The 144,179-nt window shown below is 42.0% G+C and overlaps 1 protein-coding gene and 1 long non-coding RNA gene across 11 annotated transcripts; one reads left to right on the top strand and one right to left on the bottom strand.

Annotated features, from left to right (window-relative positions):
- Positions 1-45,896: 45,896 nt before the first annotated feature.
- LOC133386184 (uncharacterized) lies at positions 45,897-66,172 on the top strand. The gene is made up of 3 exons (XR_009763073.1): positions 45,897-46,130; positions 65,664-65,875; positions 65,956-66,172. It is a non-coding gene; the product is annotated as an uncharacterized LOC133386184 (long non-coding RNA).
- Positions 61,871-124,362, bottom strand: CTBP1 (C-terminal binding protein 1). 10 transcript variants are annotated; one of them, XM_061629840.1, is made up of 11 exons: positions 124,297-124,362; positions 90,587-90,676; positions 88,031-88,248; positions 81,445-81,599; positions 72,002-72,146; positions 70,630-70,836; positions 68,550-68,764; positions 66,144-66,274; positions 64,710-64,837; positions 63,192-63,309; positions 61,871-62,932 (listed from the first exon to the last, which is right to left on the bottom strand). In XM_061629840.1, exons 3-11 carry the CDS (start codon positions 88,035-88,037, stop codon positions 62,746-62,748), a joined length of 1,293 nt encoding a protein of 430 aa, XP_061485824.1. In that variant the 5' UTR covers positions 88,038-88,248; positions 90,587-90,676; positions 124,297-124,362; the 3' UTR covers positions 61,871-62,745. The 10 variants fall into 10 exon arrangements, with proteins under 10 accessions (XP_061485824.1, XP_061485822.1, XP_061485821.1 ...); XM_061629838.1 differs by lacking the exon at positions 124,297-124,362 and adding an exon at positions 123,858-123,946; XM_061629837.1 differs by lacking the exon at positions 124,297-124,362 and adding an exon at positions 123,544-123,658.
- Positions 124,363-144,179: the final 19,817 nt, after the last annotated feature.

The raw sequence follows: 144,179 nt of genomic DNA, 5'->3' as shown, positions 1-144,179 counted from the left end.
TTTTAGTCCTCTCAGTTTCTCATTTTTCCAATCTTTAATTAAATTCTCCATGTTTCTGCAGCAGTTTGTGATTTTTTTTAAAAAAAAACCTCATGAAAATTCTCCAGCATTTTAATGTGACTTTATCCCAATAAACACATTTTTGTAGGCAGTTTTGACTCATGTACACATTTTTGCAAGCACTTTCTTGTCATGTGTTTTTGCATGTTATTTTCACTCATATATTCATTTTTATGCACACTTTCCCGTAATATGCATTTTGTAAACATTGTTTGGCAGATGAACTGCATCACAAAATTTGAATAAGTGTGAATTTTGAAGAATGGCTGTGTTTTGGGTCTCATATTGTTTTGGAAAGAGTGAATTTGATAGATTCAGCTTGAAATGAGAACTGAATCAAAATGCTTAACCATCCCTAATCTGTGAGTAATTTATTTGCCCAGAGGAGTAACAAGAGAAAGAAAAGAGTACTCCAGGTTGCCAAACTAATGAGGGGAGAAGAAATAAATCTCCAGAAATCTTCAGCCAGACCCAGAGAGCAGGGGCACGTGCAAGGATTTGACACAGGAATCTGTGGGTTGGGGTTTTTTCTTCTGATTTTTCATGGCATCCCTAATTTGGATGAATGACCATCACAATTCAAAAACTGATTAGTGAAGCATTTATATTATAAATTTTATAAGAAGCTTTTGAAAAAAAGGAACAGTAATGAACAGAATAAGTTCAAACACATTAGGAGAAAAGGTTGTGTCAGGAAAATGTTTGTAACCATGATATAAAAATTCTGGCTAGTCAACTCATTTAATCACATTGATTAAACACATATCCTGCCCTATTACCTCACCTAGGACAGACTACACACACACACAAAAAAGATAGCACCTTACAATTTAAAAGAAAAAAGACCACAGACTAACAAGATAGGTAACACAGAGATCTGGGCTTACTGCCCAAAGGTAGTCCTAAAATGGAAAGGTCTTACCAGCCTTCTGACCTCACCAGGAAATTAATTTTGGTACAAAAGGAGTTCCATAGCTGTCACTGCAAAGGTGGTGATCCATGTCACCGTCCATATTTTCAACTGGTGTTCAGAGCAGAGCTTCCCCTGGTAGCCATAGGAAACTGGGGAGTTCACCCTATCATTAAGTAACAGAGGTAAATCCAGAATTACCCCCCCCCGAGCTTTTAACATTATCAGATATTGTGACTTCCTTAACAACAGGGTATTCACCTATTCCTCCCCCCATCATATCCACTTAATCTACATTAGATAAACAAAATACATAGGAAAAGGTCTGACATTTTTCTATACTCTTTGTGAGATTATTAACTGTTCCTCAGGGGTGACAGACGTGGAAATCTCATTAGGATCAACTGCTTTCAGCAACAGAAGAACTGCTAAAAATATATCAAAATAATAGGTAGTAGCTCCTTAACCCACCCTGCAGCAGATCAGTGAGGACAGGGGGATTCCTCTTTTTAGTACTTTAATGTGTTTTAAAGTCTTATCCAAATAGGAACGATCACCAAGATGGCTGGTGCACATTCTCCACAACTTGATGTTACCTCTGTGATCCCTTAAAATTCTGCAGACCAAGACAAATCTTTCCAAAGACAAACCGTTCTTCCAAGGACTCATTCAATGCGAACAGTTATATAGATGACAATGATATAGTTGACGTCACCACGCCCAGTGGTACTGTCAGGTTTGAGGGGGCCCTGGACAAGATGCCCTCTAGGCGGCTCACACACCACTTTGCCCCCCCTCCACTGCCCTAGTTGTTCACTTACCCCTCACCCCACTTCCCAGACCCCAATTTCTTCCTTTAGTTTTGTGAAGAAATAAAGACCCATTTGTTACCTTTCCACCACCTAGATAGTATACAAAAGGAAAGAAAAAGAATCTTGTGCTCTGTCCCCACCTCCCAACCACCCATCCCCACCCTGGCAGCAGGGACAAGAATGAACAGGTCCCTTTCACTAACTGTGTTTAAAAAAAAAAGAGGATGTCAGTCAACTCGCTCCAATACACCCAACAACCATTGTAAACAGTTCATGATGGGGGATGTAAAAAAGGGACTTGTTTATTATTTTTCCACCATTTGGATAGTAAATGAGGGGAATAGGTCCCTTTTTATCCCCCCTCAAACCCACCAAAATAAAAGAAAAGAAACCTGTTCTCTCCCCCTCCCTTCTTACAATGTGGTACAGAACTTGAGAAGGTTTTCTGGGGGAGAAATAGATTTGTTTGCTTCCCTGTCTGCCTGATCACTTGCTGGCTCTCCCTTCCTCCCTTTGCTTCAGGTTGTCCTGCCCAGAGCCGAAGGATTCAGACTGAGGCGAGGTGATGTCTTTTTCTCTTTTTATTAAAGTTATGATTACATCCAAGCGGTGCACTTCATATACCTGTCTACTCTGACTCACTGCTTTTCCTAGCTATCCTAACTAAGCAATCTTTGCAGCATTTGGGGAGAGTTGACTCAGCACTTGTGCCTTGCAAGATACCGGCTTAAGTAGAGAAGTTTTTTGTTCGTAAGTGGTGGCTCTGCCTGAGTGTCACCCTTTGAAAGTCTCTCTTCTCATGCCTCCTCGTGCAGGGTGAGGGGGGACGAGTCTCAGACAGCCCATCCGACAGCGGGGCTTCTCTAGGTGACAGCACAGCCTCTGGAATCTGGATGCTGATTGGCTGGGAAGCGTTGAAGTGTCTGGCAGGGATTCCTGCACGGGTGCGTATGGCACAATCGGAGAGTTGCTTCCCAACTGCTTCTGGCGTTGGACTCGCAGGAGGGCAGGAACTGCCTCTGTGGAAGTGCTGGGCATGGGAGTTTGAGGTCTGCCAGAACCCTCCCTGCTAAAATGATGAAACTGAGGCTATCATACTTTGGACATATCATAAGAAGACATGATTCACTAGAAAAGACAATAATGCTGGGAAAAACAGAAGGAGGTAGAAAAAGAGGAAGGCCGAACGAGAGATGGATTGATTCCATAAAGGAAGCCACAGACCTGAACTTACAAGATCTGAACAGGGTGGTTCATGACAGATGCTGTTGGAGGTCACTGATTCATAAGGTCACCATAAGTCATAGTCAACTTGAAGGCACATAACAACCATTTGGCTGCCCTGACACTTTTGCAGGTGCAAACAGTATTGGAAGTGTGTATAAGTGCAGAATTGTGTATAACTGCCCTGATACCATAATGAGCACAAACCATGAACGCACAATAAAAAGGATGTCTGGAGAGTCCCTGACACTATAGGCTCACTTAAATGTAAATGTGCTGCCTTCAAGTTGATTGCGACTGATGGCGACCCTGTGAAGAGGGTTTTCATGAGGCCGAGAGGCAGCAACTGGCCCAAGGTCACCCAGTGAGCTTCATGGCTGTGTGGGGATTCAAACCCTGGTCTCCCAGGTCCTAGTCCAGCACCTTAACCACTACACCACACTGGCTCTATTTTCTACTTCTTCAAATAGTAGTGACTGATTTGTGGGCTGTTCATTGTTCTGCTGCTGCAGAATTTGCTTTAGCATAGTGGTCCTTTGACACAAACATTAAGTCTACTTAATTCCAGCTTGATACTGTTGGTCAGTGAAGCATGCTGTGAGACTCACAGACAGGGTTTTTAGCAGAGAGAGTGCAACCTGAAGCAGAAGGGTTAAGCTGTGAGAACAGAGCGCCAGTTTGCCAAGGTCAGTAGCTGGCTGGGAAGCCTGATAAGGTGGGATGCTTGGAAAAACTCAGTGTGGGGGAAAAGCTGTCTGTGAAGAGAACTGTGTCTAATGTCTTTGCCTAGTAAAGACTCTTACAAGAAACTTGCCTGGCCTGGCTTATTCCTGTTCTATGCGACTCTTGGATTCCATCCTTGTATGATCTATACACGCACACGCAACAGGGGTTATGACCTATACACGCACACGCAACAGGGGTTATGGGCCCAGCTTATCATACAAGGTAACGGGTTCGAGAGAGCCGTTGACGTGACGTTGGTGCAGAGAGAAACCAAAGTGCAAGAAAGAGGCAAGTAAGAGTGGGCAACATGGCTGTAAACCTGTTATCCGGGATGCCGATGGAGAGACTGAATGCTGTAAACTACTCCAGCTGGAAATGGAGAATGAGAGCAGTTCTGATTAAAGAAGATTTGAATGATGTTGTAGAAAAACCCCCTCCGGCAGCTCCTTCAGCAGCGTGGTTGAAGAAAGATGAGAAAGCGAAGGCTTTTATTACTCTGGGGCTGTCTGATTCTCAACTGTTGCTGGTGAGTAATGAGCCAACAGCTAATCAGATGTGGGAGAAGCTAAGAGCCGCTCATGTGCAGCAAACTGCTGGGAGCAGGCTGTGTTTAGCACGGAAACTTTATCAGATGCGTTTTACAGATGAAGTGACTATGACAGAGCATCTGGCTGAATTTCGTAGATTAAATGCTGAGCTGCAAGATAGAGGAGTGCATCATAGTGACATTCAGATGGTCTATATACTGTTATCTTTATTTGATCAAAAATGGGATGTCATGGTCTCTAGTCTGGAAACTTTACCCGACGGACATCTGAATTTGGACTTTGTAGAACAGAACCTTCAACAAGAGTGGAATAGAAGACAAGAGAATAAGAAAACAGAGTTAAAAGAGACTGTGGCTGTACAACAACAACAAAATCAAAGAAGCAGGCAAGAGAATAAAATATGTTACTTTTGTGGGTCCCGTGGACATATACAGAGACATTGTTTAAAGAAGAGGAATAACAGGGACTTTGGAAGTCAGAGAACAAGCGTGAACTTTGTTACTAAGGAGGACAATAAACTCATTAACTCTAAGTGGCTTCTCGACAGCTGAGCGTCTAATTGCATAATCACAGACTCTAGTTTATTTTACACTTCAAAGCCGACGCAGGAGAAGCTTTATCTGGCTGACGGATCGACTCAGGACGCGATTGCAAAAGGCACGCTCAGGTTGAGTAATTTGAGAACTATATTAACAGATGTGTTATTGGTTTCTGGTTTAAAATATAACATTCTATCAGTAAGAAAATTGGCTCAAATAGGTTGTAAAGTTACATTTGAAGGGGATAGATGTTTTGTGAGAAAGGATGGTGAAATATGCATGCAAGGGAAATTACAGAACCAAATGTTTATGGTTGAGTGCAATCTTGATAAACCCACGTGTGCTTGGATAGGAGTTAATAAAAATAAACATGATAATTGTTTACATGAATGGCACAGAAAATTAGCACACACACATTTCGAAAAGGTACAAAACACCCCAAAGCATAGTCAAGATTTGAAATTAACACATTGTGAGCATGTGGATGAGTGTGAGGTATGCTATAAAACAAAAATGACAGTGACTCCGGTAAATAAGAGCTGTGAAAGCACGACCACTGAACCCTATCAGCTCATACATGTGGATTTGGCTGGACCTTTCCAGTGCTCAAAAGGTGGAGCAAGGTTTTATTTAGTGATTGTGGATGATTTCTCCAGATTTACACATGTGTTCTTATTGAAAAAGAAAAGTGAAGCAGAAGAGAAATTGAAGGCATTTATACAGAGGACAGAGACACAATATGGGGTTGTTATCAAAAATATCAAATCAGATCAAGGTGGGGAATTTACCAGTAATTCATTTAAAACATATTTGGAAAAGAAGGGAATAATACAGAGTCTCACTGCTCCCTTCAGCCCATCCTCCAACGGAACTGCAGAGAGGAGGAACCGGTCATTGCAGGATTCAATGAGAGCCATGCTAGCAGATGCAGATATGAATAACACTTATTGGGGTGAATGTATTCTGTACACTGTTTATATTCAGAACCACCTTATGCACAGAACAATAGGCATGTCTCCCTATGAGAAATTGACTGGAAGAAAGCCCAGGGTGAAACACATAGAACGTTTTGGGGCAAAATGCTGGGTACATGTTGCAAAACAGAAAAGGCATGGTAAATTAGGCTCAAGAGCTCAGGCAGGACGCATTTTGGGATTTCAGAATTCATACTATAGAGTTTGGTTGCCTGAGAAACAACAATTGGTGTTAAGCAGAAGCATAAAGGTGATAGATAAACCTTGGAGAGACAGTCAAACAGTGATCCTAGATAGTGCAAGCAAGCAGGAAGCAGCAGATGTTCCTTTTGGGCAGCCAATTCCATTAAGAACTGCATTGACTGATCTAATACACGGTGGCAAACGTACTGTAAAAAGACTGAGAAGTGAAGACATGGCAATGCAAGATACAGAAATGCCAAGTACCAGTGCAGGAACAGGTGCAGGTCCAAGTAAAATTGAAAGTGAGGAAGAAATGGAAATAGATAATGTTAGGAGATCAGAAAGAAAAACGAAAGGTCAACCACCTCAGAGATTCACATTTAATGTTACACAACAGAATAATGAGACAGGTGAACATCCAGTAGAATGGGAAAAAGAAGGACCAATAGATAAAGAAACACATGGATCTCATGTGGAAGTTTTGTGTTGAGGAATGAAATATAAATGTATTATCAAATAAAAGTGAACAAAAATGATTCTGTAAAACTTGTGTGAATAAAGAAATAAAGAAACCTGAACTGAACTGAAAATGTAAATAGAAACTGTAAGAAAACAAACTGATATGTATTGTAATGAAAAATTAATGTTGTAGAAATGTAATGATGAACAATGAAGTTTTGTAATCTGTGAGTCTCAGGTGGGGGCTGTTGGTCAGTGAAGCATGCTGTGAGACTCACAGACAGGGTTTTTAGCAGAGAGAGTGAAACCTGAAGCAGAAGGGTTAAGCTGTGAGAACAGAGCGCCAGTTTGCCAAGGTCAGTAGCTGGCTGGGAAGCCTGATAAGGTGGGATGCTTGGAAAAACTCAGTGTGGAAGAAATGCTGTCTGTGAAGAGAACTGTGTCTAATGTCTTTGCCTAGTAAAGACTCTTACAAGAAACTTGCCTGGCCTGGCTTATTCCTGTTCTATGCGACTCTTGGATTCCATCCTTGTATGATCTATACACGCACACGCAACAGATACTGCATTCCTGCAACACTTGCCTGGAAGTAAGCCCCGTTAGGGCTTACTTCTGAGTAGATGTACATAGGATTGTAGTATTAGCCTACAATCCCAAGCATAGTTATTTGCAAGTAAATCTCACTGAAATCGTTACTACTAATTCCCAAGAAAACATTTTAAGTACCTACAAATGGACCTTGAGCTTTTTGGGGGTTCTAGCAGAGGAGCACAGTATTGTATATCCTTGACTGAAGAACGGTAAATTCCTTCTATCTGGGATGATTGCCCTTTTCAGCTGCGCACGTAGCTTCGGGAGGGATGCACATGGAGTGGTGAGGGAGGAAAGGGACACCCTTTTTAGTGACTAGTCTGTGGTTGTGTCTTGTTTTTTTGTATGTTCATGTTGTGTTGGATACTGTTAATTTATGCTGATTTTAGTATTCTGTACTGTTTGAAATATAATGCTAAAAAAGCCTTTGCAGACAAGAAGGCATCTTTCAAAACATGAAAGTCTTGTCCAAATGAAGAGTACAACAGGGAACACAAAGTTTGGCAAAATACATGTAAGCAGACAATCAGGGCTACAAACAAAAATTGAGAAGCATATCACTAAAACCTTAAAACTGACCTTAATGAAAAAATAAAAATGAATAAATTACTGGGCCCAGATGGCAACGCCAAACAATTAAAGAACTCAAATGAAATTTGTCCCTAAGATTGGTTCCACACCTTTGGATGGGAAAATGGCTAATATCACACTAGCTTAAAAAAAAATTGCTACCACAGGATATAGCTATAGAGCTCAATGCTACTGGTATTTATGCCAGTCCAATGGAATTCAAGATGGGGTGGATCTCCAGCAGAGGAAGAAGTGTAGTCAGACTGCACTGGCAGAATTCCCCCCCCTCAACACAGCCATGACACAGCCAGGGAAAACCAGTGGCCCCCCAGAATAGCTAGGGCTCGGGTGGTGCAGCCAATAACAGCACAATGAAGCTGGGGAAAGCCCCCCCCAAGGGACACTCTGGAGGTGTGTTGAGGGTGAGACTGAAGGGAAGGAGAGTTACGTTGCATCCTACACATGTTCAGCTTGCTAATGCCATCCCCAGTCCTGGCGGAAGATATACTGGCAAAAGGAGTAGTTTAAGTAAAAATACACAATGGAAGGCCATGCAACGGGCCCAGTCCTCAAGGATTTCACCCAGGCTCACCTGCCAAACATGCCCTCACCTCTCCAAACAAGCTTGCTGCATCTGGCATAACATGTGGCCAATCATGCAGCAGCAGGAGCAAGATATAGATTGTACCCTTCCAAGACTACCTCACTCCACCCCCTGACACCCGTGGCATGGCATGCTGCCAACCTGCCCTCTCCCATGATGGGACGTTGTGATCAGTAGAGTGGCACAGGGCACTTGGGGAAAAGGCATTGTGCACTCAAGGGAGCACATTCCACAAACACTAGGTGTTTTGAGCCCTGTTCACATAAAGTCTATTCCTCAGCAAGAGGGAACAAACAATGCCATCATGCTAACACTTCTCTCTCAAGCATCTTCCCACAACAGATATCCAGTAGCAACAGGCCTCTGGTGAACAGGCGACAGCAGCCAACACCCACAAGGGAAAACAGCAAAGGAGCTTGGCAACAAGGTCAGTCGCGCACACACAGCCAACTGGAAGGGGGGGACTGAAAGGGAAAGGGGGACTGGCAATTGGAAACCACTTCCCATGCAGGCAAACGGAGGCAGCAGATGGGGGAGTGAGCTGCAAGTCCACCTGTGGGGATCCAGAAGAGTAAGGGGAGGCATGTGGCCCCAGGCAGCTGAGGGACAGCCAGATCACAGCCCAAATAACCCCTTGGCAACACAGTTCTGAGCATCTGCTCTGAAGGGATCCTGGCTATGGTGGGATGAGGCCTCAACCTTCTCCCTGTCCCAGCCTCCCTCCCTCTGTGGCCAGGGGCTCCTGCATGGTCGATTTCACATCCAGGGGCAGATGCAGCATGGCATACACCAGAACCACTTTATTTATGAATATTGCTATTTAGCTTAAGAATCTATATATCTATCTAAGAATCTTAATTAATCTATAGCTCATGTAAATCGAAAATTATTGTATAACACAGCAGTCTTAATGCAGCAAGGAAAACCCTTCTTCATGCAGAACATCTTTTCCACAATAAGGCCCTGATCCCAGAGACCATCTGCATGTTATCTTGCTCAGATTAGTGACTGTAGCCAAACACCACAATGCAAATGGAATTCTAACCTTGTAATATATTCTGGCCCATACTTTTACCAGTATATTGGCATTACTTAAAGAGTTTTTAGGGTTCAACTCACACAACAGGTTACTTGAACCCATTGATACAATTCATTTAAGCCCCATAAATTAGTGAAGACATTTATTTCATTTTCTGTTTTCCCCTGTTTGCTTTTTTCACCAAGACAATGAAATTAACACATGTGGGGCTCCGTCTTCATGAGGCTTTGTTGTTGTTTTTGACACTTGTGAATCCAAGTAATAAACTATATTTGTTTGTCTCCACAACTGCTATATGTCGTCATCTCCAGACAACACCACACTATGAAAACAGATTAATTTTCTTTGGTTTGACATTACTACAATCTCCCTTTCCAGCTGGCTAGAAATATCAGGTTGTTTTACACCAGCCAGAGGAGGGTTTAATGCTCGATTCCTCCAGCTTCCATAAATCTGTCTACATTGTACCACTGGTAAAATTCTTTGTAGTTTGTGTCATAGCTTGTACAATCTGTTAAGCTTTTCCTGAAGAACATAGGCTCTCTAAAAAGAACATTATTATCTGTTAATGCAGGAAGTTGCAAAGGGAATTTCTGATGGGAATTCTAGTCCAGTGTTGTCTTGATTAATCTGGGATCAGAAATGTATCATTACAAAAATCAAGGAAGATATATATCTGTCTCCTATAGTTCTTTCTCATAATAAAAACTGACAGAAATGAATGAGAAGTTTGACTGCATAACAGAGACACAAAGATAAGGGAACCTGTGATCAAGAAACAAAAAGCAATCATACCCACACCCCTTAGGCCCTAGGGTATGTACAAGAGCACAGGAGATCTTTTGACTGTTTAATTTTCAGATTCCTAGTTCCCACAATTCCTAGTTCTTCTCTGTTCCCTACTTTCGCATTCCAGTCCCCCATGATTATCACCACATCCTGTTTTGGTGTGTGATCAGTTTCTTCCTGTAATTCTGCTTAAAATCTCTCCAATTCCTCTTCTTCTACATTTGCTGTTGGAGCATTGACTTGGGTGATGGTTGTGTTAATAGGTTTCCCATTTAGTCTCATTGATATCACTCGCTCAGATCTTGCGTTGTAGCTCCTAATTGCTTTTGCTACATCACTTCTCACTATTAAAGCAACCCCATTTCTTCTTAATTTCTCATTCCCGGCATAAAATATTTTGTAGTTGCCTGATTGAAAATGTCCCATTCCTATCATTTCAATTCACTCACGCCAAGTATTGTAATGTTGATATGTTCCATTTCTTGCTTGACAATTTCTAACTTTCCCTGGTTCATGCTTCTCACATTCCATGTTCCTATTGTGTGTGTTGTACAACTCCGGACTCTCCTTTCGCATCTGTGCGCATCAGCCTCTGGGCTTCCTTTTGGCTTTGACCGAGCTGCATCATTAGTCGCAGCTCTACTCATACTTGTCCTTTGTTCTTCCCCAGTTGCTTTCTGACCTGGGGGTCTCATCTTCCAGCACTATCTCGTGTTGCAATACAAATTGTATTTTTGCCAATATGTGCATGTCTCATAGCTTACCACTGAAATCCTGTAACTTTTCCATACCACAAATGTTCCAGGTTTGTTTGTTTGGTCCCACTTTTGTTATGCTACACTGCAACAGTGCCCCTCGAGAGAGCAATAATGCAATAACATTGGGGAATCATCGCAGAACAATTAATAAAGCAGAATGAAGCATGAATGGTTCCGTATAAATCCACCACTAATGCACTATTATTGCATCAATGACATGCTGAAGAATACAACTGCAAAAAACACCAGTCTGGAGAGGGCCCCAGTGGCTAGAATAGAAAATGATCACAGTGTAGCAGAGCTCCCCATGCAGTTGGTATATTGATGGTGTGGGACTAGGAACAGGGGACAAAGATTTTTTGGTAGAAGTTGAACAGAATTTGAAAACATTGACAAAAAGTAGAGGAGCACTCCTACAAAATTCATTGGCCAAAGGGGGTGTAAGATGAATGATTGAATAAATACAGGCCTGGTGCCAGAGGGAGGCCAGATTGGGCCCTGGCGAAGGGCCCCTGTGACTCAGAGGGGTCCCTGAAGGGCTCCTCCGTAGGGTAGGAGGGTACCACTTCTGTTCCACAATCCATGGTAGATTCGACTCCTGAGTCTGCTGCACATCACAGAGAGGGAGCGCCCAGCCCCCCCCAGACTGTGCGGGCACATGCCCCATTAGGATTAGGTAAGTACCTTGATTTCCAGGATGTCTTCAGTCCTGTGGAAGCTGAGACTTTACCACTACACTGGCCATATTATTGTTGTTATTTATTAAATTTATATCTCATCCTTCCACTAGGAGCCCAGGGTGGCAAACAAAAGCACTAAAAACACTCTGAAACATCATAAAAACAGACTTTAAAATATATTAAAACAAAACATCTTTAAAATATCTTTTTTAAAAAAGCTTTAAAAACATCTTTTTAAAAAAAGCTTTAAAAACATCTTTAAAAGCAATTCCAACATAGACCAGACTAGGATAAGCACTTAAAAGGCTTGTTGAAAGAGGAAGGGCTTCAGCAGGCATCAAAAGACAGAGATGGCACCTGTCTAATATTTAAGGGGAGGGAATTCCAAAGGGTAATCTTCTTAACACTAAAGGTCCACTTCCTATGTTGTGTGGAATGGACCTCCTGAAAAGATCTGAAGGAGGCCCTCACCCTGCAGAGTGTGATCAACTGGGTATATAAAGGGTAAGATCTTTCAGGTATCCTGGTCCCAAGCTATACACCAAAATCAGAACCTTGAACTTAGCCCGGTAGCCAGTGCAATTCTTTCAGAAGCAGGGTAACATTGGTGATATGCTACCCCAGTGAGCAGTCATGCTGCTGCATTTTGCACCAGCTGCAGCTTCCAGACCAACCTGAAGGACAGCCCCACATAGAGCTCATTACAGTAATCCAGCTTGGAAGTTACCAGTGCATGGACAACAGTGGTCAGGCTATCCCTGTCCAGAAACAGCTGCAGCTGTCTTCCCTGCTGAAGCTGGTAAAAGGCACTCCTAGCCATTGAGATCACCTGGGCCTCTAGCAACAAAGATGGATCCAAGAGCACCCCTTGACAATGAACCTGCTCTTTCAAAGGGAGTACAACTCCATCCAAAGTAGGCAATCGACCAATTATCCAAAATTGGGAACCACCAACCCACAGTACCTCTGTCTTGCTAGGATCCAGACTGAGTATATTGGCCCTCATCCAGCCCACCACCAAGTCCAGGCACCGGACCAGGGATTGCACAGTCTCTCCTAATTCAGATGTTACAGAGAAATGGAGCTTGGTATCATCAGCGTACTGCTGAACCTCTCCCCAAATCTCCTGATGACCACTCCCAAGGGCTTCATCTAGATGTTAAATAGCATTGGGGACAAGATGGTACTCTGCAGCACTCCACAGCACAACTGCCAGAGAACCGAAAGGTAATTGTCCAATGCTATCCTCTGAAAAAAAAAACCTGGAGATAGGATTGGAACCATTGTAAAACAGTGCCTCCAATACCCATCTTACCAAGTCAGCCCAGAAGGATGCCATGGTCAATGGTATCAAAAGCCGCCAAAAGATCAGTAAGAACATAAGAACATAAGAAGAGCCTGCTGGATCAGGCCAGTGGCCCATCTAGTCCAGCATCCTGTTCTCACAGTGGCCAACCAGGTGTCTGGGGGAAGCCCGCAAGCAGGACCCGAGTGCAAGAACACTCTCCCCTCCTGAGGCTTCCGGCAACTGGTTTTCAGAAGCATGCTGCCTCTGACTAGGGTGGCAGAGCACAGCCATCACGGCTAGTAGCCATTGATAGCCCTGTCCTCCATGAATTTGTCTAATCTTCTTTTAAAGCCGTCCAAACTGGTGGCCATTACTGCATCTTGTGGGATGCACTCTCCCTGTCCTCCTCTGATAAAGATCACCCATCAGGGTGACCAAGGCCAATTCAGTCCCATAATCAGGCCTGAACCCAGATTGGAATGGGTCAAGATAATATCTTTCATCCAAGAGTACTTGCAATTGCTGCGCCACAACTCTCTCAATCGCCTTCCCTTAAAAGGGGTATCTGCAACCAGGTGGTAGTTGTCACTAACCAATGGGTCCAGGATGGGCTTTTTCAGGGATGGTCAGATCACTGCCTCTATATGACTATATGATCAACCTGATTACTGGAGCAAAGTACCTTTATTCCCTGTCCAAGCCAGAACTTAACTGCCCTCTGGGATAAAAATCTCAGGTTGGGTTTATCTAGCCTGCCACCTCCCTAGCTGTGGCCCCCATGTGCTTTGTGAAGAAAAATTCTGGTGAGTTGCACTTATGTAACGATTGAGCCCTGAATGTTATTAATGTCTGGAATTGCTATCTACTGCCTCAAATCCCTGAGCTCTTTAAGTACCTGTGGGCAGCCACAATATTAACAAATTAGATGTGTGGGGGACATATAATTCAGTACATATCAAAGAAGGAGATGAATGGAAGGTGGCCTGCCAAATATGGTATGGGCACATTGGTTATACAGTTATGCCTAGTTGGATGACATTAGGGTTGCCAGGTCAGAAGCATCCCAAACCCTGAGATTTCACCCTGATAGTGACATCACAGGCCAGGTCTTAGCCCTAGTGATGTCACAGGCCAGGCCCTAACCCTAGTGATGTCATGGGGTGTGCCCTAGCATGATGTGTTGAGCATCATCCACAGTTGCTTGGAGCATACCACTCAAACAAAAAAAATTCCCTGATTGGAAATTAAGATACAAATCTTAGCTAAATAAAGGTGTTCCCAGATCCAGCCGAGGTGACGGGATCATTCCTTCTCACCTGCTTAGGGAGCATTTAATCTAGCCTACTTGTTTCTGGCAAGAAGGGTTTAAGTGCCCTCAGGCCAGGCCAGTCACCAGAAGGCCATTGTAGGAAGAGATGGTAGATGGGAGTACTCAGGAGTAAAGATGGATGTCCCTGAAGGCTGCAACTCTAAACACACTTACTAAGGGACTAAGCCCCATAGAACTCAACAGGGCCTACTTCTGGGTAGATATGGTTACATTAGGATTGTGCTATTGGTAAGGCTTGACTAGAGATCCTCTGCAAAGATATCCATATAAAGCAGGGTTGGCAACCCCCTGCTTGGAATGCCCTGCCCCTGCCTTTTAATGTGGCTGCTCTGAACTTCTTTACAGATTTGACCCTTCACAGCAGAGAGAGAATTTAAAGCACATTCAGCATACATTTAGCACATGAATCCCACACAGAATCTTGGGAAAGGTAGTTTGTTAAGGGTGGTGGGAACTATTTTTAATAGTTTTTTTAAAAAATATATTATTATTTAAGATTTAACACAACAACCAAAATAGTGGAGTACAAAAACAGGAAATTAAAAATATATTGACTGCATATTGAGAGTCCACAAACTATATATCTATGTCTGTCTGTCTGTCTGTCTGTCTGTCTGTCTGTCTGTCTGTCTATCTATCTTAAAAAAAACAATTTTTTCTGCACCTAGATACAAAGATATAAAGAAAGAGGATATAGTACCAAAAAAACTATTCACTTTTACAAAATCCATAGATTGCAGAAAACCTTGGGAACATTTATATTGCTATCTGCCTCATTAGTATAGGAAATAAAACTCCACCATTCTGCAACAAATGTGTCCTTTTGTTTTCTGCCTTTTGCAATCTTTATCTTTTTGTGTAAGTTCTTCTATTAATGCTAACTGTCAAATGTTTTTGTACCTCAAGAGGATGGAGATGCCCTTCAAGTCCTTCCAAAATCAAGCAACAAGAGACCTGGCTGCCACTAACATAAAACTAATTAACTGCTTATCCTTTAGGGCCAAAAGTTCATTTAGAAACAAATTTAGCAGAACCAATTTGGGAGTTCTATATATATTTTTTATTTGTGATCTTTTCCATTTCTGAAAGCACTACATCCTGGAACTTCATAACTTCACTTCAGTTATGGGTGAAAGAGCCTTTCTCTGTGCAACTGCTCCATCAAAGAGGGGAAGCAATCGTAGAGATATAGGATAATTTTACAGGGGTTAAATACCATTCTTTCTCACTGTACCTTTGTCGCTGCAGATATAGTTTTATATGGAAATTTAGTTCACATAGATATCCACTCTGCCTCCTCATTTTCCACTTTCTGCTCCCTATCCCTCTGTAAAAGGAGGGCATATATTCGGGACACTAAACCACTATCCAAGTCTTCCACATTAAATAGCAATACTTCACACAGAGTGAGATCTCTCAGGGCTTGACTCTTGACAAGCTTGTCACAATTAAAACTCTAGCAATAAATACTGGAATTTTCATATGTTTATTTAACCCTAGCCTCATCCTTCATCCTAGGGAATTATTTCTGTTAAGGTAACAGGGATCTCCTAAAAACACTCAGCACTAGGATTCCTGATCTCCAGTTTTCGCCTGGAGACTCCAGTTTCTAGGAGTCCTCTCCAGGTGAGTCACCTTAATCTCAGGACTTTTTACTTTCATTTTTTTACAAAATTAAGTTTCTAGGTTGTCTGGTTCAAAAGATATAAATAAAAATGTCAGCGCCCCCTGCAACTTCTGTTAGTAGTGGTTGCTCTAATCCCTGCTCTTTCAGGTTTTTAGTCAATAAGTGAAGTCAGAGTTGTGATTGACAAGATTTGTTGACCCCCCAGGCAGTACCTAAAGTCCATTTCACGTTCTAAGAATAGTTTCCTTTTCCTGCTTGTATCACATCAGAAATTCAGTAAATATATAGCTTTCAGCAACATAAAGAGTACTTTGTAGAGGATTGGGACTTGATTCTCAGTAAACATGCATAGGATTGCACTACAACAGAAGATCACAGCAGGATCTTAGTGGGCATACACAGTAAACAATTTTAGTTATAATAAAAGTGTACATGCAGGGTTTTTTAATTACTTGCAAAAATGACATATTATACAGTAGGGCCCCACTCATATGGCGGGTTACATTCCAGACCCCCACCTAAAAGTGAAACCTGCCGAAAAGCAGAACTCTGTCAATAAAATGGTGCCCGATGCCCAAAAAATGCCATAAAAGTAGAACAAGTGCCGTATGAGTGGGGCCTTACTCTAATTGAAAACCACTGTATTAGTGGAACGCCAAAAAGGTGCTCTTGAGATCCCCTAGACTTTTGGTACTGGGGGATTTCAACGTCCATGCCGAGGCTGTCTTATCTGGCGCAGCTCAGGACTTCATTGCCTCCATGACAACAATGGGGCTGTCTCAATTTTCTACTGGCCCAACGCATGTGTCGGGACATACTCTTGATCTGATCTTCGCCACTGGACATGGAGATGGTGATCTGGTGGTGGGGTGTTTTTCATCTACCCCATTGTCATGGACAGATCACCGCTTGTTGAGATTTAGACTCACAGCGGCTCTTTCCCTCTGCAAAGGTGGAGGATCTATTAAGTTGATCCGCTCCCAGAGCCGGATGGATCCCGTAGGTTTTCAGAGGGCTCTGGGAGATTTTCCGGCTGATAGGACTGGTGCTCCTGTTGAGGCCTTGGTCGCACTGTGGAATACGGAATTGACCCGGGCTATTGACACGATCGCTCCCGCGTGCCCCCTCCGCTGTAGAGCTCATACAGCTCCGTGGTATACTCCGGAGCTAAGAGCGATGAAACAAGAGAGGAGGAGGCTGGAGTGCAGATGGAGGAAAACTCCCAGTGGATACAACTATGCTTTGGTAAGTGCCACCAATAAGTTGTATACAAAAGCGGTAAGCACAGCAAAGAAGCTCTATTTTGCTGCCTCTATTAGATCATCTTTATGCCGCCCAGTGGAGCTTTTTAAAGTTGTGCGTGGGCTCTTACACTCTGGCCCCCACGATACTATGGAAACATCTGAGACCCGCTGCAACGAAATTGCTGGACACTTTCAAGATAAGATCGCATGTATCCGCAGGGACCTTGACTCTGATGTTGTGACAGATGAATCCATTGAAGTGTCCGGAGCACGGCCTTGTCCTTCTTTATTGGATGAGTTTCAGTTGGTGCAGCTCGAGGAAGTGGACAAGGTGCTTGGAATGGTTCGGGCAACCACGTCTGTTCTGGATCCTTGCCCATCTTGGCTAGTGAAAGCTAGCAGGGCTGGGACCACCGGTTGGGCCAAGGAAGTGGTTAACGCCTCCTTGAGGGAGGGAGTAGTCCCTGGTAGCCTCAAGGAGGCAGTAGTGAGACCTCTTTTAAAGAAACCCTCCTTGGACCCAGATAATTTGAATAACTATAGACCGGTGGCAAATGTCCCTTTTTTGGGCAAGGTTTTGGAGCGGGTGGTTGCCAGCCAACTCCAGGCGCTCTTGGATGAAACCGATTATCTAGATCCATTTCAATCTGGTTTCAGGCCCGGTTTTGGCACCGAAACAGCCTTGGTCGCCCTGTATGATGACCTTTGTCGGGAGAGGGACAGGGGGAGTGTGACTCTGTTGATTCTCCTTGATCTCTCAGCGGCATTTGATACCATCGACCATGGTATCCTCCTGGGGAGACTCGCGGAGTTGGGTGTCGGGGGCACTGCTTGGCAGTGGTTCCGCTCCTACTTCGCGGATCGTCACCAGAAGGTAGTGCTTGGGGAACATCACTCGACACCATGGACTCTCCATTGTGGAGTCCCCCAGGGATCGGTCTTGTCCCCCATGCTTTTCAACATCTACATGCAGCCGCTGGGTGCGGTCATCAGGAGTTTTGGAGTGCGTTGCCATCAGTACGCTGATGACACGCAGCTCTATTTCTCCTTTTCATCTTCCTCAGGTGAGTCTGTTGATGTGCTGAACCGTTGCCTGACCGCGATAATGGACTGGATGAGAGCTAATAAATTGAGACTCAATCCAGACAAGACCGAGACATTGTTGGTGAACGCCTTCCCTGCTCAGATGGTGGATGCTTACCCTGTTCTGGATGGGGTTACACTCCCCCTGAAAGAACAGGTACGTAGTTTGGGGTTTTTTCTCGATTCTTCCTTGTCTCTCGAGGCCCAAGTGGCCTCGGTGGCACGGAATGCGTTTTACCATCTTTGTCTGGTAGCCCAACTACGCCCCTATCTGGACAGGGACGACCTCGCCTCCGTTGTCCACGCTCTGGTAACTTCAAGATTGGATTACTGTAATGCGCTCTATGGAAGGCTGCCCTTGAAGACAGTTCAGAAGCTTCAGCTGGTGCAGAACGCAGCTGCCAGATTATTGACGAGGACCAGTCGGTCTTCGCATATAACACCTGTCCTGGCGCGTCTGCACTGGCTTCCTATTTGCTTCTGGGCGAGATTCAAGGTGCTGGTTTTGACCTATAAAGCCTTACACAGCATGGGACCTCAATACCTTGTGGAACGCCTCTCTCGCTATGAACCTACCCGCTCACTTCGTTCAGAATCTAAGGCCCTCCTCCGGGTACCAACCCATCGGGAAGTCCGGAGGGTGGTTACTAGATCTAGGGCCTTTTCTGTGGTGGCCCCTGAGTTGTGGAACAGCCTCCCCGAAGAGGTATGCCTGGCGCCTACACTTCCATCTTTTCGGCGCCAGGTAAAGACCTTTTTATGCTCCCAGGCATTTTAATCTTCTTAATCTTTTTTAATATTTTAATCTGTATTTTTAATTTTTGTAGTATTTATTTTGTTTCTGCTGTGCTTTTTGTTGTTTATTTGTATATGTTTTTGTATTTTTATTATGATATAGTGTATTTTATCTTGTTTGTTCACCGCCCTGAGAGCTATTTTGCTAAGGGCGGTATATAAATTGAAATAATAAATAAATAAATAAATAAAAGCAGGGCCCTACTGTACATTTAATATTTCAAATAATTTTTGAACAGAAGTTTTAAAAAATATACATGCTACAGTGTTATACTCAGAGCTTGGAAGATTACTTTTAAAAAGTAATAAATTACAGTTACAATTACATGGCCCAAAAAAGTAGTAATTACTGTTACAATTACAATTGCGCTGACAGTAACTGATTACTTTACTTTTTCTCAGAAGTAATCACTACAGTTACATTTCAGTTACTTTAAAAAAATGCCTACAAGGTGCTGGCCTTGGCTGCTGCACATTTAGATAGCCTAAAACAACATTAAAAATAAGCATGTACACACAGAGGGTAGTAGAATTTTTTTTTATCTGTAAGATTAACAGAATGGCATAACAGCATCTCACATTCCCCCATACCCCCAGCAACGATGATACCCCAACACTTGAAATCAAATTTACACTTGAAATGCTGCTTTTACAATACATTTCTGTTATGTCTCAAAACAACAAGATGCTCAAAGAGCATGTCAGACAAGGAATGTCTTTTTACAGTCATTACGTTGCCACCGGTACTGAACAGGCATTCTACTGAATCTTGCTTCCAGTACTTGCTAAAGGACATCATCCTCCATCACAACTCACTGCTGGCTGAGGGGACACAGAGCAGGCCACGTGGCATGCATTGCTCTGTCCTCCAGCACCTTGCCATCCCTCCTTCTGCCTAATGGTAGCACCGTTCCTGTATATCATAGCTCTAAGATTTCAGGTCTTACCTGAGACTATAAAAGGTGGGAGGGTTAAAGATACATGCAAGAACCAAGGGTGATTTGAGGTTTTGGTGACTCCCTTCACCTTCTGTCTAGTGGGATTCAGTGTGTTAGGACTGCTAGCGAATCTTTACCTGCCAGGCATATGTGGCATTTCTAAAAGAGCATTTGAACCAGAATTTGAGTACATTTAATTATTTTGAATCATTGCAAGGAGATGCACGTATGTTGAAAACAGATCTTCACATCATAAAAGCAGACAATATCCAAAGGGACCTGGATAGACTAGAAAATTGGGCTGAAATTAATAAAATGACATTCAATAAAGACAAATGCAGGATTCTGCATTTAGGCCACAAAAACAAAATGCACGGGTACAGGATGGGAAATACCCGGCTTAGCAGTAGTGCGTGTGGGAAGGACCTTGGAATTGTAGTGGATCGCAAGTTGAACATGACCCAGCAGTGTGATGCTGCGGCAAAAAAGGCAAATGCGGTTTTGGGATGCATAAACAGAGCTATAGTTTCCAGGTCGAGGGAAGTAATAGTCCCACTATATTCTGCATTAGTCAGGCCTCATCTGGAATACTGCGTTCAGTTCTGGGCGCCTCATTTTAAGAAAGATATAGACAAGTTAGAGCGGGTTCAGAAGAGGGCGACAAGGATGATAGCCGGTATGGAGAACAAGTCTTATGAGGCAAGGTTGAAGGAACTTGGCATGTTCAGTCTGGAGAAGAGAAGGCTGAGGGGCGACATGATTACACTCTTTAAGTACCTGAAGGGCTGTCACATAGAGGAGGGTACAGATTTGTTCTCTGCTGCCCCAGAGGGTAGGACTAGGTCTAACGGTTTTAAGTTGCAGGAGCGTAGATTCAGATTGGACATTAGAAGGAACTTCTTGACAGTAAGGGCAGTTCGGCAATGGAACCGACTGCCTAGGGAGGTGGTGGGATCCCCTTCGCTGGATGTCTTCAAGCAGAGGCTGGACAGCTATCTGCGGGAGATGCTCTAGCTGTGGATTTCCTGCTGTGAGCAGGGGGTTGGACTCAATGGCCTACAAGGCCCCTTCCAACTCTATGATTCTATGATTCTAATAGGATGAGCTTTTCAAATTACCTAAGTAATGGAAACCTATTACCGTGGTAGATAGAGAATTAAGGTTATGAATTAAACAATATTTTTGAGAGCAGCAAGGGGAGTGTTACTGAGAAAACTGGCCTTGTGGGAGGCCTAACTCTTTTAGATAACTTAGGGAAAAGGTTGCATAGACAGACTACCACCGTGGACATTTGAAAATAGCCTCTCATGCATTCTGCATTTAGAAGCTGCCCCTCACAGGCTTGAGGGCAGGGGCTTTCCAAATCAACAGACATGACATCCAGGCAGGCCTGAGCCCTGCTGTTTCCCTTCATAAATCAATAGCTGAACTGAGCTGTGCTTCATTTATGCTGTGGTTTATCATCGGAAACATCCAGCATCCAACCAGCACCTTTCTCCATACCCCAATCTCACATATTTAAGGTGTGTGGTACATTTCTGATTAAGGAAGGCCTGCTCTGCATGACATCTAGGAAGGCTGACAGCACAATCTTAACCATGCCTACTTAGAAGTAAGTCCTATTGCATTCAATGGGACTTACTCCCAAACAAACGGAGTTAGAATTTGCAGCCTTAAATGCCTGCCTTTAGGACAACTGCAGGGAACCTTTGGCCCTCCAAATGTTGCGGAGCTACAATTCCCATCATCCCTGGCCATTGGCTGAGGCTGATGAGAACTGTAGTTGAGCAACATCTGGAGGGCCAAAAGTTGCCAACACCTGCTTCAGAATGTAAGCATTGTAGCTTGAGCCCATCTAGGAACTGACATTTCTGACCGAGAAGCCCTCAGCTTTGCTTAGTCACATCTATGTCACTTGAAGTACATATAGAACAAATACAATTTCTACCTTTTGGGGGTGGGAAGGGAAAGGGGACTTGTGTTTTTTTTAAAAAAAAAATCCATGACAAGCAGATATTATCTATGACAAGATTTGGAATCAGCAAGATTCATGGACTCAAACATTCCAAGGATCTGTTCACCCAGTATGGCCTTCAGAGTGAATAGTGAATTATACCACAAGTGCCTATATGCCTTATTTCAATGAATTTGTTCTTTGAAGTTCTCCCACTTACATTATTAATTGTTAATTGTTCTGGCATGACAGTTGGCTCTGTGTAGGATACTACTGTAAACGTTCTACAGTGATCGCAATTTGTTTCTAGCATTTATCCATTTTTTAAACAAATTTAATTAGGATGATGCTTTTACTCTTTATGGGCCCTTTAATTATTGTCAAGATTAATCTAGAAAATAGAAGCAATGTTTATCCTAGATGAAATTTCAGGAGTAGTTCATTATACTTTTTGAAATTAAAAAATAGGAACACAATTAAAAGATTAAACCAAAAATAATAATTATTAAACATCAGAAAAGGAGCTGGGACTTTCTCCCACTGGGCTCTTCCCAGGAAAACAGGAGGTTGCCTTGTAGTGAGACCAACTAGGTATTGTCAACACTGATTGGTAGCAGCTTTCCTGGAAGTAGGAGAGACCCACGGAGACACCCAGGGAATCGAACCTTTGTGTGTTTCTGCATTGCAAAGCAATTGCAAAGCCTGTGCTTTACCACCAAGCTGCTCTGGTCCTTTGCTGCTGCTGCCGCCGCCAGCCTTTCACAGCCCCTCCTCACTTCAATTTCCCTTCCATTCCAGGCAAGGTAAGGGCAAGAGGCTTGGCTGGCACGGCTCAGGACACATGCATCCCACGCAGAGCTGGACCCCTCCTGGGCACATGCAGGCTTGCACAAGGAGTACCCCCTCCCCCCTCTCTCTACCTCCCTTGTAACTTGGGCACTCCTCTCCCCGACCTTGTTGTTTAAAGCGCCCAGGAAACGAGCGCAGCAGCAGGAGCAGGAGGCGCCACCTGGAAGGCAGTGGAGCCAAGGCAGTCAGCTGCAAGAGCCCCGGAAGCAGGCTGGTGGGATTAAGAGCCACAGGGGAGGAGTGCGCCGGCTCCGTCCGCTTCTGCAGCCTGGGGCTAGAGGACATGTCAAGCAAGGCTCTTGCAAGCTGCCTGCTCTCACCTTTCCCCGACAGCCTTTTGCAGCTCCCTGGCTTGCAGAGACCATACCGAAAAAGGAGTCCATGCCGATCTAGATGAATCCAGTGCCTGACGGCTCTGTCATCACCTCGGCCGAGTGACTCTGGTGCCAGAGGGGAGGAGAGAAGGAAGCTGCAGCCCTGGGACAGTGCGGCCAACACTAGATGTCCTCACTGATTGGCCCAAGTTGCTCCTTCATCTCCTCGGAGAGTCTTGGAGGGTTTCTTTACCTGCACGTTTGTGTTGTGGGAAGTTGGAGCTGTACAAACCGCACACCCAAGACCAAGACTTTCCCCGCTCCCTCCCAAGTAACGTCCAAAAGTAATGGTGCAAACGTTAAAGTTGCAGCTCAAAAGTAATGAAATGGCTACTCGTTCTATTACCAGCAAAATGTAACGAAGTTACCCACTCGTTACTCAAAAAAGAAATAAGTTACAAGTAACTCGTTATTTATAACGAGTTACTTCCAAGCTCTGGTTATACTTTTCTAATTAAGGAGTCAAACAAGTTTAAATTTTACTGACTGTTGAAGAGGGCAGTTTATTTGTCTCATTCATAACCTGTTTTGAAAACCTTCCCAATAGGAAGCTCTTCTGGGAGTAAAGCTGCAGTGCTAATTCCACATACCTGGGAGTTAACCCCATTGAATTCAGTGGGACTTACTTTTGGGTGGACATGGCTAGGATTGTGCTGAAAAAGAACAATGGGACTTTTGAGTGGACATAGAAGATTGTGTTGTAAATTTTTCTCTTCCCCTCCGATCCTGTTTTTTTTTAAAAGCAGTTAGGCAGAGCTTACTGAGGTGTCACTGCTTTTATTTGGCAGGAAACTAATACTTTTTTAAAAAAACGTTCTGCCACTAGTTTTGACAATAAACTATTATATGGGGTGTCTGTATTTTTACATCTCCATTGTGTCTGTTTATGGAATATTTCCAACAACCCTGTGAGGTAGGGTTGGAAACCAAAGCAGCTCACAAGAAATAAAGCCATTTAAAATCCAATAACCATAAAACACGTATGAAACAGTTGCAAAACAGCTTAAAGTGACACAATTCTGAAATTTGGATTGGATGAGTGAAGTTCCTTATTGGAACTTAGAATAGCTGTCCTGTGTATGCTTCCCTGTCTAAGCCCCATTGAATACATTGGGACTTGCTTCTGAGTAAACATGCATAGGATTGCACTATAAATATCTTTACAGGTTGTGTAAATAATAAACATCTTTGACAGTCATGCTTATATAAATATTTCTTTATTTAAATATTATACTATGCCCTGATATGGATCTGGTTTCACACTATGGTTGTAACTTATTATTTACAAATTATTTCCTCTGCATTTTAAGTGTGCCTTTCTTCCTTGCGGTGGTCATTTATTTATTTTATTTATTTGGTTGCATTTATATGCCGCCCTTAGCAAATAGCTCTCAGGGCGGTAAACAGCATAGGGTAAAATACATATATGGCAATAATAAAATCACAAAAACATATATGACAAAAACAAATACAGTTAAACAGAAAATAAAAATAAAGACTTAGTATACAAGATTAAAAAGCTAAAAAGATTAGAGTGATTAAAATCACTTCTGAAAACAACTTCTGAAAACAAATAAATGTGGAAGGAAAAACAAACAGAACAGAACCTTTTTTAATATTCTATTTCTAAAGCAAATCTATTGAATGAAACCTTTTAAAGCATGGGAGACAGAAATGTATGAAAGTTTTAAACAGCAAGTAGAAAACTGGTGCATAATCCATGGTCACCCAGTAAATGTTGTAGCTTATTTCCATTTTAAATTTTAATTAAAATGATTTATATACTGGCAAAGTTTATGAAGTAATGCAGATCCACATAATACATTTAAAGCACATGGCTTTCCCCAAAGAATCCTGCGAAGTGTAGTTTTCCTCTCACAGTTCCCCACCACCCTTAACATGATTCTGTGGTGGAATTCATGTGCTTCAAATGTATGTTGAATGTGATTTAAATGCATGGTGTGGATCTGCCCTAGTATGCTGAGCATTCATAAGTGAATTGAAAAGAACAATTTTAAAAGATATTTTTTTAAACAGGAGAAGGGTTGTACTCATTGGCAGGGCATATGCTTTGCATGCCAAGGTCCAAAATTCAATCTTCGGAAGAGACTATTGCCTGGAATCCTGGACAGCCAATGCTAGTCCATGGCATCAGTACTGAGCCAGATGGTATCAAATGGCCTGACTTGATATAAGACAGATTCCTTTGTTTCTAAATGAGGAAAGAGACCCAAAAGTCCACAGTGACTCTAAATTTATTTATGTATTTTATTTACAACATTTATATACTGCTTTATTGTAAAAAACCTCAAAGAGGTTTATGGAAGGAATTAAAACAATAAAATTATTGGCAAAAAAGTTAAAGACAGGTATTTAAAAACATTCAAAATAATAAAAACCAACAATGAGTTAAAAACACATTAAAAACATAATAGGTTCTACATGCCTGGGTAGGCTTGCGTAAACAAAAATGTTTTTAGCAGGTGCCAAAATGAGTACAATGAAATGCCTGCCTAATGTCAATAGGCAGGGAGTTCCAAAGTGTAGGTACTGCCACATTAAAGGATTGATTTTTACAAGAGCTGAACAAGTACTATATGGAACCCTTAACATGGAAAGCACATCTTGAACTTGTCCTGGTAGCAAATCGGCAACCAGTGCAGATTTCAGAGCAGAGGTATTATGTGCTGATAAGGTCTCACTCATATCAGCAATTGTGCCACAGCATTCTGCACTAACTGCAGCCCCTGGGACAGGTTGTACTTCAAGGGGATTTCTGTGACCTTGGCTGACTGGCTGCCACAATTTTTTTAGTTTTGGTTAGGAACCCTGAGTGATTGTGGGATGCTGAGTTTTCTGTCTTACTCATAGGAATCTTGTTGAGGTTGGTATGACATTGCATTTAGGAAATTATAACTGTCTTTCCTTTTTCTTTTTCTATTTGCATTTCATTTACCTCTGACCTTACTCCCTTACACCCATAGAAGCAACAACAGTGGTTTCTTGTGGGCAGCTCAACTCCCTTAAACCCACTGATGATGCACCTTGTTATTTGCATGATGGTTTGTTTCTTGCGCAATAGTGGTAAAAGAGAATTCATATACTGGGAAGTGTGGCTTCAATTGTTGTTGTTCCCAATCTACTGCCTGTGAAGGTAGACCAAACCATGTGTGTTTTCTCTTTGTCAATTATTACTTACTGGGTTGGCTGTCAAAGTGAGTTTATAGCAGCCCACAGAGTAGGAAGGAAAGAGTAGAGAATCTTGTAACTCCTACTCATTTCTCAAACCTCTCTGCAGAGAAGGGTCACATCTGTAAAGAAGTTTGGAGCAGCCACGTTGAAAGGCAGGCAGGGCAATCCAGGCCGGGGGTTGCCAAACCTGCTTTGATACAGATATCGTTGCAGAGGATCCCTAGTCAAGCCTTACCAACAGCACAATCCTAACCATATCTACTCAGAAGTAGGTCCTGTTGAGTTCTATGGGGCTTAGTCCCTTAGCAAGTGTGTTTTAGAGTTGCAGCCTTCAGGGACATCCAACTTTACTGCTCCCATCTAACATCTCCACAACACCAGGCTTTCTTCCTGCAATGGCCTTCTGATGACTGGCCTGGCCTGAGGGACTTAAACTCTTCTTGCCAGAAATATGTAGGCTAGATTAAATGTTCCTTACCCAGGCTCTCTAAGCAGGTGAGAAGAAATGATCCCATCACTTAAGCTGGACCTGTGAACACCCTCATTTAGCTAAGATTTCTATCTTAATTTCCAGTCAGAGATTTTTTTTTTGTTTGAGTGGTGTGCCCCCAAGCAACCGTGGTTGATGCTTAATGTATCATGCTTAATGACATCACTAGGACTGACCCCATGACATCACTAGGGCCAGCTCCTGAAATCTCAGGTTTGCGATGCTTCCCAACTGGCAACCCTACTCAGCACCATGAACAAACTACAGTCCCCAGGATTCTTTGTTGGAAGCCATGGCTGTTTAGAGTGATATGATATTGCTTTAAATGTTTAGTGCAGATGCTCCTCACTGCTGCAACTAAGTGTAAAAATAGCATCTAGTAAAATAACAACCCAGGAAATGGTGGGAATCTGGAGTTCCTAATTCTGCCAACAATTCAAAAACTTTTTAGAATGTGAAGGTACACAATCCAACATTTGTTTTATTTAGCTCTTATCTTTCCATTAGCATGCTCGTGCCAGCTTACATTGTTTATGCACAACGCACTTACAGGAAACCAACACTAAATAGTTTTAGTATTGGAATTAATATAATTTAATAGGGAAGTGTGTTGCTGGTTTTGCCCATGCCCACCTGAGGTTGTCACTGAATGCAGGCTGAGGGAGCAAGGTCAGACCCACTAGCCAGCAGCATCAAACATGCCTTCTGGCCATTGTAGTTATGCACTTGACATTATCATGAAGCAGCCCTACAAACATGCAGAGGTGTGTAATGGCTCCTCTAAATGAGCTAAAACCTTGGCCAGAGTACCCTCTGCACACACCAGGTTTCTTTATAGTAAGGGTAGAGACACATTTACTGTTGTGTGGGTTCCAGTGCATCTCCATTTCTCTTTCTTAAAAACAGGAGCACATGATGCTACTCAAATTCTGCCACTTTTCACTCTAAAACATGGTCAGATCAGCTCCAGTATGTTTTTAAAAAAAATTCAGCTTCAGACAGATTTTCAGTTGATTGGTAGATCAACCTATTACCCCTCCAGGTGTGGCCAATGGAAACGCTTTGCTGTAGGCTCTGACAGAGACAGTGACAGGCTCAACAGTTTGCTGTGGGCGGTCCTGGATAGGGATAGAAATATCTGTCAATTTTAGTTCTCTTGGTTTCTCATTTTTTCAATCTTAAATTCGTTTCTCCCCATTTCTGCAGCAATTTGCATTTTTTAAAAAAAATCCTCATGAAAATTCTCTAACATTTTAGTGCGAATTTCTCCAATAATCACATTTTTGTAAGCAGTTTTAATAAAGGTAAACATTTTTGCAAGCCATTTCTCATTATCTAATGCATTTCTGTATGTTATTTTCACTCATATCTTTATTTTTAGGGACACTTTCCCCTCATATATGCATTTTTGTAAATATTGTTTAGTTGGCGAACTGCATCACAAACTTCTAATAAATGTGAATTTCTAAGGATGGCTGTGTTTTGGTTCTCATAGTGATTCAGAAAGTGTGAATTTGATAAATTCTGCTTAAGGTGTGAACTGTATCCCTAGTCCTGGAAAATCTAAAGTCAGCAGTGGGGAAGGGAGGTGTGTCCAGACAAAGGAAAAGTCACTTCAAAATACAGCCAGAAAAACCATTCTTGCTGCTTTTGAAGCATCTAGTGTGCACATAGCCTCAGTGAGTGCCCAGTCACCAAGGGGTGAGACCAGCAGGAACAGTGGTGTTTGGGTATGTGGCAAGCAAGCTTGACTCTACTCCTCTGCCGTAGAGAAATGCTCTAATCTACTCTGCTATTATGGCAAACACAAATCTTGTTTTTAGTTTGTTTGTTCCATCTTTATCAAAGCAGTGATTTTCCATATTGCTTAGTGAGTGCAACTCCAGTATTGTGAACAATGACATTAAAAGATACACCATTTTTCTGTTTGGAGCGTGTTGCTTTTGTGATGACCTTAAGCAAATAAATTAATGGAGGGTAAAAGAGAAAGAAGAGATTTTGGGACTCCCAGCAGCACTTAGGCAAAGAAAATAATAAAGAGAAAGATCCTGAAGGGGAACTGACTAAGGACTGGTGTTGCAGAAGGTGAACTTAGTTATAATTATCTTGACCCATCCCAGTCTGGGTTCAGGCCTGGTTATGGGACTGAATCAGCCTTGGTTGTCCTGATGGATGACTTTTATTGGGAGAAGGACAGGGGGAGTGTGACCCTGTTACTTGATCTCTCAGTGGCTTTTGATACCATTGACCATGGTATCCTTCTGGGCCGACTTGGTGAGATGGGTATTGGAGGCTGTGATGTTCCTGCTTATATTGTAAATATGGTAAGTGCTGGTTATATAGAAGATATATGGCAAGTGGAGTGAAAGAGGAGGGGGAGTACATGAGCAGTAGAATGCTGAATGATTGGCTGAGCGTTTGAATGGCTGGGAGTATAAATGGAAGAATGACAGTTGAATCTGGGTGGAGGTTTGGTGGTGAATTGAGGTGGTGGCTGTGAGGTGGCGTTTGGAGCTTGTTGTTGAGAGTGAGTCGGAGTTCTGAGGCAATTAGTAAGAAGTCAAGTACATAACAGAATATAGATGAAACCATACGCGTGTGAAACATTCCTTAAGTAATCTTGTTATTTCTAATTCTTAATAAATATTTCTTGGTTAAATAAAAGCCTGATTCCTTCAGCTGGGATACACATACCAGAGGGAATAGCAAAGTAACCAAGGCTGAACAGTTTCTATCGAATGGTGGCAGCGGCGGATCGGAGGAAAGTGTATCCAGTCCCACAGAGAAACCCAGGGCTGTATGCTTCAGAGTCAAGGGGCTGCAGGGGAGGTTACAAATTACCTATACCCATTGACACAAGGTATCAGAATAGCCAGGTAGAGACTAGGCACAGTCCATTGGCTAAAAGGGTTACAGAGTGTCGGGTAGTGTGGCCTAGCAGGGGGATCTGTTGAGATCTGTTCTAGTGCTGTAAAGGGTAAGAATAAACCTGATGTTCCTGTCTGCTCGTAGCCACAAAGTGAGAGCTTCACAGGTGGTGCTGGGGAAGGACGTCACAGAGGCACTGTTCTACAGTGGTTCCGATCCTATCTCCAGGGTCATTCTCAGATAATAGCATTGGGTGACTGTCTTTCGGCCCCCTGGCAGCTGTGCTGTGGGGTGCCGCAGGGTACCATCCTGTCCCCAATGCTGTTTAACATCTATATGAAGCCCTTGGGAGCAGTCATCAGGAACTTTGGGGCGTGGTGTCAGCAGTATGCTGATGATACCCAGCTCTATTTCTCTGTAACATCTGAATCGGGAGAGGCTGTGCAAGTCCTGGACCGGTGCTTGGACTCGGTGGTGGGCTGGATGAGGGCCAATAAACTGAGTCTGAAACTTAGCAAGACGGAGGCACTGTGGGTTGGTGGTTCCTGAGTTCAGATAATTGGTCAGTTGCCTGGTTGGGATGGGGTCGTACTCCCTCTGGAAGAGCAAGTAGCCTGGGGGTGTTTCTGGATGCATCTTTGTTGCTAGAGGCCCAGGTGACCTCCGTGGCTAGGGATGCCTTTTACCAGCTTTGGCTGGTGAGACAGCTGCAGCCGTTTCTGGACCAGGATAGCCTGACCACTCTTGTCCATGCACTGGTAACCTCCAGGCTGGATTACTGTAATGTTTTCTATGTGGGACTACCCTTGAGGTACGGAAGCTGCAGCTAGTGCAAAATGCAGCGGCAATACTGCTCACTGGGGCAGGGTATTGCCAACATGTCACCCCACTACTGAAAGAATTGCACTGGCTGCCCATTTGCTACCGGGCCAAGTTCAAGGTTCTAGCCTTGGTGTACAAAGCCCTATACAGCTCAGGACCAGGATACCTGAAAGACCGTCTCATCCCTTACATACGCAGTCGATCACTGCGCTCTGCAGGTGAGGGCCTCCTGCAGATACCATCTTATCAGGAGGTTCGTTCTGTACCATAAAGGTAATGGACCTTTAGTGTGGCGGCACCTACCCTGTGGAATTCTCTCCCTTTGAATATTAGGCAGGCGCCATCTCTACTATCTTTTCTGTGTCTTTTGAAGACATTTCTTTTTCAACAAGCCTTTTGAGAGTTATCCCTGACTGTGTCTGTGTCAGAATTGCTTAATATGTTTTTTAATAATGTTTTTAACCCTTTTAAAAAAGTTTTTTAAATGTTTTTAATGCTGTTTTGTCTGAATGTATTTTAAGATTTGTTTTTAGATGTTTTAACGTGTTTTTAGTGCCTTGTTTGCCGCCCTGGGCTCCTGCTGGGAGGAAGGGCAGGATACAAACTAAATAAACAATAATAATTTAAATGAATTCCCCCCTTTATGTTGCTTTGTAGCTGTGCACCTTTTGGCTACAAGATAATTAGGCAAGGATTGAAACTACTAGTAACCATTTTGGTAAACCTAGGTGCACTTTATGTAGCATTGTCTGAAATGTTACAGCTAGACTGTTCTTCTAATCATATATTGAGGAGGAGACATTGTAAGACTCTAAATAATGAAAGGCCAACTGGCACTTAGATGTTGAGAACGTTTCCAGAGCAAGATTCATCTTACAATTATTTCTTTAGTCAAGGCTGATTGCCCCAGAGTGTACTCTCCAGATGCAAATGACATTGAAAGTATTACTGAAGATGTTTCACCTCTAAGTGCACTTTTTCATGCCATGAAAAACACAGAGGAAAGCCAGAGTGGATTCCCCCCCCCCCAAAATACTTGAAACAGGAATAGAAATTAGTTCCATTCTAGGGACAGGAAAAAACCCACTGAACTAGTTATCAAATCATAGCAACAAACAGCAGGAAGCAATCCAACCTAAAGGATAGGTGCTTTTTATTTTTTTTTATTTTAAACCCCCCCATTTTCAGCAAAAAGAGGTGCTTCAGTGGCTACTAGCCATGATGGCTATGCTCTGCCTCCATAGTCAGAGGCAGTATGCTTCCAAACACCAGTTGCTGGAAACCGCAGGAGCGGAGAGTGATCGTGCGCTCAGATTCTGCTTACCAGCTTCCCCCAGGCACCTGGTTGACCACTGTCAGAACAGGATGCTGTTGTACACTGCCCAGAGAGCTATTGCTAGTCGGGCGGTATAAAAATCTAATAAATAAATAAATAAATAAATAAAAAGATGGGCCACTGGCCTCATCCAGCAGGACTCTTATGTTCTAGTAGCTTGCAGATCACTAAAAGACAGTTCCTGCCCTCAGGCGTACAATCTAAAAAGATTATGCAGGGTATAAAATCTCAAACCAAAAGCATAATAAAATGAAAATAAAATACATTAGAAACAGAAGTACAAAATGGGTCATCTGACAAGAAGATTAAAAAAAATACATCATTTTCATAAGAAGCGCTTGTTGAAACAAGACGTTGGCACCGAAAACGCATTACAGATGCTGCCAGCTTGGTTTCATTAGGTAGAATGAAATCGGTGCCGCCACCCTAAATGCACAATTTCTTGTTGAGGGCAGTCTGCCATTGCCAGGCAGATGTGCCTGAGTGGCAGATCACAAAGACTGAGCAAGACTAGAAAGAATAAGGCAATATTCGCATCCACTGGCCTCAGGTTGTTTGAAGATAGCTCAGTGAAGTACTGTTAGCCAATGCAGCTCCCCCAGCGCTGGAGTTATATGTGGTTGGTAGCCAGTGCCTGACAGGAACTGGGTTACAGAATTCTGCACTAGCTGCAGCTTCTGAAACAGCCTGTGTGTATTTATATCTTGCAAGTTATCAATCTTGAGCCACTATAACCAAGCTATCCCAATCCAGGAACAGTCACAGCTGGCACATCAGTTGAAGCTGGTAAAAGGTACTGCTAGCTCCAGAGATAACTTGAGCTTCAAGTGACAAAGCTGGATCCAGGCTGTGTAGGGGCTCCTTCAGAGGAAGTGCAACCTTGTTTATTAATTATTATTTTATTATTATTTATAGAATTTATTAGTCGCCCATCTGGCTGGCTGTCCAGCCACTTTGGGCAACGTACAACATAGGCATATAATACCTAGACATTGAAAATCTAAAAACAATGAAGATAAAACCTAACCCACCCCAGAAGCCTGCCTGAAGAGCCAGGTCTTCAAGGCCCGGCGGAAACTCATCATAGAAGGGGCATGGCGGAGATCATTCAGGAGGGAGTTCCAAAGGGTGGGGGCCACAATTGAAAAAGCCCTCTCTCTAGTCCTCACCAGTTTGGCTGTTTTGACTGATGGGATGGAGAGAAGGTCTTTTGAGGCTGATCTTGTTGGGCGGCATAGCTGATGATGCTGGAGGCGCTCCTTTAGATAGACTGGGCCAAAACCTTATAGGGTTTTAAAGGTCAAAACCAACACCTTGAATTGGGCCCGGTAAGCAACTGGTAACCAGTGCAGCTCTTTTAGCTCTGGAGTGATATGATCTCGCCAGCGGCTGCCTTTAATCAGGTGAGCTGCCGCGTTCTGTACCAGTTGCAGCTTCCGGACCGTTTTCAAGGGTAGCCCCACGTAGAGCACATTACAGTAGTTTAGGCGAGAGGAGACCAGGGCATGTACCACCGATGGGAGCAGATGATTGGGAAGGTAGGGGCGTAGCCTCCGTATCAGATGGAGTTGATACAGCGCCACCTGGCTCACACCCGAAACTTGAGCTTCCATGGACAGTTGGGAGTCAAGAATGACCCGAGGCTACAGACCTGGTCTTTTAGGGGCAGTTGTACCCCATTGAGCACCAGGTCCAAATTCCCTAACCTTCCCTTGTCTCCCACGAACAGTACCTCGGTTTTGTCAGGGTTCAGCTTCAGCTTATTCCTTCCCATCCAGCCACTCACTGATTCCAGGCACTTGGATAGGGTTTCTACAGCCAACTTTGGTGAAGATTTAAATGAGAGATAGAGCTGCGTGTCATCCACATATTGGTGACACTGCAGCCCAAATCTCCTGATGATAGTCCCCAGCGGCTTTATATAGATGTTAACTAGCATTGGGGAGAGGATGGAGCCCTGTGGCACCCCACAAGTGAGAGGCCAAGGGTCCGAAACCTCATCCCCCAATGCTACTCTTTGGTGCCTATCAGAGAGGAAGGAATGGAACCACTGCAATACAGTGCCCCCTATGCCTAACCCCTCCAGGCGATCCAGAAGGATACCATGGTCACCAGTATCAAAAGCTGCTGAGAGGTCCAGGAGGATGAGGAAGGTGCACTCACCGCTATCCAACGCTCTCCTCATATCATCCACCAAGGCGACCAAGGCTGTTTCAGTCCCATGTCCAGGCCTGAAGCCCGACTGAAATGGATCCAGATAATCCGCTTCCTCCAAATGACCAGCTGAGATGGAAAAGATGTAAATAATATCCAGTTATTGTACTTACCACAAAATTTCACACTAATATCTCCCTTGTACTCCTCCCAGGGGACAGCAACAAAATAAACTCAGTTTTTAAGAGACCAAAATATATGAATCAGAGAAGACTCCAGAACTCCAAGAGAAGACAGATTTTAGTTTTACCAGATAAACTAAATGCAGATGAGAAGATTTAACATTTGTGCATAGCCTTGTGTACATTGCTCTTCCTACCAGGATTGACTTTTTTAAATTGGTCTGCCTTATAAAGTTAAAAGGCCTGTAACAATCAGGAGACAAATAGGTGAACTTAAATCACTATTTAGTCTAGTAACTCTAAACCCTTATATTCAACCTTTGAAAAAAATGGTACTGAGGGATATATCTCAACTGGAAAAAGAACAGAAAAAGGTTTATCATAACTGACATTGGAAGAATTGGGCCATAACCTTAATATTGTCATAAAACCTGCAGACAAGGGTGGAACTATAGTGATTTTACATGTAGAGGATTAAGAGACACATAGACAACGTAATGACCCTACCCGTTATGTACATGTTGCTCATTAGATTAGATTTATCAGTAAAATCTTTATTCTGGAAGCAGTATCTTTAGGATATATAAATAACCAAATACATATTCTCTCATCAGAAATTGTAAGAATTCCAGTTTTGCTTTGTATACTGCCAGGTAGACCAATTGTGACAGGATCAGAATATATTTTGGAGCCCTTATCTCAGTATCTTGATTCTTTTTTGCAAGGCTTTGCACAACAGCATCCATTTTTAAATTCAAGATACTAAGCATTATATCAGAGCAGTGGAATTGTTACTAGTGGAGGAGCGAGCTGATCTCATTACCATGGATGCAGCCCTGTTAGGGAAGGGGGGAACAGGGGCACCTTCATGATCACAATCACCCTATAATTATCTAAATAGTTCTGAAAAAACCAGCCTCGAAGAATTAAATATTAGAACTTTGTGTTATGAGCTAGAGTTAGACACCACCTTGGACTTCCCTTTGCTCTGCTTTTCAGTTTGTTATGTTCTCTACCCAGGCAGCAATAAAGAAGCATATTTGTTTGCCCATAAGAAGTAACAGTTTGTTTATTTTGCAGTTATAACAATTAGAGGTGCTTATCGCTAAAGGGTGAAATAAAGAGAGATAAAGTAATCTGAAAAAATGGCTACCCTAAGTTACCCCTTACTAGGGTTACCATATTCCAGTTCCACAAATCAGGGCAGGCTAATTTGCATATTATGTAAATTATTTGCATGTTATTATTTGGATTGTCCAGTTGTTTTGTTTTTGTGCCTAGGAATTACCACCAAAAACTGGGGAAAGATGTAAGAAATCTTTTTTAAAAAAGCAAAATTTTCAGCCTTAAATGCCTAGACTCTAGTTTCCAACACTATGGAATATTTCTTGATTGATTAAAAGGATTTATATCCTGCCCTTCTGCTGTTAAAAACAGAGCTCAGCACAGCTTACAAATATAAGAAAAACAAAAAAAAATACACAATCAATATAAAAACATAATAAAAACACAAGATAGCAACAAACATAAAGTAAGTCAGGGCAGCAGTACGGTTAACCATATACGATATATTTCAAAGATGTGGTGGGTGGAGAAAAACAAGCCAAAATGTTAGGAAAAGGAGTCTTTCACACCACATGCTCAGTTCTAAATACTGTTGCAGCAAGTTTTACAAGTTCCTCCAGTATTCCACTGGTGCAGGCACTCAGACATTCAAAGTATCTGTATGTTTCTTAGGTTTTGTAAAAGCAGAGTAAAAACTCAAAATTTCTTCTCCCTTTGATCAACCACATCTACACAGGTTCCACCTCCATACTCAAAATGAAACTGGGCCTGGAAGTGTGCAACAACCCCACACATACCTTGCTAATTAGATTACCAATGCCAGGATGTCTGTCTTATCGACTACTCTCCTGCTCCCTCCCCCCCCCGGGCATCATGAAAGACCCAGTCCTGGGCTCAGAAAGAAAATAAATATCTGGTCCTCTTCAAAGTACTCATAAGCCTCTTTTTTAATTAAAATAATAATTATACATTCTTGCTCTTATCACTAATGGGAGTTAATTATCTTGCATATGCTGCTGTTGCTTCTATGGCTGTAACGGAGTGAGGTTAAAGATAAGTGAAATGAAAATAATAAATAATAAATAGGGAAAAAACAACACAAAAGGCAGTAACACTTTCCTAAATGCAATACCATACAAACCACAACAAGATTCCTATGAGTAAGGCAGAAAACTCAGCATCCCACAACCAGTCAGGATTCATAACCAGAAACCCAAACTAAAAAAATCCTAGCAGCCAGTCAGCCAAGGTCACAGAAATCCCCATGCAGCACAACCTGACCTGGGGACTGCACTTAATGCAGAATGCTGCAGCACAATTTCTGACATGAGTGAGATCCTATCAGCACATAATACCTCTACTCTGAAATCTGCATTGGTTGCTGATTTGCTAGCAGGCCAAGTTCAAGCTGTGCTTTCCATGTTATGGGTGCCACATAGTACTTGTTCTGCTCTTGTAAGAAATCAGTCCTGTAAAGTGGCAGCACCTACACTTTGGAACTCCTTGCCTATTGACATTAGGCAGACGCCTCTTTTCAGCACCTGCTAAAATCAGTTTTCTTGAGGCAAGCCTCTCCAGGCATGTGGAAGCTATTGTGTTTTTAAATCTGTTTTTAATTCATTGTTGGTTTCATTATTTTGAATGTTTTTAAGTATCTGTCCTTAATGCTTTTGCCAATAATTTTGTTTTAATTCTTTCTGTAAACCACTTTGAGATTTTTTACAATAAAGCGGTATATACCGTATATTCCGGCATATAAGACGACTGGGCGTATAAGACGACCCCCAACTTTTCCAGTTAAAATATAGAGTTTGGGATATACTCGCCGTATAAGACTACCCCTGCTTATGACATGTAAGCGATGTACCTTACCGGCGATTGGCTGGTTGTTGTATACAAAGCCTATTCTGCGAAGGCAAGAATGTCTTTGAAGTCAAGACTAGGGGCGTCAGGCCCCTCCCACTCTCCAGTTCATTCTTGCCTTTGTATGAACAAGATTGAGATCCTATAGCGTAGCATTTAGCTAAGTATTTGTTTGTGTGTTTGTTTGACAAGGTGCGGAGGTAGTGTTTCTTGTGTGTCTCCCTAGTCCTTCCCTTCCCCTGTCTTGCTTTTCACTGCTTATTTCAGCTTATTTCATTTACCCGGGCAGTTTATTTTCCCTGTTGATTGTCTGACGGCCCCTAGAGCGACCGCGGCTGCGGGTCTCTACGGCTTTGGCCGTTTCCAAGCTTTTCCCCCTGAGTTCTGTCACAGCCCTTGCGAGCTTGCAGCTGTGACTTTCCCGTAGCGGCTTTTCTGGGCTGGGCTGCCTCGAGCCGCGTTCTGTGGCGTCGTTGGAGAGACCGTGGCTGCGGTTCTCTCTCAGGTGGGAGCTTGCGGCTGCGGCTCCCTGCCTTTCCCCGCCACCTCTTTTTAGCTTGCCCGGGTATTGCCGCGCTCCACAGGAGCCTGCGGCTGCGGCTCTCTCGTTAGAGAGATTCTTTTTCCTTAGCCGCACTCCGCTGCTTTAAATTCCGCCGCGGAGAGCTCTGCAGTTGGCGCCGTCGGCTGCTTGTCCCTGCTGCCTTACACTTCACAGTATTCTCCTGGCCGTCCCTTCCTGGGGTTTTTCTTTTTCAGAGCTGCTAGTGCGGCTATCGGCCCCGCGGCTGCTCCTGCAAGCCTGTGCTGGGCAGTTTCTCCCCAGTTCAACAGCATACGGCCGCCATTGCCCCTTCTTCTCTGTCATTTTTTGACTTAATTTTCCCGCTCTTTTTCAGCACCCGGCGTATAAGACGACCCCCGACTATTGAGAAGATTTTCCTGGGTTAAAAAGTCGTCTTATATGCCGGAATATATGGTAAATGTTGGAAATAAAAATACATAAATAAATGTTGGAGTCACTATGGCCCTTGAGTCTCTTCCCACTTTTAGGAACCAAGGAATCTGCCTTATACTGATTCAGGCCATTTTGTACCATGATTTCTTAAATGCAACACCATACCAACCACAACAAGATTCCTATGAGTAAGGCAGAAAACTAAGCATCTCACAACCAGTCAGGATTCCTAACCAAAAACCAAAAATATGGTAAGAACATAAGCATATAAGAAAAGCCTACTGGATCAGGCCAGTGGCCCATCTAGTCCGGCATCCTGTTCTCACAGTGGCCAACCAGGTGCCTGGGGGAAGCCCGCAAGCAGGACCCGAGTGCAAGAACACTCTCCCCTCCTGAGACTTTCGGCAACTGGTTTTCAGAAGCATGCTGCCTCTGACTAGGGTGGCAGAGCACAGCCATCATGGCTAGTAGCCATTGATAGCCCTGTCCTCCATGAATTTGTCTAATCTTCTTTTAAAGCCATCCAAGCTGGTGGCCATTACTGCGTCTTGTGGGAACAAATTCCATAGTTTGACTATGCGCTGAGTAAAGAAGTACTTCCTTTTGTCTGTCCTGAATCTTCTAACATTCAATTTCTTTGAATGTCCACGAGTTCTAGTATTATGAGAGAGGGAGAAAAACTTTTCTCTATCCACTTTCTCAGTGCCATGCATAATTTATACACTTCTATCATGTCTCCTCTGACCCGCCTTTTCTCTAAACTAAAAGCCCCAAATGCTGCAACCTTTCCTTGTAAGGGAGTCGCTCCATCCCCTTGATCATTCTGGTTGCCTTCTTTTCCAACTCTATAATAATATGAAGAAATATTTATATAAACATGACTATCAAATATATTTATTATTTACACAAACTGTAAAGATATTTATAGTGCAATCCTAGGTTTATTTATTCAGAAGCATGTCCCAGTGTATTCAGTGGGGCTTACTCAAACAGGGACAGAAATGCAACCTCAAGTGATAAGCAACTTCATTCACACAACCCAAAATTCTGAATCATGCCACTTTACGTGGTTTTGCAACTGTTTATACTTGTTTTTATGGTTATTGAATTTTAAATGACTTTATTTCTTGTTGTGAGCTGCTTTGGTTTCCAACCCTACCTCACAGGGTTATTGGAAACACTCCATACACGCACACACACACACACACTGCAGATGTATAAATACATACAGCCCATATAATAGTTTATTGTCAAATGAGTTGGTCATTGCAGAAAAATCAGTATTAGTTTTTAAAAAATCAGTATTCGTTTCCTACAGAATAAAAACTGTAATACCTAAGTAAGCCCTGACTACTTGGTTTAAAATAGAACTGGAGGGGGGGGGCAGAAAGAGTTAGAACACAAACATAATTCTTTTTTACATTCACTCCAAAGTCCCATTGATTTTCAGCACATTCAGAACCATGTCTACTCAAAAGTAAGTCCTATTGAATTCAATGGGATTTACTCTGGGCATATGGGATTAGCATTGCTTTTACAAAAAGCAAGCATTGGGAAGGTTTTCAAAACACTGCCGAAGATCTGACTCCTGCACACAAGAGGAAAAAAACCTGAAATGTATATACTTACCCAATTTATGAGATTTTCAGATAAACAGGGGGTGAAACCACCATTTTGTTTTCTAGACACTGCCTCAGATCAATGAAACTGAAACACAATCCCTGACTGGATGCAATCTTGAACGGGCGGGGTTAAAGCTAGGAAGTGCATACAGTACTGTTTAAAGAAAGATTTAATAGTTGGGGGGGCGGCTGACGTTTGTATGTATATCTCGAGAACCGGACCACCTAGAAACTTAATTTTTTAAAAAATTAAAGCTGAGAATCCGGGCCACCTAAGGGACTAAACGGGCACCAGGTGGCATGCACAGAATCTGGGTAAAACCCAGCTAACCGGGCAATATAGAAACCCTACCCTTTACTCTTTTAAAGCACTCACACTACTCACAACCATAGTTGTTTGTTTATATCATGTTGCTTATATTATGCATTTAGGAGGAGCCTTGGGAAGGAGGTCCTTTTCTTAACTTCTAGTACAGACAAGTTTGTTGTTCGAGTGCAATCTAAAACTGAGATACCTAATACAGCATCAAAGCCAAGCTTAGGAGCTCACTATCATTATCAAACTAGTTCACTTCATGAAGAATTAGAATATAGAGACAGGCCATAGGTGAAAGGGGACTGTAGCTATAGGCAAAGTCGAGCTTTTGAGTCTGGTATTCCTGGGGATCTCTCTAAAAAGAGTGAGATAATTCAACAAATTAATCTTCCTTCATATAAATTACAGTAACACCATCTATAGGGAGGAGGAGTCAGGAGGAAGGTCGCTGCCTTTTGTTTCCTCTGGCCTGGTCCTTATGTGCTCTCCACCAGTGGGGAGGGGATTGCCTGGCAGTATGCACCCCCCCATGCTGCCCCACCTAGAAATGTGGCTATCCAACTTAACAAGGAAAGCTGGCTACAGGGCTGTATAGATGTTAATTCTCTTTATACATCCATCCCTCATGAAGAATCTCAGAAAGTAATGCAACACCATTTGAATCAGAGATGAGGGTGGAATCCTACACATATTGTTTTTGTTAGACGTATTGAATACTATACTGGAGAAGAATTATTTTAATGTGAAGAAGGGTTGTATTATCAAATTAAGGGATTGGCTACGGGAAGCCCTGCTGCTCCAAGTATAGCCAATTGTTACAATATATGGGATATTTGGAACAAACCGTGCTTTTGTGTGTGTGATGGTACTCCCTGATACGGAGTACTGGCACCTCTATTTTTGCTCCCTGTGACAGCTATTTTGTTCTGGCATCCATGATACTTTTATCAAGTTATGAGCCTGGCACCTCATTTTTTATCAAAATAAGCACTGCAGAAAGTAATTTTGAATTCAGAGGGCAACCCCTTTTTCAAACAGTAGTTGTATTATGGGAGATATATAGATGATATCTTTGTTATTATTCATCTGGATTGCCCAGTATATTTTTTTTACGTGAATGAATTCAGTACATTCAAATATTAAATTTTGATTAGAAATTAGAAATTCTAAATTAGAAATCTGTGTCAAATTTATTTTTGTTAATTTCAAAGCCTTTTATTGCTCAGTGTCATATGATGATGAAGACAGCCTTTTGTGTTTCAAATTGGAGGCTATGTTCTATTTCTATTTTGGGTGTATTAACAGTTGAATCTGAAACTGCAGTTTGATGTAAAATCAGACTGATTACAATATGTTGCTACTTAAACAATGACTCTAGCTCTTGGAAAAAAACAAACTTGGCCTGCCCAAGATGCATGTTTTCAGCCTGCTATGCTTAAACTACACCACTTAAGGAAAGGTGGGAATGGTCAATTAAAAATATAGAGCACACCTAGAATATATTTCACCTCCACTGTTTTATCTTGTGCAAACTGAGACACGCCTGATGTCTACTGGAAACTATTCTGTAGAATAGTCAGTGCCATTATTCCACTATTGTTTTTGGAGCTTTTTTTTTTAGTGTTGCAGAGTGTTGCTGTACTTCACATATTCACAGAAGCAGAAGCAGAAGAGAATGACTTACTATAGGAAATCTTAACTAAAATTGCAAAGTAAATAAAACATATTTAAAGTGACTATCTGAACGATATCAACTGTTTTAATATTGTTGCTAAAACAAGATCAGCACAGCACATGTCTTGTTTCTGTTATTTGGGCTGATTGCATGTGTTGCCACCACTCACCTTATGCTCAGAGGCACATTACCAAATTCTGGAAGAAGGTAGGAGGAAGGGAGAGGAGAGGGGAAGGAGGGGAAAGGCAGGTCTGATTATTTGCATGCTTACTGAGTTCAGTGGGATTTACTCCCATGCAAACATGGTTAGGATAAGTAAAACTGACCATGAGGGGAAGGGGAAGAGGAGAGGAGAGGGAAGGAGGAAGGGGGAGAGGAAGGAGGGGGAGGGGGAGGGAGGGGATTGGAAGGGGAGGAGCAAAGGAAGGGGAGGGAAAGAGGAAAAGGGAGGTGATGGGAGGGAAGAGGAGGGGAGGGCAGGTTTGATCATTTGCATGCTTTTTGAGTTCAGTGGGATTTACTCCCATGCAATCATGCTTAGGATAGGTGAAACTAACCATGGAGGAGGGGAGGCAGAGGACTGGAAGGGGAGGGGGAGGGGAGGAGATTGGGTGGGTGGGCAGTGGCAGAGGGGAAGCCCCTTTCCAACAGGAAAACTTTGTGAACAGTATCATTCTTTTTATGGGTTTCCCTCAGCTTTTTATTCTACAGCAGGCACATGTAGCCTCCCACCCAAATTTAAACCAAAGCTATCCCTGGCCAAATCCACACCAGACCTTTATTCCACTTTGGACAGTCATGGCTTCTCCCAAAATAATCCTGGGAAGTGTAGTTAGTGAAGGGTGCTGAGAGTTGCTAGGAGATGCCCTGTTCCTCTCACAGAGCTTCAGTCAGAGTGGCTGACTGTTAAACCACTCTGGGCGCTGGAGCTCTGTTAGGGGAATAGGAGTCTCCTCTCAGCCTCCTTCACAAACTGCACTTCCCAGGATTGTTTGGGTGAAGCCATGACTGTCTCAAGGGAAATAAAGGTGTGGTGTGGGTGTGGCCCCCTGATTAGGCAAGCCCAGCAGCTGTGAGTCTGGCTTTGAGAACACTGACGGTTCTTACTGAGCATGCCCAACATTATCATTCAGTTCAATGCTAAATTTCTTAAATTAATTAAAAATCAGCAAGGCATTTTTAAACGTTTAAACTGCAGAAGATGACGGTCAGAGTATGGAGCAAGGTCAGTAATAGGATTCCAGGTACTCTGTGAAAATGGCTGATTTTTAATGAATTTCAACAGATTATGAGAACTCTGACAGAAAAAAGTAAACTTTGAACTCTCGATTCTCTCTGACTGTTTTGTGTATTGCCATGAAAATTTAGAGGGTTGTTAAGCAAGCGTTTCTGAGATCAGGACTAAGTTTTGTAAGGTTTTGTTTTGAAATGAGCTTATAGGAAGTATCAGAATGGCATGGGGGTATTTTCAATTTAACATTGCGGAATATGAAACATCCATGCTGGCTGTAGTATACAGCTATTCTCGAGGCTGTATAATATAATACAGAGATGGGTATGTTTTAGGATTACAAGGATTACCACAGGAGGTGATAAAAAGAGAATATGAATGCTATAGGAATATATTTTAAAAGATAAAAGAAAGACTTCTATCAATAAGGTATTCTGGTCAATTGAGTATAAACATCTCCTGCAGTAAAATGTATATTTTATTCATTGATTTTAATTAAAGATGTCTCTGGATATCAGGATCCACCAGTCATAGGTTTTCACAGAACAGCCAATTTTACAGATTAAGTGATCCATTCTGATTTAAGTAGTTACACAATTAGATCGCCCATCAACAGGGGACATTTTAAGTGTAGGAAATCTTCATGCTGCTCACAAAGTATCACAAACAAAACAGTTTCCTCATCCGAAAGGTGGAAGGAAATCCATGTTGAACAGTTTCACCAACTGTCAATCTATGAATGTGGTTTATGCAACACTGGGCCTTTGCTCATTAATATATGTAGGACAAACTAGTAGATGTTTAAGAACTCATATCAGTGAACATAAGAGTAACATTTGTACCAACATCATGGAAACCCTATTAATGCAGTCCTCACATCAGAAGTCTTGCACAGTAGTTTCTGACTTAACTTTGATTATTGTCTTGAGTTTTTTATTATAGCAACACAAACTGTATTGCTCATAATACAGCTTTATGTTAAATGTGAAAGCAGCAATATGTTTGAAGAGCTTTAAAGAAGGAAAATAACAAAAACATAACACAAATGGAGAAATACTTGGATATGAAACAAGTTCACATGGTAATATTTTACTTGAGTTTACAGCTAGGCTTCCAATATGCTTCCGGGCCAGATTCAAAGTGTTGGTACTTACCTATAAAGCCTTATATGGCGCGGGACCACGATATCTGTCGGAACGCCTCTCCCGATATGAACCGGCCCGTACACTACGGTCTACTACGAAGGCCCTCCTCCGGGTTCCGACTCATAGGGAAGCCCGGAGAGTGGTGACAAGATCTAGGGCCTTCTCAGTGGTGGCCCCCGAACTATGGAATGGTCTCCCCGAGGAGGTGCGCCTGGCGCCGACACTATCATCTTTTCGGCGCCAGGTTAAAACCTTTCTCTTCTCTGAGGCATTTTAATTCCTGTTAATTGTAAATTATTATATTTTGATTTTAGACTGTACAGTTTTGTGTACAGTTTTGTGTTATTTTTATTGTATTTTTAATGTTCACTGCCCAGAGAGCTGTTGCTAGTCGGGCGGTATATAAGCTTAATTAAATAAATAAATAAATAAATAGGCCAGTTACTCAGTATTATGTTGCAAGGAGTCATTTTGCTCTACAAATATGTTCTGCTTTGAAGTTCTTGGTAATGTAGGATAATGTATCAACCTTCCAGGACATTTAAAATCATATCAGGACAGGAGAAAGTTTAGTTAATCTTTTGCCTAGTTACTAATTATTTGTAACAATAATTCTGCCACTTTGCCTCAATAATTCTACTATCTTGTCTCAACAAGGTTTCAGCATCCTAACATGCAAAATACAATAGCTAATAAGATATTCTAATCACTTATTTATGTTGCACCCCAAAATCATATGATTTTGTAATATATCTCAGAACCAATATAGTACATTTTTGCCACCTAGTGGTAGTTACAGATAATTAGTTTAGATAAATATTTTCAGCATCTCCACCTTTATGCCTTGGAATGGAAACCTAAAAATTATGTGGCCCAATTCTGCCAAAGTTAAGTACTGTTACATCCATTTATTTCAATGCAAAGGTTAAGCATTTTCACTTAAAAGAAAATTAGAAGTAAGAGTTACCTTGGCTGGATCATACCCACAGCAATTATAGTCAGTATCTAGCTCTGAGCGGAGTTAACTGTTAGAAAAAATCTTACAAGTCATCACATAGCTTTTAAATTGGTATATAAGCCTTTCTGGATCCATATCTGGTCTAAAGATATATAAATCCTGAACTGTTACTGCCAAACACACTCTTGTTCTTTTTCACTTGGCCAATAACAGACACACTGCTTCCTGCTCAGCTGTGAATGCCCACCATCATTTAAAAAAAGAAAAAAAGCATATCTGTCAGATGACGGATAGATCAACTAGGTTAAATACTTCCATGTCAGAAAGTTCTAGTTATAACTATACTATGATTTCCACATAATTTTTATAATTTTTAAAAAGGCAAAATGGATATATTTCTCCATGAATCTCAATGAAAAGAAGTAAAAGGCTGATGGAAGTAGAAATTTTGCAAAGAGGCTTAAGTATGTCTCCAGCTTTGCAGGAGTTATCGAGAATCCACTGTATAGTTAACCTGGGTAGAAACACACTACCGGTCCTGCTTGTCCTGCTATGTCTCCATCTTTCTCTTCAGAAAACTGGGGCACACAACGCTAGTTAAATCCTGCCTCTTTTTACTATGAAACCTTATGGGAGCTGCTTGAGTGTGCTTTTTTAAAAATCAGCTTCAAAGAGAGTTCACAGCTGATCAGCATAGAAACCTGTTCCCCCCTCAGGGTGTGGCTAATGGAAATGTTTTCACACATGGGGCTTATTGTGTTAGTTTAACGGATTAAAATGGTAGCACTTCTGTCCCAATTTCTAAAATTCCTTTCACACTGCAGTACCTGAAAGTGTGGGTTTTTTACTGATATATGGGCAAGTTGCGCAAATATCTTCCAGGCTGCTGCAACTGGAGACACCAGGATCAGGTGAAAAAAAGGCGAGAAAACCAGCAAGAGAGCAAAAACTCCAAAAAGGAAGAACCGGAAATGAAGCACTGAGGAAAGGGGGGAAGTGGTTACTTTAAAAATACAAGCTGGGGCAGCCTTGGTACTACTGAGGTAAAAAAGCCTGAGGTCCAAAAGCGGACTTAAAAGACAATAGAAAAGGACTTGAAAAGCAACTTCAGCAATTATCACATACAATAAGCCTCATGTCTGAAAGCAGCCAGGGGAAAGTAGCTAGAGTAAACTGAACACAGACGAGAGAAAAAAGGCAGCTTTTAGCAGCTGCCTGGCAGGGAGAGGCAGAAAAGAGCTGGACTTCCAAGGCACAAATCAGAGGACAAACTCAGAAGAACAATGTACGGAAGACTCACCAAAGGTAAGAAAAGGCAAATAAGGAACAGGCACAGGCAGAAATGAGTTTTAAAATACAGAAAAATAGAGAGACTAGAGAGAGGAAGCTTGGGTGCCTGTCATGTGACAGGCAGCTGGCGCAAATCTCCTATGATCTTCTGCGTTCCCAGGCTTGCAAACTAGGGTTGCCAGTTCAGGGCCTGAGACTGATCCTGTATCTTTAGGCCTGGCCTCCAAGAGGTCTTCTGTATCTGTAAAAGTTGTTGCAAGAACACCTGCACTTGGCTGACTTTCTCTTCTAAAGATACAGGATCAGTCTCAGGCCCTGAGCCTGGCAACCCTATGCAAACAGATTATTTCTGGTATTATTTAGCATGAAAATTAGTGCTAAACTTGCACTAGCTTGTACATCATGTGAAAGATCAAATATAATGCACCAATTGCCAGGTAAGAAATCATCAGAATAACGGAATAAAGTGCAGTGTGAAAGCAGCCCTACAGTACAATAGTATACATGCTGAATCAGGAATAAGTCTCATTATGTTTAATGGGGCTTACTTCCAGGTAAGTGGCTACAGGGTGGCAGCCTAGGCTTTGGTCTAGTATTGGCATTAAGGATAAACAGGGTTTTTGTGCTTTTAGCAACTGTATGGCAGGCAGAAATTCAACAGGTCAAGCCTTTTCTAGTATGGAAACACAATTAAGGGAAAAGCTGCATCATGACTACTCTCTAATTTCACTCTGCCATGCCCCCATAGCAGCCATTTTTTGTTGTACCACCTCCCTTGGCAGCCATTTTATGATTGCACCCCCATCATTCTCTCAAAATTTGCAGTGTGCCCTCTGGTCCAAAAAGGTGGTGACCCCCTGATTACTGCTTGTTAGTACCTGTTTGATAGAATTCTGTTGAAGTGGCAGAGGGTTCTGTTTTGGGTTACTTTTACTTTGCTTTTACTGTTGCAGTTTTTCCCTTCCCAAAATAACAATATTGTTATCACACACCAAATCCCTTTCCTCTCCAACAAATGTTATTGGATCCTTCCCCCCAACCCTCAGAGAATGTGAGAGATAGATTTAATACAAAGCAAAGATGCAGGGTACAGGGGATCCTTCAGATTGCCTGTTGCGAAACTGTTTGGGGCTTTAAAGATAACTACCAACACTTTAAATAGAGCTTAAAACCACTGGCACAGAATTTTCATGTTAGCAAAGCAAAGACATAGGCTAGTCAGTTTCATCTTATCAAAGCAAAAGCATAGGCTTGTCAGTTTATCCTTAACAAACCAAACACACAGTTGGTCAATTTTGCATTAGCAAAGCAAAAACATGGGCTGTAAAGCAAAGAGCGGGCTGAGCAAATGCTTGTCAGTTTCAAGTTAGCAAAGCAAAGAGTAAGCTGATCAGTTTCACATTAGCAAAGCAAAGTTTGATTTGGTTTTTTGTTCATTGAAATCTGGTGTGGGGGAAAGCCAGGTAACCTTGTAGCATTCAGGATTGATCCGCAAAGATCATAAACTTGTGGACGATTGTGAATTCCTGTGCCAAGTTCAATTTTAGCAAAATCTTGCCCATCCCTACCCTGATGCACAGTATCATCATAAGTAGCATTACAATTCCTGTACACTGAAGACAAGCAAGTCCTGAGTACAACTCTCAAATACAAGAGCAAAATATATTTCTGCCTCTAAGAGGCACTGGCACCAACAGCAGAGAAGAAAGGATTCAAAGCCGCCTTTGCTTGTTTCTCTTGTTGGCGTAGTTGGTGGATTTGTTTCTTTCCCCTTAGGCCTCTAAGAACTGGGAGTGGGAAATGTTACAGAGCAACACAAAGAAGCCGAAACTGGTAATGATAGCTCAGAAAATGAGACTGATTAAATTTAATGTTGTATTCACTGAGTCTTGGTCTCCTCCCCTAAACATTTTTTTTAAAAATGAGTTCTTTATGTCTGTTTGACACTGTGAAGGACTGGAGGAGACAATGATTTTCATAATGCATAGTCGTTTTGTTTTGCTGTAATGTTGATGGGTTTTTTAGGAGTTTTTTGTCTGCTCCTCATAAACTGGCAAAAGAAAAGAGATGTTAGGTTCCTCAGCTTGTATTTTCATTTTTATCAATTTTCTAAAAAGTAAATTCAATTTGTAATTATTGCCTGAATGAACTGTGCTCTTAAGATACCAAAGGTGATACTTTTATAGCAAACCAAGTTATACATAATATACAGTATTGTATGTTCCTAAAGTAACAAAGTGACTTTCAGTTTGTAAAAGGTACTAACACTTATTGTATATTTTTCAGTTAGTCCCAAAATTTCAATTTCCCCCCCTGAAAAACCTAGGGGGGAAATGTTTTTTTTACAATTACCATGAATTTTACATCTCTAGTAATATGCTATTACAAAACAATATTAATGACTCAAGAGCCTTAACTGATACTTCTTGAACAAGATTATATTTATATTTGTTTATTTATTCATTTATTATTTGATTTATAGCCTGCCCTTCCTCCCAGTAGGAGCCCAGGGTGGCTTGTATATATTTATGTATGAGCAACTACTACTGATATTTCATGATCTTGTTCCAATGCATATTTTTAATAAAAATGTAACCCCTTAATATAATAAAATTCTTTAAGTGATTTACAATAAAAGAAAATAATCAAAATGTAAACATTAAATAAAGTTATGTTAAAACTGGATAAAAGCAAGATAAAAATACAAATTTATATCACAAATAAAACTGATCAGTGTACAAAACAAAAATTAAGAATATAAAAGTATTATACCATGTTAGGGTTATTGGAGAATTCTGAAAAGAAAGTGGAAATTGTAGCCTTTTGTATATTCGTCAGTGGTCAGGAATGGAAATCAGTCAACCAAATACAATCAGTATTTGTTCATTTTGTTGTATTTAAGTCTGCAAACAATACATGACTTTTTTTACATTGTTTTGATTTTTCCTTTACATTGAAATGAATCTAAGTTACATAAGTTATGTAACTTAATTAAATAGTGGACAGCAAGATGAATAAAGTAGTATTTGGTGGAAACCAAGTTGCAGTAGAATGGGAACAATTCTCATTATGACAAACAACAGGTTGGAACAATTGCTGCCTTCTTGCATCCATATACTATGTATAATGCTTTTATTTACTCATTTTGATATTTTTATGCCACTTTTCTAGGCTACAAGCTCTCTCAAGGCAGCTCAAAACTATCTTTTTTTTTAAAAAAATTAAAACATATATAAAAATTTCATGCTGAAGTAGCAGTATGAACATTGTAATTCAAATGTGACAAGCATGGGGACCTGCAGACCTCATTAGGTCTTGCATGGGTCCCAATTAGCCCTCTGAGGCAGATTCCTTAAATCCATGCCCAACTGCCTGTCCCATCCAGAGCCGGAACTACAAGGCTGACACACGGGTGCAATTAAATCTTGTTTTATTAAAGTAATGGATACATCAAAGGCATTGAGCTTCATAGAAAAACCTGCACTAACTCACTAAAATCCCTAACTTCACTCTAGACATGCTCTGTGGCATATGAAGGAAGTTGACTCAGCAGCTCCCCACTGTGAGTGGCAAGCTTAAGTAGGGAACGTTTTTGATCGTAATCTCTGACTCCTTCGCAAGTCCTGACTCTGCCCTGTCTGTTTCTCGTGGCAGTGGGACCGAGGTGACGGGGGGCATCATCTGAAGACACCTGCTCCCGAGTAATGGGCTCGAGGTCAGGGGGCTGCGTCACGCTGGTGACATCCTGTGAACTGCTTGGTAAGGGAGGAGTTGGCACTTTTGCTGGAGCTTCCCCCAACAGGTGCTCAGCAGCAACTGGGGGGTGGCATGCTCTCCTCCTCGGAGATTGTGCCATCCGTGGGAACTGGCTGGAATTCAGGCTCGCTTCCCCCCCCCCCAAGGTCCTGCTCAGACTCAACAACTCCGAAGTCTTCTGTGACTTCTGGCAGCGGAGGTACCTGAAACTCATGCCTCCCCCCTTCCTGTCCCTTCTGGGAGAGCTCAGGCTCAACACTGCCACACACCTGTCATATGTGACTTCAGGAATGGGGCAGCTAGAAAATTGGCTGCCAATGCAGAATTTGGAATCTTAAAGTGCACTCCTGATTGTTCATTGGCAAGGTAGGCTCACTCTCAGCTGATTGGAGGTGAAAGCAAGCCCATAGAGCCACTGAATCCTGTGCAAAACAGGGTTTGAAGTCATCACCAATCACTTGATTGGCAGTAACTTCAAGCCCTGCTCAGCTGGACTTGGATTTTCCTTTACAGCACAGCTTGCTGCACCACAAGGGAAAGATAGGTCATAGTGACATCAGGTTATTGACAGATGGGTGGCACCACACCACCCATAAAAGTGGTCCACTGAGGGTGGCAGAACCTCGGATCTGGCCCACCGGATGGATCCGGCTTCCCATCCTGATATATGACATTCAAAAAGAAATGTACCATAGCATAAAATTAACAAGCAGTAATGGTTTGAGAACTCCTGTCCAGAGTCGTCAATTAAAAGCAGATCAGAATACGAATTTCTGTAAAGCCTGGTTAAAATCATCTAATGAGGAAGCCATACATCCCTTGAGAGGCAGGTCCACAGGAATGGTTCCACAACTGAAAAGACCCTTTCCCTTGTGTCCACCAATCTCACTGATCTTTATGGCGGACCTACGAGCAGGCCTCTGTGGTCAATTTTAGGATCCAGACAGATTCATATGGTACAGGGGATCCTTCAGATAACCTGGTGCAAAACTGTTTAGGGCTTTAAAGATGAGTACCAACACTTTAAATAGACCTTAAAAACACTAGCTATATTATTATGTTATATGATCCAGTTGCTTGGGCCCTCACACAAGCAACAGAGCAGATATTTTCTGTATCAGCTGAAGCTTTGAACTGTCTTCAATGACAGCCCTATGTTACAGCAAGTTATAGAAGTCTAATCTGGCCATGTATGACTGTGGCAAGGTACATTTTCCTTAGATAGGTTTGCAGCTAGCAAATCAGCCGAAGCTGAAAAAGGTTTTCCTGGCTTCCAACACTAGCTATAATTCTACAGATTGCATCAAGTCCAGGAGGATCATGAAACTGCGAACATGGTCTATCAGGGAGAGTGCGACACTATCCAGCACCTGTCACACACTGAAGGCCAGATTAAAGTGATTGAAGACCTTGGTGCAGTTCCCAATATATGGGCACCCTTCCCCCAGAAAGGAACACCTGAAATAAGATGCAACAAAAAGAAGTCTTGTGGTATCTTAAAGACTAACAAAATTGTTATGGTATTAGCTTTAATGGACTACAAAAAAACCCTGAAGCACATGCAGTTTCACAATTCTCAGCAAACTGCAACCAAAAAGCAATTTGCCAACCTTGATAAACAAAAAGAAAATACTCTGAGCATGACCAGTTAACTCAGCATTGTTTTTGTTCACTTCCTGCCTTTGGCCAGTCACCACCTTTCAGCCTAACCTATCTCACATGGCTATTGTGAAGATACAAAAAGAGAAATCAAATGGTTGCAAAAGAGTAATTAGTAAACCAGCCAGATGGGTGACTAACAAATAAATAAATAAATAGTGCTTGTATCGTTCACAGACATCAAAGTTTGGTTCCTTTAAGTGACGTATTTTTCTACTATAAAGGATTGCGTTTTAATTTGTTTGGGGCGGAGTATGTGTTTCTGTGACCTATAATATAACTTGAATTGAATTTATTCTTGCGGTCATAGACCAGTACACAATATCAAACATCAACTCTATGATTCTATGATATAAAACTGGTTAAAAATCACACATTTGCTAACTATAATCATGGCTGTATAGGCAGTTGGGCTAACAATGTTCTGCGATGGATGATTGCCATAGCACAGAATCTTGCAACACTACACGTGATTTGAGTATATTGATCTGATAGAAGATAGGTGGTGTAAAAAGAAAGGTCCCGGCCAGGAATCAAGGATGATTGGAGTTATATGCAGGAGACGGAGATCATGATAAAAAGGGCAGATTAAGAGTACATGGTATTAGCTTTAATGGACTACAAAAAAACCCTGAAGCACATGCAGTTTCACAATTCTCAGCAAACTGCAACCAAAAAGCAATTTGCCAACCTTGATAAACAAAAAGAAAATACTCTGAACATGACCACTTAACTCAGCATTGTTTTTGTTCACTTCCTGCCTTTGGCCAGTCACCACCTTTCAGCCTAACTGAAAGGTTACTGTTTCAATTTGTCCCATCCCACAGGGGCATAATCGCTTCGTACGGGGAACTCCCCGATATCTGCCCTCAAGAAGAGCAGACGGAAGCACGTCAAACTTTGCCATTGTAAATGCTTTTCTGTATCTCACATTAGGAAGTGAGCTGACGTAATGCAGGAGCACAAAGCCCCTGGTGTGGGAAAGAGAATCATCCTTAAATGCCATCGACGATTGATGACTTTGTAATTCTACATCCATGATTCGTTGTGATATAGCCAGCCACGCTTTAGAATAGCCCAGTGTGAAAATCGCGGGAGGAGAAAAGCCAAGGTTTGCAAGTTTCTCAATCAAAGACTTATGCCATTTAGATCAATAAGAGTCAGAAAGTACCAGCAGGGCAAAGCCCACGGGGCAGAACCGCAGTTTTAACCTTATTCTTAATTTCCAAATGCGGGCCTCAATTGTAGGGAGACCAGCTTCCAGTCTTAGAATATTATTTGAGACACATGTCGGTGTCCCAAAAATGGATCTTAAAAATTGGGTTTGGACGGGTTCAAAGGACACAGATTTGGAGTATATCAATGCCTGAGAGCCATAGAGCTCAATGTAAGTTTTACACTCATCTGATTTTGTTCCTAACAACTTTTCTTCTCAGTTTACCAAATGAGAAAACAAAATATCAGTATAATAAAGTGTCCATTAACCTATTGTCTATTTTCTTGGAGAGATCTTTATTTGCCTGCCCTTCTCCAATAGGTCCTAGGGTGGCTTACAAAATCTAAAATACAATATTAAAAAGGATTAAAAACACATTTCATTAACAAGAATAGGGTGGGTTCGGGGAGGAAGGGCAGGATTTAAATTAATTAATTAAATAAATAAAACAGTCTCAAAAGCCAGAGTCCAAGGTAAAGAGGTGTCTTTAACATTTGCCAAAAACTGTACAGTGAAGGTGCAAGATGCACCTCTGTAGGTAGGGAATTCCACAACTGTGGAGTTGCCACAGAGAAAGCCCTCTCCCAGGCCACCATCCCCTGAATTTCTGGGGATGGTGGAACTACCAAGAAGGCTCCCTCTGCTGATCTTAACACTTGAGAAGGTCTTTAGAGAAGACGACCGTCTCTGAGATATTTGGGGCTGAAGTCATTTAGGGCTCTAAATGCTAACATGAGCACCTTGAGTTGGGCCCATAAAAGAACTGGCAACCAATGCAACTGTTTTAGAACAGGAATTATATGAGTTCTAAAAGGAACCCCCACCAGTAATCTGGCCACTGCATTTTGGACCGGTTGAAGTTTCTGAGTTGTCTACAAGAGCAGCCCCATGTAGAACGCATTGCAAACATCCAGTCTGGACGTTACCAGAACATTGAGTACTGTTGCTAAACCATCTCTACCCAAAAGCGGCTATAGTTGCCACACCAGCCAGAGCTGGAAATAGGCTACCTAAACCTCCAGTGACTTGAGAAGTACCCCGAAGCTACAAACCTGCTCCTTTCAGGGGAGTGCAACCCCATGCAGAACAGGTCATCTTCCCATCTCCTGGACCCTAGAACTTGGAACACATAACACTTCTGTCTTTTCAGCATTTAGTTTCAATTTGTTGACCCACATCCAGCCCATCATTGCCTCCAGACACCTGTCTAGCATCTCAACTGCCTCTCCTGATTTACGATGGTACAAAGAGGTAGAACTGAGTATCATGTGCATATTGGTGACATTTCTATCAAAGTTTATTGATATTTCAAACTTTAAAAAACAGGGAAATTGGGCAGCTATAGTGAATGCACCAGGGCAGCAGGAGACCTGACCTCCTCTCTGAGATATTGGACTGCCCTACGAATCTGTAAAAATGCAAACACAATTTGGCTTGGTCTTTCACAGTCCATTCCTCTTCCTGTATAGCTTGGAAGAATTTGGTAGCATGTGCCTCTGAGTGTTTTGTGCATCACCATGAAAACTTAGAGCAAGCGTTTCTGAGTTCAGGACTATAAGTTTTGTAAGGTTTTGTTCTGAAGTGAGCTTATGGGAAACAGCAGAATGGCATGGGGGGTATTTTCAATTTAACATGGCAGAATGTGAAAAATCCATGCTGGCTATGATATACGGCAACTCTTGTGGCTATATAAAGTTAAACAGCATGGGGAACAAGATGGAACCTTCCAGAACTTGCTTGCTTCAGACAAGGAACAAGAAATAAAAATGATCCACGAGATCAAGTCTGAGAATTAAACACAGATTGAACGGGGGAAATTTGCACAGTGTAAACTTGCATTTTAGCGTGAATTTCTCATAAGAAAAACATTTTTGCATACAGTTTTATAGAATCATAGAGTTGGAAGGGGCCTTGCAGGCCATCGAGTCCAACCCCCTGCTCACAGCAGGAAATCCACAGCTAGCGCATCTCCCGCAGATAGCTGTCCAGCCTCTGCTTGAAGACATCCAGCAAAGGGGATCCCACCACCTCCCTAGGCAGTCGGTTCCATTGCCGAACTGCCCTTACTGTCAAGAAGTTCCTTCTAATGTCCAATCTGAATCTACGCTCCTGCAACTTAAGACCATTAGACCTAGTCCTACCCTCTGGGGCAGCAGAGAACAAATCTGTACCCTCCTCTATGTGACCCTTCAGGTACTTAAAGAGTGCAATCATGTCACCCCTCAGCCTTCTCTTCACCAGACTGAACATGCCAAGTTCCTTCAACCTTTCCTCATAAGACTTGTTCTCCATACCGGCTATCATCCTCGTCGCCCTCTTCTGAACCTGCTCTAACTTGTCTATATCTTTCTTAAAATGAGGCGCCCAGAACTGAACGCAGTATTCCAGATGAGGCCTGACTAATGCAGAATATAGTGGGACTATTACTTCCCTCGACCTGGAAACTATAGCTCTGTTTATGCAGCCCAAAACCGCGTTTGCCTTTTTTGCCGCAGCATCACACTGCTGGGTCATGTTCAACTTGTGATCCACTACAATTCCAAGGTCCTTCTCACACGCACTACTGCTAAGCCGGGTATTTCCCATCCTGTACCCGTGCATTTTGTTTTTGTGGCCTAAATGCAGAATCCTGCATTTGTCTTTATTGAATGTCATTTTATTAATTTCAGCCCAATTTTCTAGTCTATCCAGGTCCCTTTGGATTTTATTCCTGTCTTCCATTGTGTTAGCTATCCCTCCCAGTTTCGTATCATCCGCAAACTTCATAAGGCTTCCCTCCACCCCATCATCTAAGTCATTGATAAAAATGTTGAAGAGTATCGGCCCCAGGACAGAACGCTGTGGCACTCCACTCGAAACCTCCTTCCAGTCCGAAGCAGAGCCACCGACGACCACTCTTTGAGTACGGTTTTCCAACCAGTTGTGAATCCACCTGACAGTATTTCCATGTAGTCCGCATTTGACCAGTTTGCTAATCAAAAGGTCGTGGGGGACTTTGTCAAACACTATGCTGAAATCTAGATAGATGACATCTACAGCATTTCCACCATCTACTAAGCTAGTGACCCGATCAAAAAAAGAGATAAGATTAGTTTGACAGGATTTTTTCTTGACAAACCCATGCTCCTACTAATCACAGCATTGTCATCGAGATAGTTGTCAATGGACTCTTTTATTATCCGTTCTAATATCTTTCCCGGTATTGAAGTCAGACTGACCAGCCTGTAATTCCCCGGATCTTCTTTTTTACCCTTTTTAAAGAGCGGGACGACATTTGCCCGTCTCCAATCCTCCGGCACCTCTCCCGTTCTCCAGGATTTCTCAAAGATGATGGCAAGAGGTTCCGAGAGCACATCAGCAAGTTCCTTCAATGCTCTGGGATGCAGTTCATCAGGCCCTGGAGATTTTTACTCATTTAGGTTAACTAGGTATTTCCTGACTATCTCCTTATCAATCTCGAACTGCAATCCCGACCCCTTACTGAGATTGCTACCGATGCAAGGTTGCACACTGTTCCCTTTTTGGGAGAAAACGGAGGCAAAATAGGCGTTGAGCAGTTCTGCCTTTTCCTTGTTATCTGTCGACATTTTGCCATCCTCATTGAGCAGCAGTCCCACCGTTTCCTTGGTCTTTCTCTTGCTTCGAACATATCTGAAAAACCCCTTTTTGTTGTACTTCGCTTCCCTCACCAGCCTCAGCTCATTCTGGGTTTTAGCTTTCCTTACGCTATTCCTGCAAGCCCGAGCCGCTCGTAGGTATTCTTCCTTGGTGATGCGTCCTTCCTTCCATTCTTTATACATGCTCTTTTTTACTTTTACCTCCTCCACCAGTCTTCCGTGTAGCCACATTGACTTTTTCCAATGTCTTCCATTTTTCTTCCTCTTTGGAATTGTTTGCGATTGTGCTTTTTGTAATACGTTCTTCATGAACTCCCACGCTTCTTGGGCTCCTTTTTTCTTTAGTCTATCTAGCCACGGGATCCTACCCATCATTTCCCTGAGCTTGCTAAAATCGGCTTTCCTGAAATCCAAAGTCCATGTTTGACTATATTCTTCTTTGGCTTTCCCCAGAATCACAAATTCCAGCATTACATGGTCATTTTCCCCCAAGGTACCGACCGCTTTAATTCCCGTGAATTAAGCCCATATTTTGGAAGCAATTTATCCTAATACAACACATTTCTGAATGTTATTTTCACCAATATATTCATTTTGTGCACACTTTCCCCTAATGTATGCTTTTTTGGCAACATTGCTTGGTTGGAGAACTGTATCACAAAAACTGGGTGAGTATTTCTGAGGATGGCTGTTTCACCTCTCATAGTGATACATTCAGCTTTAAATGTGACCTGAATCCTCTCCTTCATCCCTAATGGGCAGGCAGGTGGGTGGGCGGGCAGGTGTGGGGAGGGGAGGGGAAAAGGGAAATCACTAATCAAACGTTCTTCTCTCTGTAGCAGATATGCAAGTCGTCACCAGCACACAGGCCAGTGGGCGTGGATGAGGTGAAACCAGAGAGAAAGTCACCTTTGCTGTTGTCTTTCTTCTCTGTTCAAAAGCGCTTCTGGGCAACAAAAATATGCCTCCCCACTCCATTGCTGTTTTTTGCCCCCAAACACCTTCTGAAAAAACAAACAAAAGGCAGATAGGCCTACCTCTGGCTACAACCACCTTCTCTCAGAAGTTCCCACCAAAGAGAAGGGGAAGCAGATTGGAAGGGTGTGGGCCCTTCAACTCCTAGAACTGTACTGTATAAACTGCTCTGCAGAACATTATGAAACCGGCATTCCCAACTGTAAGAAAATCATCTCTGATCAGGCTTCATGGGTACCAGATTGGTGACCCCCACCTTAGAGAGCTACCTAAACATTTTGTTTCATAACCTTCCTTCCAGGAGGACTAGAGTCTTACTGGGCACCTTGCAGGCATGGGCCCTGGTGCAATTGCTCCAAATTGCACCATTATATTCCAGCCTGTACAAACATTCATCCAGATCAGCAGATTTTCCCACCAACAATATCACATTTTCCCCAGATTTAAGTTTCCTTTTGTTTGCCTTCATCCATCCCAAAATTGCCTCCAGACATCTGTTCAATGGTTCCATAGATTGCCTTGAATTAGTAGATGAAAGTTTTGGCTAAAGTATATCCATATAACATGCAGCTCTACTTCTTATTTCCAGAGGATCTCCCCTAGTAGTTCTATATTTAAAAGTATGGTTGACACTAGAGAATCCCGAGTCACCCCCAGCCCTCTCCAGAAAGGACTGCAGTCTTCATAACATTGCCCCCCAGATCCAGTTCTATTCTAGCTAGACTCAGGATACCTTGGTGTTAAAAGCCACCAAGAGGTCCAGGAGAACTAACAGGGTTGCATCCACCAGAGTGGCCAAGTCTGTTTCCGTCTCTAAACCAGCAAGGATCCAGAAAAAAATGGATCTAAATAACATAAAATCCAAGACTACCTGGGGTTTAGAGTCCTTCACCTTCTCCAGTATTTTGTGCAAGAATGGAACATTAGATCTTAGGCAATAATTCTCCAGATCATAGGATCCAAGTTTGGCTTGTTTTTATAACAGAGGTCTATCTCTTCCTTAAAATGCAGCACACCCTCCCACAAGGAAGCATTTGCCACTTCTGAGATCCAAATAGCAATCCCAGTACTAGCAGATTTTAATATCCAGGAAGGTCATTCTCTTGCTTATTCTATCTCCTGTTCTCTTGTGATCCTCACCTCTGTCAGATGCCTCCTCTGCATCTTTACCACTGCCATCTTTTCCATTTTCCCTTCAGTTCCTGTAGTTCATGCTAGTGAGATGATTATGAAATGGTGTAGATGTGGACAAATACATTGGCTAGAGCTGGATAAGCCATTGCTGTAGAGCAGTGGTTCTCAAACAATTTTGGTTCGCGGCGCACTGTAAAACATATAAAAATTTTCTGGCGCACTTCATGTACAAAATTAAAAATATATTAATATATTTTAAACTATGAATAAAAATATAGAAAACTATTACTTACCCTATACAAATGGGTTTCTTCTCATTTTTAAAATATACTTTCATAATATTTGAGGCGCACCAGTGTGCCTGGGCGCACCGTTTGAGAATCGCTGCTGTAGAGAAAGGTAAGCAAAACTGGCCTAGAGATGGGTGAATAACCTCCATGTATAGTTGAGGTTGGAGGCTGATAAAAAACCCCAAAACTGAATAAAACTGAATTTACTCAATTCAGTGAAAAAGCTTTCTTACTACAATAACTCATAACTTCTGAACTTATTTCCAAGATAAAAATAGATTTTAAATCTAGTTTCAGAAAAATAGTGTGCTTGCCCCATCAATGCAAGGTAAGATTCCCTATGTAAGAGGGATGCACATTTATCCCAACATTCCCCACACTAAAATAGCCACATTGCCTCCAGATGTCACAAAATACCCAATACCCAAACTGGCACCAGTTTTATCAGTGTTCCTTATGAGGTAAATATTGGGGCCCCATGCATTTCACACAATGCAGGCAATTACCCCCACAGCCTGCATACCAATCACATTTAAGTGTCACTGATGGTTTGCTTCTATTGTGAGGTAGCAAAACTCCATGCTTGAGAACAAGTCAGAGCTTATTCCCCAAAGGCTGTTGCAGCTTTCACGGCATTCTTCCAAGGAGTCTCAGTGATGGACCTTTCTCATGCTGCCATTTTGAATGCAATCCTTGACATTTGTCTGCCATTCCCTCCTCTGTGATAGTCTGGGAAGATGCTTATTTTGGAAGGGCTGTGTTTAGCTCCGTGGTTTCTTAGCACCTGTCCCAGCCCTGGTAAGTCAGCTTGTTAGTCTACCCTGTGTGGGACTACACAGAGGCCACAAAGAAGAACAGGTAGCTTACCTATAACTATAGTTTGAGTGGGTATCTGTACAGTCACCCAACCCATACTCCCCCACAACAGATGCCATTGTTTTCTTCTACTTCACTCTTTTATATGACTACTGTGGAGGTCAAGGATTTTGAGAAGAGCAAGTGGGAGACAAGTCCCTTGACATGTGCACATGGAGAGTGATAGAGCACCTGCCAAAATTCTAGCGTAGGTTTTACAAATTTCCTGAAAGGGGCTGTGCGCTGCCACAAAACCCATATTTATGACTACAAAGATAACCACTCAAAGAACTATGGTTACAGGTAAGCAACCTGTTCTTATGCAGAGCAACTTAGATCATTTATAATGTTACGCCCAAATAGCACTGAAGACCAGCTGATGACAGAGAAAACTGCAAATCCTAAAATCACATTCCAGGCAGTAAGTCCTATTATACCAAAATGGGATTTAATTCTGAGTAAACACTGGATCTCCCTTTCAGATTAGGAACCCAGGAAGTGGCCTTGTATTGAGTCAGACTATTGCTCCATCTCGCTCAGGGTGGTCTACGATGACTGGCCGTGGCTCTCCAGGGTTTTCTGCCTTTCATGTAATACCAGAACATAGGCTCATCCAGTGAAACAGATTGGCAGAAGGGTCACAGCAGACAAAAAGGACTTCTACACACAAGGCACAGAAACATTTACGGAATTAATTACCACAAGATACAGTGATGACTATCGCTTGGGTGGCTTTAAAATGGGATCAGACAAATTCATGGAGGAAAAGTCTATCGGTAGCTACTAATCATCATGGCTGCATGAAACGGCTTAAGTTTCAGAGGCACCATTTCTTTTAGTTATCCGTTGCGGTAGCAACAGAAGATGGCTACAGTCTTCACGTACCACCTGTGGGGCTCCTGAAGGCATATGGTTGGCGACTCTCAGAAAAAGGATGCTGGACTACACAGACCCTTGGTCTGTTCCAATACGACTCTTACATCCTTACAATATATAAGACATTAAAATTCTGCAAAAACCAACCAACCAACCAACCAAAAGAAGTGTGTCCGTTTAAAGACTAAGGAAGCAACATATAACGCAGGGAGAAGACCCTAAGGACCTCCAGAAGTTGTTGGACTTCAGCTCCCATCAACCCCAGTCAGCATGACCAATGGTCAGGGATGTTGGAAGCTGCAGTTTATTATTTCATTTATTCGTTTTATTTGTTACATAGATATCCTTCCCTTCCTGCCAAAGAAACAACATTGGGAGGGCTTCAGGTTCCCCAACTGTTATCAGAGGATTTTCTGAAATCTGAATAATCCGGTGTGTTGACGATGGGAGCTGGTCATGAAAGCGAGTGTCAGAGCTATAATATACAAACAAGGAAGCCATTATTTAATCTAAAGATGAAAAGGTGATAAAATTCTAAGGATAAGAGAAAAATGAAGATTTATGAGCATCAACAGAGCATATTCAAAACAGCATGGCAGGCTGCTTGTCTGTCAGAAAATAGTGCTGTGAAATTAAGAGTGAGGCTTTAACCAGGATTATATTTTACCACAATTTCCTTTAGCAGCTGGTGAGGATGGGGACAGGAAGAAGGGTGTATTTAGATTTAGAACAAAGAGCCACCAAGTATCTTACCTAATCTTTTATAATGCACTTTTGGAGACATATAGGAAACAGAACATTCAGTTTCAGAACCAATGAAATCAGGAAAACAGTATCCGTGCATGTGATGCCATTGCTTAGGACTGTGTTCTATCTTTAATCCATTTATTCATAGTCAACCTAGTCTTGTAATATTTGCACAAAATATGTGTATTACTACTATTATTATACATGTTTGCAAACTCAAGGGGAAGTATAAAAATTGACTGTTCTACAGCTGGTTGATGTTTTTTCAAAACAAAAACTGAATTATCTTTTGGATTGTTCAAGACATAGAAAAACAGATTCACACAGACAGAAAAATGTCTGTATAGCTTATGTTCTTCCATTTACCCTAACCACTGGCAATGGCCATGCTGGCTGCGGCTGATGGGAACTGGACTCCAGCAACATCTAGAAGGCCACAGGTATCCCTATCCCTGTTGCAAAATATTGTATTTAAAAGAACTGTGTTTAATAGTGTTGTTTTTCCAAGAGGGAATTCAAACAATGAGAGTAAAGTAAGCTTAGGCATAAAGTATCTCTGAATCCTAATACAGTTTCAGCAGTTATCCAGAAACAAATATGTATATATACATATATATGGTGCACATGATATTTGTTTGGAATTTTTATTTGTTTAAAATAATAATTCATACAAATGGACACAGTCACAAACATGATTTTAACCCAAAATATTGCTAGCCTACGACATTACCAGGAAGGAATCCATGTAGGCAATGAAATGCTGCTACTTTTCAGTAGTCAAGTGCCTCTCTCAATCTCTCTCTGCATCCCACCAATAATATATACTTTAACTGGTGACAAAAAGCATAATGCTTGTTTATACAAAACCTTTATTTGCACCTAAAAATCTCTTTGAAATGTCTTCATTCTGAAATAAGGGAAATTTGTGCCAAAATTAGGAGAAACTGTTTTTACTTTATTAAATTATTCTAAAAAAATAAGACAAGAAGGTAGAAAAAAGAATGCACTGTGTGGCGTAGAAAGAAAAATGGGAAAAATTGTTGTCCTGAGAAGTTCACCAACTGCCTTAATTTTTAGGCGTTTTAAACATATAAAAACAAAGGATCTCAAATCTCAAAATTGGTTTGTCAAATGCCTCCCTTATATTTTTTCCTTGTTGACAACTAAGCAAACAAACCCTTGTTAATGTTCTAAAAACTGTACACAGACAAGTACATTCATGATATAATTAACTACTAACTTCTCTGGCTTAACAAAGAACCCATAGGACACAGAAACAGTGAATCAGGTCACTGAACAGGGACAAACTACATTTTATATGGAGGAATAAAGTTTTCAAATCTTCTTTCATCTCCCACCATTTCTCATTATACTGCATATTGGACCACTTTCTAAAACATATATGGCCTCCTTCGCATGTTCATGATTTTGCATCTATTTAAAGTCCAATTGATTTTTCACATGCCTTCCAAAGTTGCCAGTGTTGGGAATGATGTTCTCTTAGGCTACAATTGGTCGTTTGGGTGGTCTCTATCGGCTTCTGGTTTGACTGTCTGGCCAGGAGAAGGAGCATGGGGTGGGTGGGCAACAGGTGGGAGCCCATGCGATAAAGACATGGCATTAGGGACTATTCCTTCTACTGCTGTAGGTATGCCAGGTGGAGCCACACTTACAACACCGGGAGGATACCTGCTGAAAGAGGGGAAGGAGAACATACATCAGATCTGTTGACATCCACTATTTTATCTGAATCAATTAACAACATTTTGAATAATTCTTCATTCTCAGTTTACACCTCACAATATTAATTCACTGTCAGTATGTCAACAGATATATAGTGGAATTGTCTAGAGTGGGCAAAAGAGAACATCACACAGTTGAACTGATTGTTTTTCAGTGGCTGTGATGAAATTGGTGGCAATATAAACAACCTTTGCTGCTACGTTCTTACCTGTATGCAGCACCATTAAGCTCTGGGTGGACAACTCCTGGATCCATGCTGGCCCAATGTGTAGCTGCAGTCAGATGTTCTTTGTTGACACAGTTCCTCAGGTTGTCTGGAATACGACCTAGCAGATAGATAAATATTACAGCATAAGTAAGCTCCGTATGAGCAAATAATGCTAAATTAAAAATAAAATATATTATTATTGTTATTGTTATTATTATTATTACTGTTACCCCGCCCTTTTTCCAAAACTGGAACTCACGGCGGCTTCCAAATAAAAGCACACATATAATTAAAAACATACAAAAGTCTAGATTAAAATCAAATTAAACAATTTACAGTATTAAAACCATTCATACATACAATATATAAATGCTATTGCAAATTTTGCTCTGTTCAGAATACAAATCTAAGTATGCCTTCCATATGACAAACTCTAGGTCTGACAGTTATGTGCCACCTTAATTCTCTCTGCAACGGATGCCACACGGGGGGGGGAGAAACTAGCCCCCCTGTTTCAGCACACAGAAAATTTAGGATTCAGGAATGAGTCTCAGACATATAAGTTTAGTTAAGACATTTCCTTTACTTAATAAAACATTACAGAAGAGAAAATAAATAAGGTTAGCCAATAACATAGAAACAGAGTAAAGTACAAGTTAGGACACTACAAATCTAAAGCACTGATGCAGAATTGAATTATCTATCTTAACACATAGTTACCTGAATCACAAGGATATCTGGTCACAAGCAAGGTGTGAGTCTCTCAAAGAAGAAAACTGACTAGGTGCTCAAAAGAAGGAATATTTATACTAATTTTTCCTTTGAAGGATAATACACTTATGATAGTTACCAATTAAGCTCAGGAATGTATAACGATTATCAGAGAAAAACAAAATAATTTTAAATTATAGCAGGATGGTACATTCCTCAGATACGTGAATATATGAAAGAAATGCAATACATTGGACCTTCAGAACAACATATGTTAAATCTTTTGGATATGTGAGCATGTCTGGTACATATCTGACCATTCTAAAAATTCTGATACAACCTGCAATAACAAATTGATCCCACACAACCTGACTTGATGGTGTTTCATCAGTTCTTTAACAGCAGTGGTGTTAAGTTCACATTTAGAGTTGTACTTAAATATCAATATTTGCAAAGTTACCAATGCTGTACGTAGTAAATGTTGTTCTAAGCCAGTTTGGTGCTCTCTGTACTACGGATGTTCTAGCAACAGAAGAACAGTTTGTTCATTTGCTCATTAAGCCAAAGAAACAGTCATTTCATTTCATCATTTCATCATTTTATTTGTACGCCGCCTTTCCACATAAAATTGTGCTCAAGGCGGCTTACAGCAAGGGGAACAAAAATACATCTCAAAAACAATTGCAAAAACAATTTCCTAATAACAAAAAATAATAAAACAGTGACATAACAAATATAATAAGCAAAAACAACTTGTCAACATTAAGACAGTCAGTAAAAGAACACTTAGGAGAATACGGCTGGCACCTGTAATAGCTTTCCGAATCTCCCGGGCTGCTTCCTCCCGCATCTCTATTGAGGCTTGTTCACTGTACCAGGCAGCATGTGGAGTACAGATCAGATTTGGTGCATCCTTCAGAGGACCCTGACTGAAGCTGAGGGAAGAATCAAAGAAGGCATCGCATCTTCCTGAACAGAGGCATGGTTGTGCTTATTAATAAGTGTATACAACCAGAAGAGAACTACACTCCTGTTTCTTAGGAATTTATCTCATTTTCTTACATTTATATCCCATCTATGATTATACAGATGGGAGTTCTCAGGAGGTCTCCTGTCTGACACTGACCAGACCCAGACGTTCTTAGCTTCAGCAAGGTAGCAGCCTCTTGTGCCTTCAGGCCATATCCTAGCGCAATTCTGTTCAGGCGGTGCTTACTAACCAGTGAAGATTTAAATCTATGATCAAGACTTCCATTTCAGCTCTTAATACTACAGTTAGTGATAATAATGAAAACATATGAAGAAATAGTATTGAGGCAGTTTGAAAGCCAAGAGTATAGAAGTTTCCATAGAGCTTGTTGGAGGAAGGACAAGATATAAATGGATAATTAAATAATAAGACAGCCAATGACCTAGATGTAAAATGGAGTATTTATTATAAGCTTCTGGAACAATTAGTTTTGTAGTTGCCAATTATGTTGTAACGTGAGAGGTCCTATGTCTGTGCAGACATAGTTCATTCCAACAGCTTCTTCCTACCACCATACCAAGCTTCAGCCAGATCAATATCTTGGCACCCCAAACAGGCTTGGAAAGGCTGGTGTATGATGAAGTTTTATGAGTGGGCTTTCTTATGCAGAATCTTGAGGGTAGCTAAAAGGGATCAAATAACTTCTCTGATCTGACTCTCACAACCTCACTGTTGACTGCACCCATGAAAATAACCCATTTGTTATCTTCGTTTTTCTTTGGGTCTGTTAGGTCTTCACACATCATTCAACACACTACCAGTATCTCACAGGCCCACAGCAAAGAGATTGTAGTTGAAGGGCATACTATGCAGTCATCAAGGAACAGATTCTGCCAGGAAATACACCTATTATCTTGGAAGATTTTGTAGAACCACTGATTTCTCACTAATTGGAAATGAGAGTGAGCTGAACATGCTGCTACCCATGCCAGAGTGTGCAAAGGTAAGCAAAGGTTGTTCATCAGGGGCACATATCATTATTTTAACAAATAATGGAAGACAACATTTATCTTTCTCCTCTAGGCTGCTGCTCATTCTGAATAATCCAAAATCGCACAACGATATAATGTAGTAGTAAGAAAACCTCAGCAAGTATGCAAGGTATTTGGAACACTCTAAGGAGGACCATAGCAATTTTACTTAGAAGGAATCACTTTGTTTTGGGATAGAACATGCACTAAATATATTTTCAAAACAGGAAATGCAGTCACCTGAATGGTTCTGACTCGTGTACATCCAACGCTGCCCCTCGTATCCTTCCTTCCTTCAGGGCTTGTGCAAGTGCTTTTTCATCTACTAGCCCTCCACGAGCCATGTTCACCAGGAAGGCTCCCTGTCGCATCTGCAGGAAGTTAAAAGCATATAGCAGCATTAAATACATGAAATAAAGTCCTTGTGGAACAAGAACCATCCGTCATTAGAAAAGTCTAAAAAAAAGACCAATTGCCTTCCTCCGCACTGGGAAAAAAATACTACAGAAGTCTTCTTAGAAATGATGTGTAAATAGCTACACCAAACTGACAAAACTACTCCATCATGGGTAGACAACAAAGCTGAAGGAAAATAACAGTGTCAGACAGCTGAATTTTTGCATTTCACAGTTGCTCAGTTTGCATTTAAATGCTATACTGAACTCTTAAGGAGATCCTAGGAAAAAAGCTTAGATGATGGGCAGTTTGATGCTTTAACAATACTTTCCATCTAGTTAATGTTAATGACTTTAAAATTTCTGCTCTATTTTATTGCTTTTAAGTCAAACTATAACTGAAGAACTTTAAGAATCAATCATTGAAAGGAACTGCTATGGCTTTGTTTAAGAAAGGCTTGGAGAAAATGCACATACTGTTTTCTCTAGCTTTCACAAGTAATTGCACTAAAATATTACTATTTTTTAAAAGGTAAAAGTAATAGAAATTACTAAAAATGAGCAGTGTTAAAATATGCACCCATCAGCAAACAGAATGCATTTGTTTACTTATGCAATGTTGCAATTTTCTACTTGCCTTAACATATCAATAGGAGAACAATGGAAACATTTAAAAGTGCTGTTGTCAAAAAATAATGAGTAACATATTAATAACTTATCAGAACATGTTTATACTTGCAGTTCCTTTAATAAAGTGAAAATGTTTACTAAATTGTAACTTTCAGCAAGATGCTTATGTACACTCCCTGTTTCATCAGAAAGTTTTATGACTTTTAGATGTTTGCAAGCAAATGTACTCAAATATAATCCTACAAATGGCCAGCCTGTACTGTTGAGATTCCTTTCTTACTGAAAAGCAAATAAAACCCAGAAAGCTTTAGAAACCAGTTAATGTAAAGCATATGATCAGAAAAAAGAATCAGTGTTCAGTATCACAAATCACAGAGGACCCACAGAATTAACTTCATAACAACTTCTGTTAATCTGTTGCAAAAAATGTCTCGTGGCACCTTAAAGATCAGAGCATTTATTTATTTATTTATACCAACATATTTATTTATTTATTTATTATTAAATTTGTATCCAGCCCTTCCTCCCAGTAGGAGCCCAGCGCAGCACACTGACCCTGTAATGATTATAAACATTAAGAGAACAATTTAAAGTAATATGAATCCAGCAATAGCAAGAGGCTAATATTTATTGATATTTATTTGATTGATATCCCATTCTGTCCTATGGGTTCAAAGCACGTTACAACCCCTTTTCTAAATGTTAATAGTCCTGTTTCCTATGGGTTCACAATCCAACTTCAAAATCAATTTTAAAAACTAATTTTTTTTAAAATGCCTGTGGAAATTTTACTGTTTTTTCGGCCTATCTAAATACAGACAGTGAGGCTGCCAAAGGCTATTCCATATTCTGTTCATCACAAACTTAAAAGCCTCTCTTGTGCCCAGCTGTCACAAAAGGGCCTCAGAATTGGAATGCAATTCTGATGTAGGTTCACAGATGAAAAGGTTTTTAAAATTATCATAGCACAGGCTTTCATTAACTAGAGACTACTTCATCAGATGCATGGCCTGATCATCAGACCTCAGGGAAGGAGCTGCATAGTTCAACTATTACAATGTGACTTTACAAGAGGGCCATCCATTTCACAGGCAATCCTTCATCTGCAGAATTAAGAGGGAAAATAGCCCTTTTAATTGGTAGGAATGATTGTATAAGATCAATAAAACAATGCTAGGTTTTAACTGAAATCTTTGCAAATTGTTCATAGTATTTACAGCCAAAACATTCTTAATAGAATTCCAAGTAAAAGGGGGGGGGGGTCTGAGTATTAGCATTGAACACGAGGGGGCAGCAGTCACTTAATCTATGAATTATGACATGCAGAAATTTTCTCAGAAAGCAATTTTTCAGTTCACAAGTAAACAAACATCAATCACAGTGATAGGACAGCAGACAAAACTGGTATTAATATAAATATTCATGTTTGCATGGCAGAACCGTGCACATGTCATGATACATTGTAATAATCTATCTGCAATATGAAGAGAATGGCACTGGCCTGCCTTGCAAGGCTGTTATAAGTATTTCTAAGATAATGTTTGTAAAGTGCTTTGAACACTCAAAAATTACTATATAAATGCTAAATATTGTCAGCATTCTGACCTAATCCGAAATTTACCTGTTTAATGGTGAAATCATTAATAAGATGATGATTGTGTTCATTCAGGCTGCAGTGGAGGGTGACACAGTCACTGTGAAACAGCAAATCCTGTAAAGTGCTCACCCGCTGAAGTCCAAGAGCACGTTCCATGCCATCTGAGAGGTATGGGTCATAGAAAATTACATTGAAGCCAAAGGCTTTTGCACGTAGAGCAACTGCTTGACCGACTCGTCCTGGAAAAAAAAAATTTTTTACAGGAAATATAGAGAGGTAGACATGCATAGATCTGGTTTGGATGTAATGGTAAATTATGAATTAGCATCACCTCCCAAGCCATGAGCATGTGTGCTCCCAGGTTGTCTGATGTGGCTGTAAGGAAGAGATTGGAAGCTTTTGCTTCGGATTTTAATTAACCATAGCTTATCATTATCCTCAAACTGGAATGTGTACTGTCTTCAAGTCGATTCCGACTTATGGCGACCCTATTAACAGGGTTTTCATGAGGCTGAGAGGCAGTGACTGGCCGAAGGTCACCCAGCGAGCTTCATGGCTATGTGGGGATTCGAACCCTGGTCTCCCAGGTCATAGTCCAACACCTTAACCACTACACCACACTGGAATCTTATATATGGTTTAGGGCAGTGGTCTTCAACTGTGGATCCCCAGATCCTGCTGGACTACATGTTTCATCCTCCCTGATCTTTGGCTAAGCTGGCTCAGGACGGATGGGAGTTGTAGTACAAAAACATCTGGGAACCCAATGTTGAAGAACACTGGTTTAAGGAATCAAGCTAGGACTGTAAACCAAGGTTTGAAGTTGGCTTGTTTCCCTAAACAATAGTTAAGCCTATCCAGATTTGGGGATAATGAGTAACCAACTGAAAATGGAAGCAATCATTTCCCATCTCTTCCTCCTCATGGCTGAACGAGAGGAGGAGAGGGGAGCTCACAAGCCTGAACGTCATTCATATAATACTAAACCATAGTTTAATGTTATGTCTGAATGAAGTAATGAAGTATGTACACAGTGGTTCCAAATTAAGAATTCTAATGAAACACGGAGCGGATGTTGGAGAGAAGAGATTTCAAGTCCCAATAGGAAAGTCTCACATATACTCTCCCCCTTCCCCCCCTTCATGAATATTATGGACCGGCTCTTGCAGACTATGGTTCACACCACAATACACTATTTCTTCTCCTGCTACAGAGTGATAGGAAACCTCTTGAATTTAAGAACATAGTAAACTACCAAGCAAAATAAATAGATATACAATGTTACAGATTAGACCTAACCACCACTCTTAAAGCCCATTCCCTCTTAACTGTCTATTGTCCTCTGCAGAAGGGCATCATAACCATTTTGGGACCATTTGGTTTGGACTACCCTCAGCTTGATGTTTCTTGGTACTTGCTAAACCCAAGCTGATGCTTCTTGGTGCTTTCTGGGGGGGAGGGGAACAGCTCCCAAGTTTCCTCACTTTGCACACCAAACCCATAAATGAATGCTAGCATCCCTAGTTATTTCCTCCTTTTTCCATTTCTTCAAACAGTGAATTCCATATCCTGCCATCTAGTCTAAGTCATATGCAAGGGCTGAAATAACTGGATTACTGGGTTTAATTCTAACGATATTCAGTCTGGGTAATACAGGCAATAGGTTTGAAGCAGCTTAGCACACTCTCTGACCCAGGACAGTGATTCTAAATAGGATACCATCATCCCTAGCAATGTGTTTAGGGTCCTGCCTTCTAGATTGACAAGTGCCTCTATGTGAGAGGAAGATTATTTTGCAGATGTGAATCCTCTGCAAAGGCAGCAAAGAACTCTTTGCTCAGCTGACCAAAACGCCATGCCTCTAGAACAGGGAAGCCAACATGGTGCCCTTCAGATATTGCTTCACTTTAAGACTATCACCTCAGCCAGCATGGCCAATAGTCAAACATGATGGACATTTTTAGTTCAATATCTTCTGATGGGCCAAAGGTTAGCCGCACCAGTGTATATATTTAACTTAAAAAATCCCTCTTTCTCTGCAAAGAGCAGATAGCATGACAATATATAGTACCCAAAATCAGATATTTCTTTGAAGCTGGCATACCTAACCCAATAATGCCTAGGGTCTCCCCTCGGATTCTTGCAGCCCCAGAAGCAACTTCCCGGATCTGCTCCACACTCTGCACCCTTGTGCCTTCTCGCAAGGCCTGATGAAGCCAGGTGGTTCGTCTGTACAGGTTCAAGATGTGGCACATTGTAGAGTCTGCTGTCTCTTCTACTGATGCAGCTGGAACATTACATACTGCAATCCCTTAAATAACAAAGCACAATATGTTAAATCTCACTTCCTGGGTGGCTCCAGAATACTTCCTGGGAACCAGCTCAAACTTTTGCGTTTGCCTCTGAAACTAGGCCCTCAGAGCTCTTAGGAATTAATATATTATTAAAAACCTAAAACTCCAGATCAGGGCTGGCATCGAGGGTCTGTATGGTCAAGCATCAGCCTGCATGGTTGAGGGCTCACACTCCAGCAAGAAGTCCATGGACAAAAAGCCCGACAGACCTGCTGTAGTGAGGAGCTGGAGTCACTCAGGCAGGGGAGCCCATAGAGGGTATCTTGCCCAAAGCCCCTTCAAAGCCTAAAGCCAACTCTGCTCCAGACTCCATCTCCCAGCATGGCTAATGGTCAGGGCTGATGGGTAGTGCAGTCCAACAACAGACTTTAACAGAATTTAAGCAGACACAATCTCTGTCTGTGATAGACAACACAGACATGTGTTAACTGCTTCAAGATCTTCAGAAAACTTCAAGATCTTCAGATTGTAAGTGGTCTACATATGGAAATAATAAACATGAAATGCAGTTATGCTACACTTACCGGCAATATCATCATTGCAAAATGTTTTATAGTTTTTAATTCAGGCCCATGGCCACAGGTTTGGGTGTATGTGAGGTGCAAGAGTGCACCTGGAAGGGGCAGAATAAATCAGTGCAAAGCAACAAACACCTGAATGCAAGGAGTCTAACATGTTTAAATTGGGTGGAATCCAACTGGTGCCCTTATGTTCACAGAAATGCTTTTGACCCAGCATGTGCCTCCACTAATGGAAGAAAGGAAACCAATTCCCCCTTCCCTCCTGCAGCCCCCAGCACACACACATGCAAAGCTGAAAATTGACTCCAGATAGTCAGGGAACCTCCAGAACAGGATGGAAGGTGGTACAGCTACAGGGGTAAGGGCAAATTGGCAAAACAATCCCCCTCCCCTCTCATTAGTAGGGCTGTTGGCTGGGTCAAAAGCCATTTTGTGAGCACAAAATCCACTGAAGTTATTCAATTAATTTCAAGTAAAATGTCAGCAAAATGTAACTATTATGTTTTTACATACTGTTGGTCAAAACTTGCCACCAATTTTGAATGCTAACTCTTGGGTTTCTACATAAAATTTCAAATACACGAATGACTGAATGATATACCTAAATCACCAGCAGATTTAATATCAATATTATCAAAACCACTTCCAATTCGAACAATTATTCGAAGTGCTTTAAACTTCTCCAGATCTTCACGGGTTAAAGTGATGGTGTGATACATCAGGGCACCCACTGCTTCATTTAGTACCTGGAAAACCAAGACAAATGCAATTACTTTCTCAACACACACCCACATCCACACCCACACCCCAAGATTCAATCCAGCAAACGTTAGCCCATTCATATGGTTAAACTGCCTGGGGTGAGCTCCATCACCTCTGTGAGTCATTTGTCAAGAAAGAATTTCAAGGTGCAGATACGGTAACATGAACAGTAAAAATATTATCTGAATTGTCTCTATAGTGCATAAGTCCATGGGACTTAGACATGTAACTGTTCCGGTGCTTTCAGCAAGACCCGTTTACAAATACCATGTTTTGCTAGTTCTCCCTTTGAGGTGAGCCAGGCTGCATACAGAGGTCCTTGTATCCCCACCAAGGAGCAACATAGCGCTGCAAAACTGAGCCCATGTTACCCAAATCGGAAGAATAATTGTTATGGTTAATGTCTGTAATGCAACCTCAAAAATCATTAGGCAATTGCATGATTATTCATTGTTATCAATATGCACTCTGAAGTCCCATTGGCACACTGCTTGAATTCATTACCAACACCTGCTCACACCTGCTCAAACTATGCCATACATGATACTTAGTTCATAAACAATTTTCCTCTGAGGGACAGACTGAAGAATAAGGCTAGATAACTGGTCAAAGGTGATGGGTTATTTTGAGGAAAGAGCAAGAAAGACTGAAGGAAGCAAGAAGGGCATGGGTGGGGGGACCACCTGTGAGCCTGAAGTGGAGCTTCTGTGAGCTGGCACTTGTGGGCTCAGAAATGAGTGAGCTTCAGCGAAAGCTGAAGGAGGCCAAAAAAAGGGGGGAGGTGAGGAATCTGAAACAGAGCTTATATGTGCCAGTATTTGAGGGCTCACACCATAATTCTAAAAATGTGTACTCAGAAGTAAGTCCCACTGAGTTCAATGGGGCTTTCTCTCAGGTAAGGATTGCCTCAAAAAGGCCTTTCTCTTTTGCACCAAAACTAGACACACTAGAAATTCAAGTGCAAGAAAATGATGCCCTCCTGTAAAGTCTGTTGCTCAAAGCAGCTGCATCGTATGGCTTTACTGTAAAGAAAGGGTAGGATACCTATTGCCCTCCACCATCCCTGACTATTGACCATGCTAGGGCAGATTAGAGTTGTAGTCCAACAACATCTGGAGGGCTACAGGGAAACCATGCAATTTTAACACAAATCTGCCTTTTAGGGTTCTTGTTCAGATATCTAAGAGCATGTTCATAAAGTTATTTGAACAACCTAGATCAGGGCTAGACAGACTTAGGCTTATGGAATCGATGTTTTTTGTACAAGATGCTGAGATCCAACAGCTGGAGCCCTGTGAAAATTATATAAACTTAAAATGAGAGAATTCTTGTATCAGGAATTTGTTCTGAGTACCAAACCTTAACAGAACTTACCATCCTTCCACACAAAAACCAACTCCTGCGATGCCCTGCCCCAAGCTCTCATTATTTCAGCAATATAATTTGATTGGGGGGGGGAGGAATACATTTTGCTGTTGCCATTGCTAAACAATTAGGAGTCAGAAATCCTTGATGTATTTGAATCACATAGTTACACAGTGATCCCAACCTACCTTCTCAGCCCTGCTCTGAAGTGCTGTATAAAAGCTAAATATTGTGACAAAAATAATAAAATACATGCTACTGATTAAAAGTTCTTCATTCTGAACTTCAGTCTCCTGAAAATACATACAAATAAAATCCAAAATCCCACTTTTCACAACAGCAGGCCCTCTCCCCAACTGACTCAGCCCAGACCTTTCCTAAGAATATTCCTCAAACAGCAGAAAATACTTTTCTCTGGAGGCACACCATGCTAAAGTGGAAGGAGTTGGAAAGCCCTGCTGCAGAAGCAGCAATAATACAGGTGTGGTTTTGTACTGCTATAATCATGCCACCCCAGCGCAAGGCACATGGGGCGCAGGACATAATTATGACTGGCTTCACCTTCAAAGCCACAATTGTGTGAGCAACTCATGTTGCTCGGCCAGGGAATTTCGGGCGGGGGGTGGGTGGAGGAATTATTTCGCTCAAGCCAGATGTTTGGCCATCTCTGCTTTAGCTACCTAAGTAAAATATAAATCTCTTCCCCAATCAAATCTTGAAACTCTTTGATTGAGGGCATGGAGAAGTGGTTGAAGAGTGTGGGGGGGGGCTATGGCAGAGCTTGGAAAAGTTACTTTTTTGAACTACAACACCCAGCAGCCCAATCCAGTGGCCCTGCTGGCTGGGGCTGATGGGAGTTGTAGTTCAAAAAAGTAACTTTTCCAAGCTCTGGGCTATGGTTTCTCAAGTACAGATGGATTCTCCTTCATTCCCCATGCTAAGCCAGGTATACCTCAGTGGCTGAAGCTTCTTCTGCCAATTCTCTTAACAAGCCTTGCCCTCTGGGCCTCAGTGATATTGCCAGCCATATCAAAAACTCTGCCTCAGATCCACAAGGCAAGTTTCCCAGCCTTCCACCACCCCTACCTTTATCTTGGTTGGTTACCTAAGCAAAGTCCTGCTGGGTCAGACCAAGGATCCATCTAGGCCACAGAATTTCAATATTAACTACATTGAACAGTGGGTATCTGGAGTAGCTAAAGGGTCATGTTTCATTCTGCATTACTTCCACATTTTATAAACTTGGCAAGTGGAAACATTTAGCCATAAACGTAATACATAGCCAGGTTAAGTACAGAAACAATAAATATACACTTTGCTATGGATAATAAAATGGACAGATAATCAAGTAAGGGAAAACAACTTTTTTAAAAAGTTGCAGAAATTAATCAAAGATCAGAAGCTACAGGATGTATGGAGAGAGCTACTTAATCAAGATGAGGACTATACCTTTTATTCTAATCCACAAAATACTCATAAAAGAATAGGTTTATTTGTAGTTTCCCCAAAGATATTAGTAGCAGTAGGGAATGCAGAAGTAATGCCTGACCTGTATGCTGACCACAGCCCCATTTCTTTAGAATTAAATCAAAGGCCAAGATACAGAAGGAATGGAGATTTAGGCTGCAATCCAATATACAACTTACTTGGTAATAAGTCCCATTGAACCCAATGGAGCTTACTTCTGAGTAGACATGCACTGGACTGCAGCCTTAGTGAACACCTTTTGGAAGAGACTAGAGTAATTTAGAAGGTAAGAGGGGAAATAAAGAAGTATTTTGAGATTAACAGTACAGAAGGAACTAGTAATGTGTTAATCTGAAATGACAATAAGGCTTTTATAAGAGATCAATTTATAAATTAATTGGCATGGTCAACAAAGAAAGGTTTAAAGAAATAAAGATCAGAAGAAGGGGTGAGGCTGGGAAAGCTGTTTAAAGCAGGGCAGTAAAAAAAAGGAAACTTGAAGGAAAGACAAAGGTTTTGGATATACAAGAACTGTATAGACATATGCACTTCACCAAACAAAAATTTTTCAAATTTGGAAATAAAACCAATAAGCTGATGGCATTTTTTAAAAAGTGTTAAACTTCCAAAATTAAGTATAGAAGATAAATAAGCTATAGAATAGGAAATTAAAAAGGGGGAGGTAGAACAGGTGAGACAAAAAAAAAGTAAATTGTAAAACCCCTGGTCTGGATGCAGTCATTCCAGAATACTATAGCACCTTTTAAACATTCCACTAACTAAAGCACTGAATGACTTCCAGGTCCAGGGGAAAATTCCCCAAGAATGGAAAAATGGGAGAATAACCTTAGTATATAAGGCAGGAAAAGAAAGAGCACAAATAAGCTCATACAGACCCATAACTTTACTAAAACTTGACTATAACATTTTGACAGCTACATGAATGGAAAAGTTAAGTAGGACCGTGGGAAAATACTGAAGAAAGATCAAGCCAGGTTCATTAAAGGGAGAATGCCAAATTCTAATATATGAAGGTTAATGAATATACTCAATTATATTAAACAAAACAAGTTAACGGCAGCCAGTATTTTTTTAGATGCTGAAAAGGCATATGATAGACTTGAATGGGTATATTTGACGGCACGTTTAGAACAATTTGGATTTGAACCAAAGTTCAAAAGATTGAAATCAATTAAATGGTTTGGGGGTGGTGCTGAAAAATGGTTCTTTACTAAGCATTTGTGGATAAGATCTTGTTGCTGGGAGGAAGCCTGTTTTCACTAGAAGAGAAATAATCTTATGCTATAGAAATGTGCATTATTTGGAGACAGTGGTACTCCAAAGCCAAAGTTGGGGCCTACAAATTAGGATGGATGATTGGTTGTGGGAACACACATATGCAGTGGCAGAGGAAAAGTACTGGGAAATTCTCTCCCAGAAGCCTTCTGATTGGATCTTAGGCTACATCTTAGATGCTATGCTTTTTCTGATAAAGTTAGCCTCTCTTTTTGTTCTGGTGCTCACAATCTCCCTGATAAACTTGCAACACCTTGTATGCTGTGTTCCTTTGTTTCATGTGGGGCCAATGTTCCTTTAATTTGCTGGTATGAATTAGAGTTAGAATCAGATAGCTGTAGTTAGGTAGTTTGTTTTGTTTTATCTTGTTTTATATTTCCCAAATATGTTCTTAATGGTGTTTTCTAACAGTATTTCTTACTGGTGTGCTGGTCCTTTTTATGCTGCCATTCTTACTTATTTTTTAAATAAAGCTACCTCATATCTACTCGTGTGTTCTTTTAGGTTAAACCTTGGTACTAAATCTAGCACCTTGCCAACCTTGGCCAGTTGCTACTGATTAGCCTGTTAGCTTGGAGGTCTAGAAACAGAGACTCTTGATTCCTAACACTTGATTTCTTTGGAATCCCAGGGACATCCGGATTTTAAGGTAAAGAAGTCTCCCAGCTCAAACTTGTGCACATAAGGAGTGGCTGCAGCTTTCTACCTTGCAGTGTTTGTTTTCTGTCCTGATAAGTTGGCAACTGCTGTTTGCCTACAAAGGCTGGTTCTCGGGATTTGGGGATACTTTGTGATCTTGATTGTGGGTAAACACAATTTATACTAAACCTTTGTTGATAAGTCTGTTGATAAATGATGTAACAACAAAGCTATTTAATATTGAAAGGGGCACAAGGCAGGGTTGCCCTCTGTCAGGGCTGGTGTTCTTGCTGTCAGTGGAACCACTAACACTAAGCAACAGAAGGAATTAAAATTCAAAATGAAGAACACAAGATTGGCTTATTTGCAGATGACATAGCTATCTATTGAACATATGCAAATACACACTATTCCTAGAACTGAGCCAAAATGCTTTTATCCAATGTTGACACCGTGTTTTCAGGCTGCAAGGAGGACTGCCCCCCTTGCAGTCATTGGGGGTGGGTGGGAACAGGGGTGACTTTTTTACCCATACTTCCTGCTGGCCCTTGGCACCTTTTTTCCTCCCTCTAGTTCCCACATGATTCTACAGAGACGGCAGAAAGCACTGCTCTGACTTTGGCTGTGTGAAATTGTCATGAAGCCAAATCTATCAGCTATGTGATAACATCTTAAAGACAATTCAGAATGAAAGTAAAGCTTTCTGTCCTCACTCTGGTGCCGTGTTATTTTTTTAAAAAAAAAATGAGAGAGAAATGGTGTTGACCAGGAGTGGAAAGTACAGCCGTTGCTCAAGGTACATAAGCAGGTAATGAAGGGGAAGTGCGCAAGAGGGCTTTTGCAAATACTTCCTCAACCCAAAGTCTCCCTTTCAGTCAGAAAAAGTCACCCATAGAACATTTGGCTGAGCCCTAATGATTCCCACTTTAATTCCCTTTTCAAGTGCCGTGTCAAGTGATGGAAAACTTAGTATATGGGACAAAAAAGTTTGAAAGGCCATGTACAGAGTTACACATTCATGATCTCAAAGCCACCTGCACAGGCATCAAAACACAATGTAATGAGTCCCAAAACATGATTTAGTGGCAGGCTTAACCTTGGAATACATAGAAAAATAGCTTGTGAGCAGATACAGAGTCCCCTTACCACTGAGAAATTGCTCCCAGAAGTCAACTTCTAAGACTAGAACAGAGGACTTTGAAGCAAATATGAGCCTTAGGAGTTCTGAACATGTGAGCAAAATGCATTTGGTTCTCTGCATGGACATGTTTGGCTGCCACATATGGTGATAGTGGCAGGTATGCCCTGCATTTCAATTCCAGTTTCATGCTCCCGACTCCTCTGAATTTTGAATTATGCTACACATTTTGCATCCTACTGCAAAAATGTCAAAGTAACATTTTAAAGAAGCCCAGATTTTAGTTGCAATATTTATATGCAAATTAGTAGTAGCAGTCGTATCAATTAAATTTCTATCCTGCCTTTCCTCCCAAAGATTAATAAAAATTTCCTTACAACGCTGTATTTCATCTGAATGAAAAAGATGAGGAATATACCTGCCTAATGGAGGCTGTTATGTTTTAAAAAATTAGGTAGAGGATACATTTGACAGCTCAGCTCTCACAAAAAGCATAACAAGAAACCACCAAACACACAGGAAAACATGCCCTTTAAAAACTCACATATTCACGAAAGGTTTAACACACGACTGCCCTGTAGAAAAACAGAGCAATGCCTCCTCCCTGTTGGGTTTTCGCCGAGCCTTAAAGACCTGGCTATTCAGGCAGGCCTACAGGATTTCTGGGGTGGATTAGTTTTATGTTGCATTAATTGAAGGGTGCTTTTAGATTAATTGATGATTGTGATTTATGCTTTGCATATTGCATTTATATTATTGTAAGTCGCCTAGAGTGTCCATTAGTTCGGACAGATAGGCGACTAAGAAATAAAATTTTATTATTTTATTATTATTATACCCTTTATTGAATAATTACAATGTTTTCTGTGGTGCTATTAGTACTATGAAGCATGGTGGTTCCTTTTTTATCCTTATACACAAAAGCATAACCATATAATTCAATTATTTACACAAATAAAGCCTCAAAATGCAATTCTTATCCCTACCTATCCCACCAGCTAACTTTACAACTAGAGGAAAGCATTATGCAAATGTCCCCACAGAAGCCAAGTTTTTGTATTCAAAAATACAATCTGGTGTCCATTTATATAAGAGATATCTAGGATGAGTGCATAATCTCCCATCATCTCCAATAAGTGATAGCACAAAGACCACTCACACATCTTTCCCTCTCGCACACACAGACCACACATCACACATACTCCCCATCCCTCACACACACTACATGTACATCTCTCTCTCTCTGTCCAAGCATACCTCTCTCTTAATCACATACACAGAGCATATTGAGCAGCCCAAGCCCCACATTCAGAAAAGTCCCTCCACAGGCAAAGGAAGTGTCTGCTATTTAAAACAACAATAAAAAATCATGAGGGTCACCAGCAAGTTGCCCATGGGCACCAAGTAAGTCCTTCACGTGTGCCATTGCACCTTCGGATGCCAGGTTGGCAATCACTACTCTAGCAGAAGGTAGCAAGTTGTATTATGGACTTTGTTGTTGTTATGTGCCTTCAAGTCGATCACGATTTATGGCAACCCTATGAATCAGCAACCTCCAATGTATTATGGACTACCTGTAGCAATTTAATCATCTCCAAAGGAAGTTCCAGATAGAATACTTGAGGGTCCTAGTGTGTGTATAACTATGACAAAATCCTTGTTCTCCCAGTAGGGGTACAATTGGCATTAGGAGATAATGCTGATAAAAGTACTCCAGGCCACAGCTGCCACCTGACTCCAAACATATCCAAGAGTTCTCCCAGACTATGAAACCCCTCTGCAAAGGGAATGTTTGACTGTTGTGAACCGCCCAGAGAGCTTTGGCTATGGGGCGGTATAGAAATTTAATAAATAAATAAATATAAATAAATGTGACCTCTTTCAGGGCAGCCAATTTCACCTCTATAAGATTAAACGGGCCACACAACTGTCTCCTCTCTTATCTGGATTCAGGTTCTGTTTGTTCACCTTTATCTATCCCATTGTAAGGCTCAAACACTGGTTCTCAGTTGGGAGTGCTAGTCCTGAGCGGCACAAGAATGAAAAATAGAGCTGGTTGTCATCGGCATACCAAAGATACCACACTCTGTAGCCACAACCAGCAGCTTCATACAGATATTGGTAAGTATTAGAGACAGAAACTAATCCTGCAGCACATGTCCTTTGTTCTTTAACTCATTCCAAAGCCTGAGTCTGCCACTTCTTGAAATGAATGGATTGTGCTTAATAAGGAAGAATAATGACTTATATGTCCCCACCACCGTCAGTGCATAGACTTGGAATGAAATCTGACCAAAGTTTTTTATAATCTGCATTCCAACAGTTGTCCCTGTTGCTCCATTGACCCCGGCTTCTCTGTAGACCATGCAGCTACCTGACTCACAGATAGGAAAAGGTACCTAGGAGCAACCGTGTTAGTGGAGCTGAAGCTGGGCCTAACTACACCTGGAAAGAGGTATCTTGTTTGAGTAGCCCTGCACACCCTTGTCCCCAAAACTAAATGAGAGAAATAACAATACATAACACTCTCCCTTCACTGAATTAGAAAACTGAATGTGTTCATCTTTAGGGGAGAAAAACAGATCTTAAACATCAATATCAAGGTTGAACTCTGGTAACCTCTGATTTAAAGGTCAGTCACCTATATTGGACTGGAAACATTTGCGTGCGTTTAAAGAACTACAATCTGAAAAGAGTTATCCTGCAAGAACCTGTCAACATCTTTGGTGCACTCTTCTCTGAAAAGGTCAGTCATTAACAATTTATAGAAATTACACTAATTTCTTTGGTGAGGAATGTTTTTATGAGAACTCACAGACAGATTAGGAATTATAGTTCAAGACTGGTTCACATTTATTTTCTCCCTACAGTTGTGGAGACACTATAGTCTAACTAGCTATTTACACGGGGTCAGTTGTTGGGCTGCTAAATTTTTTTTAGCATTTATACAACATATTTCATCTGTTCAAAACATGTACATTAACCCAATGGTATCTAAAAAAGCCTAAGGGTTGCATTCCCTTATGGGCAACCTTCTGGGTGTTGTAGGGCAAGAGGCAGAAAGCGGGCAGAGCAATGGATGCAATTCTTGTATTTGTGGAGCAGGCTACATTCCAGCCACACACACATCCATCCTCCATTCAGACAAGCAAGAAGCATTATCACAGTTAAGGGGCACATATCAGGCAGGCAAAAGCCAGGGCAGTTCCGTACAGAGCAGCATTGCTACATATCAGGCCCCTGTAGAGGGATTTTTCTGTTGTAGCTTGCCAAATGGATTATTATCTTTTTAGATGCCACTCAGAAGATGAGAAAATGGCAGTGCTACATACACAACACGTCCTAAATAAAGGTTTTAAAGAAATGCTTAGCTTTACCTTTTCATGGATCTCTTGTGTAGACTGTGCATCACAAAACGCCACAGTGGCTACGTCCTTCAGGATCGGCATTTCTACGGTACAATCACGACCATCCAGCAGTGCTACCAAAGGGCGTGGGTGCATGGGCCCATTCATGATTGGTGGTCGAATGCCTAAAATAAAAAAAGGGGAAACAATGTTTTCTACATACACTAAATTCCATTTCTATGAGAAATAATGTAAACAGAATATTTTTCTAGTCTGGTTAAAAGTTTTTAGATATGGAATACTGATTGGTTGAAGCAGAGAAAATGATATTAGTCAATGACTGACTTTAAAGCCACTTCTTTTGGTTTCTTATTAGAAAATAGAACCACCCCAAATACCAAAACACATACAGCAGAAAAATGAAAGATTACAAAGCCACCATGCAATGATTCACCAAGAATATTCTCTTATTGCATTGACTGTAATCAAGCTGGCATATAATGAGCAGAAACAGCCTTATGAGTCTTCTATGGTTGTACTCTGATGAGAAGAAAGTGTATCGTTTATGAAGCCTATGGAACAAAAGGCAACAGCTGATCAGCGTAAGCACTGCATGAAACCATGTTCAACTATCCCAACTTCGTTGAGTTCCTGAGAGTTGAGGAAGGCACACAAGTATCTGGCAAGAACCTACGCCAGATAGGTCTTTAAGAGACAGAGTGAATAGACCTAGCTGCTCAATCTCTATGACTTCCCCATGCAGCGAGCTAGGCTTTGGTACCCCCCAAATATATAGTTTCACTTTAATATAGTGCAGCTATGCAAATCTGGGTTAAGCACATGACAGGAAATGGTAATCACAGGTTCTTATCTGGTCTTACAATTGTTTCAGAATCTTGTAGGTGGCCAAAACTTGACAGCTGTTACCTGAACATAACACTAAACCCTTTAAAAGTGATTCATATTCTCCTATGTACCATACATACACCCATGATCTGAACAAGAAACTTGCAGTCAAAAGCATTTCTATTTCTCAAATATCCCAAGTGTTTTATTTAAAAGAAAGGAGTCAGTGAATCAATGTAGTTAAATGACTTGCCAGCTACAAGGCTGCGTATGGGGCAGAAAGCTCCAGCCCCTTTCCCTCATTGAAAGCATCTCCCCAACTCTAACCACTTTGGGGACATTGGTGTGGATTAGCCTTGCACCCCACTGGAGAATCTGTGAGCAGTGGAAGCTCCTGTTGACCACAAAATCCACTGCCACCATGCCTCAGAGGCTGTGCTAGGCTTGGTGAGCCACCCTGGAACCAGCATCAACAGGAAGAGGTTGTTGTTTTTGTACTACCAGACTACTGGATGGCCTGGTGGGACACAACCTTGCTCACCCTGGCTTTGCGACAAGATGACACAATCTTCAATGCAGGCTCATTATTAGAAATGGGGGAGGCCTGATCCCTCCCTCCGTTTCACTTGTGACAACAGCAATGAAAGTTATTCAAACTATGGAACAATAAGCTGGAAAATAATTTTCCCCACCTCCTCAGTATCTCTCTAATTGCAGGAGATTGTAGAGAAGCTGAATAAATTCTTACCATCATCTTCACAGTGGAAGATATATGGCAGATCCTTATGCCTGATCTTTTGCAGGGAGAGAGTCTGAGGAACTGAGGCAAATAGTGATGACAACAGTTGAAGTAGGCCTTATTGACAAGTCACAGGGTCCGGAAGGCATCCACCCAAGAGTTCCACTCAAGAGTTCCCAAAGAACTCAAATGTGAAATTGCTGATCCCATAACAAAAATATGTAACTTGTCCCTCAGATCTGCCTCCATATCTGAGGGCTGGAAAGTGGCCAATGCTTTATTTGAGAGCATCAACAAGCATATAGATAGAGATGATCCAGTTGACATAGTGTGCTTTGTCTCAAAAAGCTTTCAACAAGATACCAAAGACTCCTGAGCAAGCTTAGCAGTAAGGGAGTAAGAGGAGAGGGCCTCTTATAGATGAGGAGCTGGTTAAGTAATAAGAAGCAGAGTGTAGGAATAAATGGACAATTCTCCCAGTGGAAGAATGTAGAAAGTGGAGTCCCCCAAGAATGGATATCGGGACCTGTGCTTTTTAACTTGTTCATCAGTGAACCAGAGTTAGGGATGAGGCGATACTATATTGTGATACTATATTGTTCAGGATTGTTAAAACAAAAAGGGATTGTGAATAACTCCAAAAGGACTGAGTGAAAGGGCAGAAAAATGGCAAATGGAACTCAATGCAAACAAGTGTAAAGTGTTGCATGTTGGGGCAAAAAAATCTTAATTTCACATATTCATGGGGTCTGATCTGGTGATGACTGACTGGGATCAAGACTTTCAGGTCATAGTCAATAGGTTGATGAAGATGTTAACTCCGTTTGCAAGTAAGGACAGGTTATAAACTTAGCAACCACCATCACACCACCACCCAGTGTGTGGCAGCAGTTGTGAAAAAGGCAAATTCCATGCTAAGGTTCACTAGCAAAGGAACTGAAAATAAAACTGCCAATATCATAATGGTACTATACAAATCTATGCTGCCTCACTTAAAAAAAATATTGAAGAATTAGAGAAGGTTAAAACGTACAACCAAAATAATCAAGGGGATGGAGCACTCCCATACAAGGACAGAAAATATTTGGGGGTTTTTAGGTTAGAGAAAAGGACATTAAGAAGTGATAGATGTGTATAAAATGATGCATGACATGGAGAAAGTGGGCAGCGAAAAGTTTCCCCCCCTTTCATATAACACTAGAATTCACGGACACCCAATGAAGGTGAATGCTGAAAGATTCAGGACGGACGAAAGAATGTACTTCACACAACACCTAGTTAAGTTATGGAATTCACTCCCACAGAACACAGTGATGGCTACCAACATGGATGGCTTTTAAAAAGATTAGACAAATTCATGGAGGATAAGGTTATCAGTGCCTTCTAGCTACAATGACTATGCTGTGCCTCCATGAATACCAGTTGCCAGAAGTTTCAAGAGGAGAGAGTGCTCTTGTGCTCAGGTCCTGTTTGCGGGCTTCCCATAGGCATCTGGTTGCCCATTGTGAGAACAGGATGCTGAAGAAGATGACCCATGGGCTTGATCAGCAGGCTCTTCTTATGTTCTCTCCCTCTCCAATTATTTAGATCACTGCTGCTGCGAGAGGCCAAAGGGGTCTGACAATGCTTGTTTCCTCAGATCCATTTCTTTCCCATATTTAGCCACTAACAATGACTTCAAACTCCACATTTGTCCATATCCTTGCTTGTGAAGCAGAAGAAAGTAAGGAATGCTTCCCCACATACCGCCTCGCTTGATTGTGGGGGGGAAGCGTTGCAGCCCTGAAGCTATGTCTGCTTCCTTGGAAGCTTTTAATAGCTGTTGTTTTATAAAAAATATTTAGTTGTTATTGTTTGCACAAATAGCAGTCACGACTCCTATCCCTTAACCCTGAGTTTTGTCCATGGTCACTCAGGTGAAATGAAAATGAGAAGTCCTGCAAACATTTGTGGAACAGACAGTATCATGGAAGTGGTGCACATTACAGGTTCTGGCCTAGAGCCTAGCAATAATCAAATATTCAGAATTAAAACATTTAAAATTAAAAATCAGTGCAATGACCAACAACAAAATCTCTTGTTGGGCTCCTATGGGGAAGAAGGGCGGGATATAAATCTAATAAATAAAATAAAAATACAGAACATAGCTAAAAATTGTGAACAAGCATGGCGTAGAACACTGGCATTCAGTATTTGCAGATCTAGAGTCCAGTTTTAAACCCAACAGGAACCATGGAACCTACTCTTTCTTTTGTATGTTATTTTTCACTTTACCATATTTATCATGCAGTTCTTGTACATAGAGTCATCCTTTTCCCTCTAAATCTCCACATTCTCTCCATCTTTTTTTCTTCCCTCCCCTTTCTCTCTCTCCAAAATAAGGTTTTCGTATCACCAGAGTGACCTACCTGTTGAAGACCAATGACATAGCTATAAAGCACTTGTATAAAATGGGAAAATACAGGTTCAAATTCTCACTTAGATATGAAGCTCAGTATGTGGTCTTCGGTGTCTTTTTTAGACCATCCCACCCCTCAAGACTGTTGTTTTCTGCACCCATTTGTCTACTGTGACTCATTGTGTCAGAAGGGGGCACATGTGACAACAATCCAGGTGCCCAGTCATCATCGATAATTTAAAAGTTGGGTTATCCTGCACCTGGGTTGCTGAAGAGAGCACCAAGCATGTTGTTGTTGTTGTTGTTGTTATGTGCCTTCAAGTCAATTTCGACTTATGGCTACCCTATGAATCAGCGACCTCCAGTAGCACCTGTTACAAACCACCCTGTTCAGATCTTGTAAATTCAGGTCTATGGCTGCCTTTATGAGATCAATCCATCTCTTGTTTGGCCTTCCTCTTTTTCTACTCCCTTCTGTTTTTCCCAGCATTTTTGTCTTTTCCAGTGAATCATGTCTTTACTTCCATTATTTATTTATTTATTTATTTTATTTATTAGATTTTTATACCGCCCGACTAGCAACAGCTCTCTACATTACATAAGACTTGTGAATAATTATTCACTTATACAGGAAAGCTTTTGTAAATTGGAAGAGATTTGCATAATCGCCTGTCAGGTTGTCAGTGCATCATTAATTCCTAACCTAAGTATATATTTAGATGACAAATGAGGCTAGTATGTTTTTGAGCTGGTATAGCACTGTGGGGAGGAGAGCCTGGCTAGAAGTCCAGAGTCGGTGAGTTCAAATCCCTGCTTGTGTCTCCTGGGTGTAAAGGGCCAGCTAAAGATCACTCCCACAGTGAGTGGCTCAGGGGTTACGTGTCCTGCCACCTGTGTAGCTGTGGGCAAGCTGCATAGTCCCAAGGAGCCCAGTTGCCCCCCAGCTCACAGTTGCGGACAAGGAAGGGGCTGGCTTGTGCAGCTGTGGCAAGCTGAGCAGGCCCTAGCCAGCTGGGGAGGACTAGCCTCAGAGGGAGGCAATGGTAAACCCCCTCTGAATACCGCTTACCATGAAATCCCTATTCATAGGGTAGCCATAAGTCAGGATCGACTTGAAGGCAGTTCATTTCCATTTCTATTTTCTTTTACCATGCGGTTCTTCACTGTATCTCCTCCTGCCACCCTCTAGTACCACTTCTCATTTCCTCCACAAGTTTTGTTCTTTTAAAAATATTCTTATTGAAATCCCTCTTTCCCACTCTAATTTCAACTCACTTATTTCCTTCTCTATTCCTTTCCCCCTCATTCACTCCCCCCCTTTCTCTTTTTATGCACTCCTTTTTCCAATCACCCTCCCTGGAAGAGGATTTAATTGGAGCATGGCTTGCCAGGATGCTATTCTGGAGCCTCTTTCAATACTAGCGCTGAGCTCTGGTGGCAGATATGAAATAGTAATTGGATGAATGGCTGTGAGCATATGCAGAATGTCTAGCAAGCTAGACTTAAGCCCTGATACCTTTCTGTTAAGCTCCCACCTCTCTATGGTGCTCTGCTCTCTGTCCCTCCCTTCTACTAATCTAGCTCCTAGAATATCTGGTTGACTCCCATGTGGTTTTTTTGGTGGTTTTTTAAAAACACTTTTTGCACCCTGGATCAGTCTGATAACATTTCATTATAATGAAAGCCAGCCAGGGCTGTGCGTATTTTGCAATTTTCTGGAAGTACAACAAAAGGCAGAATTTGAAAACAAGCCCAATATTCAACATTGTAAGAATCTCAACAAATACTCGTTTGTTTCTGTTTCTTGTTTTGAAGAAAGGACTTCTGGGAAAAGTTAAGGCATTTAGAAAATTTGTGTCCATTCTTTCTTTATGTAATAATGTTGACTTACAGATCTGGTTCAGATGCAACACTGAGTGGTTTCCAGTTATGTGAACAAGTCTGCACAAGCCTTGTGGTTCTGTGCTATTCCCTCCTCCTGTGGTGTAGGTGTGAGTAGACATAAAGTTCTGGTTTTAAAATAACAGCAACTCCCTATTACATTTGAATTCTGGGAACTGTGGTTAGTTTAAACTAGGGTGGGCAACCTGCCATCCTTGGCCTAATCTCATGTTGGTGGATGGGGGTGTGGGATAGGGGAGGAGAGAACAGGGCTGACTGAATTGAGAGAGACAAAGAAAATGTGGTGGCCCATTCATTTTTGGCTTTAGCCCTTTCCACTGCTGGCCTACAGCCTGAAACAGATTACTCCTGAAGGAATGTGGCCCTTGACAAAAAAAACATTCCCCACTTCGTTTTACACTATGGTCAGTGAACAAGTCAGGATCATTAATTGTGGATTGATCACAACGAATTTGAGCTACCAGAGTTCCCTTGCATTCACATATAACAGGGAACTCTGGTTAGTTTAGGGTTTTATCTGAAATGGCCCATTCACTACAAAGGCCTTCAAATCAAACCCTCACAATGCATGACCTGCAAGAACTCAAAAAAATAAAAGCAGACCTTTCACCACAAACATAAACCAGTGTTGAAGGTCCAATGTTTTGACAAGCATTTCCTTAAACAGAGAGTCTACGTTGATTAAAAACAGTTTGTAAACTAATCCCAGAGTTCTAGGAACCCCTACCAACCTGACATCTTTTAAAATGGGTTTCAGTTTCAGAGTCATTAATTCCACTTCTCAGCTATTTACAGTCTTCAGTACTGGAAGTCAACACAGCAAACTGTCATTTGATCCTCCTCCTCATCTCTTTAACTTTTCTTTCAGCCTCCTGCAATCTTGAATCAAATCTTTTAAAACTTCTTATCCACTGCAACCTCTGTATCTTGGCTCGAGTTCAATTTTTTACTAAAAATCAAAACACAAAAAAATACAGTAAGACAACATTAAGGGTCTGACAACTGTAAAAGCCAGCAGGTTCAAACTTAAAAGATCCCACTGAATCTCCTTTCCAACTGCAGGCTACCTTCATTCACTTAACATTTCATTGACATTAGGAGATGAAGGCAAATACTGATGCAAACACTGCATCATTTTGTCCCCGCTGTCTTGGGTAAGTTAATAACTATCCATAGACATGATGTGAAAGTGGTACAGTAAGCTAAACACAAAAACTGGAAGCAACAATTGCTCCCCCCCACCCCAAATCTTGTCTTGTTGCTTGAAGATTTGTTGGCAGTGCACCTGAACCCATCTTTTAGAAGGAAAGCAAAAAGGGAAATAATGCAAGGCAAGAACTACTACATGGGTCAGTAAAAGATAAGCTCACCAAGAGGAGTGAACTGTGATGACCGTAAAAGATGATATTAGCTATGTTATCATCCAAAAAGTAATTTGTTTGTAAAACCTGTGCAACATATTTAGGAGGCAATTGTGAGGGGTTTTTTGTCAATTGTGAAATAATAGTGTTGTGTGAATGCATGCATTTATAAATATATACAATTCACTAGTACATGGGAGCAGTTCAGTAGCTATTTCATAAATGCACTGAAATGTGTCATAGGAGCTAGGTCAGTCTTTTCTCTTGAGACAGGCACCAAACATCGTATATGACCTTAGAAAACTTACTGCAGCTGGAAGAACTAACGATCCAGTGAGAAGTCTTAACTTTGAATTTGCTGTACTTAGGGAATGAAGTTAAACCCTTAATGTTTTCCAAATGTCTTTTAATTTACTTAGCTAACAATTTAATAATTTAACAGCCTTTAGTTTACTGACCACTGATGAAACAGACTACTGTAATGGCATACTATATCATGCATGTATATATGATCCAAGGGCAATATTGAACCAATAATACATTCTTCTATACTGGTAGATGCTGGTGATCTATTGCTTTGTCAGCCCACTCAAGATATTTTGCAAACTATCCTATTAACCATTTAATAGATTAAAATTTCAAAACATTTCCAGACAGGCAATATTTTGAAGATGTCACAGATACTTCACCAATATAATCAAGCAAATTATTCAGAAAGTTATTTTAAACATTTTCTGAATCAAGATATGCCCAAAGATTTTCACCACTGCAAGTAGCAGTGAATACTTTTTCTATAGGGAACACTTCTGATCAAGCATCTAATCACAAACAAAAAATATTAACCTGTGGTGAGTAATAAAAATGAATGCCTTTAGCCATATTTTATGCATATGCGCTAACTTGCACATGCAAGAGAATCTTTTAAAACAGCGTAATTAATAGCACCACCCATGTGTAAATTCCATCCTACACACGGACTGATCCAAGTTAAAGTGTGTGAAAATGATTAGATTTATTTCCAAATTTAACACAAATATTAGATCCAAGGTAGGACATGCCCCACTGTGTACAAGAGTGTTTGTGTGTGCTTCTGTATACCTATACACAGTTTTGTAATCTTTCAAAAAAATTCCTATATTCTTTTATAAAGTTATATCCTTAAACAATAAAAAGACGTAGGAAAAGCCCCACTTTCCTCATTCTCTTGACTAGTCATGGAATTACAATCAATTCTGTGAACTCATAAGTATTGTATTTTCTGGTATATTATGGAACAGATAAATCAACAGATTTCTGCAGCAAAACCTCTTCACGATGCAATTCCCATCACACCTTGATCTAACTATGGCACCCTTTATGCACTGCTATTACTCATTTTTAATGGGGTGTACTGTGGTTTAAATTTGATGATTTTATTACATTTTTATTATTATATTCTAATGAAATTCTGAACACTGCCTTGAAGGCACAATTGCAGGGCTTTTCAACAAACCCAGCTATGTTTTGGGTACTATTTTATATTTTAAAAATTTAAGTGTTGACAATTGCATCAATTACTTATTTTTAAAAAAGTAGTATTTTCTAAATAATAGCCCAAATCCAGAGAAAGTTAGGTTGAATCCTACACATATTTACCTGGGGCTAACTTCTGAGCTAACTTATGCATAGGACTATATTGTTGGACAGATTAATGTCCCATTCATTTCAATGTCACTTAATCAAAACTAGCTGGTTCTATTGATTTGACTAACTTTCTCTGGATCTAGCCAATAGCATTTCAACTTAATGATGAATGATATGAAATACACATTTTAAAGTTAAAATTAAAATTGATTTGTATGTCATTTCTTCATTGACTACTATAGTTAAATTGCTCTATGCATACCTCTGTGAATTCATTATTTGTAGGCCCAACATTCGACCTACCTTTCATGTTCTAACATCTGTGTGCAAAATCCATGTAATTCTTTATTTTTTTCTTTTTTCCTCAAAACAAATGCTTGAATTCTCCTTTTTCTGAAAAATATATGAATGCCAAAAAAGCACAATACTCATGAGTAACCCTATAAATTACAAACCAGCAAGTGTGTGAAATGGAAGGATAACATAACAGAGAGGAGTTTCATTTTCTCACTTCTAAAAAGTTTGGATTATTTATAAAATTCCCTGTGGGCACTGCCTTTTCCAGAAGCTGGATTCTAGTTTACCTTCATTTTACTATGTAATGAACCACAGGGTATTTTTTTACAAAATAAGAAGATATACTATTAAAACATGTAAAAAAACAAATATTTTTGAAGGTGTCATCACTAGTACTGGACATATGCTGATCACTCAGAAAAGTCTTACCCTTATACTTGTAATACGTTCCCTGTGGTCTCCAAATTTCATCCTACTTATAATAATTTACACTAGCAATTGTTCCAATCAGGTAAGTTAATAAATTATTTACCATGATTTACAAAATCATGGGGGCTTAAAAAACAATGACAAGCTGATGAACACATGTGTGATCTGTCTGTATGTGCAGTCTGTGTGAGACAGGGAAAGAAGTATCTGTGGTCTATGTTTATGTGGGTGAGCATCAGAGGGGGGCAGGCAGACATGAGTCTGTGGGTGGGGAGTATGTGTGAGAGAGGGTGTGGTGCAATCACCTTGCTTATTTTTCCTGGTATTGGGACATCCTTCCTATTATTAGACAGCAACAGCATCATTGTGTGTGCATCTATGATCAATACTGCATGATCTGCACAATCACAACCAACAGAACATAAGTGATTCCCCACAGCAAGCATGAATAAATGGATGAAGCAGCCATATCTGTACTCTCTCTAATTTTATACCACACCTCCATGACTGCCACCCACAGTATGTTCTCAAAATCTGAAATGTGCCCACTGGTCCAAAAACATTAGTGACCTCTGGCTGCCTGGTATAGCCTTACACAAACATAAGGTTAAGCAGAAGAATGCAATTGGCATTTTTGTAAGGTTTCTTCTACCAACCCACTAAAATACGGTAAACACTAAACAGGCATTCGTCACTGCAGTTAAAGGAGATGTCACAGTTAATTGTTGATCTTTCCAATTTTGAGCTCAGATCTCCAACCTATTTGCACAGATTTTGGACAAACACATGAGAGCTGAAAAGCACATGTCTGAATTTACTTACATTTATGTTTTAACTAACATACAGTCGTGTTACAGCAGGGTCTCCTCAAGGATATTCCAGGTTCCTTCCCAAAAGTTTCAGCTAAATAGCTCAAAGGAACCGTTAGAGATAAGACAAGGAAGCAGTGACTGCCTTCTACTGCTAGTGAAAGAAGCCAGCATGAGCATCATACTTCCCTATCTGTCAATTACAGCAGTCATTTTGTTTCACTTGGCCCTCACTGTATCATCTCCTGAAAATCAGTGCTCATCCTATCACCTCAGAACAAACCTGAGTGCACTTTTGAAATATTTTTAATAAATTAAATAGCTTTCAACATATTCAACTATTTGTTTTTATTGTGAAAATAATTATTCCTATCAACTATTCAGGCAGGGGGATTTAGTTCCCACCAGCCCAGGCCTTCCTATCACTGTAATTTTTGAAAGGGTTTCAAACATAAGGAATAGTTACATAGATGCTAGCTGGATCAGAGGTCTAGACTACCACATTTGGAACTGGAGCAAAATTGCATCTCCAGTTGTGTTTCCTGAAAATTAAACATGTTTTATACTTCTGATTCTGAGTGGCACATACAGAAATAGTCACAGAGCTGATTTATCTAATTTAAGGTCATAAACTTTTCTTTTCTTGAGACATTAACTTTATGGAGGTTTTCTTTTTAGTGAATTCACTAAAGGTGAATTCACTGTGATTCACCTTCCCCTTGGCTAAAGTTGCTATTTGTGGCAGTAAGAGTTCCAACTGCATAACGCCACAGCAGAGTTGGTCAGAATGATAAAAAGAAAAATGTTGCATTTAAAATTATCTAATATCCTCACCATGAGTCTCTGATGCCATCTGAGCCTATTAAAATCACTTACGGTCAAGCTTTCTTAAGCTTTCTTCAATTAAGAGCTAGAAGCATTCTTGCGCTTTCCTGCACAACAAAGGAAGTGGGGTGGAATCAGACAACCATGTACAAAGTGGAAACTTACTAGAACTTACTTCAGAACAGCCTTTGCAAGCCTAGTGCCCTTCAGATGTTTTAAATTACAACTTCCATCAAACATGGTTAATGGGTGAGGATGATGGGTGTTCCTGTCCAAAATAACTGGAGGACACCATATAATGTCCCATCTAATCATTTAGAAAGCTGGTTGCTGCTACAGAGGGGACAGAGGAAATTGCCTTATACCAAGTCAGGCCATTGCTCCATTTACAGTAGTTCTGATTGAAATATGGAGCCTTTCTCTGCCCTACCTGTAGATTAGGATGAGGAACTTCTGGCCCTTGGGATTTTTAAAACAACTTATGAATCAAAGTTATAGAATAGGAAATGTTTAATTCCCCTCTGTTTAAATAAATAGGTAAATACACAACCTATTGGGCATGAAATATTGGCCAAGAATAAATACATCACTGTAAATAAAAGAACTTCAAACATATGTGAAACTTGTATGATTTAAGTGATCTGGGTAGTGGTAACAAGCATCTCAGGGCATGAATGACACAATTATTTGTGGTTCTGTAGAAATTAATCACCACAAAACATTTTTGTTTGCAACTTTAAAATGAATATGAAATGACGAATTTTACTCAGGAACAAAAAATGAATGCTTACAGACCCAAGCATATTGTAGTTATGCTGTTTTGCTATTTCTGCTTCTTCTTGATAGGAAAATTGTATTTTAGTCTCCATATATCCCAATCTGCACTCAACACCTGAGGAAATCTGCCCACAGCTTGTGTGTGCGCGCTTTGAACAAATGGCACATCTCCCTTTCCAAATGAATGTCTGCCTCCTCCATGACAGCAAACAAAACTGCTCATAGTAACATTTGCTGAAAATTATATACCTATCTCTATGTGCACCTTAAATATATTTTGAGTTTTTTTTAATTCAATAAAAGCATTTTCCAGAGTAGAAATCATTCTTGTGCCATTTATGAATGTGAAGGCCCAGTGAAAAATCACAAGACCTGGCTGGCAAGCCCAGCACAGAAATTCTTTGGTGTGTGCAGAAGCCTCTACACAACTGCATTAAAAAAACACCTGCTCACTTGCGTGAATCAGATCTCAATGATATACTTACAGAACAGTGACAGCAAGTGGCCAGGAAATCTGGATTTCTTCAAAGTAACTGGAAGGTTTTGTCACTATTTAAGCTTTGAAAGATTTCCATCCCCTCAAATTAATGTAACAAAATAGTTTATTGAATTAATTAATCCTCTTGCACCAAAACATCTGGCAGGATACAAGAATCACTTCAAAAGATTCAATACAGTAAATGCTGCTATAAGATAAATGCAGCTAAAAAAGGTAAAGGTGTCCCCGCACTTGTAGTGCGAGTCGTTTCCGACTCTTAGGGTGACGTCTTGCGACATTTACTAGGCAGACCGTATATATGGGGGGGCTTGCCAGTTCCTTCCCCGGCCTTTCTTTACCCCCCAGCATATGCCGGGTACTCATTTTACTGACCACGGATGGATGGAAGGCTGAGTGGACCTCCACCCCTTTTAACGGAGATTCGACTTCCTCCTTCCATTGGAATCGAACTCCGGCTGTGAGCAGAGCTTCAGCTGCGTTACCGCCGCTTACCACTCTGCGCCACGGAGGATCTAAATGCAGCTAAATCAGTGATAAACAACCTAAACGAAAACAACCAAAAACACACCTTTCCAAGCACAATTACCTTCAAGTTAATCAAGAACAAACATAGACAGTGTTAAAAGCATTAATTGCAGTTAGAATTAGTTAAAGGCCTGGGAGAAAATAAAGGTCTGGTGCTGAAAAGATGTTAAAATAGGTGAGTCTCTTTGTGGATGACATTCAATAAAAGGCTCTCTTTTGTTACCCCACTCTGCAGTTCAGCAGGAAGAGGGAGTCAGGAGCAATGCCTCTGGGGATGATCTGTAATGATGCAGTGAGGGGGTCCTCACTGCAATGCCTACAAAAGTGTCCAATGACCACTTTGGGAAAATGACCAATAATCAAACTTGAAAACCTGGCTAGAAACCAAGCTTCAAAGTTCTTTGCTGGGGCACATGTAGGGTGAGCACACTCCTTTCCACAGTCAATTCCAATCAGATCCCAGCCTCCCTCCCTTCCACTCTGGACAGGAAGGGTACAAGAGGGAAGGGACAACACTCTGCAGTCACTTTTGTTTTCTGGACGTGGCAGAAGCACTCATGCTGGGGAGGGAGCTCTGGGCCATAGGGACCATTTTTCAATTTTTCCTCCTTTTTGAGGCTTTAATTTTTTCCTGTCTCTTGTCAGAAAACCCATTTCATGCTTGGTGGTGGTGGGGGGGGCTTTAGGCCATTGAGGCCACTCTTTCTATTTCCCCCTTTTTGAGTTTTTCTTTTCTTTTTGCAAAATGGGGGAAAGGGCATGACATTTTCCAATCACTTGCCTGAGCCACAGAAACTCATGCTCATGCAGTTGCAGGATGCTCTGGGCTACAGAGGCCCGTTTATGCTCCCCTCCTGTTCTGAAGCTGGGGGAACTGCCCACTTAGATTAATTTTAACAAAACCATTTAGATGAGGACTATTTCCCATTTGTCAGCCATCTGGAAACGAATAAGCATTCTGAAAATTCCAGCAGATATTGCAACCTCTCACAGTATTATTTAGCAATCAAAGCAACAGGATGAATGCTGCATATGTTCCATTAAAATTCTTGATCAATAATGTACAGCTACTGTGGTTTCTGGCTTATATTTCTATTTATTCTTTTTATATCTCTGAATCACACACACATTAGCTTTTTTAAAAATTATTTTTAGCTGATAATCCACTTCAAACATTGAGTCTAGTCCAATGTCTTCTGACCAGAACACGCTTTTTAAAGCTTGCAGATAAAATATCTTAGGTTAATAGGAATATCTGGTGTTGATTTAATAGTTAATATTGTTATCCTGAATCAATACCCCCTATAACACACTCTCAGAAAGCATTTTTTCCAGCCTCGTGCTCTTGGACTTTTGGTTTGCATAGAACATCTACTGCTAATGTGTATATAATCACTAATTGGGATAGCACAAAGAGTTCCTGAATTTACCTTAGGTTCTTCCGCGCAACACACTTCAGTCTCTGATTCAACTATTGACCTGAATATGCACAGAGAGTAAAGAGAAGGGCCTGCTTCCAGGGCCGGCACCAGACATGCCGGGCCCTTGGGCACCAGCTTGCCCTGGGCCTTGGTACGCATGTGTGCACACACACATACACGCTAGTACATGCCCAGGGCCAGCCCCGGACACGCTGGAGCCCTTGGGCAAAAGCCTGCCCTAGGCCCCAGCACTCCCCTTCCACAATTCGCGCACGGCAAGAGCTTCGGGACTCTGCCATTCCCTTCCTTAACTTACCTTGTTCTGCAGTTGCGCACGCAGTGGTGCCCTTAGGAAAGATGGAAGCTGAGGTTTCCCTAAGGAGCTGAAGCCTCTGCTGCCATCTTGGTTCATGGCAGGAATGTGAGCGCACAGCTTGCCCTTTCTTGTCCGCAACTGCCAGCTGGGTCCTTGCGACTATGCAGCTTACCCACGGCTGGACAGGTGGCAGGGCGTGTAACCCCTGAGCCACTCACTGTTGGGATAATCTTTAGCTGGCCCTCTACACCCAGAAGACATGAGTGGGGATTTGAACTCACAGACTCTGGACTCCTAGCCAGGCTCTCCTCCCTACTGTGCTATACCAGCCTTCTACCAACAAGGGAAGACTTGCCTCTATCCTAGGTTTGAAAGGTTTCCAACTTGCCTCAGAGGACCTCAGTGGGCTCGGCTGCCTAATAGGCAAAGTCTGAGGGCACACAAAGGAAAACTAAGGATGAGGGCAGGAAATGCCACCTGAACAATCCTGTCAGTATTGAGACTTTTGCCCCTGATGCCAGATTTGAATGTGATTTTATAGTGAGAATCTTTTGTAAGCTGTTTTGCAAGCTCTCAAAGCAAGTGGGATTTTAGTATTCTAAGCAAAATTTTAAATACTAAAAAGACAAAAAAGCAGAGTTAGCTGTGAAAATCCATTGGAAAAAAAATAAAAATCCATAGTCGGGCAATACCTTTATTAGGGCTAACCATAAATCCACAATGCAGAAATCAACTCTTTTGGATTCTCTGAAAGTTTTATCAAAGGTTAAGAGGGGAAATGAGGGGAAGAAAAACCAGGCCTGATGTTGAAGCCACAAAGTCTTCATTTAGTCAGAGTCTTAAAATGAAGCATAGGAAGAGATTGCAGATTAAATTCAATTAGGCTCCACTAGATACTATGCAAGTCTCAGGTTGCACTGAGGGCTTCTGGGACAAAGCAGCAAATAATGGCTAATCCCCCCTTTCTGAAGATATAAAATCCAGGAATTATTATGGATCTGTTATTTCTGAATGACATGACCGGCGACTAGTAGCAGTGAAACACACAGGGCTATGACGTCAAGACTCAAGGGTAAGTTGAACACTGAGACATTATGGACAGTATCCAACTAACTTGTTCCATCAGCACAAAGATTTATGCTTGTGCAACAGAACTTCTTCCCTGTTCTCTCCCTCCATGTGCCCCACACCCACCCCAGATTTGCTCTGGAGGGGTGGGGGAAACAGATTTAGGAGGCTTGCAGGGGAAGAAGGCAGGGTTCCGTCGCATAAGCATGACTTAGCGCTACATTGGAAACAATTTTGTGGAGGGGGAAAGGGAAATTTTGGCTGTTTTTGCTGGTAGTCTCTTTGTTTCTTGTAATATGTAGTGCCAGTATTCAACTAACATCAGTCAAGGTTAGAGGGATGGGGAGGCGGCACAGCAGTTATCCATAAAAACGCCATCATCCTTACCAGGAGGCCAGTCCATCTGGGAGCTGGATGTGCAGGTTTGTACTTGATGTTGGGAAGCAGAGACAGACAGGGATCTTGGTGGTGGTCTCTGCACAACAAATCCCCCAACCCTGGGGAAGGTGGAGGGTGACAGCAGGGTGAGAGCAAGGCAGCAATAGATATTCATGAGGCAGCTGGCCATAACATAGATAAACATGGCACATGAAGGCACCCAACATTGGAAGTAATTACAAAAAATAAAAATACAGTCATATTTTGCCTCCATGCCCTAAAATATAGGGGGCAATAATGACGCCCAGCAGCATCAGTAATATTGGAATGAAAATACTTTAACTAGGATTAGAGGAAATAAGTATGGTGCTGGAACCAACCTGCCTAGCGGTCTCTGATTGCATACCAACTTCCTCGACCTCAGGGAAGGCAGAGGGCACTGGCAGGGAGAGAGGAGGAGAGCAACAGACGGCCCAATAAAGTGTAGCGATGAAAAAGAACAGTGGAGGAGTGCTTTGAGCTGAGGCCCTTTAAGACAGGGGGCAGAATGTTGCCAGGAGCAGGAAATGAATAAGCATGAAACAAACAACAAGAACAACGGAGTCTTTAGGCTCCAGGGGCCCTTTAAGACAGGGGACAGTAATGTTGCCAGCAGTATGGGGGGAAAGGGAATATTCACTGGAGACTTTTGACATGAGGCACGGTAAGATATAGCCTGGGCACACAGGCCAGGCAGCAAGGAGGAGGTAATATACAGCCGAAACGTGTAGGCCACACAATAAGGAGGGGATAATTAATAACAGCTTCAGCACACAGGCCAGGCAGCAAAGACTCGCCTTGTAAGTTGCAGCACATGATAGTAGCAGCAGCAGCATACTATTAGGATTAGCATCATATAAATCCTTTAACAAGACACGATCATTAGAAAAGGCAAGGCCAGACTGACTAAGGGTCTCCACACAAGAACTTCCCTGACACTGGGGAAGGCAGAGAGCAGCAGGGACAGATAACAACAGTAGCAACTCTACACGAGACAGGCAATGCAAGCTGCAGCAGAGAGGCTACACTGGCTGTCCCTAGGCTTGGCACCGTGACCCACCAGGGTTCCACTTGGCGGGCTCCAGGCCTGCTCCTGCAGAAATGTCCAAGGCCTCATCCTGCTGATGGTGCTCTGGGGCAGGCAGCTGGAGTTGCCAACTTAGGCTAGCAGCAGATAGTAAGATCAGCAGATGCAGCCCCCATGACTGCATATAAGAAAAGCAACTAGCGGGGTGGTAGGGGAGCTGGACTTTCCTTTTTATTATTGATAGGAAGTACCTTCAATCCAGACCTTAAATGTCAGATGGGAGGGGAGGGCAGGGGAGGAGGTGAGCTGGATTTTGTTATTATTGACACCATCTCCAGTATGTCCTTCTGAGGCTAGTCTGTCCTACTACTGGTGGTGGTGGTGGGAGCAAACCTGCTCCTACCCCAGGAAGCTATTTCAGAAGGAGGCAGGAGGCACTTTCAGCGGCAGCCTGTTGGGGAGAGAGGGAAGAGAGCTCACCCCACTGCTGGACATCACTGACATCCTGGAGGAGGAGATGTCCAATGCCATCAGTTTGGTCAAGGGTCTCTTAAGCTCCTCTCCCTATACACAACAGAGCGCTGTCAAGCATCAGAAGAAGCTCCCGTGAGAACAGGATGTTGGACTAGATGGGCCCCTGGCCTGATCCAGCAGGCTCTTCTCATGTTCTGCCACATTAGCCACTGCTGCACCATGGCTGCTACTACACAGATGCCTCAGTTTAGTGTTATTTCATTCTGTGCTGTATGTGATGTGTGCTTCTGCACTGATACTCACACAAGATGTACTCAACAAGATTTGCATAATACAAACAAATCACAAAACGACTAAGACACAGAAAACAGGACACAGCTATGACTATTAGGACCAAAATTGGGGGTTCAGATATAAAACACAAACGATTTTTTAATTTTACTGTAAAGAAGGATGGGAAATGATGGATTAGGAAAGGTTTAGGAAATATATTATAAAACTGAGTAGTGGATGGGTACTTGACTAGCAAGGTAAGGAAGACTGAATTTAAAAAATACAAGACAATAAATCACCAACAGACAAAAAGACTGGCACTAATGGAAAGATGACACAAGTGCACACACAGACAAGGAAACAGCTATGCCTATTATTATTTATATGCTGCACTTCCTCCCACGAGGAGCCCAGGGTGGCAAACAAAAACACTAAAAACACTCTAAAACATCATAAAAACAGAGATTAAAATATATTAAAACAAAACATCTGAAAAAACATCTTTTTTTAAAAAAAGGTTTTAAAACATCTTAAAAAGTGGTCAGCCAACTCAGGCACTGGCCAAAGGTCTCTGCTGCTGGGGCTGGGAGGGTGGAGTTCACGCTCCACAATCCCCACCAGCATCAGGTTGAGGGCATGATGACAAATCGCAACTGGACAGTGGCGCAGATCACAGAGCAGCAACTCCACTCTCCCAGGCAGCACTACCCCCAGATGTGCACAACTGGCATATGCTTAAGTCATGCCACCTCCTGTGTCACCGGAGCAGTGTGCTATGCGTGCATGCTTGCCATCAGCCAAGGTGGCAACAGGCCATCTTGAGTGATGGCAGGCATGTACGCTGATGTGCTGACATGGCAACACAAGAGGTGGCACAACCAGGTGTATTTAAGTGTGAGCGCAGGGGGGCAGGGGCCTGCTGCAATCTAGTGCCCGCTGCAGTTTGGTGCTAGCCCTGTATGCTTATAAAAATAGTGCCAATTAATTGGGGGGGGGAGATGACATTGCCTAAATAACTGAGATAAGGCATAATTTTTTTAAAAAAAGAAAAAGGAGGATGGGACTGATTGATTGGGAAAGGAAAGGATAAAAGGAAGAAAATATTGGTATAGTCTAGGAAGGACTAAAGAAAAACAAAACTAAAGAAAAACAAAACAAGCTGAATAACGTACCTAAACCACAAAGCAAACTCAACTTTCACAAACATCCTCTCTATCAAAAGAAAAAAGAAAAGACAAAAGTGAAACCCGTGAAAATAAGCTCATGGTTTTAAGACTTCATCATCACCCCTTTTCAACCAGCATTGGGATTTGGCGAGATCTCCTAGCTTTGGATTGGAACAAACTGACCCAGATCATCCCAATTCAGTTTGGGATTCCGCCAGATCTAGTGCACAACCTTAGTGTTCAACCCCATCCTGGCCAGTATGTATACCTATGCATGGATCAAATGACCCGGAGTAGGGGTTCTCAAACTGTGATCTGTGGACCACCAGTGGTCGACAAGCTTCACGTAGGTGGTCCACGGTGTATGTCTGTGTATTTGTGGTTGAATACAGGAGACTGCTTTGATTTCTGTGGAATTCAAATTGTAATGCAAAATACATAAGAAATAAATGCAGCAATAAAAATGCTATTAAAAATTATACAGAAACTATCACAGCCTGTTACAATTGCTACAATTGGCAGAAAAATCTCATCAAGTGGTCTAAGACTCTCAGCAATTTTCAAGTGGCCTGTGGGGGTGAAAGTTGGGACCCACAGAGCCAGAGGTATACCATCTTCACAGATTATGAAGCCATGTTAATGTTCTCAGCAGCTTTCTTCCCTCTCCAGAACAAAAACAAATATGGAAACGTTGCATGCAATATTATTTTCTTGTTAGATCTAAATAAATATGGAAACGTTGCATGCAATATTATTTTCTTGTTAGATCTAAATAAATATGGAAACGTTGCATGCAATATTTTCTTGTTAGATCTAAATTTACTGCAAGAACATAAATTACAAATTGTACTGTTATCTATCTTTATGAAATTTAAAAGTGCAACTATCTTAGTTTCATTCAAACAATAATTAAACATATACCCAGTATCAGAGATGCAGCATCAGGATGCAATCCCCAACAGTACTGAAAAGCATTTTAGTTTGTGACAGTTGGGGTGATGAAATTTGAAACGATACACAAAATGAAGTTATTATTACCTGGACTAAAAATAAGATAACAACAACTCTTCTTACTGTCAGCATTAACCAGAAACAGTCCAAAAACGTGCACTACCCATTAACACCCTGGAACCAGGGTACTGACCAGACCACCTTCCCAGTAGGAGCCAAGCTGATACCTTAAGGACTGCTTGATCGCTTATATCTGGCCCGATTACCAAGATCTTTGGGGGAGTCTCTGCTGGTGCTTCCCCACGGCTCAGATGTATCGTTTATAGCTACTAGAAGCCATGCATTCAGGGCAGGGGGCCCAAGCCTGTGGAACTCCCTGCAACTGAAATTAACCAGGACTCTTCCTGTTAAACTTCAGGTGGATGACTTAAGACTTTCTTGTTCCAGCAGGCATTTTAAGGCAGTGTTTAGTTTTATGATCAATTTTTATTGTTTCATTTTCTGTATAGTTTTTATTTATGCACACCGCTTAGAAATGTAAATGATTAAGTGGTATATAAATGTCTTAAATAAATAAATAATAAAATATTGCATTACCACTGCTATCTCCATGATATGGGTATCACCTACAGGCCCTTGAAACAATGTTCCCTTTAGCTATAGTAACAGTAGCCTCCTGAAGAACTAACATTTCCGAGATTTGGAACAGACATGAATCTATCTGCTAATGAGCAATGTTCCTTTCCCACTTATTTTGTTCTTGCAGTGTAGAGTGCAGCTGCATAAGAAAAGAAGACAGAGCTGGTGGTTTGTAAATAATGGATGTCAGAAAAGTGATCAATACGGTATAATGAAGTTTTATTTGTAAGTTTATAGTTTTATTTGTAAGACATTATTAAGAGAAACTTAAATTTCTCCAGCTATCCATAGAGCCAGATCCTATACATTTTTACTCAGAAGTAAGCCCACCGGTGTTGACGGGCCTTGCAGGTAAGTGTATATAGGACTGTAGCCTCAGATAATGATTCCCATAGAGGTCACTACATATTCTGCCAGTAGCATATTCTGCCAGTAGCAAGCTCTGCCTCAGACCTTTGAGAGCTATTGCCAGTCAGAATTATACAATTATACAACAGAATTATACAACGGCAAGAGTAGCCAGCATGGATTTTTCACATTCCACCAAGTTAAACAGAAAATACCCCCATGCCATTCTGCTGCTTCTCATAAGCTCATTTCAAAGCAAAATCTTACCAAACTGAACTCAGAAACACCTGCTTAACAACCCTCTAAGTTTTCATGGTAATACACAAAACACTTGGAGAGAATCCAAAGTGTAAAACAAGAGAAAAAAATCCACACCCCTGTTGGACATTTTTCTGTCAGTGGTCTCATAATTTGTTGAAATTAATTAAAAATCAGCAATGTTCACAGAGTACTTGTAAACCTATTACTGACCTTGCCCCATATTCTGACCTTCATCTTCTGCAGTTAAAACTTTAAAAAGTTATTTTCACTTAATTTTCAATTAATTCAAGAAATTTAACATGGAAGTCTATGATAGCGCAGACATACTCAGTATGAACCAACTGTCAGTGTTCTAAAAGCCAAACTCACAGCTGTTTGGCTTGGCTAATCACCGGGCCACACCCACAACAGACGTTTTTTCCATTTTAAATAGACATGGCTTCCCCCCAAAATTCGGGAAGCATAGTTTGTGAAGGCTGCTGAGAACTGTGAGGAGGCTCCTATTTCCCTGACAGAGCTTGAGTGGCCAGAGTGGTTTAAAAGGCAGCCCCTCTTCCCAGAGAATTTTGAGATTGTAGCTTTGTGAAGGGAATAGGGCATCTCCTAGCAACTCGCAGCAGCTTTCACAAACTACAGTGTGGCAAATTCCTCTGTCTCACAGCTAACAGGCATCCAAGTGAGTGTATAAAATCCCACACTCTCAGCTTTTGCTGCTACATGGTTAATTTCCTATTGCACAGAATCGGTGTAGATATTACATGCACATTCTGCATATAAAACAGTTCAAGATAGACATTTTAGATTCATTATGTAAGTATCTATCTATTTTTTCCCATTACATTGTATGATCATATGCTGTACGATATGATATATGATTATACCACTAAATGGATTATTGTATGATTTTATCTACAGCCCCTGACGAAGGCCAAGTCTCGAGTGGCCAAAACGCGTTGGGCTTCTTCCTTTTTAATAAATCTATTTGGATTTCCTACTCAAGAATTCCTTTTTTCGGCATCTTGGGATTCCCCCTCCTCCTTCCTCTTCTTATGTGGCCAGGGACAGCTTCAGTTTAAATCTGGGTGGAAGACTACATGTATCTGTTGTAGAATAAAAAGGTGGGGGAAACCCTGAAAAATAATGACACTATTAACCATGTTTTCCTTTGGAAAAGGAAAGGGGCTTCCCCTCTGTCCAGTGCCCACCCACCCAATCTCTCCCCCCTCCCCTCCCCCTTTTCTCCCAGGTCAGTTTCACCTATCCTAAGCATGACTACATGGGAGTAAATCCCACTGAACTGTCAGGCCCAGGATGTGACGCAGGAACCAGACCAGCGGTTGTAGTTAATTCGTGTTTTATTAGGGTAATGTCCAAACAAAGACTGCGTTTTCTCATGAAGCAATACAGGGATACAGGTCCTGCGGCATTGGGAGAAAGTTGACAGAGCAAGGGACTTCTTCCCGCCTGTTCTTTAAGAAGGGGCCAAACGGGCGCGCAATCTTTCGCTCCTCCTTAACTGCCCCTCGGGTACTGCCCGCCTTCCCCCCTTCTCTCCTGTCTTTTCAGCTGTCTGCGTGTGCGCGGTGAGGGGGGAAGCATCACCCCCTCCTCTTCTGAAGTTTCCGATTCCAGGATGGGGGATAGGGGAGGGGCTGATGGTAAACTGCCTCCCCGCTTTTCGGCTGTGAGCAGCCCTCCCTCTTTCCCCTCTTGCTCTGAGCCTGAAAGAGGGGGAGGCGTGAGAATGTCCAGGGAGGGCTCAGGCTCCCCGTTGCTAAGCGACCTTATCACTGCTAGTTCCTCTGTTTCGTCTTCGCTCCAAAGGGGGGAAGTTCCTCCCCCTTCCCTCTGCCATCCATCCGAATACTCTTCTCCCAACTCTCCGGGATCCAGCTCCCCGGGATTGGGACCCCAGCTCTGCCTTCCAACACCATCCCCCCTCCCAGGCTGTGCCCCCCTCCCCTTGTCTGGCTTGGGACGGTGGGGAAAACGTTGATGGAAAAGTTTTACCAATTCTGGAGCATGCACATCAGCTGCATCTTCCCATGATCTGTCAGCCACCCCATAGCCTTTCCAGTGAATTAAGTACTGCAGCTTGTGGCGTCTGATCCTGGAATCTAAGATCTCCTCAACTTCAAACTCAAGCTGCTCATTTACCAGGAGTGGAGCTCCGGGAGGTTCCTCCGGCCGTAACTCACTGGGAGGGGCGGCTTTCGTTAAGAGGGATCGATGGAACACAGGATGTATTTTAAACGTGTCAGGCAGCTTCAGTCGGTACGCCACGGGATTGATTTGAGTTTCTATTTCGAAAGGACCCACCCTCTTGTCTTGTAATTTTCTACATTTGCCCGGCATCTGGAGGAAGCGGGTGGACAGCCATACCTGGTCTCCCGGTTGAAGGGGGGGGCCCTCCTTCCTGTGCAGGTCAGCAACTCGCTTGTACTCCGTTTTGGCTTCGTTTAACTGCTGTTTCAGTGTCTGTTGCACCGCTTGCAATTCCTTAAGGAAGTTCTCAGCTGCCGGTACCAGCATTCCTTCTGAGCTGCTTGGAAAGACTTTAGGATGGAATCCATAATTAGCAAAGAACGGGGTTTGTTGAGTGCTGGAGTGCAGAGAATTGTTGTAGGCGAACTCTGCAAAATGCAAATATGATACCCAGTCAGTCTGTTGATAGGACACATAACTTCGTAAATATCTTTCCAAAACGGAGTTCAAGCGTTCCGTCTGCCCATCTGTCTGGGGGTGATGGGCGGAGGAGAGTTTTAATTCCGTCTGCAACTGTTTCCACATTGCTGTCCAAAATTTGGCTGTGAACTGGGTTCCTCGGTCTGAGACTACGCTGTTTGGCAATCCATGCAGCCGGTAGACTTCTTTTATGAATAACTTGGCCGTTTCTTTAGCCTCTAAGGCCCCTGCACAAGGAAGAAAGTGTGCCATTTTGGTAAGTAGATCCACCACTACTAAGATGGCTGTCATTCCTTGGGACTTGGGTAGATTTATTTATTTATTTATTTATTTATTTAATTACGCTTTTAAACCACCCTATAGCAACAAGCTGTCAGGGCGGTGTACAGCAAAATAAAACCACATTTAAAAACAAACAAGTGTGGATTAAAACATACAATATAAAACATATTTAAAAACAAAATTAAAATACGAATAAAATAAAAATACAGTTACAGTTAAGTTTAAAATAAAATTAAATTTAAGTTTAAAATGCCTGGGCGAAGAGGTAGGTTTTTACCTGGCGCCGAAAAGATAACAAAGAAGGCGCCAGGCATATCTCATCTGGGAGGGCATTCCATAATTCAGTTATAAATCATAGATCAGTTACAAAATCCATGGAGAGGTCCTTCCAGGGTTCGTGTGGGACAGGCAACGGTTGTAACAGTCCTGCTGGTGTCCCTGTTTGTGTTTTTGTCCGCAGACAGACAGAGCAGGACTTTACATAACTCTCAATATCCCGACGCATTTTAGGCCACCAGAAGTCCTTGCCCACGTTCTGAATGGTCTTGTAAATCCCAAAGTGTCCCGCTGTGATGGAATCATGACACTGGCGTAGGATTCTGAGCCTTAATTCCCCTTCTGGCACATATCTGGCAGTTTTGAACCATAACAGTCCATTTCTCCAGTGAAAGGTTACTTCTGAGTCTTGACCTTGTCCCGTCTCCTGCTGATATTTTAGCATGTCTGCATCTTCTTGTTGTGCCTTTTTGAGTTCCTCTTCCCATGAAAGCTGGCATACTCCCAACGTTAATTTCTCTGGCGGGATTACGTACTGAGGCTGGTCCTCGGATTCACTTTCTTTGTATTGTGGCTGTCTGGATAAGGCATCCGCTCTCTGGTTTTTGGCTTGGGCATGGTAAGTAATCTGGAAGTTAAACCTAGTGAAGAACTGGGACCATCTTATCTGTCTCTGGTTCAGCTTTCTGGCTGTTTGGAGGCTTTCAAGATTCTTGTGGTCGGAGCGCACTTCAATTCGATGAGAGGTCCCCTCTAGGTATTGTCTCCAGTTTTCAAAAGAGTCCTTGATGGCCAGCAGCTCCTTCTCCCAAACTGTGTAGTTCTTCTCTGCAGGCTTTAACTTCCGAGAGAAGTACGCACAGGGGTGCAGCTCCTTCCCTTCTTGGTCTAATTGTAGCAGGACCCCCCCGATGGCAAAATCTGAAGCATCTGCTTCCACTACGAAAGGGCGGTTCGGATCAGCAAAGCGCAGAATGGGCTCAGTAGCAAACCTTCTCTTCAGCTCCTCAAAGGCCTCGGTGGCGTTCTCTGTCCATTGAAACTTCTTCTTCCCCCTTAAACAGTCAGTCAGAGGAGCTGTTAATTTGGAAAACCATGGAATGAACTTTCTGTAATAATTGGCAAACCCCAAAAAATGTTGTACATCCTTTTTGGTGACAGGTTGGCCCCAGTCCAATATGCAGCTTACTTTCCCTGGGTCCATCTCCACGCCTTCCGCTGAGATTCGATATCCAAGGAAGTCTAGAGACTTGAGGTCAAATCCACATTTCTCTAATTTAGCATACAGGTGATTTTCTCTCAGTCTCTTCAACACCGTCTTCACATGCTGGTCGTGGTCTTCCTGGTTCTTTGAGAACACCAGGATATCATGTAAGTAACAGATTACATACGTGTCCAACAAGTCTCTAAACACGTCGTTCATGAATTTTTGAAAAATTCCTGGACTTCCACAAAGCCCGAACGCCATGACCAGGTATTCATACTGTCCATAAGCGGTCAAGAATCCTGTTTTCCATTCATCTTCCTCCTTCATTCTGATCAGATTGTACGCTCCTCTCAAATCCAACTTCGTGAAGATTTTTGCAGAGCGCAGTCGGTCCAGCAACTCTGAGATCAGGGGCAGCAGGTAGCTGTTGGGGATGGTGATCTGGTTCAATGCGCGATAGTCGTTACAGGGTCTGAGTTCCCCCCCCTTCTTTTTCACAAACAATAGTGGCGCTCCAGCAGGGGATTGTGAGGGGCGTATGAATCCTCGCCTCAGGTTTTTATCCAGAATTCCTTCAGGGCCTCCCTCTCATTCTCTGTGAGAGAGTAGATTCTCCCTGATGGGATGCTGGCTCCTGGCACTAGATCAATCGCACAGTCGTAAGGGTGGTGGGGGGGTGAAGTCTCTGCCTCTTTTTCATCAAACACATCTTTGAATTCTTCATACTTTGGCGGCAGGGTCACTTGCTCGATCTCTTGCACTGCCCCCGCTAAGGTGTTCTTGATTCCTTCGGGTTGACAGTTCTCCTGGCAATACTGTGAGGTGAACCACACCACTGCCTCCTTCCAACTTATTTTGGGTTCATGCTTTGCTAGCCAGGGCATTCCCAGAATCACCTCAAAGTTCGAGAGATCTGACACGTATAGCGAAATGAACTCTTCGTGCCCAGGGATTTGAAGTTTCACTTCCTCCGTGGCTTGTATCACCCCTCCTGACTTCAGGGGTCTCCCATCGATAGTCTCCACAGCTAGGGGAGCGTCCAGTTTCCACCGGGAAATTCCATGACGCTTGACTAACTTTGCATCAATAAAATTTGTGGAGGCTCCACTGTCAATTAAGGCAGTGGAATTAAACACCACTCCTCTGGAAGTTGTAATCCGAATAGGCAAGAACAACACCCCCTTTGAGGGAGGTTGGATCGTTGGGGGGCCTTTATACAACGCTGCCCCCAGTCCACCGGTCTGCACGTGGACTGGGTGTTCTAGTTTCCCGATGGCTCGGCTTTCCCCCCTTTCAGTCCACAGTCTCTGGCCACATGGCCTGGCTTTGAACAATAAAAGCATAAACGTTCCCGGCATCGTCTTTCCTTTTCTTCTTCCGACAGTCTTGGCCTAGCCCCTCCCTGTCCCTCAGTTGCATTACCTGCCATCCCTGCAGTGGGAAGGGTCTTGTTGCGGGATGCCGAGGCTGAGTATCTCGGGACCTCCTGCTTCCTTTCCAGGCGCCTTCCTTCCATCCGGTGATCTATCTGTAGGCATAGCCGGATGAGCCCTGGTAGGTCAGTGGGGGGGGAGGTCCTGGCCAACTCATCCAGGATTTCAGCATTTAATCCACTCCGGTACATAAACATCAGGGCGGCGTCATTGTAACCAGTTTCCTGGGACAGAATTTTAAAAGCGTTAGTGTACTCGGAAACAGTCCCTTTAGCTTGCTTCAGAGCGCCTAGTTGCCGCACTACTGTTTCAGCTCTTTGCGGGTCTTGAAACATCTCGGTCATCTCCTGTATAAATCCTCTGTACCTTCCTAAGACAGTATCCTTTCTCACGAGATACGGAGTCACCCATTTTGCAGCTTCTCCCTCCAGGAGGCTAATCACGAAAGCTACTTTAGCCCCATCGTCTGGAAATTCCGTGTGCCTGACATCCAGATATAACTCACATTGAGCCACAAAGGTTGCCAATTGATCACTTTGTCCCGCGTATTTGGGGGGCAATCCAATGGGAACCTTTACTACTGCAGCTGGAGGGGCTGTTCGCATCTGGTCTATCGTGGCCTTCAAGGTTTGATTATCCGTCTTCAGCGCCTTGACTGCTGCTAGCAGGGCTTGAACATCCGTCTGCAAATCAGCTACCTTAGTCCTCAAGAGTTTCACTTCTTCCGTCTCAGAAGTGGGGTTCGTCCCCCCCGTTGCTCCCTTTGACATCTTGTCCCAGTCAAGTGAAGAGAGCGTTGAGGGTGATTTAGGTGACTCTGTCAAGCTGTCAGGCCCAGGATGTGACGCAGGAACCAGACCAGCGGTTGTAGTTCGTGTTTCATTAGGGTAATGTCCAAACAAAGACTGCATTTTCTCATGAAGCAATACAGGGATACAGGTCCTGCGGCACTGGGAGAAAGTTGACAGAGCAAGGGACTTCTTCCCGCCTGTTCTTTAAGAAGGGGCCAAATGGGCGCGCAATCTTTCGCTCCTCCTTAACTGCCCCTCAGGTACTGCCCGCCTTCCCCCCCTTCTCTCCTGTCTTTTCAGCTGTCTGCGTGTGCGCGGTGAGGGGGGAAGCATCACCCCCTCCTCTTCTGAAGTTTCCGATTCCAGGATGGGGGATAGGGGAGGGGCTGATGGTAAACTGCCTCCCCGCTTTTCGGCTGTGAGCAGCCCTCCCTCTTTCCCCTCTTGCTCTGAGCCTGAAAGAGGGGGAGGCGTGAGAATGTCCAGGGAGGGCTCAGGCTCCCCGTTGCTAAGCGACCTTATCACTGCTAGTTCCTCTGTTTCGTCTTCGCTCCAAAGGGGGGAAGTTCCTCCCCCTTCCCTCTGCCATCCATCCGAATACTCTTCTCCCAACTCTCCGGGATCCAGCTCCCCGGGATTGGGACCCCAGCTCTGCCTTCCGACATGCAATAAGCATGCAAATGATCAAACCTGCCCTCCCCTCCTCCTTCCTATCCCTGCTCTCTCCCTCTCCTCCCCCCTCTTCAGCCCTCCCTCCCTTCTCTCCCCTCCCCCTTTTCTCCCAGGTCAGTTTCACCTATCCTAAGTATGACTGCATGGGCGTAAATCCCACTGAACTCAATAAGCATGCAAATGATCAAAACTGCCCTCCCTTCCTCCTCCCTCCTATCCCCTCCCTCCTGCCCCTGCTCTCTCCCCCTCCTCCCCCCACTTCTCCTCTCCCCTCCTCCCCATCTTCAGCCCTCCCTCCCTTCTCTCCCCTCCCCCCATCTCCAGCCCCCCACCTCCCTCCCTCTCCTCCCTATTCTGTTTCACCTATTCTAAGCATGATTGCACAAGAGTAAACCCCATTGAACTTAATAAGCATGCAAATGATCGATCCGCCTTCTCGCCCTCCCCTCCCTCCCTCTCCTCACCTTCTCCCTCCTCCCAATCTCCCTCTTCTTCACCCCCCCTGCCACTCCAGCCTTCCCTCCTTCCCGTGGTAAGTTTCACCTATCCTAAGTATGATTGCAGGGGAGTAAATCCCCTGAAACTTAATAAGCACGCAAATGGTCAAAACCTGCCCTCCTCCTCCCCTCCCTCTCCCACCTGCTCACATCCCCCCTCCTCCTGTCTGCCCTTTCTCCTCCTTTTCCTCCAAACTTGCACAGGATCCCATTTCTTACCTTCCAGATTAAAAAGCAGAGAAATTCACTAATAGGCAAAAAACTCTTGTGGTTTAAGAACGTACCTATAGCCAACAGATATTTCTATCAAACTTTAAAAAGCAGGGTAATTGGGCAGCTATAGTGAATGCACATGGGGAGCAGGAGACCTGACCTCTCTGAGATATTGTACTGCCCTACAAATTTGTCAAAATGGAAACATAATTTGGGTTGGTCTTTCACAGTTAACAAATCCTTCCAAGGTACACAGGAAGTGGACTGGACTATGAAACACCAGCCCAAATTGTGTTTGCATTTTTACAAATTTGTAGGAGAGGTGGTCAGGTCTCCTTTTGCCCTGGTGCATTCATTATATCTGCCCAATTTCCTTGCTTTTTAAAGTTTGATGGAAATAGCTGTTGACTATAGGTACATTCTCAAACCGCAAGGGATTTTTGCCTATTAGTGAATAGATGGCACTAGGGTAGACTGACCAAAAATCTGATTTGGTAGAAGGTATCTTCACAGGTTCATAAAATCCTCCTTATCATATACAGGCACAATTCCCACAATTACACTTGAAAAGCAGGCCTTTGCTCAGTATTTAAATGATATTTTTTCCAGGGTATAACTTCAACATAACTTGGGTATGTCCATCAAAAATACTGTGCTAATATGAAAAAGCCATTCTGGCTCCACCAACCTAGAACAACGCCTGAGAAAAAACACCAGAGAAGTCCCATCCCCTCTCCGCAGCCTTTGCATCTCTCAGACACTTAGAAGTTTAACCTATCACAGCCATGTAATGTATCATTCACATCTTTGTGGGGGCCAATGACCAATTGCCCCAGGGTACCAAGGTTTAGGGGGAAATGGCATCATCATTCTGTTGTGTTTCTCTGGCTGGGAAATGCATAGCATCATGACTTCTATGTACATGCTCTCATTTCTCTGTCAGATGACAGGAAGCACATGCAGCAGCCACAGCTGGGGAAACAGAGCAGCACTATGGAAGGACATTGCTTCTTCCTCTGGCTATGTACAGATAATAGTTTTTTAGAGCAACAGAAGCAAATTCCTCCTTAAAGCTACCTTGGCATCAGCTCCAGTTTAGCCTGATAATGGTACAGACGTTATACAGGAAATTAGGGCCTCATTGTAGGAAAGAGCCTGTTCTTATCTTAATATCCAATTGCAGCAGCTTCTCTATTGTCCATTATAAGTAATAAGTGGAGTGGGAAGTTGACTAGACTATATGCAAGAAGTTTTTGATCTAGTCCATTTCATTCCTTAAGGGAAACTTTAAACAAGGAAAATGTTCTTGAATGGTGTAGCCTTGCAGAGAGATGAAGACTTAGCTACAAGTGGGAATATATCGCTATATTTCCATCTTTTCACTTTCACCAGAGAGAAATTCTCCTTTGTGCACACCAAAACCAGTTGTCTGAATAAATTGTTTCATTTTGGCCAGCACAGATAAACAGCAGAACTGAAAGGAAAATTAAAGCTGTAATCCTTAGAAAATGCTGAGGTGAACCTAATCCCATTGTAAATGTTTCAAAAACTTTACAGTGGAGAGTCAAGAAAAGTATATACTCCTCTCCCAACCTTTCCTAGTACCAAACTAGTTATTTCCTGCAGAAAGAGTACAATGAACCCGCTATTGTGAACCCTTTCCCTCTGACATTCTTCAGTGAAATGTTCTCTTTTACCTGAGCAGTTGAGTTTAAAATACATTCTAATCTACTGCAGATAACAGGTCATTTCCTTGGTTATTGTTGAAAATTGAATTGGTTGTCTAGCTGTGTCAGGTTTAAAGATGGCAGAGAAATGGGTGTTGCAATAGCTGAGCTGCTGACCAGGAAACTCAACTGGCAAAGACATTCATATGCATAATTAAGTAAATGACAGGAACAGTCTCCAAATTAAGCTGTAACCCACAAATAAACAAACTTTAATGAGTTACAAAATCCCAAAGGGGATGGCAAATCCGCAAGAAACCACTGTCAGTTACCATACCATCCATTATGTATGTTCTCAGCGGACATAATTTCATAAATATATTACTTTCATGTCTATGAAACACAAATATTAGGCACTTGAGATGTACAATTTTGAACTAATTTAGTTTTTTAAATAATAATAAACAGAACTCAGGATGAGTAGAGCCATGACCCTCAATAGCTCTTATTGACTCATCAGGCAAAGCACATGGGCAGAAATCAGTGCAATGGTTGGGGAAAGACGCATATGGTTTCCCTGCAATATTGATAACATCAGAGGCAAATTTAGTCCCCACCACAATGATGTTTTGAATATTTTTCTCATATAATTTAGAAAAAACAAAAGGAAATACATCGTACTCGGAGGCACTATTCACACAGAAGCAAATTCTTCTCCCTTCTGATCGTGGGTGGCATGGCTTCCATGAGAAGGCATACTGTCATAGACATATACTGTGCCTCCCCCAAAGATTACTGTTCTCCCACCCCACAATAGGATTGGGTCAAAATCTGTCACACCATCTACAGAGAACACTGAACTTATAGGGGGAGACAATCAAATTGAATTTAATTGTTAGTTAAAATGAATTTAATCAGATGAGAATTAATTATCAACACATTTCAGCACTTTAAAAACTTTGAGTGCTTCAAATTAGTAAGAGTCTTGAAATTTAAAGGTAGAGACGGAAAGGGAAAGTCATACCCAAAGATAAACATGTAGCATTCCCACAATTTAAACTCACACGCCAGATTAATTTAATACATTCAAGGCCAGAAGAGTGCCAACAAAAGTGCCCTTTTCAAGCAAGGCAGAAAAATGAACTGCAGCTCCAGGGGAGAGACTACTCAGAAGCAACTGGGAGCTCTAATGCTTTTCTGCCACTTTAACAACTGGTGGACTACAACCACGTGGTCATGTCCGAGTGCCTACTGCAGAATGGGGCCTTCCATGAGTACAACTCTCCTTCCATGATTGGAAACTCCTTCTGTTCATGGAACAAAACTTCGGATTCAACCCATGCTTTTCAAAATAATTTTGTGAACAGTACATTTAGTTGTGAAACATTCCAAAGGACATAAACTCTCTTGGGCTAACTACTCAGTTAACAGAGAAAACCACATGAGATTGTCAGGATCCATGGTTATCCAGGAGAGATACTTATTTACTGGAAATATTTTATAGGTTGTTTTCACAAGTTCAGAAGCAGCTTACAACAGATTAAGTTTCCTCTGGAACAAAATTAAGCCTGAAAAATCAAAGCACATATATAAAACTACCACCAACAAGAAAGAGCAGAATTCACCAACTCCAGATCTACTCATTGTCCTTAACCAGAACAGAGGTATCTGCTAATCTTTCCTGAAAGCCACCAGAGTTGCAGTGTCGTACCTCAGGAGCAAGACAGGCCCAAGAGAGAACAATCACTACAATGGCTCTGCTTCTAGCTGCCATGTTTCTCACCTCTTGTACGGATGGGATATTGTTATTTATTTATTACTGGATATTTTAATTTATTATTACATTTATATCGTACCTTTCATACAAGGAGCTCATGGTGGCATACACTGTTCTCCCCCTCCCCATTTTATTCTCACAACCGTCCTGTGAGGAAGGCGACAGTGAAATACAGAGAAATGTTCAGACCATGAAAAGCTTTAAAGCAGGGATGGGAAACCCTGTGGCTGTCCATCAGCCCCAGACAGCATGGCTAATGGGCAGGCATTATGGGGAGATGTAGTCTAACACCTGCAGAGCCACAGGTTTCCCAAGAATTTCAAGGGTTAGAATCAGCACCCTAAATGGGCCTGAGGGCACACTGGGAGCTAGTGCACGTAACGTTAACACGGGCTAGATATATTCACAGTTTCCAATATTCATATGGCAGCTTCCTTTTGCAGGAGGTTAAGCTTCTGAGGGATCTTTAAAAGACAACCCACACAGAGCACAATCCTAAACATGGATGTTACAAAAGCATGCACCAGCATAAGCAAAGTCCTCTCTATCCAGGAAGGGATAGAGCCTACACAGTAAGTGCAAGGATGAGTGCTTAAAGCCCTCCCAAACTCTCCACTGTTTTTTAAAAAAATGTACTGTAATTGGTTCCATAATATCAAACACACACAACAGAAAAATACAATGTTTCAGGGGCACTTACATATGTTGTTAATTAAATCTTCTATCAACTGTACATTTACACATTTTTTCTCCTTAACTCTTATAAAGAGTATCTCTTGCTTGACCAAGAGTATTGTTCCAGTTTCAAGCAGTTAAAGGGATCCACTAAGGTGGTAGCGCTCTATGATTGTCCTCTTTGTTTAAGTAATAAAACCATTCCAAAATTAATTTGGCCATTTTCCCCCTTGTTCATTCTCAATTTGTGTGTTAATTTCTTCAACACAATATTCCAAATATTCTTATGCCAGTACTACCTTGTGGCCCCTTTAATCTCTTTCCAAAATCATATGATGGTCAATCTGCACTGCTCACATAGGGAGATCACCACCTCATCTATCACAGGAAGGTTGGGAGCCCCCAGGATATGCATCACCCCAACTTGTCTGTATTCAGCTTTCAACTTGTTTACAGTTTACCACAGTCTGAATATTCCTACAAGCACAGAAAGGCATACAAATCCATATAATGTTTATACCAGCAAACCCAATTATTTATCCGATAAATTTTTAGGAACAAGAAAAAAGAAGAAGACAAGCTCTGGTGCTACTGATAATGGGCTGTTTACTGAGCTCAACACGTTTTGAAGAACTCTCCTGCATCAGCAGTGTTAAGTACCATTTGATTTCTTCTCTCCTGGGAGTACAGGCCTGAGATTAGAATTATTTTTGGATATATTGTAAGAATAAGAATGATTTGTTATTATTTAGATTTTTTTAATCCAAAATTTGTTGGTGTGAAGGAATCAAATGGTATTTGTAGCTCCTGACAAAGGAGAGTTCTCCAAACTGTGCTGAGGTCAATAAACAGTCCATTATCAGTAGCACCAGAGCTTGTCTCCTTTTTGTTTCCTGATCTAGTGCTTTCCCCCCATCCTATTTTATGAACAGGAAAGGCAACCATGTGAGAAGAGTTATGAAGTTATTTGCAAAGTAGATTAAATGCATGAAGGAAATTGGTATGGCACAATTGTACACCATTGGACTGAAGATAATGCATTTAACCTATATTACTTTTACAAAGAAAGAGTTCATGTCAGAATAATCTGAAGATAGGCTTTTTATCTGTGCCAAACCATGTCTACTAAGGCTCAGGTTACAGTTCTGGTAAAATCTCTAAGACCAAGTAGGAAACCTGTCTCATTTGGGAACTCAGTGAAAGAATTGTTATTATAACTCTTGCCAGCCAAAACGTTGTACTCTTCAAGGCTGCTGCTCTATGAACACACAAGATAGATACAGTGCTGTTGCGTTCTCCCTATCCCAAATGCTGCATTTGATATGGACCAGCAGCAACATTGCTGCTAGTTACTCTCCCTCAGCTGCTGCAAAAATGAGTCATAGTATATGCAGCACAAGCTGATGCTACCCTAGGCAGCCTTTTTTCCCCCGTTGACAGTGGCCAATCTGGGTGGAGAGAGGACATATTTTTGTGGCAGTTTTATCCCAGCATTGTGTCCCAAAAACCTAGATCCTCCATGAATCTCTCCATCTTAGAGAAAACTGTGTATAATAAAAGACTGTTCTGCAAAAATGTTTTGCTTGGACATGGCCTCACATCAGACTTCTCATAGATTATGGCTAAATTACTGAGAAAAGGAAGATGGAATGTCAGACATTCCATCTGAAAACTTGTTGAGATTCAAATGTTACTAGATTCTGTAGAGCAAAACATGATGTGTGAGTCAGGTATTGAAGCAGCCCAAGTCCAAGGTTGTATACATCAGCAAAGGGCACAAGACCCACAGAAAACACGTACTGAAATTACTTCCAAGGTGAGGACGTACGTTTGTCCTATCAGGTGGCAGCATATAGACACATCCCAGTGAGAAATACAAGCACTACAGTGGGATCCATAATTGTCGAACAACTGAGTATTTTGGATAGAATCCAACAAGCTACTTTAGACATGGCCGAGGTTTGCTGCACTAAGAGGAATTTTGGACTTCCCCCCTTTGAATGACAGACTTCTCCCATCTAATGTCACATCACATACCAAGTGCATAGCAGAAACCCTCCTGGGAGATCCGTCCAGTCCATCATCCTGTTTCTCACAGTGGCACAACCAGATGCTTCCAGGAACCCAGAAGCAGGACTTGGAGACAAAAGCCCTGTCCTCCCGTTGCTCCTCAGCAACTGGTATGCAACCAGCACTGAGCTGTATACTGCACCTGAACAGGCCTAGTTCCCATTAGAAACTATCTCAGCTAACGGACATTACAACACCCTGTAGTAACAAATTCCATAATTTAAGTTTGCACCGTGTGACAAAGTTATTTCTTTTGTCCAAATCTGTGGCCAATCAAAATATTTGGATGAACCCAGGTTCTAGTATTATGGTTCTTTCCACCACTTCCTCCACACCATGCGTAATTTTATAGACCTCCATCACGTCTTTTTAATTGCCTTTTTTCTAAATTAAAAAACCTACAACAACCTTTCCTCGTAGGGAAGTTGTTTCAGCCCCCTGATGAGTGTGGTTACTCTTTTCCAACTCTACAATATACTTAATGAGATGGGATGGCCAGAATTGTACACAATATTCCAAATGTAGCCACACCATCTTTTTGGTTTAATAAAGCTTGATGCTTATGAAACCCCTCTCAATTCAAAAGAGGCTTTCCATGAAACTTGAAGGGCTACTCAGCTACCCCCACTCTACAAAATACAAAAAATCATGGCTCTCTACATGTTTAGAAAAATTAATCATTCTTCAAACAAGATTATGACTCCAAATTAAAACACACATTCAAAAGCAGGTCTTCTTCATTCCCAACATTCACCTACTTCTTCCACCCCAAAATGGAAACATGAAGGGGAATATTATCTAATTTTGTCAGAGAAACTGATAAAGTCCTAAGCTTTGTTACTGTAGAGACAGGCAAATAATATTACTTTTATTATGCTAACATTTTATGACATTTTCCCACAAGGACTATAAAGATTTGTCAGATCCTCGTTTTTCATTTTCAGCTGGAGGGCATCACAAGTGCAAATAGAATTGTCTCTTAGTTGTCTCTTACATTCTCAAAGGGAGCTTGTTTCTGCAATATAGCATCAACTGACAATGTTTATTATCCCAACTTTGGGACTATGAATTTCATGTTGTTCTTTTCCTCTACACTCTGCTATACCCTGCGTGTGTATTGCTTTACTACATTAAAAAAAATATTGGCAGGGACCAGGAGATTTTTAAGAAGCTCTGGATTTTGACTGCAGTGCTCCTTCGACTGCCAACTACTGCAGGGCTTTACAGTCTTGAAACGCCGCAAACCCAGAGGCCAAGTGTATCACCGCATTAGTGTTCTAGCCCATGAAGTAAAAGCCTAACATTATCTTTGATTTAAGGTCCCTGATGTACAACTGCCCATCAGCACAAAACACAGTTTAAAAAATTGACTAGCATGAAATAGTATCAGTCCTACCTCAAGCTATTCAGCACCTGCTATTTTTGTGTCCTTAACTGCAGCCACAGCCAGGTGTGCCTGGCAAGGAAGAAACTAGGAAATCAGGGTTTGACCCATATACATGCCTCTAGAGAGGGGCAAAACCACATCCGTGAGGTCTGTGGAACAATAGTCTCCACTCCAGATTTCTAATGCAGATTTCTCCAGAAATTCTACAGGAACTATTAGATGTCAAAACAATCAATTCCTCCAGAAATTGTGCAGCCCCACCCCCACCCCTCTTGTCACATTTATTTTTGTAAGAAATTTGCAAACTCTGCTGGATTGACCAGCTGTTTTGAACACTGGATGTTAACACTGCTATCCCACATTTTAGGCAAAATTCAGCCTTATGCAGAATTTCATGGCAACCCTCCATGGGTCTATTTACTGTGACCTGGAACAATCTTGGTTCTAAGTTTCCAAGAAAAGCATTCAAGTGGAGTGGCTTCACAGAAGCTGGCATTCAATGTCTGTCCTGCAATAATGGCTTTCAGAGTTCCAGTGACCAGGAAACTCTTTTCATATCGACTCTTCTGCTGAGTAACCCCGGCATACTACCCACAGAATATGCTTGTTGAAGAGCTCCTGGAGTATTTTCTATGAGCCTTGCAGTGGCTTCATGCTACTCAGAGGGTGCTGTAGCCCTAAACCTCCCCGGTAATTGCACATTGCAATAAATATTGGTAGTGGCAGATGAGCTGTCTTTTGAGCAGCTTGTCTGTCATTACCAATTTAGAACTCTCGATAAGGATCTGAGGAGCACCACTAGTGCCCGACTTAATAAGTGGCCAAATAATTCATTTTCTGCATTAGGGCAGCAACATGCATGTAAAGCAGGAATGCCGATCTTGAAAATATAATTTTAATTAATATATTTGATGCCCAGAGCTGTTTGATTTCTATACTATTCTCTCTGCCTTCCCAGATCCATCACTATACTATAGAGTTTCAAAAGGCAGCATAATGTCTGGAATCACTATGTTCAAGCCAATGAACTGATGGGGCTGGTAGGACTGATATAGGGTTTGGCTTTGGGGTTTTTGGAGGGGGTGTAAGACATCTCCAGCTAATTCAAGGGCAAAAAGGGAGGTGGTGTATCTTGTAATCAGTACTAGAGGTATTAAAACCATTCTGACTCTCTTTGGCCATTTGTGCTGGATACAAGACAGACAGAAATGCCCGCCTCTTTCTATGGGCAGGTTGCATGAAGCTTGGCTGTATAAAGGTTTTTTGATGGCTGAACACATCTTGCAGAAATTAACATTTCCCTACCCTGCACAAATCACCCAAATATTGATTATTATTCCCCTCACAGACTTATCATTCCCAGATGGTTAAATCACTTTGGGAACTGTGAGGGCAATTGCAAGTCTCCTAACAACTCTCAGCACTCTTTACAAATTACAGTTCCTAGGATTCTTTGGGGGAAGCCATGACTGTTTAAAGTGGTATCATAGCGCTTCAAATGTATGGTGCGGATGTGGTATTTATCTGCCAACACAGTCCTGGATAAAGCAGCGGGTTCTTCTAGCAGTCATATTTTATATTTCCAAACCATTTCACTATAGTAAATGTGTATTTCCTTTTTTTATTTTGAGGGGTTTAAAATATCAAAAAATACTAATTAAAATATGAAACTTTCTTAATTATCTTGTTATGGCAAGTCACAAAAAATGAAAATTTTGTGTATTTAGGTAATAACTACTTTGCTAAAGTAAATAATAATATATAAGAACATAAGAACATAAGAAGAGCCTGCTGGATCAGGCCAGTGGCCCATCTAGTCCAGCATCCTGTTCTCACAGTGGCCAACCAGGTGCCTGGGGGAAGCCCGCAAGCAGGACCCGAGTGCAAGAACACTCTCCCCTCCTGAGGCTTCCAGCAACTGGTTTTCAGAAGCATGCTGCCTCTGACTAGGGTGGCAGAGCACAGCCATCACGGCTAGTAGCCATTGATAGCCCTGTCCTCCATGAATTTGTCTAATCTTCTTTTAAAGCCATCCAAGCTGGTGGCCATTACTGCATCTTGTGGGAGCAAATTCCATAGTTTAACTATGCACTGAGTAAAGAAGTACTTCCTTTTGTCTGTCCTGAATCTTCCAACATTCAGCTTCTTTGAATGTCCACGAGTTCTAGTATTATGAGAGAGGGAGAAGAACTTCTCTCTATCCACTTTCTCAATGCCATGCATAATTTTATACACTTCTATCATGTCTCCTCTGACCCGCCTTTTCTCTAAACTAAAAAGCCCCAAATGCTGCAACCTTTCCTCATAAGGGAGTCGCTCCATCCCCTTGATCATTCTGGTTGCCCTCTTCTGAACCTTTTCCAACTCTATAATATCCTTTTTGAGATGAGGCGACCAGAACTGTACACAGTATTCCAAATGCGGCCGCACCATAGATTTATACAACGGCATTATGCTATCGGCTGTTTTATTTTCAATACCTTTCCTAATTATCCCTAGCATGGAATTTGCCTTTTTCACAGCTGCCGCACACTGGGTCGACATTTTCATCGTGCTGTCCACTATAACCCCGAGGTGTCTCTCCTGGTCGGTCACCGCCAGTTCAGACCCCATGAGCGTATATGTGAAATTAAGATTTTTTGCTCCAATATGCATAATTTTACACTTGTTTATATTGAATTGCATTTGCCATTTTTCCGCCCATTCACTCAGTTTGGAGAGGTCTTTTTGGAGCTCTTCACAATCCCTTTTTGTTTTAACAACCCTGAACAATTTAGTGTCGTCAGCAAACTTGGCCACCTCACTGCTCACTCCTAATTCTAGGTCATTAATGAACAAGTTGAAAAGTACAGGTCCCAATACCGATCCTTGAGGGACTCCACTTTCTACAGCCCTCCATTGGGAGAACTGTCCGTTTATTCCTACTCTCTGCTTCTTAATTCTTAATTCTTAATTCTTATGGAATTCTTTCCTAAAGCACTGCTGGGATGCATTGCTTAAACATAAATCAAGTCAGATTTTCTTCTTCAAATGTGACAAATTAATGGCAACTCTAAGACCATTAGGAGTGTATCACGCTATCTGCATATTCATAATTTTAGGCCTAGGCACCATAAATAAAAGAACAAAGAGTCATAAGATACCTCCATAAAATAAACCAGAATCTGCATTTCAAGCGTAATTTTGTAATTTAAAAAAATCTCAGAATAAGAATTTCCAAGAAGCAACTTCATTAACTTGATATTTTTTCATTAGAGATTGATTGTTAGTATCTTGTTATATTTTTTCTTGAAAACTGCATCAAAAATGAAGCTGTATATGGAACAGAATAGCGTTCATTGCATTAGTTCATAGACCACAGCAGAATGAAGCTGTACATGAATGCAAAAACATCAGATGGGGAAGGTACTGGCTTATGCATCATCAACGACATACCACAAAGTAGCAGCAACCGTCTATATTTTATAAAACAAGTCCAAGAGCAGAGTCTGAATTTTAAATCACTGCATGAAGACTACTTTTCTCATTAGAACAAAAATAAATCTGAAGTATGCCCCTATCTGCACTAGTCATTTAAAACAGTATTATACCACTAACAGACATGGCTTTCCCCAAAGAATCTTGGGAACTATCATTTGTTAATGGGTTTGAGAGTTAGTAGGAGACATCTATTCCCCTAACAGAGCAGCAATTCCCAGAGTGGTTTAACAATCACTCTCTCTTCCCAGAAAACTCTGGGAACAGGGATCTCCTAACAACTCTCAGCACCCTTACCAGGATTCTTTGAGGGAAGCCATGACTGTTTAAAGTGGTATGATACTGCTTTAAATGTCTAGTGCAGATGGGGCATCTGTTATTTAAGATATAGCAAGCTGCTAATATGTAAAAGATTTATCTAATAAATAATGAAGTGTGTTGATAAATACATTAAAAGCATAAAACCTGTTCATTAGATCCTAGATCCATTGATCAAAATATTTTATAGAGCACAGTACTTTTAAAGTAGCTATGTTGTCTGTCTGTGTTGCTAATATTAGCCTTGAGTTGACAGTGCAGATACACTGTTTAATAAGATCAGAATTAGACAAGCTTGCTCTTTCTCTTTCTCAGCTGGAGTAGTTCCTTAACTAAACAGTTGAAATTATGCTGTTGTAAGAGTCTTCCAAAACTATTATGAGTTGTGTGTTTAAATAGGGATAGGTCTTTCTGTTCAGTCACTTTATAAATAGACTTGATACTATCATAAAACATAAGTCCTGTTGATTACAAGATCCATAGATCATTTCATGAATGATTATGCAGTCCTTGTACAGCTTTAAAATTACCATCATCGACTTCAAATTTCATTTACTTCATTGCAAAAACCAAAAGATGATGATGGCAACAACAACAAAACCCACCAACTAATTCAAAATGGGATGTAGGCTACATATTTTTTTTAAAAAAAACTAAATGGAGAATTTCTTTCCAGTTTCTCCATTTTGGAACCAAGGTGAATGTCTTTCTGGCAGTTGTTAAAAGTTACCAATAAGGAGTGGATGAATCGCTCCTGCTTTATTCCCAATCAAAACTATAGTGCCAGCCACTTACAGTTAAAGAGAAAATTATACCACTTTCCACTCTATAACCTTCGTTACTTCCATGAGTATCAATATTTCATTGCAACTGCAGGCTTATGAGCAACATAACATCTGAGACCACACTGACACAAACACAGCAAGAATATTTTGGGCACAAAGTACATCATAACCTCAAAGCTTTATCTTAAAATTAGAGCTGTCCAACCAAGCCATAGTAAAAGCACCCACCACCCACCCGCTCCTTATCACTAATCTGTCCAGAAGTACACACCACATCATTGCAACCGACAGGCCTTAAAGCATTTTCCGTTAATAAAATGTCCCCATTCAACTTCCTTCCTTCTGAAACAAATCATGCTTTGCTATTTTACTGCAGCTGGAAGCCGGCCTTAAATACCACTACGAGATGCGTGCATGAAGTCAAATAGTGAAACACTGGATTTGTTATCTAGTTGCAGACCCATTCCCCACCCCCACCCCACCCCACCCCCACCCCCGAAGCCAAGTTCGAGTCCCTTCTTCCTACCCGAGTCTTTCTCTTACAACGCAGATAATAAACTAGCTACAGACCATCCGGGCCATCGGTCTAAAACCGGTCTAATATCCCCCCTCACCGCAGGGGACTCGTCTGCGCTAAGGAAATGGACCTATAGACACACAATGCAACGCAAGGCAATACAAAGCGAGCAGGGCGGCCGGCGGGCGGGGAAGGAGCGCGCCGTGGGGGAGGGGAGGGATGCCGGCCTTTCTGCGGGCGGAACCAGGACGGAGGCAACAATGTAGCCGCACAGAAACGGAGGGAAGCAGGCCGGGCGAGCGGGCAGGCAGGCAGGCCCTTACCGAGCGGCAAGCCCTTGTTGAGCAAGTGGGAGCTGCCCATTGAAATGCGCTTCAGGGGCAGGACTCCAGCAGGGTCTTGGATACAATCCGAAGCATATGGCGGCCCCGTCGATGTCCCCCCTCCGAAAGTAGCACAGGCACTTCGCGAAGAGGGAGACCGCGAGCAGAGGCGAGGCGAGGCGAGGCGGGCGGAGCTCAAGGCAGAAGGCAACATTAATCTTCTGTTTCCTGCAACGCAGCTCGCTGAAAAACAACGTAGGCGGCAGGGCGAAAAGCAAACGCACCAGGAATGCCCACGACCAGCCTGCCCTTTGTTCACTCGGGTCATCGCAAAGGTTTTCCGTGTGGATTCCGAAGTCAGTCATGGAAAGCGTTGAAAACACGAACCTTTCTAGTGCATTTTATTTCCCAGCATTTACCGTTTACAGCACAGCCTTACCATATAACGTAGCCCAACAGACTGTGTGGATGAACACACGGAGAGCAGGTGTGTTCTCTAGGGTCAATGGGACCAGATACGTGCAGTATGTGGGCGTATTGGGTTCACTTACAAGGAAAGACTTGTCAGGATTTTAGACGTTCTATGTATGTTTTTCGTCCATGCCAAGTTTTCACCACATCAGCAAACCCTGCGTTTGTTGCCAAGTGTACCGTCAAACAGAGACCTAATTCTGTCTATTCACTAATTCTGTCTGTTTGTCAGGTATTTCTGTAGGATGTGTTTTATCCGTAACTTCCATGGTACGTTTTACGTGTACCCTTTTTATTTTACTTTACCTTTTCATTTGTTTGTAAAAGGAAAACTTAGATAAATAAATAAACAAAAGTTTCAAGAAAATGCACTGCTATTTACTGTACAGCTGCAACATCTGGTCAATTGGTCGGATTAATCAGTTTAAAAACTTTTGATTCATTTCATCAGCTGTGTGGACAAGTCAGGTCCATCAGGCCTCTTCTTCTTCAACTGTTTTCTGGTAGCAGCCATTTTAGCAGACTGCCTCAGTGGGGAGAGATGAGAAGCACGGGTCATTCCTGTTCTAGCTCTCATTATAAGAACCATACATTTAAGAATTAACATTTACTTTTTTACTTTTTCCTTCCTGTCCCTTTTGCATGTATCTTTTAGATTGCAAACCTGCGAACAGAGACTGTCTTGTTTTAATTGTTTGTAAGTTGCTCCAAGAGCATTTTGGCTGGGTACAAATGCTCTAAATAAATAAATGCTCCATATTAATTGGGAAACAGATTTGTAAAAAATAACACTGCACAAACTACAGATAGCAGGTGTCATCTTAAAAGACTTGTCCCTCTCTTATACATAAGAGTGCTGTTACTGCTGCAATACTTCTGTGCATCATAATGCATTTTTCCCTTCAGAACTGTTTATTTATATGCAAATTTAATTTATAAATTGATAAGGTAGACCTCATGATTAATCAGCTAAGCTTTCGTTAACTTGGCAGCCCCAGTTTACTGGAATAACTCAGGGAGAAGCCTATTTATAATAATGCAGTGTTGAGTTTGTAATTCAAACACTATTCAGAAATCCAGGAGTGCTTGCATGTGGGGAAAATAAAGGCTCCAAACCTGAAAATAGCTGTGGGTGGGATCTCCTTCTCCAGCAAGGACCCTGATGTCCCATGGTCCTTGGCAGGCTGTGGGCTTCCCCCATCAGCTGTTTTTGAGATATACATATCCTCCCCCCAAAGTGAATGGAGACAACACTGTCTCCTCTGACACATGGGGGAGAGAAAGACTGCACTCCTGAAAATGGCTGTTGGGGGTCAGGGAAGACTATACTCACCAAGCATCCATCAAAGCCTGGTGACTGACTTCAAAAGAGTCCCAGTTCATGTTGACGATGCAAGCAGGGACTGCTCTGAAGGCACCCCTTGGGGATTTGACAGCTACCCCAGTGTGTGCCTTCAGTGTATATGTTTAACGTGAAGTGAGCCTCTGCCTCAGGTCTGAAGCAAAGTAAGTCTTCCCTACAGTGGACCAAAGTGATTTGGCTCCGTTAGAAGCACTGAAGAATGATTCAAATCAACACACACACACACATTTAATATCTATCAGGGAGATAGCACATCAGTTGTAGAATACCCTCAACAAGAAATACTAACCTGGCACCTTCTGTAAGGTTGTTTCTGCATCAGATGATGATGGATAAATGTGATACAGTGAAGTTCAGTATTTTGCAAGTCAAACAAAAAGGAAAGATATCTGCGATGGTGCATAAGAACAAATCAATAATCCATGTTAGGGCATTACCTTTATTCAGCCAATCAAAATGTTACAAAATAGTGTGCAAGCTTTCAGTCATGATGTGTTTTACTTTCCCAAGTTGCTTCGGTGCAACCAGAAGCCTGCACAGCACCCAAAGGGGCCTTTACCTGAGCAGCTTGTTGCTGGGTGGGGGTAGTTTGATCAGCCGAGTGAGGAGCAGGCACAAGTAATTGGCCAGTGTCTGTGTTGGCTACAAAAAGAGTAGAAAGCTGGGATGTGGCCTGCCCTGTAGTCACAAGCTGCCATAGCGGGTTCCTAGATTCATCAAGAATTCACACACACCAGCCTATGCAGTGGTTGGAGAGTAGCACAGTTGGGGCCTTGTGGATACTGGCTGCGTTTTGGCTATGTGTGTGGGTTGGCCGTGTGGTTTCTTGAAGGTGGATGTTAGTATGTGGCTTGGGACTCTTCCCTGTGAACCAGTGCTGTGGTCTGGTGTGTGTCGTTGATGGTGTTTTCTATCATTGTCAGCCATTAGGACATGCCTCTGGTGGGTCGCAGGGGGCTTTTTGGGCAAAGCATAATCAAAAATACCTGTCCAGTTGGAGATTACTACACTGGAGATGGAAGAACCAATGCAGGGTCCTGGAGTGACAGTGGGAGGTGAGTCTGGACCTGCTTTGTCAGGACAGCTGGTTTTCTCAGCTCAGCTTAGTGCAGGGGTTATACCTGATCCGGTGGTGATGGAGAAGGTATTTGTTAGGGCTGTGCATGCAGATTCCATCATATCCGGGACCAGGTCTGGCACTTCAGATTGGCCCGTTCTGACCTGGGATGATATGGAGCCGACCAGACCTGAATCCAGGCCTGGAATCCATGTTTAATAAAGGTTTTAAACCCTAACTCAGACCCACCAGTGCAACTCATGCCACTTATGGGCATTGGCAGGGGGCTGTAGCCCAGAGGGACCTTCTCCACCTCCAGCCATGGCATCCAGGACAGCTCCAGGGTGACTCATTCCAAAGCTTCCCACAGAGTCTGGCCTGTCATGCCACTACCTTCCCCAGGGAAGTGGCATAGACTACCACTGCCAAATGCCTCCCACCTTCAGGTCCCAGTTAGGAAGAAGCAACTAAAGAGTGCCACTGTTAAGGTATGCCAAGGGATGTTCCCCCTGCTGTCAGCCAGCCAAGCTGAAGAATGGATCCTCTCAGACAGAGTGCACCTCCCTCCCTCGTGATATGTCCGGGCAGAAGAGCAAGGATGAGGAGCATGGTGGAGGGAGGAAGACCCGCCCCCCAGATGTTATTAGGCACCACCTGCACCAATGGTTCAGACCCTGGACAGCTCCTGAGGCAGCATGCCAAGGCAAGGAACTCTCCAACTTGAAAAAGTCTGAAGCCTGGCCTGGCCTGGCCTTTGCCCAAGCTGGCAGAGGCAGCAGGGAGAGTGAAAGGGGGACCAGTAGCCCACTCACATTGCCAGTTTCCCTGCCTCAGGGCCCTATGACATGTCACCCCAAACATGTACCTGGCACATTTGCCACTGCTGCCTCAACAATGAACTATACATGGCCATCCTCACGGCCTACCTGCTGCCATGACAGGTGCACCAATTGGACTGCCGTGCCTTAATGCCTCTGTGCCCTTACCCTGACTGACCTGGACTGCTGCCTATGCTTCTTCCTGGACAAAGAGGCCATTCAGTTCGCAGGGCTCTGTTGGCTCCCTGCCTGGAACGCGTCCTCCATGCCCAGGAGAATATCCCCATGCTACAGAAGGCGCTCCTGGACCAGTGCTGCCTGACCACAGGGGGTTTCCAGTGGACTTCTCTCCAGTCCTCTGCCAGCAGGTGTGCTAGTGCCTTCCTGGATAGCATGGCAGCCCATGTCCAGGAATCCATTCACTTTCCAGACATGGAGGATGGGTTTGCAAGGCTCAGGGAAGCCGTCTGGGCTCTGGCTGGATTCTCCTCTGCCCTGGTGGCCCTGGGTGGCACCTTCATGCCCATCCTGATGCTCAGCCACAGGCCAAATCTTTGTAGAAACCACCACCACTGTGGTGCCCAGTGCAACGTCACCTACATGAACACCATGATGCCTACAAGCATGCATGATGCCCAGATCCTGGGGTCCTGGCCCATATATGGTGGCTAGTTGCTTGGTAGGCAGCAGGAGCCTTTGGCATGTTGGGGTAGGCTTGCAGGGTGTGGGTAGGCACTGACTTCAATATGCATGTGCAGACCCAGAAGGTCTTGGACGAGATGGCAGCTCATACCTCTGTTTGACTCCCCCTGCCCTGTGCCTCCTCCTGCCCTTCCCTTGGATGCCCCCCTAGCTAGCTAGTCCTCTCCCCCTTTCTTGAACTTCCTGCCAAGTTGTAGCTGCCCTGGTAGGAATCTTCTAATGGGCTAGTGTTCTTTCCCCTTTGCACTGGGATTTCCTCCCCCAGGACTTTGTAGTGTGCTGTGCCAGAAGTCTGGCTGTCACCATTAATAGATGTATTTTGCAGATGATTTTCCACTCAGAGTTTGCTTCATTTCCTGGATCTCTGTCTGGGTGGCACTTTCCTTCCTCCTGCTGGGTGTAAAGTTTAAACATCCTTCAGCAGTCGTTGCTGGGAGTTGTGATCCAAGAGCAGAGCAGCCGTGGGGATTCTGCAGAGGGACCCTGGTGGTGGGAATGTGATTTCCCTGCCTGAATGTTAAGAACAACAGATGCAGAGAAAACACTTCCAAGTTTTGTCTTTATTGCAAACCTTTGGGGGCATGTCTCAGCTCCTGGTGGTGGTGTTAGGAGTGTGTGTGTGTGCATGTGTATGTGTTACAGTGTGGCTATGTGGCAGGCTGTGAGCATGGCTGCTCCAAAGACAGAGAGTCTATGGTGGCCACAGCATCTGTTGCAGGGCAGTCTGTGAAGACATGAGTGGCATAAGTAGTGCCCTGGTGCAATGGTGGGGTTCAGGGGTGAACACCATGTTGGGAGCCAGGGATGTCCCCTCACTTTTCAAGCTGGCCTTCCATTGGGCTCCATGCTGGCTGCTCCTTGGGAGTGTTTCTTGTAGTTCCTCTTACTCTGTCCTGAGGCTTGCTGCAATGTTCCTGTTTGGGGGAGAGATGCTTGCAGGAGAAGCGTCAGCATTATGGCAATCTTTGTTCCCCTGTTCTGGGGAGCGAACGTTGCTTGGAAAGTGCTCAAAGTGCCCAGTGTTTGTTCTGTGTGTTCCCCATACAACAAAATGCCATTCACCAAGGTGCCCTGAGCCCATCTCCCTGATCCAAAGTTCCCATATCAGGAGCTCCTCTGGCAGCATGCTCTACTGTGAGAGGCAAGATGTGAAATGAGGCTGAAGCACATGTCGTTTACATGGTGGTGTGCTCGATTGAATGCAGTGTAACTCCATCCAGAGTACACTTTCAGACCTGTGTGGATGTGGCTGCCATGTAGTGATTGGGCTGAATTTTGAGGATTGACCCAGTCCCATTGATGTCTGTGGTCCCATTGACTTTCATGACTTTTATGATGAATTACAAGCTATACAACCCCTTTGGCCAGTGTTAACTTCTGCCTAATTGCTAGGGTGGTGTCATGAGCTGAGCAGAGTTTGGATGTGGTGTAACTCTCTCTCTCACACTCACACACATATCCTACCCCTTGCTTGCTTCAACATGCCCCATTTTTAGGGTTTACACCAGTGTATTTCTGGCAGTGTAGCTTATCCCAACAGGGCTCCAATGTCAGATATTTATGCTGGCTCCCATTGGGAATTTACCCTGCCATAGGCACAGCTCAGCTGGAGGGGGGGGCAGATGGATTGGCCTTTAAACACTATTTAAACATCCACTATTAGAAAATTGCTGGAGGAAATGAAGCTATGAGAAATAATCAGTTTTTGATGTTTTAGTTTCCAGAGACTCCTGTAGCATAGTTACTAAATGACAAGAATGTTGAGTTATAACAAATTTATATGGCATTATTCATAGTGTGTTGCTTGAAAAAAGATACAACTGTGAATAAATTGTGGAAGGGTGCACTCCTATAATTACTGACATTCAAAAACTCAGGAGTTGTACAATGGAAAATCATGATCATTTTCTAGAGAGAAATGGTTTAAAAGGCACCTACTTAGATGTCTGGCGAAAACATTTGGAATTTACAAGATCTTTTAGCAAACAGAAAATATATTGATTGGATGTCTTTTCCCAAAAATATTGGAGAGGAGTATATATCTACATTATACAGATTGGATGGGTTTCCAGGGCTGGCCCAAGGCATTTGTTGAGGCAAAGGACATGATGGTACCGTTCCACACATAGAAGCTGTCTCTGATATCAACACTTGTGTTGGGATAGTTCTCCATTGCATCTGAAAACAGCAAGCTACTTTAGGGGGTCCAGGACAGGTCATGTCACATACACAGCTCTGTCCTCCAATAAGATTTAGGAGGAACAGTTAGGATGTTGCCACTGCTCCCTCGCACCAGCTGCTGAATGGTTGCCTTGCTCTGCCTCATGTTAGGATTTCATGTGGATTTCTAAATTTTAGGTCTATATATCAAGTTTTGAATATATATTTTTAAATGTAATATTTTTAAAAAAAATAGGTTACTGACGTGATGCACACAATGTTTCTGCTGACTTCCTGTGATAAGCATATCCATCACACTGGCAGGGGGTAAATAGAATAGCTTTAGTAAAGTTTTTTTGCTTAATGATCAAGATGCTAGGATGACTGTGATAAAAACACATAGTTTACCCTGAATTGCCCCTTTCTAATCCTTGATAATTTCAGATCTTGGAAGATTACTTTTTAGAAGTAATAAATTACAGTTACATGGCCCAAAAAAGTAGTAATTACAGTAACAATTACAATTGCTCTGAAAGTAAATGATTAGCATGTGTTTTTACATTGCTTTTTAAAAATGTGTTTTTAAATTTGTATATTTCTTTTTAATGTTTTTAATTGTGGTAAACCGCCCAGAGAGCTTCAGCTATAGGGCGGTATACAAATGCAAGCAATAAATAAATAACATTGCTTTTTCTCAAAAGTAATCACTACAATTACATTTCAGTTACTTTTTAAAAAAAACGCCTACAAGGTGCTGGCCTTGGCTGCTGCACATCTAAGTAGCCTAAAACAACATTAAAAATAAACACACATACAGAGGTAATAGAATAATTCTTTTTATCCATAAGATAGCTATGGTGGTCTCTCTGGTGGTAAGGGAGGTGGGGAGGGAGGCAGAGGCCACAGCTCAGATCTTTGCACGTCAAACCAAGTGCAACCCCCCCACCACTCAGCCAGCAAGCATAATCTCTCTCACTTGACCACCTCCCGAACCCTGCCCTGCCACCAACTAAGGGACACTCAACCAAGCAAACATTTTACCCTGAGATGCAGAAAAGTTACAATACTACAAATGCAGCACAGTAGCCAGAGAGGGTGGTGGAGGCCACTTTGTGTGCCAAGTGCAAACACAATATTCACACACACACACACACACACATTGTCATCTTTCACCTCCACAGTTCTTTATCTCTATTCTGCTGCTGCCTCCTTCTCCTCCTTTATCCATGTTCTTGCCCCCCGGCTCCTTTTTCCCTCCACTCCATTCTTCACCACCACCATCCATTTTTTAAAACAATTGTTTTCTCCACTCCACCCCGTCTCACTCTCCACCTCCTCCCTCATTGCCTCCTACCCACCCACAGAGCACGAGGGAAGAGCGATGCTGCACAGAAGCCCAGTTTGAGGCACATGATTTTCATCCACAAATCAGAGGAGCAGAAGACTTCCACTGCTTCCCCCCCCCAAGTAATGCCCAAAAGTAATGCTGGAAACATTACAATTACTCCACAAAAGTAATAAATTACTCCTCGTTCCATTACAATCAAAATGTAAAGGAAGTACCCACTTGTTCCTCCAAAAGTAATGAATTACCAGTGGATAATTTTCAGTAGAATTAATTAGAGCTGGCTGGCAGGTCCAGCACATTAGGGGGCAGTAAACACTGTCCTGTACAACCTCCTTTACTTTCAACAGAACTTGAGCCAACAGCTTTATTATTGGGGGCACAGCTGGGCAAGTGCCCTTGGGCAATCACACACATACACACAGTTTCCACCTATAAAGTGTTATTGGCAGAACTGGCCAGCAGTCATAACTGAAGCTGCAACTGCTGAGTGGGCAAATAAGCTAGCTGAATATCCTCCCTAAAAGCCCACATATGTAATACAGGACATACTTTGGCCTTTCTTTGCCTGCATTTCTCCCTAGAAATCAGTGTGCAATTGTGTGAGTGCACTAAATACAAAAAGCCAAACACTAGACAATACCATAAAGTTGGCAACTATAAGAGAATCAAATTCCTCTGCACATTTCATAAGGAGTCACTGATGGGCCACTGGAGGGCAAAACAGCATTTTAGAAACAGATAAAGTTACTAGTGTCAGCTAATGAAGCCAGCACTGTGGTAGGAGGGACTGTGTACGAGCTCTGCTCATAGGAATATACCAACTGAATCCCCTCCAAAGGAAAAAGGGGAAAAACCACCTCTGCTTAAACTACCCAATTAGACTTTCATTATCTTTTCGGTAACAAAATACTTTTTAATTTTTATTAATAAGGCAACTATAATTTTTATGCGTAGCATATTGGTTTTTCTTTTTCTTTTTCTATAACAAGCATTAACAATCAAAAGGGGGGAGGGGACAGAGCAGCAAAACATGTCAGTTCATAATACCATTAAGAAAATCAGACATATGATTAAAAGGAGTGAGAAAAGAAATAAATAATAAAAACAAACCGATAAATCAGAGGGAGAAGGGGGCAAATAGGGAAGGGATGGCGGAGAATAGGCTCAGTAGAGCAGTCTACATGCCACACCAATTGTGCGCACAGCTCCACGTAGGAATCCCAAATCTCAGAGTATTTATGTTCTTTGTACCTCTGAGTAAACATAGATTTCATATGCTGCAAGAAAAGAAAGGTCCTCTGACCAACGAGCAATCCAGGGAGCCGTTTGATCCTTCCAGGGTTGTAAGACCAGTCGCTAATAAAATGTGCATGGTCCCTCTGTCAAATTCCAGGACATCAAGCTATAATGAAGTATAGCATTAACATCTGAAAAATTTAGAGATGTTCCTAGGACAAGGTTAACGCAAATAGTTCTGCCCCAAACAGGGCCACTACATAGCAAGACCAGATTACATATTTCAGTACCTACCCCTGCCTCACCACTGTGCCAACACATATAAGTAGATGTAATTTGCTTCTATCAGAGGCAATGGTGAGTTCAGTAAGCCCCCAAAACCAGTTTCTATTGGATAAGACATAGTCTAAGGTCCAGGGATCAGAACCTTACAGTGGTCAACACCGATTGCCATTGTCTCAAATATATAGGATGCTCCTGTTCTGCTCCTTCATAAGGCCACCAGCATCAAACTTCCCAGCACTCAACAAAGTTTTATAAAAGCAAATTATGGGTTTCAGAAATTGCACTGAAGCTATCAGATCCCGCAACAAATCTGGAGTTTCAGAAACAGGCAACTACAATGCTTTATCTGAAAGTAAGGGATTATGAACTTTCTTATGAACAAGATACCTTAAATTAAAAGACCATTTGTGTGGCCTAGACCATCGATTGTGTATTTAAATATATGGGAAAGATTAATAACAAAATATATCTGAAAAGCAAAACTGTCACCAATTAGATTGTATTTGCTTTATGAGAAAAGCTCAGGAGTCAGATGTCAAACAAAATATTCAGTTCAGCTCTACAACCTGGCTGGGTCAGCTGACTTGCATAATGCAGTACACACTATACTGTATGTGGAAGGGATCTATGAAGAATACAATTAACTCTCAGAATGGCCGTGTTCTTTAAGGCCTAATAATTTACCTGACTTAAAATGTAGACATTGATTTCTGATCTGACACATTCTAACTGTTTTCAGGAAGCTTCTCTCTTGTGTGAATATCACTGCATGTTCAGTTAATTAAATAATTTTAAAATACGTTTGTATTGCTTTCCATTTCAATAAGGAGATAGTAATGAAGGCGATGGAAACATATTTTTAAACTATTCATTAATACAGTCTGACACTGTAAACTCTCATATACCCCTTCCCAAGTGCCTTTTATTTGCTGTTTGTATTATGGAAACAAAGGCTTGAGAAAGCAGTTTTTCATTTGCTAATTGGGGAAAGTTTTTTATGTTAATACATGCAGAAAAATAATCGGATTTCACAAGACACTCTAGAACAACATAATTGCATTATTAATTTGGGGGCTAATGAATAGGAGGATAATAAAATTGTATTTCATTTTTGTAGTTTTAAAATTGACTAAGGATTCAGGTCTCTTCCTTTGCATTACCACTGAGTAGCCATTGCAAATAGGGATGGATTATATAGACCTAGAACTTAATTTCTCATCCCCGCTGCCTGCCTCAGTTTCTCAGAAAGATGCAAAAAATTCAATTAGCTTCTCTGCAATCTCCTTATCTTGCTTTAGCACAACATTGACTCCCTTGTCGTACAAGGGTCCAACTGCCTCCCTAGACAGTCTCCTGCTTTGAATGTATTTGAACATGTTTTTGTTGCTGGTTTCTGTTTTTAGAAATGTGCTCCTCAAATTCATGTTTAGCCTCCCTTATTGTCTTCTTGCATTTCTTTTGCCAGAGTTTTGTGTTCCTTTTTATTATCCTCATTTAGATAAAACTTTCATTTTTTGGAAGAAGCCTTCTTGCCTCTAATAGATTTTCTCTGCTTGTTAATCACACTTGCATCCTCTTGGCCCTGGTGGTACCTTTCCTGATCTGCTGTATACACTCTAGTCGAGCTTCTAATATATTGTGTTTTTAAACAACTCCCAAGCATTTTGGAGTGATTTGATTCTCTTGACTTTGCCTTTCAACTTTCTTTTTGCCAGTCCCCTCATTTTAGGGAAATTTCCTCTTTTGAAGTCAAATGTGACCATGTCGGATTTTCTTGGCAATTGGCCATTTACATGTATGTTTACTTTAATATCATTGTGGTCACTGCTCCCAGTTGATTTGACAACGCTTACATCTTGTTGCTGAACTACAACTCCCAACATTCCTGTTCATTGACCATACTGGCCGGGGCTCATATTCAACAATATCTGGAGGGCCATAGGTTAGCCATCCCTGCTTAAAAGTACATTTTTTCTTAATCTCTAGGAGGCTGAAGAGTATAGCGCCTCTGTTGCTGATATCTTCTATGTACCAGGTTTCTTTCTCAGCGTTATTTTGTGAACTTAGGACTTCTTACTCAGCCGTGTTCATAGGATTTAAACAGGGAACACCATGATACTAACATGAATTACACACATTCAAAGACAATATTCCATTATCAAAAAATCAAAAGTACCCAGGATTAATAAAACCATTATACACAATAAATAATAGTTGTATTAATCTCATATAGGTAATTATGATTTTTGTTAACAAAATAAACATGAAAACCATCTTTAAAAGTATGACATTTGTTCAGTTATAATGTTTAGCTTAAATTTACTGTCGGGTTTATTTTTTAGCATGCAGCTGGATACGAAAAGTGCAGCTGGAAAGAATGTGTGCAGTTGGAAAGCTGATAATGTGCATTTGGAAAAATGGGGGAAATCTAGACACATTGTATGTGTTTATTAAGCACTTAAATGACAGGCAATGTCAGGGACGCTATATATGGTAAATTAAGTGCTTAATGCACATAATAACCAGCTATTGTGCACATTCACCAGGCCTCATGGAGAATGTGCACATAATCCTTCCATGAAGAGGGAACCGTGCACATTTCCATGTCAATATAACATCATCTCCAACAGGCCTTGGGAAATATGCATGTATCACCTGACTTGTACATTCTCTGGCCATTATGTACAATCCCCAACAGGCTTCGGGGAACATGCATGTCTTTGCTAAATGTTCATAGAATTATAGAGCAGTAGAGGTGGAAGGGGCCTACAAGGCCATTGAGTCCTGCCCCCTGCTTAGTGCAGGAATCCAACTTAAAGCATGCTTGACAAGTGCCTGTCCAGCTGCCTCTTGAAAGTCTCCAGTTTTGGAGAACCCAACACCTCCCTAGGTAATTGGTTCCATTGTTGTACAGCTCTAACAATTAGGAGGTTTTTCCTGATGTTCAGCCAAAATCTGGCTTCCTCTAACTTGACCCCATTATTCCAGGTCCTGCACTCTGGGATTATCAAGAAGAGATCCTGGCCTTCCTCTGTATGACAACCTTTCAGGTTCTTTAAGAGTGCTATCATATCTCCCCTAAGTCTTCTCTTCTCAAGGCTAAACATACCCAGTTCTTTCAGTCTCTCCTCATAGGTCTTTCTTTCCAGTCCCCTGATCATCCTTGTTGCCCTTCTCTGAACCACTAAGTCTACATCCTTCTTCAGTGCGGTGTCCAGAACTGGATGCACTACTCAAGATAAGGCCTATCCAGTGCCGAACAGAGGGGAACTAGTACTTCACACAATTTGGAAACTATACTTCTGTTAATGCATTTGCCTTTTTTGCAGTCACATCGCACTGTCGGCTCATATCCAGCTTCTCATCAACAACAATTCCAAGATCCTTCTCACATATACTATTGCTGAGCTAAGTATCCCCCATCTTATAACTGTGCATTTGGTTTCTTTTTCCTAGGTGTAGAATCATGGGGCTCTTTGTCAAAAGCTTTGCTGAAGTCGAGATATATTATGTCCACAGCATTCCCACAATCTACCAGGGAGGTTACCTGATCAAAAAATGAGATAAGATTAGTCTGGCAACATTTGTTCTTGATACATTGCCACCCTGGGCTCCTGCTGGGAGGAAGGGCGGATATAAATAAAATAAAATAAAATAAATCCATGTTGGCTTCTACTGATCACTGCATTGTTTTTGAGGTGCTTACAAACCAGGGCTGTGGAGTCAGTATGTCAAACCTTCGACTTTGACTCCAGCCAAAATTGCTTCCGACTCCGACTCCACAGCCTTGTTACAGACTGATTGCTTTATCATCTGCTCCAGAATTTCCCAGGGATTGATATCAGACTGACTGGTCTGTAGTTCCTAGGTTCCTCATTTTTGAAGATATGGACAACATTACTTCTCCTCCAGTCATCTGGCGCTTCACCCATCCTCCACAATTTCGCAAAGATAATAGACAGTAGCTGTGAGATTTCTTCAGCCAGTTCCTTCAGTACTCTAGGATGCAGTTCATCATGCCCTGCAGATTTGAACTTGATCAAAGTGATTAGGTATTCCTTGACCATTTGTCCATCAATCTCAAGCTGCTGTCCTGCCTTCAACTTGTACTTCACATTTGCCAGGATGGTCATAGACCCTCTTTTGGGAGAAGACTGAGCCAAGGTAAAATTGAGCACTTCTGCCTTTTCTTTGTCATCTGTTATCATTTTGCCTTCCTCACTGAGTAGCTGTACCACTACAGTAGGGCCCCGCTTTACAGCGGTTCGCTTTACAGCGGTTCGCTAATACAGCAGTCTCAGTTAGACGCAATTAGACTAAAGCCCCACTCATATGGTGCTTGTTCCACTTTTACGGCAGTTTTCAGGTATCGCATGCCATTCTATTCAATGAGTTCCGCTTTACAGCGGGGGTCCAGAATGTAATCTGCCGTATGAGTGGGGCCCTACTGTACTTCTTTTCTCAGTTAGGGGTCAAGAAACAGAATTAAACTCCCAGCTGCTGCTAGTTGCACTCTTATCAGGCCAGAATCCTTCAATCAACAGCTATCAGGACACACCCCTTATAAAGAGAAGTTATAAATAAAAAAAGGTATTTAGCTAACCTCTTATTTTATTATTTATATACTGCTTATAGTCTTTTATGGTATCATTGCCTCAAAGAAAAGCTAACTGAAGAAAGATGGTTTTTGTAGTTAGTACCCAATCAATCTGAAGAGGCCACATAAAAGCAGAAATAAACTCTTCACAAGTTGCTCTTTCAGCCAGTTGTCAGTGAAGTCAAAGTAGTGCCAGAGTCAGATTGGCAGTTGTGTTCAGTATGCTCTGCAGTCAGCAGGTCTGCTCAGTTTCCTTTGCCAAAGTATTTTGTATTGTTTGCAGCATCAAGTTGCCAACCAGTGAAGCTTCTCAGAGGGTTTCTAGATGGTCTGTTTCAGATTCAGTCCAGGCTTATGGTGGTTCTGGTAAATATGAAAGACTTGACTAGGAGACTGAGTTTAGTGAGGCAAGGCCAAAATGTATTAATGAATTAGTAGTAGTTCTCTGGAATGGCTCACTACCGGGATCTCTTCTGTCTCTCGCATCCAGCTGAAATACTTTCTCTGTATCTTGTGAGGGGAATGTAAGTAGTAAGTGCACAGCTCCTGCATGAAAGCAAAAAAGAAAAATCTGTTTTCACAGATGAAATATTGGCTGTTGAGTATGTTGAGAGAGTGCACCATGGCTGTGAGGGACAAGGTCAAATTCTTTGCAGGGTCACCAAATTGCAGGAACACAGCTACAATCCTTGCCCACATACTTTCTGCCAAATGCACAGTGCTGAAATAGGCTCATAAGTGTAAGTGTGGTCAAATGTAAAAGCAGGTCCTGATTATCTGTGGAAACAGAAAACTTCTATCTATACAACCAGTATAATATGCTACCATTGACTGAGTGGGACCCTGGACCAGCTGTTTTGCGTTGGCTGCACAAGGAGGAACATAGGGTGTCAGACAGGCCTAAGGTGCAAAAACAGAAATACTTTAAGGGTATTTACAAGAATGCGATGAAACATTACCTGCCCAAAGATGAAGGTGAAGAAGTGTAGGTTCTGACCAAAAAGAAGGTGTTTTAATATGGTCTTGGCAGTTTAAATATGGAAAACTAAGCGCATTCTACCTTATATAGATTTTGTGTATATGTTAAGGGGAATGCAATGTGCTTAATAACTAGCCATTGTGTACATTCACCAGGCTTCATGGAACATTTGCACATCATCCTTCCATAAAGAGGGAACTGTGCACATTTCCCAGGCAACATACATAATCTCCAACAGGCACTGGGAAATGTACATATATTGCCTGAATTTTGTACATTCTCTGGCTGTTATGCATAATCCCCAACAGGCCTGTTGGATATGCATATGACTGAATTCTGTACATTCCCCAGCCAATATGCATAATCTCCAAAAGGCCTTGGGGAATGTACAGTTATAAACAACAGTTATGGGTTTAGCTTTCTGTGAGAATCCAATAATTCTCACCAACAATTTAGGAGATAGTGAAGCACTCAGAGAATATGGTCCATAAATAGACACCAACAGGTGCTCTAATCCCCCTGCACTTTTTAAAGGAAGGGGCTGCAATATACAAATGAGCACCTGTTTATGTTTTGTATCCCCTGTTAAAATCATGTGCTGTGAAGTAACAAAAGATAACAAAAAGTAGGAAGTCAGACATCATTCAGTGTGCAACTTAAGGGTGAATTCTGTTGTCAGTGAATTCTGTTGTTGTATGGAAAAAAAGGAAATGGACTGCCTTCACGTCGATCCCGACTTATGGCGACCCAGTGAATAGGGTTTTCATGGTAAGTGGTATTCAGAGGGGGGTTACCATTGCCTTCCTCAGAGGCTGAGGCAGTGACTGGCCCAAGGTCACCCATTGAGCTTCATGGCTGTGTGGGGACACGAACCCTGGTCTCCCAGGTTGCAGTTGAACACCACTACACCACATTGTATAGCAGCCAGGAAAGGTGGCATGATCTTTACTGAGGTAGCATGTGCTCTGGTAGACTGCCTAGATGTGAGGGAATTTTCTTATAGAAGTTTAGTTGAATGTCTTCTTGCTGTCAACAAGCCCTATCAAAAAAGCAAAATCCGTCTGGTTTCTTTCTGCTTAAGTTATATTCTGTTTCATTCAGTTTGTGTCATAAATGTTTACCAGGATTTTCTCTCTGGACACCATTTGCGTTATTATTATCATTATTGTTTATTTCTATCCCGCCTTTTGGCCAAAAGGCCCTCAAGGCAGCTTACAAAAAATAAACACAAATATAGAACTACATATCAATAAAAACAGTACAATAGTCAGGTGCCTCTATTAAACCATTTAGTATTGTATCCGCTGTTACAATTCTGTACTGTAAAGTATATGATAATAAAAACAATGGCTGTGCAATTGCTTTGGTTGAACCCTGAACCAAATCAAGCTGATTCTGTCCAAAGCAGGTTAATGAAACTCTGGATTGGTCCAAAGCTGGTCAAATATATCTGAATCAATCCAGAGTGCTTTGGACCAATCCGGAGCTCAAAATGCTCTAAGAAAGCCTGATAACACATCTCCAAGAGTGTTGGAAAACATCATATAAGAAGAGTACCAGGGTGAGGTGAGGGGGAGAAGGGGAGCTGTACATTGCTCATTGACAACTCTAGCTTCTAATCCAGGGCTAGAATCTCATCCAACACTCTCCTGTCACAGTGCTGGGGGGGGGGGAGGTGAAGCTAGCAGCTCACTCTCACTGCCCTTCATTGTTTTGTAAGTTCTCTGAATGCTAGAAAGAATTTGGTGGCATTTGTTCAGCTAGTCTTTTGATTGTCCTTCATGTTGGAATAAGCAAACTTTCATGTTCCCCTGTAAAAAGGGAGATGTTTCTTCTGACTAGTATTTGGGGAATATTTCTATGTGCCTGTATACAGTGATGTAACTTCCTAATGGGTGGGGTTAGTTACCTGGCTTCCTCCTTTGTCTGGTTGTATTGTAGATTCCTGCATATTCTCCATTAAGCTTGAGGAGAGAGAAGCATCCACATGCTTCTCTTCCAAGATGACCATTATCATGCACTAAGACTTCTACTTTTCTATGTAAGCTAGATCCTATGTTTCCTGAACATATGAAAGGTCATGAGTAAATATTCTTTATTCTTTTTCAAATAAGATTGTCTCTGTTGTTCATTTTTATTTAACTAGTGTGCATGAGGAAAGGTGGGCTGGTTTATTCTCATTCTGCTGTTTGTGTTTATACCTCTGCTAAGAAATAGGACTACGAAACTGTTCCTATTTCATTTGAAATACCAAACACTTCAGTGTGTACCAGAATCCAGTCTCCGTTACGTAACTGTTTGCTTTCCCCATCAATCTTAGTCCCATCTTTATTCTAAAACAAATAAAAATATTTATTTATTTATTTAAAATATTTATACCCCGCCCTTTTTCCAAGGAACTCAGGGCGGCTTACAAATAAAAACCATAATCAATTAAAAACAAGCAATATACAGTTTAAAACAATTAAAAATAGATTAAATCAGTAAAAGTTTTAAAAGACAATATTAGTTAAAAGCCCGTCTGAATAAAACAGTCTTAACCTGGGCACGAAAGGATGAAAGTGAGGCAGCCAGTCGAACCTCGCTAGGGAGGGAATTCCACAATCTAGGGGCAGCCACTGAAAAGGCCCTATTCTGTGTTTTTACAAAGCAAGCTTGTGAGAAAGATGGAATATTGAGCAGGGCCTCACCAGATGACCTCAAAGCTCGGACAGGGTCATAGAGGGAGACACGATCTAACAGATAGCCTGGACCTAAGCCGTATAGGGCTTTATAGGTTAAAACCAGCACTTTGAATTGTGCTCGGAAACAGATTGGAAGCCAGTGGAGCTGGTACAACAGCGGGGTTGTATGTTGTATGTTGTACTTGTTGTTGATGTCTTTCTTACTAGTACTTAGCAGTATCATTTCCCTTATTCCCCTTCACCAACACAGGTGCTGGCAGTAACAGCATCAGCACTGGCCAGATTGGTTCATCCCTAGTCATGCTAGTGTGTCCTAGGATTGTTTGTGTTGGTGGGCAGCAGCAGCCCATGCAGATTCCCCCCTTGTCCTGAATCTGCTGGTAGAGGGAGCAAGCCTATTCCAGCACCCAGGAGGTTATTTAGCAAGACTATCTTCCTAGGACTCAGTCACTTTCTGCTGCTCTGCCTACCCACTTCACTGCCTTTTAGTAACTCAGCTCTGCACTTAGACACATTCTTAGTGTCTGTCTGGCTAAGGTGTCTGTCTTTCTTTGACTTGGCTGCTTGGGAGATGGTGCTGCACTCTTTAACTGATTTCTATATATATAGCCTGGGTGGCCATGGCCTACCCGAAAGGCCAGGTGGCAAGCTGGGCGAGAGTCCAGATGGGAGGGTGACTGCATCTGCAGCCCAGGTGGAAGGCTGCTAGCTCAAGCTGCAGCCTGGGTGGGAGGCAAGGCAGGAGGCAAGTGGTAGCAGCAGCAGTGCGGAGGCCAGCTGGGGGGCCAGCAGTGGCAGCAGCAACAGCAGCGTAGAGGCAGAGTGGCAGGTTGGCAACCTGTGTGGGGGACAGGTTCAGTGACACGTGGAGGGATTGGTGAGTGAAGTGAGCCCCTATTTTTTTTAAAAAATAAAGGAATAAAGCACGTGAATTCGCAGGACTGAGCACTCAACTGACTGGACAGTCCTTTAAAAAAAAAAAACTGTCTGAAATTTGGTTAATCCCCTCCTGAAGAACTATCATATCTCCAAATTACATGCAGCTGTGGGAAAAAACTGCCTGAAGCTAAATTGGGAAGTCTGGTGCGCTTAATTAGGCCTGTGGGCAAGAGGGTCCCTCCCTGTGATTATACAGCCACGAGAGTGGCTGTATACTATAGCCAGCGTGGACTTTTCACATTCCGCAATGTTAAATTGAAAATACCCCCATGCCATTCTGAGGCTTCCCATAAGCTCATTTCAAAACAAAACCTTACAAAACTTATAGTCCTGAACTCAGAAACGCTTGCTTAACAACCCTCTAAATTTTCATAGCGATACACAAAACAGAGAGAACAAAGAGTTCAAAATCTAAAAAGAGAGAAAAAAACCCAAAGCCCTTTTGGACTTTTTTCTGTCAGAGTTCTCATAATCTGTTGAAATTCATTAAAAATCAGCCATGTTCACAGAGTACCTGTAATCCTAATACTGACCTTGCCCCATACTCTGACCTTCATCTACTGCAGTTTAAAAGTTAAAAAAATGCCTGGGTGATTTTTAATTAATTTAAGAAATTTTGGCTGGAAGCCTATTATAATGCGGGGCATGCTCAGTAAGGACCAACTGTCAGTGTTCTAAAAGCCTCACAGCTGCTGGGCTTGCCTAATCAGGGGACCACACCCACACCCGACTTGATTTCACTTGAGACAGTCATGGCTTCCCTCAAAGAATCCTGGGAAGTGTAGTTTGTGAAGGGTGCTGAGAGGAGACTCCTATTCCCCTGAGAGAATGGTTAACAGTCAGCCACTCTGATTGAAGGTCTGTGAGAGGAACAGGGCGCCTCCTAGCAACTCTCAGCACCCTTCACTAACTACGCTTCCCAGGATTCTTTGAGAGAAGCCATGATCAATTCTTTTACATTGTTTTTAAAAGATGTGTTTTTAAATTTGTATATTTGTTTTTAATGTTTTTAGTTATTGTAAACCGCCCAGAGAGCTTCGGCTATGGGGTGGTATATAAATACACTAAATAAATAGATAAATAAATAATGATTGTCCAAAGTGTAATAGAGGCCTGGTGTGGATGTGGCCAGGGACAGCTTTGTTTTAAATTTGGGTGGGAGGTAGGGTTGCCAGGTTCAGGGCCTGAGGCTGATCCTGTATCTTTAGGAGAAGAGAAAGTCAGCCAAATGCAGGTGTTCTTGCAACATTGTAATGGGAAAAACCACAAGGTAGAATTCTCCCTTCCCCCTGCCCAACTGTGAAAGATACAGAAGACCTCTTGGTTGCCAGGCCCAGGTCAGTTTTACCTATCCTAATCATGATTGCATAGGAGTATATCCGATTCAACTCAATAATCATACAAATGATCAGACCTGCCTTTTCCCTCCTTTGCCTCTCTTCTCCCTGCCTCCTCCCCTCCCCTCTTACTTCTTCCGCCTCCCCTGCCCACTCCATCCCTCCTCCCCCGGTCAGTTTTACCTATCCTAAGCATGATTGCACGGGAGTAAATCCCACTGAACTCAATAAACATGCAAATGACCACATCTGTCCTTCTTCTCCCCTCCCCCTCCTGCCTGCTCCCATCCCAGTCCTCCCTTCTGCCTTTCCACCCCTCCCTCCTCCCTTCCCCATCCCCTGTGGT

Source organism: Rhineura floridana, chromosome 5 (genome assembly GCF_030035675.1).
Source record: "Rhineura floridana isolate rRhiFlo1 chromosome 5, rRhiFlo1.hap2, whole genome shotgun sequence".
Taxonomy (NCBI): Eukaryota; Metazoa; Chordata; class Lepidosauria; order Squamata; family Rhineuridae; genus Rhineura; species Rhineura floridana.
The sequence above is the reverse complement of the archived record's forward strand: the minus strand, read 5'-3'. Positions and strand labels throughout refer to the sequence as shown.

Coding starts and splice junctions, on each gene's coding strand:
- CTBP1 (XM_061629835.1), bottom strand. CDS start 124,185: ATGACCCGAGTGAACAAAGGGCAGGCTGGTCGTGGGCATTCCTGGTGC. Junction 70,837..72,001: donor TAAATCTGCTGGTGATTTAG/GTATATCATTCA, acceptor TTGTTATTTAAG/GGATTGCAGTATGTAATGTT. Junction 64,838..66,143: donor CACGAGTCAGAACCATTCAG/GTGACTGCATTT, acceptor TTCTTCCCTCAG/CTTCAGTCAGGGTCCTCTGA.